This window comes from Panulirus ornatus, chromosome 67 (assembly GCF_036320965.1).
Source record: "Panulirus ornatus isolate Po-2019 chromosome 67, ASM3632096v1, whole genome shotgun sequence".
NCBI classification, from domain to species: Eukaryota; Metazoa; Arthropoda; class Malacostraca; order Decapoda; family Palinuridae; genus Panulirus; species Panulirus ornatus.
Genome location: NC_092290.1, coordinates 1,598,644 through 1,742,822, shown reverse-complemented (window position 1 = coordinate 1,742,822; position 144,179 = coordinate 1,598,644). Strand labels below are relative to the sequence as shown.

Sequence of the window (144,179 nt, the reverse complement as noted above, 5' to 3'; positions counted from 1 at the left end):
CTTTTTACATAATGAAGATAATTTCTATAACTTATTGATTCATCCAGCGAACGATTCTACAACTAACTTGTCCTGATTATAGAATAATTTGTACATTATATTTTATGATATGAAGATCTTCGTACCAAACAATGGAGGCAGCACCGTGAACCATATCATGATACAGCAGAGTCTTCAACATTCTACCGTCAGACTACAATTCGTAGTTACATAAGGAAAACGACATCTGGTATACCACCTCCACATGTTGCCTGGTGAGGAAGTTAATATTTCGTCTTGCCACGTTCCATATCGGTAGATACTCTGGTAATCTGAAACATATTCATAAAAATTTAAAAGAATGTATCACCAAGCTTTATATTTACAAATTAAGGTAAATAATGAATTTAACAAAACCCGACACTGTAGGACCGGAACACACAGGTGTACTTGAAGCTTGGCGAATAATTAAGGCACCACTGATGGCCTACAGGATCACACTCATTGTAATTTTGGGGGTGAGGTCAGCTCTCACTCTTACATATAATAGGAAGTGAAGTGTTTTAGATATCTGGGAGTGGATCTGTCAGCGGATGGAACCATGGAAGCGGAAGTGGATCATAGGGTGGGGGAGGGGGCGAAAATTTTGGGAGCCTTGAAAAATGTGTGGAAGTCGAGAACACTATCTCGGAAAGCAAAAATGGGTATGTTTGAGGGAATAGTGGTTCCAACAATGTTGTATGGTTGCGAGGCGTGGGCTATGGATAGAGATGTGCGCAGGAGGATGGATGTGCTGGAAATGAGATGTTTGAGGACAATGTGTGGTGTGAGGTGGTTTGATCGAGTAAGTAACGTAAGGGTGAGAGAGATGTGTGGAAATAAAAAGAGCGTGGTTGAGAGAGCAGAAGAGGGTGTTTTGAAATGGTTTGGGCACATGGAGAGAATGAGTGAGGAGAGATTGACCAAGAGGATATATGTGTCGGAGGTGGAGGGAACGAGGAGAAGAGGGAGACCAAATTGGAGGTGGAAAGATGGAGTGAAAAAGATTTTGTGTGATCGGGGCCTGAACATGCAGGAGGGTGAAAGGAGGGCAAGAAATAGAGTGAAGTGGAGTCATGTGGTATACAGGGGATGACGTGCTGTCAGTGGATTGAAGCAAGGCATGTGAAGCGTCTGGGGTAAACCATGGAAAGCTGTGTAGGTATGTATATTTGCGTGTGTGGACGTGTGTATGTACATGTGTATGGGGGGGGGGGGGGTTGGGCCATTTCTTTCGTCTGTTTCCTTGCGCTACCTCGCAAACGCGGGAGACAGCGACAAAGTATAAAAAAAAAAAAAAAAAAAAAAAAAAAAATATATATATATATATATCCATGGGTATTGTAGATAGGTAAAGGGGCCACTGAAATGGTAAACAAAGTGTGTGTGTGTGTGTGTGTGTGTGAAGCAAGAGGAAAGTATGTAACATTTCAAGATGTCGTAAAGTGAAATAACATAACTATACAATTAACATCAAAAGATCACCGTAACAGAATAAGTTATAGCGAATGTTTGCGGTTCGTTTCCTAAGACATTTTCTGCTTAACCTAATCGTAAACATGAGGTGATACTGTATGTGGAGAATCTTTAAGAATAGATCAACATCATGATTGTGTTAGAAGTAGATGCATATTGTGAAAGATATATATTGAGTAATTGTTTTGTAGTTATCAAGGAAGAAACCTTTACTGACATAGCAGATCTCTGTTATGCAAAATTTCATCCCCAGGTAACAGAAGCAGAGTTAGTTCCTCAGTATTTATTCACCATTACCAGTCGTACGTCATAATGACACTCCCAAGAATAACATATCGCAGAGCAAACCCTCTTGTGACGTGGGCGCATGGCGGCGCGCGTCACCACCTTCTGTGCCGTGTTCTTTATCTGTTACTCGTGTTTCCCCTGGTGGCTATGTGACGACCGTAGCAACAGTGGACGAATGTCAAAGGCAGTGTCAGAGGCAGCCAGTAACCAGGGGCGGATATCATGAACCGCGTGAATGTTGTTTGGCCTTATGTTGTCTCCTGACCAAGCTTGCTCAAGGTGAAGTTTCGTCCAGGGTTGTACGTCATGAATGACGTCACTGATATCCACAGGGTTTGATGTGTCCTCTTGTGTTTCTGATGAGCACTCAAAGTTATGGATCTTCTTATAATACAGCAGCGAGAAGTAGTAAATAAGGGTACCATTTGATATAATGTTAGTATTTAGAATTAGTTTTTTATTCGCTGGATTATTTCGTTCCACATAACATACATATCGTTATTCGTTCGCTGTTTTAAGGCTAGGAAACAATCACCAATGTTTCTCATTTAAAGCCTTGATCAAATATTCTCTTCTGTGATATTCTGAATAGTAACTGTACGTTACATATATACACTTGATTCATCGTATAAACCAAGCAGTATTAACGGAGTGAAAAGACGCCCTTGGTCACCAGGAAAATAAGAGATCAATCTTTTAAACGCACAGAGGTACTGATCTGTGGTTGGTCTTGAAGATATGATGTGTAAGATTACCTTCAGGTTATCTATACTAGAACGTGGTGGGGAGGATTTGTTTATAACCACCGCTGACGTCATCACCGGCTGATCCATTGACGGGCCGAGCCACCAACTGTAGCCGCCTTGGCCACTGCTGGCCCCTGGCGGTAGCAGGGCGTCAATTTAAGGGGTAGAGAGGTTAATGGGGAGAAAGTTAGTAAAGACACGACGGTTGGGTTAGGAGGAAACATACTAGAGTGTATGGGTAAGTAGAGAACATGAGGAAATCTTGGTGGCGGATTAGATGAAACAAAACAGGGAATGAGTCAGGTCTCGATAAGATCCACCTCTAAACCTCTCCAGGTATTGTGTCTGCATACAGTCAGCATACGAGAGGCCTGTAACGACGCTGTGTGTTGAATACCTCATGATGTCATGCCTCTGCCTGAGTCCTCACCATGACTATGCTTGTGGCTGAAGCTCGAGATTAAGTAAGATGAAGCCCCTCCTGGAGGACTCCTCTGGACTCCACACACCGCCAGTAGAGGATTTCGTCTTTGTGAATGACCAGAGTCTGACAAGAATGATTATATGTTGTTATGTACCAGGACAGTATTGCATATATGTAGATTTCACTCCTGGAATTCATTCTCACATTCAAGGCCTATTTTAGTAGAAAAATTAAGGCACGGGCGTATGGAAACAGGTGTGTTGTGCGACAAACTATGTTGGTCTGTAACCGGGCGCCCCAGCAGACAGGTCCTCTGTTTTGGGGACCTGAAGGTCATCAGGAGAGGCGTCGTCCTGGGAACATCATCAGTCTGCTGGGTAATTTCACTGAAGCTGATATACTTCAGGAAAGCTTATTAGCTTCGTTGTTCTTAGAGATGATGTATGCCATTAAAAGCCGATTAGAAAGCAGCCTAATGTGAGTTTAATGTGTTTCTTATACAGTTCTTGATTTGGCCCAGTATGTCGTGACGAATTGAAGTTAGTGTAGTAATTAATGGTGATTACAGTACGTTACTGAGAGACTAATCATATGATCTACCGTCAGAAGGTCTTCACTCATGGCTTTGTTCACGCGAAAATGGATCTTAAGTTGTCCAAGACAGCGTGATGTGACTCAGCGCATGAACTCCTTACTCTGTATGACACGAGTGTCGTCAGATGGCAAGTGGTAGCTGTTTGTGCTTTTGTTCTGGGAATTATTCTGACTTATATAAATACAAATGGTTTCTGGTTATCAACGACATTCATGAACACCACCATCATAGCAAACTTCTAAAGGAGTTTCAAATCCGATGCTTCGCTGTAATCACACAGGCCTACGATTGACCTTAATTATACAAGCATAATATTGACTGTGATCATTCAGGCCTAAGATGATACGGGCGTAAGATAATAATGATACGGGCCTAAAGTCAACTGTAATCACAAAGGTTTAAGACTGTAATCACGAAGGCTTAAGATTCAAAGATCCTGTTCTCAGTAGTGAAAACTACATATCAAGAATTCAGAGCCTCAGCCTTAGGATCAGACTCCACATACGTAGAACTAGACGTGACATACATGGACTTTGAACCCTTAAATGTCTCTCTTCATTGTAGTTCGACCCAGTTTGACTTAACTTATTCTTGGGTTTGTCATATTCTAATAATCACGTGTGCATGGAAATTTTTACCCGTAAGCATATAATTCGAATTCAGACGAGATCAGAGTTCTGGTTGAGGTTAGTCTGAAGTGCGAAATTTATTTTGAGTTATTCATACACAACTGCGTCACTTGACAGTGACCTACAGTCTCGAAAGCAACGAGGAGACGTTCGTGAGTCAGGCTCAACTTTTGCCCGAACATAGTTAGTGTTCGGCCATGTTTGATCAGGACGCCCTTCGAGGCAAGGAATTATACAAACTCCTGATCTCTGCTGCGAGAGAGAGGAGGGAGGGGCAGGTTGGGCGTGTTGAACCTGGGGAACAGCCGTGGTCTAATCAAGTTGTGCTCGGCCTCAGCACCGGGAAAGTTCCTCCCAGGCGATTACGAGTCCTGGAGTTGACATCGAACTCCAGGAGCCGACAATATCCCTCTCCTCGGACTGACGTATCGCTCGACGGAGGAGTGAGGATTGCACAAGCGAATCGATGGCCACGATTCTCTTTATTGTAGTAATTTACCAGTTACGTATGCCGTAAGTCGAGGCCTAACTCGGACAGGAAGCCAACAAAGCTGGTAATTATTTTATTTCGAGTACGGGAGGCGGGAGGAAGTTAGGCAGTTTCCCTGAAGTCCCCCTCAGTTGGCAGTGCAAATAGAGGGGAAGTTAGAACGAGACGGATTTCTGTGTGTTGCGGTGGCAGAGGGAGGAAGGACTCTAGCTCGCTCTGTAGAGCTCAGGATGGCCTCCCCAGGTACTTAGGCTCTGGCCACTGGGTTGCCGGATGAAGTAGATCAAGTCCAGCTAGGTCTTGCGCTCCTCCTGAGTCGCCTAATAAGATGATTTTTGTTTGGCCGACTCCTGGACTCATCCTGAGTCGCCAGATGAGTCAGGTAGGAGTGGCCGACCCTTGGGTTCCTGCCATGAGTGATGGCCGTAGGGAGGCAAGGACCCCTACCAGCATTCTCAGGTGACAAAAAGCTAGAAAAAACATTTATCAGTTTGTGTGTGTGGACCGCCTAGGTGCACGGGGCTGGCGGGTCTGGGGTGCACGTGAGGAGCAAAGACACACACACACACACACACACACACACACACACACACACACATAAGAAAAGCATATATCCATTACTAATACGTTTCTACAGACAAACCACATAGACAAACGAACGCTACACCATCGACCTGGAAAGCTAACAACAGACATGCTGACCTTTTAGAACTTAATCAACTCCATGACCTTGAACTTTGACCTTTTATTGTTGGGGAAATACCATTCCTGTAGTGGGTCAAGGGTAGTCTGTGTGGGTGTCAAGTGGCTAAACTTACATCGTTCACAAACAGACAGACAGATAATGTACGTGATGATTTCAAGGACCGGCCAGTGGATACTGCACGCGTTTATGGTACATTTACAGTACGAACCTTATCTCACAAGCGTCCATACCCGGCCCGAACACACTCAACAACAAGGCGCTCACAACACACTCATTGTCAAGGTGATGGCTCACAAGACACTCACAAGACACTCAGAAGCAAGGCAAGGGGCCCTCGAGAATTAGATGAAGAATTAGGAAGCATTCATAACGCTCTCAGCACCAACTGGGGGTCTATAAGGCATTCACAACACCCTCAGCAACAAGATACAGGACCATAAAGCTCTGTCAGTACACTCAGAAACAAAGTGAGGGAGCAGAAGACACTCACAACACACTCAGCAACAAGGTAGGGAACCCAGAGCACTCACAAGCAATCAGCAACAAGATGAGGGGAGAGAAAACATCCACATCACACTCAGCAACAAGTGGGGGTCTATAAGGCACTCACAATACACCCAGCAACAAGTTAGTGACTCTAACACACTCACAACGCACTCAGCAATAAGATAAGGAACTAGAAGACTTCAGCATCACACTCGAGCACCAAGTGGCGGACTCTAAGGCACTCATAACACACTCAGTAACCACACTAGTCCGATAAAGCCCTGCAGTATAATCGAGTATGAACCCGTGTATGTACTTCTAGCGCAGCCTGACTGGACCTTGGCTGCCTCCCAGCAGTGTTTGGTACCCTGCCAAATACCCTCAGGGTCAGTAGCCGCGGGAACTGGGCCAGTCGGGTGAGCATTCGTCACACCAACCCCCGAAGCGAGCCAGTCGGGTGAGCATTGTGCACACCAAACCTCTGATACAACGTTTGCTATACGAGTTTGTTATTACACGGGTATATACGGACAGCCAGGTCATTATCGTTTTGGGGCAAGTTATAAAGTAAGTCATACGAACTAAAGATACAGTAACGAGCTAGTGATGTGGGTGAACTGAACGAACGTACGCGAGGCAGTAAATTTGTTGGCGTCAGCGTTGAAGCGCTCAGTAAGTAGGTTAGCAGGAAAAGAGAGGAGAGATATCATCATCAAACGTAAACTGGATAACATGTCTGTTTTTCTAATACTATTGATCTTTTTTCTTGATGATTGTTTCTTATCGTATTGTCAGTCCTTAGTGATAGCATGTTAGAAATGCGTTAGTTTAGGTAGTGTGACTGATTTGTGGTCGCGTTTGTGTGTCTACAGCTGCCTTCGTGGAGCTGATTCCGGTTACTATGGATGTGTTGGTGCACTCTCTTGTTCTTCATTACGACTCTTAACACCTTCACGTACATAACATCCAGATGGGGAAGATGTACTATACCATGAACTGGCAATTCTTTGATCCACCTTCCACCAGTTAACCTTAAGAAAGGACAAGATGGCAAACTTCAGCTGAGGTACAAGCAGCTAGACTTTGGGGTGATGTATAGCAAAAGAAAATGATAGATTTGTCGTGTCAGTCATCAAAACACGTCAAAGTGACTCAGTACACCAGTACTCAGTACACCAGATTTTGCTGATTATGGAAGTGTGCTGAGGATGAATCTAATCTAATCAGTGCATAACTCCGAGTGTGAAGACATCCGGTCTGTAGAGGGAGTAAGCAGTGGAATTATATTTTCAGTTGGCAATGTCATTCTATAATAATAATAATAATAATAATAATAATAATAATAATAATAATAATTATTATTATTATTATTATTATTATTATTATTATTATTATTATTATTATTATTACTGTTGATATAATTGTTGGTGTTCTTTAAATGAGTTTTGTTTATTATACCAACAAAAAAATGTCGTACATTTAATAGCTTTTTTTAATGAACTCAGGAAGTGATCATTTTTATCACAGGAAAGTCGTAGTTATCTTGCGAGATGTATCGAGTAAAGTTACCCCGAGCAGAATACGTGAGAGGTAAAGAAATTCACGTTCATTTACAGTTAACATCTTACCACCCCTTGATGATAACACTGGCCTTTTTAATGGCACTTCACTTGGCTTGTGCATATATATATATATATATATATATATATATATATATATATATATATATATATATATATATATATATATATATATATACATATATATATATACATCAGCACGTCATTATTGCATTCTCAGCAATCTAGGTAATGATTTTGTCCGTTATGATAGCACACGGGTTGAGAGAGACTGCCTTGAGGTTATAATAGTGGTCGGCAAGGCAGCCAGGAGCCTCATGGACAGTATATTCATGAGTAGACAAAGAAACGACGGCTGAGGCATGTGTCCCACAAACATTTTCGTCTTGCATAATCACGTGGCTAAATACTTATATTGTCACCGATCTAAAGTATGTAATCCTCTTAGATTTCAAATTTTCTTGGTGTCTCCATTGTTACAACACATTATTATTATGCTCTTTAAGATCTACCATAATTTCCCCTTTGGTAACATGTTGTCGACTGATTGCAGCTACAACATTAGTTTTCACAATACAATCATTTCCTACTTAAATCCTCGCATTTTTTGTCATCGCAGCTGATCCCTCGCCTCCTCACAGCCGCCAGTTTATTGTATAGCGCATCGCAACGGTACACAGGTACCAGTTTATATATATCTTAGTTATTGTGAAAACTTGCTTGTTTTTGGGCAGTTTGCCTTTTCCGGTACCTCAAAGTTGTTTAGAGGATGTCAAATTATGAAATAAAGAAAATGGTGTTGGGAAGGAATGTATAAAGAGTATTAATAAGCGAGTTTCACTTAATCATCAACGTATCTGAAACTGACGTCAGTACAGCTGTCCACAAACCGGTCCCAGGCGGTTGGATCACCTGGCTCACATCACAGAAAACGACGGGGAAATTTTCTGTAAAGGGGTGACGTTAGTATTTGAAAATTCTTGCAAAACTTCCCTTGCCCTATCTCTTGTAGAAATCTTAGAACTGTGATGAAAATATGACAGACTGGTGGTGATGAAAATTATACTTTGCTAAGTATTGATGGGTTTGTTCTGGTATGAAGCTGATCAGACTTGCTACTAGAAATGCTAAAGGTGTTTCCTTCTTGTCATGGAAAATACGTAGCATCAACGTGTTCACCAATATTGCCCGTTTTAAGGACCAGTTCTTACCTACAGTAACTACATTCACTGGCAACAGTAGAAGCGTATGTAATAACCATGCATTTCAACAATTCTATTTACATGTTTTCCAAATATGTTTCAGTACAAATTTGTCACTGTTTGGGAATATTTACCTGCTGTCTCAGAACTAAAGCCATTATTAATGTCTGGATGTGCACCTCACAGAGAACCATAACGGTGTCAGAGTTCAGACCATCATCTTTCAGATTTTAATGGTTTTTCTGGTTTTATTTACTTTTTTTTTTACTTTCCCATAAGTTCATCACATATTCTTTTCCTTTACATTCCCATATGATGAACCTATTTGAGGTGAGCCTTGTTGTCCCTACCTTATCAGTATATAACATACGAACTTTTTCCTTTTCGGAATAATTCTTGTGATATTTCTTTCTTTCCCGTGGAAGTTTCACATGGAGGCAGATATGCTGGCTCATGACCACCTGTGCAGCTTATCTTGTCCACCACCAACAAACACACAATCAGTAGCTTGTAATAATTGCATTAGAAACCCAACTGATCTTAATGGTTACTTGTTTTCTTTGTTCTTCTATGGAGATTTTATGACAAACGCGTCTTTTCTATATCATTTCCTTATGCTTGTTTATCCATTGTATTACTGAACCGAATTTTCAATCTACCGTCGTATGTTAGTATATTTTTATTGTCGACAGCCACTTAGGGAGACCTCTTCACCAGTTATCCAGTCCTGCATTTTCCTCATCACGTTACTTAGCGCCAGTTTCACATGGAAACAGTACCCACGCTATTTCCAGGTGTTTCTGAGCTGGGATGTTGAGCTGTGTATATTCACGAGTTGTTAGTTGCACACCTACAGTCTGAGCTCCGTCAGTGCTTTGGTCCGCGCCAGAAATATACTACATTCTCCACTACTGTCAGCTTTTTGTTTTCCTTTTCCTTTCAACTGTAATTGAGCCTTTTTTGTTTTGTTCCAGTAAAAAAACAAATAATCCCTCTTGTTTATTACTATTATTGATATTATCATGAGGGTTAGTGGCATCATTATTGGTATTATTATTAGAAGTAGTAGCAGTATTAGTAGGAGCAGTGTTTGATTACATGTTCGCAGATAATCTATATTGTTTTCATGGTTTATTTGTTATTTCTGTGCTGTATGTTTACTGTTCCCACGTCCTGTTCACTGCTCCAAGTGTCGTTATGTTTCTAAAGTCTATTTACAGTTCCCATCATTTATTTACAGTTCTCATAATTCGTTGACTTTCTTCCCCACGAATGTTCTGTTCATTCAGTTTGTTTACTGTTACATCGGTCTGTTTGCACTTCTCATGGTTTGTTTAGTGTTCCCAGGGTTTGTTTGCAAGCTACCCTCTCGGTTTGTTTGTTTTGTGTATCCAGGGCTTGTTTACCCTTCCCATGGTTTGTTACTCATCCTATGGTTTGTTTAGTGTTTTCTTGGTTTTCTCAGGTGGTCCACTGATTGTTTATTCTCAGCAAGATTTGTTTATATTTCCCACGTGCATTAATCACTCCACTTTATCACTACAGTCTTCCTTCTTGGTTTATTATATGCTCGTCATATTTACACGTTCTTCGATCTTTTTGATATGTTGACTCTTCTATGTATCATTGTTTATCTTGACTATGTATTCTGTGTGTTTTTGATGCTGTCGACTCTATGTATTCAACGTATTTTTTTTATGCTGCTAACTATGTATTTTTCCCCCGAATTTGACATTATATTCTCACGGTTTCTAAATACATCCTAACTTTATGTAATCTCCTCGGTTTTTGTTCATCGCACCAAAAGTTTCAGTATTTCTGTATGTGTGTGTGTGTGTGTGTGTGTATGTGTGTGTGTGTGTGTGTGTGTGTGTCTGTGTCTGTGTGTGTGTGTGTGTGTGTGTCTGTGTGTGTGTGTGTGTCTGTGTGTGTGTGTGTCTGTGTGTGTGTGTGTCTGTGTGTGTGTGTGTGTGTGTGTGTGTCTGTGTGTCTGTGTGTGTGTGTGTGTGTGTGTCTGTGTGTCTGTGTGTGTGTGTGTGTGTGTGTGTGTGTATGTGTGTGCGTGTCGTTTTGCTTCGATATTCTTTAATGGTGTATTATCATATTTTCCCGTGGTGTCTGTGTGGTTCCCACGGTGTCTGTGTGGTTCCCATGGTGTCTGTGTGGTTCCCATGGTGTCTGTGTGGTTCCCATGGTGTCTGTGTGGTTCCCAGAGTTTCACTCCGAGTGTATTGCCGTGTCATTGTCTGCGCCAGCCCAAGTATCTCGCCTCACATGACACCTTCCTGACTGGGAGCCAACGCTAAATGTAGCTGTGATTCTAACTTTTTTATGTTAGCTAAGACGGCACGGCAGCCATCTCATTAACGCTATATATATATATATATATATATATATATATATATATATATATATATATATATATATATATCCTGAGGTAGGTACCCATTTTATCGACCAGCCCCTAAGGGTGTGTGAACAGCTGGATTGACTGTGGACCAACTTCTGTAACCAGAATGTGAACCTATACGCTCGACCCTGGGCGGTTTGTGAATGCGTAATGGTCAGCAACGCTAACCGCAACACCAAAGGAGTTCATGTTTGACGCAATAGTGAGTAGCTTTTTGTATGCGATGTAGGCGTCCCGGGGAGATGTCTTGCCTAACATGTATCACAAAAGTTTCTCGTAACTGCCTGTAACAGGGAAGTTACTGTTACTTGTGGTAGGTGTTTCATACCGCGGTATATCAAGTGTTACTGCTACCTGGGTATTTCCCAGGTGCGTTTGCATCCGAGACATTTCACAGGTGAGTCTGGCCGAGGTGACCCGACTTGCCCTGACCAGGGGAGTGTTTCTCTTGAGATGCAGCCAGTTGATCCAACACTCGGGTTCTGATCCCGTATCGACTCGGCGTAACACGTTTGTCAGCAACACCATAGTGTTGTAAGTTGCCATCACCACTTGTCCCTAGCCACTGCGATCCAGAATATTATCAGATATTCACAAATAATTAGCTTTTGATAACCTGCCGGGAGAGACGTGTTCACCAGAAGACGGCGACACTCAGTCAGGCTCATATTTTTCTGCAGTCTTATGTCTCGCTTGAGGTTTGTCAGCTTTGTGACCCTGCTTTTACAGGCGACTGGAAATATGATGTGTTGGGATAAGACTAAACCAATATATATGTTAACGAAGCAACGACATTGAGGTTAAAACAATATGAAGCAGTTTGAGAACGCGAGCTGTTCGTGCACATCAATACTTGGTGCGAGGCAGTATTTAAGAATGTTGTGCCTCGCTTGACAGCCTATGTGGCGGCTGCTGGGTGTCCCATGACGTAACTCGATGACGAGCGACGCTGTGCGTACGAGTAACGAAATGGCGTCATGCGCAGCTGACCGGTTTATTACGCTTGTCCACATTGGGCAAAGTTACTTTAGGCTAACTAGGTGTTAGTCTGCGCCAGCCTAGTATGGGCTAAGTAGGTTGGGTTACCTCAGGTTAGTTTTGTAGTCCGACGTTCGCTATAGTTGATCTTAAACTTTCACGTATCTTGAAATTCTATGAATAGTAGAATTGTTGGATAGGCGCGACTTATGTGTCAACAATTTGTCACTGGCAGTACAGATCAAGCGAACACCTTAATATTCCAACGTTGACGTGTCGACCAATTAATATTCTTATCGGCGTAATGCATCCTATCCTACCAGTGTCGTGTAACAGGAGAATAACTACAAGCTTAGCTGCAACTTGTATTTATGTTTGATACCAGCAATGTAAACGTATGCCATGGTTCTGAACGCGGCCTCACAGGTGAATCCGCCTCAGGTTGAACGAGCCCATACGCTCTGAGCGACGGGGTATCGAGCAGGAGGACGAGTTTACTGTGATGTATCACCGAGGTGGTGTGGGTGGCAGGCCACCACACTCAGTGGCACCCACTGATACGCTGACATCAGGGAACACTTGTGATGGGTCATGACGACACCACACCTGGGAGTAATGACCAAGTTATAAAATCCTGACCAGAAATAGTAGACTCACTCCATTTTCATTCGAGAACTTTGTAGTGATATGTTGACATATGAAAGGGGAAAAAAATTATTTTCGCTCACATAACATAAAGCCAAAAGGAACAGAATTTAACGTGACAGATTATACATAGTACATGGGTTTTTATACATACAGTACAAAGTCTGTCCGTGTTCGGTCTCCAAAATAGCTTGTTTCCTCTGTGCTCTCCGCAGTCTCACACTCGCTAGAAATAGAAACGTTTTGATATAAGTCTTGGATTTAACAGTTATCTTTTGTACTAGTGTGATGCACAAGATGATCTTGGCACAAGTCCCCAGCAACAGTGATCTTTATGTATCTACAACGTTGTGCTGGTGTAAATCTACAACCACTGGTACTGATGTAAATCTACAACCACTGGTACTGATGTAAATCTACAACCACTGGTACTGATGTAAATCTACAACCACTGGTACTGATGTAAATCTACAACCACTGGTACTGATGTAAATCTACAACCACTGGTACTGATGTAAATCTACAACCACTGGTACTGATGTAAATCTACAACCACTGGTACTGATGTAAATCTACAACCACTGGTACTGATGTAAATCTACAACCACTGGTACTGATGTAAATCTACAACCACTGGTACTGATGTAAATCTACAACCACTGGTACTGATGTAAATCTACAACCACTGGTACTGATGTAAATCTACAACCACTGGTACTGATGTAAATCTACAACCACTAGTACTGTCATAGATCTGCAGTAGATTCATACTTACATCAGCAGGTTGAGCTTCTATACTTTCTTAAGTGAAACATCTTTTGTAGCAGAATATCAGCATCAAATGTTGTATTGGAATGGACCTACACCAGTTATTCCTGATATCACTTTACAATAAACTTTACTGGTAGAAGTTACTATAGGTAACCTACAGCAACTGATACTTCGGTAACTCTACAGCAGCTGGTACTGGTATCAATCTGTATTGCCTGGTAGCATAAGAGAGTAATTACAGGTGTAAATCTTCCTCGTCTCGTGCTAACATAAAAGTACATTATATGATCATGGTATCTACAGCAGATGCTGTTGGCACGTACATATCTACTACAACAGGTGTTGTTGTACCTACATAGGCCAATGTTGACATCAGTAAGAACTAAGGTAATACGTGTTTCAAGTTTGTGATTTTTGAAGATCTGAAAGAACCAAGGAGGAGAAACCAACAAATCTAGTGTTCTAGATCTTTAAAGTGGAATTTTGGTTAAGGTTTGGTTCATGAGTAGGTCTAGACGGATGATCATCGTATCTGATACATCTGTTCAGCTGGAGCCATTCATCCCACTAACCAATAAATCACACTGTTTTATGGACCCTCTCGCTCCGATGCGGTGGGGATAAACTTGATATCCTTGACTGATCGTATCGATGGAAACCCTGTCCGGTTCTAGGGAGATATGACTCATATTGGTTGATGTTTTGGGAGCGAGATATATAAGTTATACGTGTGTGTGTGTGTGTGTAAGAAGGAACAGTTTTCATCGTTGATCAGTATAATAAGATAAGGTTGTGATGGATACCAGTAACTGTAGGGTCAGCCTTGCTGTGTCTTGCCTTACATAGTAATTTGTAAATGTTTTCCTATGTTACTAGATCACTTAGGCCTGACCGTCACCGGAGCTTCTTGACTTGATATTGAGACAAATGTTTATGTTAGATTCACACGTGCTGGCGATGGTGAGGTTATGTTGTGATACATCTATATCATCCGTGAAGAAACTGTAGAAGCGACAAATAGAGTGGTGTTCAGTTTTATACATCGGGTCACCTGTGTACCCAGCCCCCGCCCCTTTAACATTCTCTTAGGCCAGGTTGGGGTAGGTTAGGCTTGTATGCAGATGACACCTCACCTAACCTCACTCAGCCGAGCTCATGAAAACGTTGGAGGGAGGGGGGGGGGGGGGAAGCTTGAGACGATAATACTTTGATTGGCCTAAGTCATCTGCGTTTCTAGATTTCCTCACCTCATGTAATCCCCACCTGACCATACAGTGTCTGTTGCTGTGATTCAGAAACCCGCAAATGTTTGTCGTATTTAAAGATCTCATTTTTATTTTTTTTTTTTTTTTTTTGTCCACGTCTCCAGACCGCAGTAGATAAAGACAGCTGTTTTGTGTAGGACACGTTATTCAGGTATTTCATGTGAGAGAATTTTTGAGTTCTACAAAGTGGAACGCTGTATTTTGAAAAGTTTCTTCTCTTGTCATGTATCCCAGCCTAATCTGCCTAGCACTCGTTTCTTGTATCTATAGAAGATGGATTGTGACTTATGTATTCTCATGTTCATTTCTATTTATTGCATTTTGCTGATTAGTGGTCAGTCCTTTTCTAACGAGTCACAAGTGTTGTTTTTATTCGTCTCGCAGTCGTCTGGGCACAATTCAGTCTACTTGACCAACCCCTTGCATCCACGTTACAGAAAACGACGCCCCGACCTCCCCTACACCCAACACAAAGAGAATGAGGGTGATTCAGACAGTTTAGCTGTTACCCTGAGGGCAACACGTGTGGTGGGGGGTCTTCCTCATTATGAAATACTTTGTGCTTGTGTTGGGTTGTGTTGTGGTCACTTTCAAAATCAGAATTTGAGTTGTAGTGGAAAATATACCAATGAGAGTTTCTGAAGACTGTACAGAAAAAATGGAAGGTCACGTGGAAAACAGTTCGACAACATATGGCATATAGATCATTGGGGAGTATTATATTGGTCATTGCACACACACACACACACACACACACACACACACTATTACATTTCATTGCTAGGTAAATGAAGAAGTGATGGTTCTAGAGAATGTGGTTGGCCTACGCTAATGAAAACCAAACAGTGAAAAGCTGTCAGGATGAGCTCAAATGGACTTCCTACATTTGTGACTAATGAACTGCAACTAGGGGACGAGGGATATCCGACGGCAGGAGGTGAAGATGGTGGGAATGGCGCTGTAACTTCTTGCCAAACTTTCGCACGACATGGATTTCAGATGATGGTTGGAGAGAGTTGGAAGGACCAGGGTGCTGAGCGCCTCTTGGTAGGTGGTATAAATGGACCCGGGAATGACCTTGCCTGCCCATATATATATATATATATATATATATATATATATATATATATATATATATATATATATATATATATATATATATCTTTTCTAGTATCGCTTATTTTGTAACCTACTAAGCTTTTGCGTATTTGGTGGATTTCTGTTGCCTGTTGAACCTTTGTGCAATGTCCATCAAGATCGTGAAGGCAAAAGTTCTCATTATCAAGATGTCCACTCCACTGGAAGGCAATACAATACCTGTGATCCATGATGTTCTCGTGACTGATAAGGTAAGTAAACACACATCCACTGCGGATCAATCTAACTTATTTGGCTCTGTTTGGTGTAGCTGTTGATGTTTTCCCTGATCTTCCGGGGTGACTAACATCTTATTGTGTGGTCTTTTTCAACAACTATGTAGCAAAATTTTGCTGAATGGCGTTTCGGTTATGAAATAAGGAAGAGCATACTCTCAGAATTTACCATCTTTTGATCTTTCAAGTGACGAATTAATGGCAATTTTTAGCAATATTTCAAGAGCTCTCTGATAAGTAATAACTAACGTTATAATAATGTAAATTCATATTAGTGTTGGCAGGTAGATAACAGTACTTGAAGCGAAATCAAGTATAAACGTAGACTTTTCATTCCTAATCATGTTTAGTGTGATGAACACTGTGTTAAAGCCGTATCTAGAATGCGTGCATTACACATTATACACATGGTCTTTGGTACGCAGGCCATCACAGTCAACACCAGATTACGTTGGCGTAATTTTATTCGAAGCTCCACAAGGCGTGATAGAGATTTCCTTTCATAAGGAACGTTTCATTTTACGTTTGGGCCAGACTTCGGAAAACTGTCCTGATCGATCCCTATTTACCGACTGATACCGTGGAAAACGCAGGGGTACAATGTCCATAGATTGGCTGGCTCCCGGTTCATCTTGCGCCTCGTTGCTGTCCCTTACTGAGGGAATATGTCACGTCCTGTGAATCTGGTCAAAATTGCTATCAGATTTCGCGCGAACGTTTACTGTCACAAAATTCTTAGAGAATAAGTTGGCACTGACGGGCCACAAGCTATTGATACGTGTGTCACTCGTTCTTTATCATAAATGCACCAAGATGATTCCTTGAAGAGACTGTCTACAGATGAGAGTAGCGAGATGCTGGACAGGGTATATGTTAAGGTCACTGGCGATATCTGGCAGATCCAGTTACCCATTCACGTGTCTGCTTTCATTGGCACTCAGGCAATCAAGTAACCACATTCATCAATGTTCAGCCAGTCACTTGAACGCATTCATCTGGCAGTGCGTATTGTCAGCGTAAGTAGCGACATGTAGTCCGTTTGTAACATCCATTACCAGTAGAATTACCGCACCTAACCTGGGAGAATTGATTGTTTAAGATGAGTAACCTGAAGTTAGGATCATTTATGTTCTAATCGAGGAGAATATTGCTGAATGTATATCTTTAGTAACTGTGTTTTAGTAATATTGGTCATTTTTGCCTCTCACTGTGGTAGCCGTCATTACGCAGGGAGTACACGCTCATTCTGGAGTTATGTACAAGCTCAGGGACACTGAAAGCGAAGAGTCACTAGAAATACCATTCATGGAGGAGATATTCATGTATTAGATTATACCTGTACTGGCCACCTTCGTATCTGGTAAATCAAAGCTAGATTGTGGACCTACGTATTTTGTACGGTAACATCCCAGTGGATGTCTTTGAAATGTGATCATACTGGTTACCAAAAATGGAATCAAATACACTAACCTAGATTTCTGATTACTTCTTTCTCTTATGTTTAATGTATAAGTCACAAATGGTAACTAGTCATTAGTGGAAGCAGTTAATAAGCTCAACCATTTTTTGGACTGCACTTGAGTGCCATGACCCATAGTGAGTAGCTTCTCTGTCTCAGAGTAACTGATCTAAATACTGTTAGCATAGCAGTTCGTATAGAAGTCTCCCTTATAACAAAGGAGGTCTCCAGTTTAACATAAGGTGAGTCCAGCAAAATGAAGCCGGCCTCCAACTTAACGAAGCCGGTCACCAACATAGCAAAGGAAGCTTCTAACATGACAAAGGCGGCCTCCAACAACAAAGGAAGCCTCCAACATAACTGGATGCGTCCAACATAACAAAAGACGCCTCCAGCATGACAAAGGACGCCTCCAACATGACAAAGGACGCCTCCAACATAACAAAAGACGCCTCCAACATAACGAAGGACGCCTCCAACATAACTGGATGCGTCCAACATAACAAAAGACGCCTCCAATATGACAAAGGACGCCTCCAACATAACAAAGGACGCCTCCAACATAACAAAGGACGCCTCCAACATAACAAAGGACGCCTCCAACATGACAAAGGACGCCTCCAACATAACAAAGGACGCCTCCAACATGACAAAAGACGCCTCCAACAGAACAAAGGACACCTCCAACATGACAAAGGACGCCTCCAACATAACAAAGGACGCCTCCAACTTAACAAAGGACGCCTCCAACATAACAAAGGACGCCTCCAACTTAACAAAGGACGCCTCCAACATAACAAAGGACGCCTCCAACTTAACAAAGGACGCTTCCAACATTATAAAGAATAAAGGTCATCGATATGAAGATGCCATGCGTCACCCACAGCCTTTGACGCCACTTTCCGCTTGGCTGGCTTCCGGCCCAGTGAACTGTCTTTCTTGTGACTCTAAACAGCAGCCATCGGTTGGAAGAGCTGAAAGCTGCAGTCGCTGGACAACGGTGATCACCTTAGGGAATTCTTTCACCAGAGTGGCGAGTGGCTTCCCGTCCCCCGTGTTGTACCTCAGGATTCTGCAAGCTCCTCCTCTCAGCCCGCCTGAGGTGTTCAGAAATCAAAGGATTAAGCAGTGATGTGAGGGAGCAGAAGAGAACACATGTTGTTGCGATAGACAGTACCACGGTATCAACCATCGTTTTTGAAATATGGGAAGAGATAATGAGTGGAAATGGCCGAACACCAGCAAATGTATAACGAGTTTAGAGAGAAATGTGGTCTCAGAGGCGTGAAGTTATCTGTAATGAATGTAGTACCACAGAGTGATCGCTGGCCTGTTTCCATACGGCCAGAAGGCATTTGCTACTAACCCCTTTCCCCTCCTCCGCCGGGGAAATCTGGCAAAAAAACATGTTAATCAGACAATCATGAAAAAAGAACTTCTTTTGTGGATCGATATAATGACTTCACATGAAAGAAACAGAGGACTCATGTTGAGGTGCCTGCTGAAACTGAATAGAATTAAATAGACATCTAATTTTCTAATCACGGTGAAAATATATTACCGAATAATAAACAGGTACCTTTTTATATCTCATCTCTCTCTCTCTCTCTCTCTCTCTCTCTCTCTCTCTCTCTCTCTCTCTCTCTCTCTCTCTCTCTCTCTCTCTCTCTCTCTCTCTCTCTCTCATATATATATATATATATATATATATATATATATATATATATATATATATATATATATATATATATTGGAGCGATGTGGTATACCGGGGTTGACGTGCTGTCAGTGGATTGAATCAAGGCATGTGAAGCGTCTGGGGTAAACCATGGAAAGCTGTGTAGGTATGTATATTTGCGTGTGTGGACATATGTATATACATGTGTATGGGGGGGTTGGGCCATTTCTTTCGTCTGTTTCCTTGCGCTACCTCGCAAACGCGGGAGACAGCGACAAAGTATAAAAAAAAAAAAAAAAAAAATATATATATATATATATATTGTATATGAACGGCCACTTCCATTTAACATACAAACCTCCAATAACCAGGTATATCATTTGTGGTGTAGGGTTTTCTTGTGGTACTGTAAGTGTGTGGAAGTGGTTGGGAACAGTGGTAGGCTGAGTCATGTACCATTTTCAGAACAACACTGAGCTTTATTAACGTGGCGAATGGTGGATGTGTAGTCATAGCTCAGCTGGGGAATCAATGACGGGCCCTTCACAGCACTCACCACTGTCTCCTAGGTTACACGGACTGCTTATGACAGAGCCCTCGCTAGCTGGGGCACAGCAGACACTCACAGACACACACACACACAACGGTTCATTGGTAAGAATGACATGTCTGCGTATCAACACACTGAACTGAAGATTTCTCACACTTCCCAGCACTCCCGCCGTGGAAGGAACAGCAGAGGTGCTCCCTCCCACTGCTGAGCACCCTGACCGTGGATGCAACACCAGAGCTGGAGCGTCTCAGGTGTTCATCCTTTATATAACCCCCTCTCCCCTCCCTCTCCACAGCTCACAAAACACGATGATGGAGCACCGCAGGTAAAGCATTTATTTTCAGGCAGATTGATATGATTTTATACAGGCCGCTCTACTTTTATGCAGATGCTTAAAGTTTTGGATAGACGGACTGAAACGTTTGATCAAAGAAAAGTATATACCACGTTTGTGTGGACGACAGTACGATTTGAGATTTGAGACCCCGCCACACAACATACTGTTGAGAAGATAGAAAAGTTCCCGTATTAAGGACCCTATACTGTGATGGATGTCAAGTTTCTTGTCCAATACAATTCATCTAGTGACTGGAGAAGGTGAGATCCTACTAGAAAGATGTTATTTACATCAGGAATAACACAACGTTCAGCACTGCGATCCCTGTAAACTTAGTACTCTTGGAATTGTTTTCACATTATTGACGTTTGACTGAATCTCAATATTTGCAAAAACATGTGTTCCACCAGGTGCCAGATTAATCGGCAAAGTAAGTATTCCCAACAGTAGAAGAAAGCGCCAAAATCCAAACAGAGTGGCACAAAAATTATAGAAATAATAGTAATATACTGTGCACACGGTGTGAATATGTAGTAAAATGTAAACGTTTTGACATGTCCTGTACTTTTATCCACTTGGCAGACTCCCAACACAGACAAGTATATCTTTGTTGTTGTAACGTTGATATTGCTGGGAACGTGCTGGACATAGATAGAACCCTGGGACTGGCAATAATGTAACACCAATTGTTCATGTTAGACATGATATCTGTAGATAATCTTTGAGACAAAGAACAAAAAAGTGACCCACCACCTTACTGCGAAACATATTGAATACCGAGGACCTTATCAGTACAGAGCTAATAGTTTAACATGGAGGAGTTACATGGAGACTGGACAGGCGAACAGATGATATGAATGATGGCTGGTCCGAAAATACGTACTATACAAGCATTACGGATGATTGGGTAGACGTACTGCAGAGGCGTTAGGAATATTGTAATTACTAATTGTTGATCACGGGAGAGTTTTTCTTGAGCTGTCCCGTATCTTAACCTCATACATAAACCATGCCCATTATTTACACAGACACCTCGACTTACGCCTAGTATCGTATATCAGTTCAAAAGGAAGATTGAATTATTATGTTGACAATTATGAGCTGGATGACGTTGTCCGAGAGTCGAACCCCGTGTCATTTAGTATGGTGAATCGTTATGGTAACCACAGTAACCTGTAAGGCAGTGTGCTGGTAGCTTATTGTGTGTAAGGTTCCTCATGACTAACCTTGCTGTTCTTCACAGAGAGGGGCAGTATAGCTTAAAAGTAGTAAGGAAAACAGGTTTCGTAAACGAAAGTCGACAAACATTTGCATCTTCATTTGCGGAATTTCATCGATTTAGAATGGTTGACATATTTTTATGTTTGAGGCTCCAATCACTGGAAAAAAGAATATCCACTTTGAGGCCGTACCTTTTAAGAACGAGATATAAACAATAGGAGTACTTCCTTCGTGAAATAATCATTAGGTTGAATGTACAGCAGAATTTCTTGTCCCCAACACCAAAGCCTATTTGCATGGATAATTTCTACTGGTCAGGTAAATGAAACGGATAGCTGTCAATCTCATGGCTTTAACATTGGTACAAAGTCCTCGTAACAGCTAAATACGAGTTCACAACAGACACTGTCTCCTGTTTGTGTGTTTGTATAGCATGGTCTACCTGTCTCTTCTTTGCAGTCGTGTGTTCCAAGCTCTCTCGATACCGTCTCGAGCAAACCCATATCGAATTATTTTTCTTGTTGGACCTTGTTACCCTGGTAACGATTTAAATGTAACAAATTATCAATATTGTATTATGAGGGAATATTATACATCATTGTTTTCCTCATTACCTAATGCCCGACATACTTGTGTTATCTGAAAATATCCCAAACCCTATTTCATGCATGGAAGTAAACAGCCATGTGTGAACATTTCTGAGCCACAGTTCTCATTTGGCATGATGTTGCTACCCGACATGACAAAATAAAGGGATAAAGAGAGGCGTCAGAGTGTCTCGACCAATGTTCAAAACAAATTTTCCTTCTGATGAGTTAGTAGTTATAGTTAAAAGTACTCCCAGTGCGTGAAGCTTCACAAAACAGTTTACGTGGGTCCGTCAGCTGTCGTGTGTCCCTGTGCATGACTCTTCGCCTGATTCCGAGTAAGGGGACGCTCGCTGTGAAGTCTTGTAATCAAGTTTTCACACATCAGATACATGACGTGATTGTTTATGTGCCCTTATCATTTTTTTCTAATGTCAGGCTTGATTCAGTAATGTTTCTATAAGTAAATACTATCGTTATTCATGAGAAGTGTTGCTTTTTCAAGGAAATGGTCGTGCCCTTGGGGACACGTATGGCCATTTTATTTTATGCATTGCAGTGGCGAATGTTTAACGCAAATGTATATTTTCCTTTTGTTTTTGTTAAGATTTATTTACCACGTGTCGTTTACCTTTGTCATGAAGAGACTGATGTTATAAGTTGCGCATATATTGTGTTGATCGAGCAATATACGGCATTTATAGAGAGTTGCCAACGGTTGCCAGATTGGACAGGCTGCTCAAGGCCTGCTAGATGTGTCTCTTGCTTTAATTCATGGAACTACCATAGAACATCAACTTTTTTATGCCATGCACTGCTCCTATGTTGAATTCCACTCCACTTCTTTAATTCACAACGGCTGTCATGACCCATGAGTAATACAGATGAATGAATTAATTAGCTTCATGCTCTATGTGGTTGCAGAAATCTGTAAAAATGTCCAGTAAACATGACGTCTCGTTATACCTAGGACTCTGTTTATGTAAACATTTGTTTCTATTTCTTATTTTCATATTGTAATTTTAGGTAATGGTAGATAACGATCCTTTAATCAGATAATAGAGTTTGTTTCTGCTTAGTGCACTCCTGATGGACAAATAGTTATCGTGAGCTATGACCCCAATAGCAAATGTGATTAACATTGTAGATATTCAGAATTGCATAAACTCAACTAAAGTAATTAAGAAATAAGCTACTCTAATTGCCCTCTGCCGACAAGTTGAATTCAAGCCTGTTGACAACGATATAATGCCACTTGACAGTTCGCTGTTAAGATTTATCGAAACTTTATTCTTTACTTCAGCTAATATTATTTTGTACCATCGTATTGTAGAATTTTTATTTCGTTGAAAAATAAGGTTTAGTTTATCAGAGAAAATGGGCCAAATACCAATGCTGCGGGCTGATGGCCTTAACTCACTGTCCGACCACGAGAGCTTTTGAATACCGGAACCATGTGTGGAAGAAATTTCAAAATATATACCATGCTGTAACCAACCCTTCTTGTACATCATTTTACTACTACATAAATAAGTTGAGGAATTTTGTAGAAAATAAGATTATTTGCTACATGGAAGTATAGTAAAAATTTGGTTTTCTTCACGTGATGGGTTGGGAGATTCTATCAGGTTATTGGAACAGGCTCATCCGGGTCTTTCTCAGTCTGTAATGTAACATGGCGGGTGTTTGCCTGAAGTGATTATTACTCGGAACAAGTGATTTTTATCCATTCAGATGGTGATTTTAAGACTTTGGCATACTTGTTGATGCCAAGAGAATAATCTAGTTGTGAAAGATGCAGAATGTAGTACAGGGACCTGTCGCCGACAGCGAAAAAGAGAGCTCAATACTGGAGGGTGCGAAGTCCGACTCGACCGCCACCTTGAGACCAGGCACCCCGGATAAATGCCAAACGTATGCGGACCTCCAAGATAAATTTTTCACAGTATCTGGCGAATCAGATAGCGAAGAAGGCGACGAATCGGAGGTACGTAGTTTGAATTTTTGATTCGTGATAAAATTTGTGGAAAAATATTCCTCTGTTGTACAATATGATGCAAAATTGTACGCAACGGAGTAGGCCGAGCGCGTACGATTTTCAACCGTATTGACAAACAATACAGCAGGCCAGTCAGTTAACCCAGTTGTGCTCCCCCTCCTGCCAGCCTGCCTAGCCACGCATGCAAGGGCTTGTACACCAGTGTTAGGTGGGTGTAAGGCAGGGAAGTTAGAGGATGTGGTGAGTGGGGAGAGACATATGGGGAGTTGCATGGGTGTGGGTGAGGAGGGTCCGGTGGCTCCCTTGCTGACCCCAGCCCCTCTCATGTAACCCACTCTCTCCATTCCCCCTCTTTACACCATCATATTTCCCTCTCATATTTCACTGGATTTGTGGTTGGTACGCTCAGACGGTCTTGAGGGAAGATGCGATGTTACGCGGCTGAAGGCGAGATTTGAGGAAGAAGCAGCTGATGGCCACCATGTTTAGTCTCTGCAACAACCACAATCGTGACCTCCACATTGCTTCTACAGATGATCATATGCGGACCTTTTGAGTGTTGGAGGAAGCTCTTTTCATAATGTTTAGGAATGATTGGAAGCTATTGTTTGGATCCTCAGTAAATATGATTGGGGAATGAATAATTATAGTATCGGTGGAAACACTTAACACGGGTTAACATAAAAGTGAAAAGCTCATAACATGCTTAGGAATCATTATAGGGAAATTTGATGGTGAAGGTTTCATTAAGCAGTTGATTTAAATAACTCTGCATCTCAGTTTATTTGTGATTTATTATTCTTCTGTCATTTTTCATGATGCTTTGGTTGATTTATTAGGTAAAGCTTAACTTGTTTCTCAAGATTTAACCCTTTTTCCATATTTTTTCATCTTTGTTGCTTGAATGTCTGTATATACAGTGTTACATAACTTTGTTAATCTGTTTAGTTAGTGTAACCCTATATATAAATGAGATCATGCTCATTTTTTTTATTAGCAATATCTGATTAATTCTTGGAAATTACAATGAATAGCAGTTTACGTGAGTCGTCTTTTTTTTGTGGAATGCTTTTTTCTTGCTTCTCAGTTCTGAAGATTAGGCACAGTTCAGAATCACTGAATTCACACAGATGGTAAAAAAATGATTGAAACTAGAGTTACAGATAATGTAAGGGGATTATTTTTGGTTAAGATTTAACTGAGTGGAGATACAAAGTTTCCCAGCATCTCCACTCGGTTGAATTTTAACCAGAAACACTAACCTTGCATAACTTGAAATTCTAGTTTTAATAGTTTTCACTGTGTGAATTCAGTGATTCTGAACTGTGCCTAATCTAAAGGGCTTAGTTGCAAGAAAGGCATGCCACAAAAAAGACAAAATAAAACCCTCCTACACTAATCCCTAACCATTAGGGGAATGGTTAGGGATTAGTGTAGATGGGTTTTATTTTTATACCTTAGTCCCCTTCAATCCTTTTTTTTTTCTTCTTCTTTCTAGAGTATGAGCACTTAATAGTACCTAATCTTTATAAAGAATTTATACTTATGAGAATAGGAGCAAATGTTACCTACTATTGGCCATAGGTAATATGTAATACAACTATTTCTGTTCATTAATTTTTGTCATGTATTTGTTACATAGTGAGCTATAGGTTAGGATACACATGGGATTAAGATTCTGAAGTGTTGTTGCTATTATGGATTTATGTATGTCAGTATCCTGTTGAATAGCAGAAGTTTGACTTGCTGTGAGTTCAAAATCCAGGTAATTGCCTTTTTAAATTCTCCTTGATACCTTCCATCAGTCCATCTCTCACTTTATGTAGATTGTTACTGATTACTTCATATCCAGTTGCAGCTGTATTTAATCCATACTTATTGCCTCCTATAAATGATCCCTTTTTCTGTATTGAATCCTTTCCTGTGTCTTATTTACGTTGTTCCCAATATTTTTAATCTTTAACTTTGCCCTTTTTATAATGTATACCTTGCAAGTAGAATCCTTGACTATTCCCACTCACTTATCTTGGATGTATGTTGAATCCCTATTGTGTCTTCTAAATATCCTTCCATCATGTCTTTGATTTGTCTTGAATGTTTTGCATTTTTCCAGTAATCTTTTCCATTGTCCATGTGTACTTCCTCTCACATCAAGCAAGCACTAATTTTAGACACTAAAAAATTATGTTAAATCCAAATTTAGGTGAAATGTAACTTTTATTCACACTTTTTGTTAGAATTCATGAGCAGCTCATTGAGGATCTCTGCTGAATATTTTTAGTGCTTGCTTAGAAGTGCATAGTATTATCCTTGATTTTGATATATTATTATTTCTCAGTGTTTGATTTTAGTGGTATCAACAGTATCTTAATTTTTAAGTGATTGATTTTTGGTAGGTATTTTTACTCTTAATTTTTGGTCATAATGTAATTGTTTTGGTTGCTAGTAATGCAATATGTTTTGTGATTGGTAAATAGGTAGTTGATGATTAGGACATCTTAGGAATTTCTATGCAGGGTTTTGAGAAATAGCTTTACTTTATAGCTATGATGATTGGTTACTTTCCTTGAACCACCTTATTAACTTGTTTCAAATTAATCTCACAGGGCATTTGAGCTTGTGCTGTAATTGTGAAATTTTTTGCGAATAGTATGATTTTCACACCCAGTAATGCACTCATGTACAGCATAGGGAGGAATTTGTATTTGAAGGTAAGGGATTATGTGGGGCTAAGTACTGTGTAATGAACTTCAAATTGGGATGGTCAAATCATACGCAGTCTAATTTAACCAAGGATAGGCTTTTCCAACCCAGTTTAGGTAAGCTTTGTTTTAAGTTACAGTAAGTGATTTTCTCTTAACTAATTTAGGTGGATTAGAAGTGCAACAGTATGCAAGAACTTTTATTCACTGTATACGAGGAAAACGTTCTTGAAAACTGTTGAATGGTGATTTTGACAAACTTAAGAGTTGAGCCCATCAGGAATGTGGTATATTGTGGTTCACAGTGGCTTATGTTTAATAACTAAATTTGTATGTTTTATTTCACACAGACTTCTTTAACATAGAGGTCACATATTAAAACTGTCACATTGAATGTCCTGCATCAACTTAAAGAGGTGATGGCCAGTGATTCAAAAAATTTTTGGAATTCCTGATGCATTTCGTTGTTGAAAGGAACAAGGCAAAATCAGCTGCAACAAATGAAGCACAGCATTTTGGAAGCAGTGATGATAGCAGTTTGTCATATTTTACACATCATTATTTTAAAACTAAAAGCAGTATAGACCCCAAGCTGTTAGTCAACATAAACATTTGAAATCCTTAAAGTATTTGAAGATAATTCTCCTTTTAGATGTTGCTCTATAGGTAAATGTCATCAGTAAGGCAAAACAGAAATGAGAGGTGACACCAGCTGAGTTATGTAGTATCTCTTTTCCTCTTTTCACATACTTTTCATTTCATGATCATTGCAAGAACTTTTTGTAAGAAAAATTTGTCAGGTTTTAAGTAGGCATGAGAAGAGTAAGTTATCACCACGGCTTTATCCTTTATGTTTTATGAGTGGGTAAATTTTCTCCTTGAAAGGTGTGGAAAGTAATTTGATTTATATTTTGGAAGTAGAGTTGTTATATTAGTTTGGTTTGTTTATAAAAATGGTGTTTCCTGTGGGGCGGGATGTTGCTAGGATTGGATGAAGTCAAGCAAGTATGAGTATGTGCTTATGTATATATGTATATGTCTGTATTGATATATATGTATATGTGCATGTATGGATGTTTATGTATGTATATTTGTGGGTGGGCCATTCATTTGTTTCCTGGTGCTACCTCGCTAATATGGGAAACAGCGATTATGTGTAATGAATAGATAAATATAGATATATGTTTATATGAGTGGATTGGCCATTCTTTGTCTCTTGCCTGGCACTATCTTGCTGACGTGGGAAACAGCGATCAAGTATAATGATAATATGTATGTGTACATCGCCACACCCTCGTTGAAGCATGAGGTGGCGATGCTGTTTCTTGTGGGGTGAGGTGGCAACAGGAATGAATGAAGGTAAGCAAGCATGAATATCTACCTGTGTATATATGTATGTGTGTGTATGTATATATGTTTATATATGTGTGTATGTATATGCACATTTATGGGAGTATGTTGAAATAGTTTGTACATGTGGAGAGAATGAGTACTGAAAGATTGACAAAGAGGATATATGTGTCAGAGGCGTAAGGAACAAGGAGAAGCAGGATACCAGATTGGAGATAAAGGATGGAGTGAAAAGATTTTGAGCGATTGGGGCCTGAACATACAGGAGGGTGAGAGGCATGCAAGGAATAGAGTGAATTAGAATGATGTGGTATACTGGGGTTGACGTGCTGTCGTTGTGGACTGAACCATGGCATGTGAAGTGCCTGGTGTAAACCATGGAAAGGTCTGTGGAGCCTGGATGTGGGTAGTGAGATCTGGTTTCAGTGCATTACACATGGTAGCTAGAGGCTGAGTGTGAGTGAATGTACAACCCCCCCCCCCCCCCCCCCCCCCTTTTTTTTTTTAAGCTACATTGCTGATGCTGGGGATAGTGGTGCTATTTTCTGTGTGCCGGGGTAGCACCAAGAATGGATGAAGGCAAGCAAGTATATGTGCATGGGCATATATGTATGTGTGTATGGGTATTTATGTATATGTATGTGTATGTGAGTGGATGGGCCATTCTTCGTCTGTTTCCTGGCACTACCTCGCTGATGCAGGAAACAGCGAGTAAGTATAATGATGAGATATATATATATATATATATATATATATATATATATATATATATATATATATATATGTGTGTGTGTGTGTGTATGACGTGCTGTCAATGGATTGAACCAGGGCATGTGAAGCGTCTGGGGTAAACCATGGAAAGTTCTGTGGGGCCTGGATGTGGAAAGCGAGCTGTGGTTTCGGTGCATTATTACATGACAGCTAGAGACTGAGTGAACGAATGTGGCCTTTGTTGTCGTTTCCTAGCGCTACCTTGCACACATGAGGGGGGAGGGTGTTGTTATTCCATGTGTGGCGGGGTGGCGATGGGAATGAGTAAAGGCAGATAGTATGAATTATGTACATGGGTATATATGTATATGTCTGTGTGTGTATATATATGTATACATTGAGATATATAGGTATGTATATGTGCTGTGTGTGGACATGTATGTATATACATGTGTATGTGGGTGGGTTGGGCCATTCTTTCGTCTGTTTCCTTGCGCTACCTCGCTAACGCGGGAGACAGCAACAAAGCAAAATAAAGATAAAATATATATATATATATATATATATATATATATATATATATTTATATATATATATATATATATATATATATATATATATATATATATATATATATATATAATCCCTGGGGATGGGGAGAAAGAATACTCCCCACGCATTCCCTGCATGTCGTAGACGGCAACTAAAAGGGAAGGGAGCTGGGGGCTGGAAATCCTCCCCTCTCGTTTTTAATTTTCCAAAAGAAGGAACAGAGAAGGGGGCCAAGTGAGGATATTCCCTCAAAGGCTCAATCCTCTGTTCTTAATGCTACCTTGCTAATGCAAGAAATGGCAAATAGTATGAAGAAAATATGTATATACGTGTGTGTGTGAGTGGAGGGGCTGTTCTTTGCCTCTTTCCTGGCACTACCTTGCTTATGCAGGAAATGGTGATCAAGTCATAATGAAAGAAAATTATATACTTATACATACACGTATGTATACATATATAAACATGTACATGTTCATTCTTGTTTGCTGTCATTCATTCCTGATGCCACCCGACCACTCAGGAAACAGTACAAATTCATGAAAGATTAGAAAAACAGACATGCTTGTCTTCTTGACCGATTGCCACCTCCTGCATGAACAAGGTAGCGCCAGGAAACATATGAAGAGAGGCCACATCTGCTTGCATACATACACAAACTGTTGCATGTAATGCACAGAAACCACGCCTAAGTCCTTAAGCACATCCAGGCCCCACAGACCTTTCCATGGTTTACTGCAGATGCTTCACATGCCCAGGTTGTTGGCGCCAGTGTACCATATCACTCCAGTTCACTCTGTTCTATGCATGCCTTTCATCCTCCCGCATGTTCAGGCCCCAATTGCTCAAAATCTTTTCCACTTCATCCTTCCATCTCCAATTTAGGTCAGTAAGAATGTGAGCATAATTGGCCTTTCTTCTACTGTTCCTGGCACTACCTTGTTAAATCTAATGATCTTACTTTTTTCACTTGTATTCTGGTTGCAATAGTTGGTCTACAGTCAACCCAGATGTTCATCCTTCCCTAGGGGTTTGTTGATAAAATGAGTACCTCGCTCATATATATGTATATATTTTATTTTGCTTTGTTGCTGTCTCCCACGTTAGTGAGGTAGCGCAAGGAAACAGACGAAAGAATGGCCCAACCCACCCACATACACATGTATGTACATACACGTCCACACACGCAAATGTACATACCTTTACATCTCAACATATACATATATATATACACACAGACATATACATATATAGACATGTACATAATTCATACTGTCTGCCTTTGTTCATTCCCATCACCCCGCCACACATGAAATATCAACCCCCTCCCCCCTCGTGTGCAGTGAAATATCAACTCCCTCCCCCCTCATGTGCGTGAGGTAGCGCTAGGAAAAGACAACAAAGGCCACATTCGTTCACACTCAGTCTCTAGCTGTCATGTAATAATGCACCGAAACCACAGCTCCCTTTCCACATCTAGGCCCCACAGAACTTTCTATGGTTTACCCCAGACGCTTTACATGCCCTGGTTCAATCCACTGACAGCACGTCGACCCCGGTATACCACATCGTTCCAATTCACTCTATTCCTTGCACCTCTTTCACCCTCCTTCATGTTCAGGCCCTGATCACTCAAAATCTTTTTCACTCCATCTTGCCACCTCTAATTTGGTCTTCCACTTCTTGTTCCCTCCACCTCTGACATATATCCTCTTTGTCAATCTTTCCTCAGTCATTCTCTCCATGTGACCAAACCATTTCAAAACACCCTCTTCTGCTCTCTCAACCATGCTCTTTTTTATTACCACACATCTCTCTTACCCTATTATTACTCACTCAATCAAACCACCTCACACCACATATTGTCCTCGAACATTTCATTTCCAGCACATCCACCCTCCTCCACACAACTCTATCCATAGCCCACGCCTCGCGACCATATAACACTTGGAACCACTATTCCTTCAAACATACCCATTTTTGCTTTCAGAGAGAATGTTCTCGCTTTCCACACAATCTTCAATGCTCCCAGAACCTTCACCTCCTCCCCAACCCTGTGACTCACTTCCGCTTCCATGGTTCCATCCGCTGCCAAATCCACTCCCAGATATCTGAAACACTTCACTTCCTCCAGTTTTTCTCCATTCAAACTTACCTCCCCATTGACTTGTCCCTCAACCCTACTGTACCTAATAACCTTATTCACAATTATTCTCAGCTTTCTTCATTCACACACTTTACCAAACTCAGTCACCAGCTTCTGCAGTTTCTCACACGAATCAGCCACCAGCGCTGTATCTTCAGTGAACAACTGACTTATTTCCCAAGCTCTCTCATCCACAACAGACTGCATACTTGCCCCTCTTTCCAAAACTCTTGCATTTACCTCCCTAACAACCCCATCTATAAACAAGTTAAACAACCATGGAGACATCACACACCCCTACCGCAGACCTACATTCACTGAGAACCAATCATTTTCCTCTCTTCCTACATGTACACATGCCTTACATCCTCGATAAAAACTTTTCACTGCTTCTAACAACTTCCCTCCCACACCATATATTCTGAATACCTTCCACAGAGCATCTCTATAAACTCTATCATATGCCTTCTCCAAATCCATAAATGCTACATACAAATCCATTTGCTTTTCTAAGTATTTCTCGCATACATTCTTCAACGCAAACACCTGATCCACACATCCTCTACCACTTCTGAAACCACAGTGCTCTTCCCCAATCTGATGCTCTGTACATGCCTTCACCCTCTCAGTCAATACCCTCCCATATAATTTGCCAGGAATACTCAACAAACTTATATCTCTGTAATTTGAGCACTCACTTTTATCCCCTTTGCCTTTGTACAGTGGCACTATGCAAGCATTCCGCCAATCCTCAGGCACCTCACCATGAGTCATACATACATTAAATAACCTTACCAACTAGTCAGCAATACATACAGTCACCCCCTTTTTTAATAAATTCCACTGCAATACCATCCAAACCTGCTGCCTTGCCGTCTTTCATCTTCCGCAAAGCTTTTACTATATATATATATATATATATATATATATATATATAATGTGTGTGTGTGTGTGTTAATGAGATGGTCTAAATTAGGGCCTCGGTTGCCTGTGGCATCTCAGCTAAAATGGTAATAGATATATGTTTGCCTACATTTTTGCTATACTGTTCAATTGTTTTTTCTGAAGCAGACACTTGATATTACAACTGCGTAGAAGTACTTTATTGAATGTTTTGTGGGCTTCTCCAATGTATATGCTATAATTTATACACATTACACTGTGGCATGTTTATCATTTTCCAGTTTCCATTGATTTTTTTTTTTTTTTTTTTTTTTTTTTTTTTTTTTATACTTTGTCGCTGTCTCCCGCGTTTGCGAGGTAGCGCAAGGAAACAGACGAAAGAAATGGCCCAACCCCCCCCCCCCCATACACATGTACATACACACGTCCACACACGCAAATATACATACCTACACAGCTTTCCATGGTTTACCCCAGACGCTTCACATGTCTTGATTCAATCCACTGACAGCACGTCAACCCCTGTATACCACATCGCTCCAATTCACTCTATTCCTTGCCCTCCTTTCACCCTCCTGCATGTTCAGGCCCCGATCACACAAAATCTTTTTCACTCCATCTTTCCACCTCCAATTTGGTCTCCCTCTTCTCCTCGTTCCCTCCACCTCCGACACATATATCCTCTTGGTCAATCTTTCCTCACTCATTCTCTCCATGTGCCCAAACCATTTCAAAACACCCTCTTCTGCTCTCTCAACCACGCTCTTTTTATTTCCACACATCTCTCTTACCCTTACGTTACTTACTCGATCAAACCACCTCACACCACACATTGTCCTCAAACATCTCATTTCCAGCACATCCATCCTCCTGCGCACAACTCTATCCATAGCCCACGCCTCGCAACCATACAACATTGTTGGAACCACTATTCCTTCAAACATACCCATTTTTGCTTTCCGAGATAATGTTCTCGACTTCCACACATTTTTCAAGGCTCCCAAAATTTTCGCCCCCTCCCCCACCCTATGATCCACTTCCGCTTCCATGGTTCCATCCGCTGACAGATCCACTCCCAGGTATCTAAAACACTTCACTTCCTCCAGTTTTTCTCCATTCAAACTCACCTCCCAATTGACTTGACCCTCAACCCTACTGTACCTAATAACCTTGCTCTTATTCACATTTACTCTTAACTTTCTTCTTCCACACACTTTACCAAACTCAGTCACCAGCTTCTGCAGTTTCTCACATGAATCAGCCACCAGCGCTGTATCATCAGCGAACAACAACTGACTCACTTCCCAAGCTCTCTCATCCCCAACAGACTTCATACTTGCCCCTCTTTCCAGGACTCTTGCATTTACCTCCCTAACAACCCCATCCATAAACAAATTATGTTAATTTTCCTATGCTGTTGCCACGTGGCAGTTCATGCTTGATGTGCCACCCTTCTCTGCATTTTGATTGTTACTGACCAGACATATGGAAGTGATATGGGCAAAAGTTGCCAATACTTGTTTTCTGACACGCTTCTCTCCTACTTACTACACTTGGGATTTTTACACATTCACAGTCAACTGCTAGAGGCATACAGCATTGATATGGCACATCTACAGCCATTGGATTAACAGTGTGGTTTTCCTGTTGATATGCTTATTTTTTTACAGTGAGTAGATGAGAAAGTCTTTTCTTATATTGATATGCTTATTTTTTACAGTGAGTAGTTGAGAAAGTCTGGTCTATTTCAGATGGTGTTTTTATACTGTATAACACAATGAATTGTAAACCACGTTTACTTTCACGCTTTAAGGGTTTTAGTTGTAAATACTGTAAGAATAGCAATTTCAGGCAGGTGTCTGTGCTCCAGGTGCCTTTTGGTTAACTGCTAGTAAATGGATGGACCCTGAGATATACGCTTGCATAGGTCTTGGACATGCTTCATAGATAAATCTTGGCATATTTCATGCCACGTTGTGAAATATTTTTCAAAATTTAAACCTGAAATTAGTAGTAGCCTCAACAACACCTATCAGTTTTTGTTCATGAATAAAAAAGCCACAAGTAACTCAAGACTTTCTTGATTCAGTAAATTTAAGAGAGGCATAACGTACACTTAACCAGATTTAAAAGTTTCAGGAAAACAAGTTCCAGTAGTTTTAGTGTACAATGTTTTATTCACTTACATTGCTGGTGTGGATTAAACTTTTATCCTCTATCCTCAGGTGGAGCCGTTCGCCTTGGGTGAGGGGGAGGGGGAGGAGGAGGAGGTGGGTGGAGCAGCAGGGAGCGTACGCAACAAGTTCCTGTTGTCGGCCGCAGCCCATGCCACTGCCACCACACCGGACCTTGGTACTGCCTCACCACACCATACTCAGCCACATTTTGACCCCGATACTCATTCTCGGCTAGTTGCACTCTTAGAAGCTGCAGGTCAGTTATCATAGATATTTATTAAAGTATTTTTATACCTTTGTGGCTGTTATTTGAAAGTATCAAAAGAAGGAGGTGGGTTCAAATGGGAGAAGTGGAATTAGCTTGTTGGATAGTAGAGGTATCACTGCCTCGGTATTTCAGTATTCTTTGCAACTTAGATAAAGCACGTTAATGCATTTATGTGTATAGTGGCTGCAAAACTTGTAGAAAAGTGATAAAAAATATTCACATGATGCTCAGAAGCTTGAAATTGCTATTTATATGAATGACATTTGTTGCTGAAACATGAAAATTATGTACAGTTTGTTAGTTTAGTCTCATGTGAGCTGTGGATGAAGTCACTAAAAGAGTTCAGTTAGTTACGTGGTACCATTGAAATGTCATCATGAGGGACATGCAGGGCTATCAAGGATCAGAGAAATTTCTCAGTTTGATTAATGTATCCTGATTATTTTACATCTACTCACTTTAGCATATTTATCTTGGTTACCAAAGAGGCAGTAGCACTGTGTGTAGGGATGCCCTGTTCTTGCTATTATGCATAGTACTACTCGCCTGGGTGTCGAGAGGATCAGTGACAATCTGCTTAGTGAGCCAGCATTATAGTGGTTGTCAAGTTGCACTCATCTGACTTAAGTAGCTGTCTTTTCTCTATGCCTCACTAACATGTGGATTACTGGCATTTTGTCCAGATATATAATCTCTCCTTGTCACATGTAACACTTGACAACATTAGATTATGCTGCTCATTCTTCATAACTTGACTTTCCTGTGGTGAGCACTGTGCACTAGCCTTGCCTTTTGGCAAAATGATAAGAGCAGTAGATAGAAGTTTTAGTTAGGAATGTTTAAGTAGGTACATTAGGTAGAATCATTAGCTAGAAGTAGTAGGCAGGAGCATTTGGTAGTAGTAGTCATGAGGAACATTGAGTAGGAGCCTATGCAAACACTGCACTAGACTTGCCCTCTACCAGTGGCATGTTAAGGATGAGGCACTAGAGGATAAGAAGCGGAACTGGAATTTTTTAGTTTTGGAGAGACTATTGCCGTGGCCACCCCTTTGAGGAAGTTTCTGTTGGAATAGGCATCAGAGAATGTCCAAACCATTTCAACATACCCTCTTCTGCTCTCTCAACCACACTCTTTTTATTTCCACATATCTCTCTCTTATCCTTTCATTATTTAATTTTTTTTTTTTTTTTTTATTATAGGTTGATTTTGGATTGACATGAGCCATGAGTTTAGTTTCCTTTTATGAATGTTTCTGTAGTCATGCTTTGCATATTTCACACTTTTCCTGATGTTACTTTAAATATTTCAGTAATTTTTTCCATCTAATATCATTTTAGTATGTTCACCAGAATTATATGTATCTTCCTCACTAGGATGCTTCCAGAAATTAAACATAACTCTTTATTCCGTTTTTGTGTAGTGTTCATGTTCATTTCAGCATTTTGTGGTAGTTCATATGCTCAAGACCATTAGTTTTGCATATGAATTGTTTATGTTTTATCTTGTTTATTTCCATGTGTTTAAGTGACAAATCCCATTTGCTGCCTATGTATACATTGTAGGAATAGGAAGAATGTAGTAAAAGAGGCTTTCATTTATTGGAACCTGAACATCAGGAGAGTGAGAGGCTTGCTTGGTATAGTGAGAATTTGAGCAATGTGTTATACAGTCCAGTGGTTGATATATTATCATTAGGCTGAACCAGGATGTAGGGAATCGTTGAGGAAAAAGCAAACAGTCTGTGGGGCTTGGTTGTGGATGGGGTCTCTGGTTTCAGTGCATTATACTTGACAGTTATAGATTGGATTTGAACAAATGAGGCTTTTGTAATCTTTTCCTGGAACTACATTGCTAACATGGAAAATTATAAACAAATATGAGAAAAAAATTGTTGATCCTAAGAAATATTAAAGGATATGTATATTTAAGTTGCTTGTCCATTCAAGTGAGTGTGTGTTTTCAAGTCAGTTAGATGACATATTCAGTTGTTCAAAGATTTCCTGTGTAATTTTGCAGTTTTTCACTAATATATGTTTGTATTTTATCCCTGGGGTTAGGGGAGAATGAGTGCTTCCCACATATTCCCTGCATGTCGTAGAAGGCAACTAAAAGGTGTAGGAGTGGGGGGCTGGAAATCCTTATCTCCTGTTTTGTTTTTCCAAAAGATGGAACAAAGATGGGGTGGGGGAAGTGAGGATATTCACTCTTACGCTCAGTCGTCTGTTCTTAACGCTACCTCTTTAATGTGGGAAATGGCAAATATGCATGAAAAATATGTTTAGGAAAGAAACTACTTGTTGCAGTTTTTCATAATAGCAGCAATTGATTACTTGGCATTAATGATATTAGATTGCGAGGGGAAGATTTCTTCCCCCAACACATGGGGTAAAAGATATACCTATACATTATTATTGTTATTTCATATCTAAGACAACTTTCTTTTTTGTCAGACCTTGGTACAGAGATTTTATTTTTTTCCTTTATACCAAGCAGTTGATACTGAACATTATTCTCAGACCCGGAGGTGCTTCGTCGACTGACATCCAGTGTATCGTGTGCACTGGACGAAGCTGCAGCAGCATTGACGCGCATGCGCTCAGAGACTGTAGGTGGAGCAGCAGCAGCGGCGGCGGCAGCGGCAGCAGCAGCCGCAGCAGCCACAGTGGGGGGAAGTAGTAGCAGCAGCAGCAGCAGCAGTAGCAGCAGCAGTAGTAGTAGCAGCACGCCAGGGGACGGGCAGCGCACCTTAGTGGAAGCTTGCACAGACGGGGACGTACCTACTGTGCGCAGGCTACTGGACGAGGGGAGGTCTGTTCACGAGACCACTGAAGAAGGAGAGAGCCTACTCTCTCTTGCCTGCTCTGCTGGATACTACGAATTGGCCCAGGTGAGTTGAACAGATGTGCTTGAGAATAGTAGTGGTAATATGCTAATGTTATTTCCAATTTACAGTGAACATTTTCAAGATAGGAAAGCTTAACATTTCAATATGACACAAAATTATGCGAGGTGAGCATTTCCTTTAGATGTAAATATATGCATCAAGCTTCATACTTGCATTTTAAGGCTTCCCATTGGGCCTGGGTGTTTGCTGAATTAATTTTTATTTAATTTTATTTTTTAATTATACTTTGTCGCTGTCTCCTGTGTTAGCAAGGTAGCACAAGGAAACAGACGAAAGAATGGCCCAACCCACCCACATATGCATGCACACATAAACGCCCACACATGCTCATATACATACCTATACATTTCAACGTATACATACATATGTACACATGTACATATTCATACTTGCTGCCTTCATCCATTCCTTTCGCCACCTCGCCACACATGAAACAGCACCACCCTCCCACTGCGTGTGCAGGAGTTGGAGGACTAGGCAGATCATTATCATTAATTACTTCATTGATGATCTGTCTTCAGATTGTATGCAGAATGATTTTATAGACACCGAGTCTTCATGCATTGAAAGTTTACAAGGTTGAGGCAAAAGAGGGTGTTTCTAGCATGAGTGGAGGCAGTATTATAGGCACCTGCCTACCCTTGACTACTGGGTCTGAATGGTCTCTGGTAATTTTACAATTGTCTATGATTGTACTATTATAAAGAACATTATTAATGAATTTCATGTCTAATATTTATTAATTATTATACTTTGTCGCTGTCTCCCGCATTAGCGAGGTAGCGCAAGGAAAGAGACGAAAGAATGGCCCAACACATACACATGTATAAACATGCACGTCCACACACACGCACATATACATACTTATACATTTCAACGTATGCATATATATACATACACATACGTGTACATATATACACATGTACATAATTCATACTTGCTGCCTTTATTCATTCCTGTCGCCACCCCGCCACACATGATATGACACCCCCCCTCCCCCTGCACATGCACGAGGTAGTGCTAGGAAAAGACAACGAAGGCCACATTCGTTCACACTCAGTCTCTAGCTGCCCTGTATCATGCACCGAAACCACAGCTCCCTTTCCACATCCAGGCTCCATAAGTCTTTCCATGGTTAACCCTAGACACTTCAGATGCCCTGGTTCAATTCATTGACAGGACGTCGACCCCGGTATACCACATCATTCCAATTCACTCAATTCCTTGCACACCTTTCACCCTCGTGCATGTTCAGGCCCCAATCACTCAAATCTTCTTCACTCCATCCATCCACCTCCAATTTGGTCCCCCACTTCTCCTCCTTCCTTCCACCTCTGACACATGTATCCTCTTTGTCAATCTTTCCTCACTCATTGTCTCCATGTGACTAAACCATTTCAATACACCCTCATCTGCTTTCTCAACCACACTCTTTTTATTACAACACATCTCTCTTACCCTTTCATTACTTACTTGATCAAGCCACCTGACACCACATAATGTCTTCAAATATCTCATTTCCAGCACATCCACCCTCCTCTGCACACCCTATCTATAGCCCACTCCTCACAACCATAACATTGTTGGAACCCCCATTCCTTCAAACATACCCATTTTTGCTTTCAGAGATAATGTTCTCGCCTTCCACACATTCTTCAATGCTCCCAGAACCTTCGCCTCCTCCCCAACCCTTTGACTCACTTCCGCTTCCATGGTTCTATCCACTGCCAAATCCACTCTCAGATATCTAATCACTTCACTTCCTCCAGTTTTTCTCCATTCAAACTTATCTCCCAATTGATTTGTCCCTTAACCTTACTGTACCTAATAACCTTGCTCTTATTCACATTTACTCTCAGTTTTCTTCTTTCACACACTTTACCAAACTCAGTCACCAGCTTCTGCAGTTTCTCACCCAAATCAGCCACCAGCCCTGTATCATCAGCAAGCAACTGACTGACTTCCCAAGCCCTCTCATCCACAACAGACTGCATACTTGCCCCTCTCTCCATAACTATTGCATTCACCTCCTTAACAACCCCATCCATAAACAAATTAGACTACCATGGAGACAGCATGTACCCCTGCCGCAGACCTACATTCACTGAGAACCACTCTTTTTCCTCTCTTCCTTCTCGTACACATATCTTATAACACCATTTATTGTATAAGATAAAGTGTGATAATTATAATAAATTTTTTGGTGTATGTCAAATAAAAGGTAACACTGTTGGCACTTTGGCTGTGCTGACATAGCTACAAAACTTTTACACGCTATTAGAGCTCAGAACAGTTTTGTAGCAGAAAAATTTTAATTATATTTTGTTACTGTTAGATAGGTGTAAGTATTGTAAGTACTTCAGATTTTTCATTTATTGTCAATGCTTTATTCCTTGAAAAGAGGAGTCTTGGCAAGTATAACTGTTAAAACCTCAAAAATTTTACTTTCAGGTTCTCCTTGCAATGCGTGCCAATGTTGAAGACCGGGGCATCAAGGGGGATTGCACCCCACTGATGGAAGGGGCTTCTGCAGGCCATGTTGAAATTGTTAAGCTTTTGATAGCTCACAATGCTGATGTCAATGCCCAGTCATCATCTGGCAATACTCCTCTCATGTATGCTTGTGCAGGGGGCCATACTGATGTTGTTAAGGTGAAGAGCTTTCATATTCTATTCCCTTTTCTAATTTATTAAGTGGAGAGTTTCTACCTTTTACAGATGTTGGATGGGGTCTCGCTAGCCTGTTGAAATCAAGCTAGTACTTGCACACTGCATAGATGTGTCTGTCCAATCATTTTACCCCTACTCAGATTTCAGGATAAGAATGTATTTCTTTCCTGCAGCTTAAGCCTTCATTTCCGGTTCTTTATCATTCAAACTCCTTTTCTTTCATATTTGATCGCCATTCCCCATGTCAGCAAGTAGTGCCAGCAACAGACAGAAAGGCCACATTTGCTCACACCCAGTCTGTCTGTCATGTGTAGTGCACTGATACAACAGTATATTAGTATGTAAGACGCTTAACATGGAATCTTACTTTGCTATCATTGACTTTCATCTTTTACATCCTACATATCAAAATGGGCTACTTGTACAGGTTTTATGCCTTTCATGAATGAAACATTGTCTTTAAATGACAGCTAGGTTAACTTCCATTTTATTGCATTATGGTTCAAAATTATACCATCATTATTAACCTCGCTATCATTTCTCTCTTTATACATCTCATGTGACAACTATCACCACCCTCTGTCTCTTTGTGTCTGGGAAGGGGGGGAGGGGTTGATCTAGAAGTCTAAATTTTGGCATAGAGCCTTTTATGAAGTACATGTGACTACTATGAAACAATGACAAAACAAATAAGAACAATTTGTATAACCTGTTCGGTCATGAACTCCCTCTTGATGAGAGAGGGGATTGCAGTATTGCATAAACGTTTACATTCCATGTAAACATGTTGGCCTGTTATACATGTGTTTACAACCAGGAAAATAAAACATATAAGCAACTCTGAAACTGCAAAAGCATTGATTGACTTCATATGTGGCCAAAGCCACATGGTGAAGAAAGGAGCAGACAATTAGTTTTTGGATATCTCATGCTGTTTCAGGGTCACATTTATTGTTGTATGCAATTAGCTCATGTAGCTCCCCAAAACAATGTATATAATCTGTCAGTGTACTGCAGCTCTAACCACAAGATGTGGTTATGTAGCTAAGAAACTGACCTAGGTTGTTTTCTCTTATATGGGTAAGTGAATCATGGCACTTGTCTACTTTCAGTTACCATAGGAGCTTTTTTTGAAAACACCTTGTTCAAAACTATGAAAGCTATGTTCCACATGGATTGGGCAGACCTATGAAAGTTCAGAACAGCAAACTTTTTTAATTGCATGCCGTGCACAGAAAAGGCAAAGCTATAAAATCTTGTTCTTGCAGAGAATGGACTAACATGTTTGGACATGATCGTTGAGGCCCCAGTGATGTGCACAGGCCTCCAGTGCTGGTGGCGTGTGCAATCTGCTGTTACAACAGCTCTTCTCACTCTCTTTCATATCTCCTTGTTTTTGTTGATATATCAGTTCTTTTGGTTTTGTTAAGTAACATGTTTCTGAAGTGAGACTGTGAAAACATCAATGTAAAAAGAAGGCACTATATATTTTTTGACAAGTCCTTTTAGTCTCTTCCCTTCAAAGATATTAGAAATGATCATTTTCATAACTTCAAGAAAGAAGTGGACAAGATCATTTGCACTGTAATGGATTAACCAGACTAAAAGGTATGCCTGCATGTTGACAACAGTCAGTCTGTTTTAGTTAACAAACAAAGACATCTTGGATAGGGGATGGACTGGAGAGGCAGTAAACCATTTAAAACCAATTGTCAGATAGTGAAGAATTGTACAAGGTATGTTGAATAGATTAGATAACAAATTCTTTTATGTTTTAACTCTGGATGCCTTTATTGTACCATTATAACTAACGTTTTTTTTTTTACTCTAGGTATTACTTCATCATGGCGCAAATGTAGAAGACCATAACGAGAATGGTCATACCCCTCTCATGGAAGCTGCCTCTGCTGGTCATGTGGAGGTTGCCAAGGTGAGAGCAAATAGATAAGTAATTTTCCATTGGAAAGAAGTGAAGGTAGACTTGCATGAAATTTTAAGCTTAAGAATGCTTTTTAATTATACAAAAAGTTGAGTTATTTGGAAGTTGTAATATCAAAAGAATCACAAAGTTGTAAGGATTTAAAGCTGAAGCATATATATTTTTTTTCTGTTGGGTGCTTTGTATATATTTAAATTAAATGCCTTTAGATTTCTGTTGTACTTAAAAAAAGTATCCCTTATTTAAGTAATATCCAGAAATCTTGTTACTTTTATGGAAGTTGAATGAAGTCTTGATGAACAAACAATAATGCACTTAATGAGTATGATGTTTGGATGGAAGTGTCAAATATGTGAACAAGAGTTGTGATGATACCGTTAGAGAGAGATTGCTCCAACGTGATATTGGTACAAAGCTGGAGGTTTTCAGTTAAAACACATCAGGCAACCAATTTTTGTAGACAGACATAATTCATGAAGTGATGATCTCAGCAGCTGTGTCCTCCCAGTTTTTGTTTGCATACCATTTGATATGTCCATCCCCATATTGTTTTACTTTCATTAAATGGATTTTGCTAGTTGTTTTTGCTATTTTTATGCATGTATGTTTAACAAATAAACACAATGAAACAAAGTAAGAGGCACAGACTTCAGTCTTCCCAACCTGAACACAAGCACCCAGACTTCATGCAGATACTAGCTTTTCTGCCAGAGCATCATCCAGCCATGCCAGGCCACAGGTAAATTTTATCTCAAATTCCACCTGTAACTTGAGTCATGACAAAGCACAGGTATATTTGATCTCAAAATCCACCTATAACTGTCGAGTCATAACAAAGTGGTAGCAAATGGCACTCGATGAAATAAGCTGATACTTTTGGAACCAGCTTCATACAGTGAAATGTTGATATATCTCTAGAGCAAGTTGAAAGAAGCTGGATGTTTGGGTACTATTTTCATTGTAACCATTGGGGACAACATGCCCTAATCAAAATCCATTATATATAAAAGAAAAATATTAGGAAAAGAAGGTAGAAATGAATTATGTCTGTACAAGTGTTTATAGACCCAACTCATAAAAGTAGAAAGGTTGTCGGAATAGGAAGAGACAAACATGTTCAATGAAAAAAGGGGTATCATAAGTTGATCCTTATGTGGCTAGTCACATAGAAACTATGGTAAGCAGCTGCCAGATGAATGCCTTGGATCCAGGTTTTGATATCAAAGGTAGAGGATTTGGAGACAGCTCACAATGGCATTGGCCATATATGTACCAGAAGAAGAGGGAGAGAGGGCAGCAACATTATGGTGAACAGAACGGAAGGTTTAAGAGAGGCTATTCCAGGCAAATTAATGGAGATGGAAGGCTTTTGATTTTCCATACTAGGATGAATTGAATAAAAAGATCCTTTGAATATGGAAAAGCAGCCCACAAGAAAAATGATTCTGGCAACTGTTCAGCACCCTTATCTTATGGGAAGTATCTATCTATCTATCTATCTATCTGTCTATCAGTATCTCTGATGCTTTTTCCTCTCTGAAACTCAAGGGGATGGCCATGGCAATAGTTGCCATAACTAGTGAAGTCCGATGCTGCTGCTTAACCATAGTGCCTCACCCTGAATGGGCTACTGGCAGAGGGCTAGTCTTGTGCAGTGTTTTCAGAGGCTCCTACCTAATGTTCCTGCTGACTTCTACATAATATTTCTCCCTAATGTTCCTACCTACTACTATTACTACTATCAACTGCTCCTACCATTTTACTAAAAGGCAAGGCTAGCACATAGTTCTCACCACAGGAGAATCTAGTTACAATGAACGAGCTATGTGAGGTAAGTGTTGTCAAGTGTTATATGAGACAAGGAGAGATTCTATGTGTGTTGACAGAATGCCGGTAGCTCACGTGTGGGTGAGGCAGAAAGAAAAGACAGCTACCTGGGTCAGAGGAATGCAGCATGATAACTGCTGAAATTCTGGCTCACCACACAGCCATCACTAACCCTGCGAATACCCAGGCCAGTAGTACTGGTGGTATACCTTCCTGGTCATTGGCTGCCTTCCAACCACCTACCTACCTACACGATGCCTACTTAGGGAAGTAGACTTTGTGATAGTTTTTGTATGAGTTTCAGGTTTCTAGGTTTCACCAATAGCATAGACAGGAGAACCAGAGGTAAGTTGCATGTTATCAGAAGAAAAGTTACAAGCCTCTCTCTCTTAGAAACAACCATACATGAATGTTAGGTAATTGTTGTAGCTCAGTTTTTTGTCTAGACTGAGATTTTTACCTCATACCTGTGTTGCTCCTCTTGAGTGTCCTGGCCATTCCAAGTAAATAGTCTCTCCCAGTAGTTTGACAAAGGTTGAAGTTTTTTGTGTGTATGTTTATTTATGCCCCCTCATCATAGTAGAGGGGAGCATATTGATTAGTTTCTCCCCATTCAGTCATTAACATTCATTAACAGTACAAATAAAGAAATGTGAAATGTGTAAAAAAGAGAGGAATAGAAAAGCTCTGAAAAGAAAATTTTTACAAGTAGGAGGTATTTCAAAACTTTTCCATTAATTCATAAGGGATAATTTGTCAGTTAAAGGGTAGCTAATTAGATGAGGCATTCATAGGAAGAGTATTTAGATAGAGGTGTGAAGACATATACAAGGAGCTGAATGACAGGTTTAACTGTGTTTTCTGGGTGGAAGACACTATAGCCTCAACACCAGTCAAACGAAATTGAAAAGAGGTCACAGACAGCATTGAAGTTGGAAAAAAAAAGTTTTATTGATTTTTTATTTCCTTTACCCATATAAGCCTTATGGTACTCTGAAGTTTCTCCCTGTGCTGAAGGTGTGCAGACCCACTTGAGAGACTGCGTGATATGTTGTTCAGTATGTTGCAAGAGGGAGGTAAGGAGCAAAGGGAGCAGAAGAGGGTAAATGTTCCAATTTTTAAGTGTGACCTGTAAAGTACTGGAAAAGATAATCAGAAAACAAAAGGGCTAACTGCTTGTAGCAGAAATTATGTAAGCAAGAGAGAGCTTAGAGATTTTGAGAAAGGAGTTCATGTTTAACTATACTTTGATATATCTTTTGAGATAGTAAGCCCCTTTTTAGACAAACTAGCAGATTTGGGCCTTCAAAGCCCTCTTTTGCTTGCTCCTGCTGAGTGCTGGGGTACCACCGACCATCTGGCCTGAGCAAATTCCCTGAAAAGAACAAACCCTTGTGTTTCATCTGAAAACTGCACAGTGACATTAATCAATATTATCACTTCTCAGCCCCACCAATTTTCCTCATTGTACCCCCTGTGTTGCTCTCCTCAAGGAAGTGGATGAAGTATTTGCAACTCTTTGGAGTTATTCATCCTGCATTTAGTAACATCATCATGTCAACAAACAGATGACATATTTGACTGGATTTTTGTAGTGTGTGATATATTTTTCTGTAAATATATCATTTGGCAGCCAGGAGTTTTGGTAAAGAAGGGGATAAAGTAATAGCAGCTATGTATAGAGGTTCATTGTCATGCCTCTGGCAACTTCCTTGGCATGTCTACATGCAGAAGAGAAGGATGGGTGGACTTGATGTATTGGGACTGCCACAGGGCATTTGACACTGTGCCACATGTGGTTGATAATGAAGATTGATCTTTGGGCATTGTGAATAAAGGGCAGATTCATTTAATGTTTTTAGAAAAAAAGGTAGTCATGTCAGTATGATCCCTCTAGAAATCCATTAAGGTTACCAGTGTTGTGCCTGGTACTTGGCTCTGGAGCCGTTGCTTCTTGTGATCGGTATTGATGACTTGTTTGAGGAACTAGACTCCATCTTGTATATATTTGTAGATGATGCCAAGGTCAAGAGGAAGGTAGAGTGTCCTTTACACTTAGGACATCCATACTTTCCTGTCACACTTTCAAGTGCCCCCTGCCCCTCTTTTTGTCACCCTTTGCATCGAGATTTTCCCCTGGTCCTACATCCTCCACTCTCTTAAGGGTATATTTAACCTCTTGTGTATCATTACATGCTGCACATGCAACCATTACAGGTAAAATCCAATGTAAAAAGAATGTTGAAGGTGGTTGGGGAAGCCACTCTGCTCATGCCTGAGGTTGCATGCACTTAGTTTCTCTGTGATTATAAAGATGTAGCTACATGGTATTTCCATATTTCAGATACTGTTGGAGAAAGGTGCTGGAATTAACACCCATAGTAATGAGTTTAAAGAGTCTGCCCTGACTCTGGCATGTTACAAGGGCCACTTGGAAATGGTAAAGTTTCTGCTGGATGCTGGAGCTGATCAAGAGCATAAGACTGATGAGATGCACACTGCCCTCATGGAAGCTAGCATGGATGGTCATGTGGAAGTTGCACGCCTTTTGCTCGATTCTGGTGCTCAGGTAAGTTTTATTATAGTAATATTTTTTCCATACATACCTTTCCTGGTGTTGTGAGGTGGCATCAAGAACAGACAACCAAGCCTGTGTTTGTCCCTTTTAGAAAATTGATAAGGAAAGGGGAGGATATTAATCCTCTTATTCCCACCCCTTATATTCACCTATAACTTTCAGAAATACATATCTGTTACTATTCTCCCCCAATCCCTAAGGAGAGATATAAAATCTTAAACTGTTTCAGTCATCAACTGATGGGTGCACATATCAGAGGATGATGTGAACAATAGAGGCTATCATTTGTCTGTTCCCAGTGCTACCTCAGTTTGGTGGGAAATGGCAACAAGAATGAGAAGAAATTCAATTGAAATTCAATTCAGTCAATAGATCATCTTTTCCTTTTGTATATGTGATATTGGATATGGTGTGTAGTGTTATGATTTCTTGAATTATTGTTGAAATACATTGACTAAATTGTAGTGTCAAGACTTTTTTAAGGTGTAGAAAATGGGGTTATGATAACTGGGACTTCATTTTTAATAACAGCAATAGACTGAGTGTTTGCAGATGAAACTGTTGTTCATTTCTTCTTGACATTATCTCATTATTCTTGGCACTATTCATTAAAGTGGGAAAGGCTGTTAGGTTTTAAATAGATTATGAAAATAGGCATGGGCAAATATTTACAGGAAGATACAGTTTTCAAGATTTGTTGATTTACATTCCTGCCTGCACTTAGGTGGACATGCTTATTTACAGTCCTTCCCTACCCTTAGGTGAACATGCCTGCTGACAGCTTTGAGTCCCCCTTGACCCTGGCTGCATGTGGTGGCCACACTGACCTCGCACTCCTCCTTCTAGAACGTGGAGCGAACATCGAGGAGGTCAATGATGAGGGATATACACCCCTCATGGAGGCTGCCAGGGAAGGACATGAAGAAATGGTCACACTGCTGTTAGCTCATGGTATTTGTCTTACTGCACTTAGACTAACATTTTTTAGATTTACTGAGATGGTATATTTTGCGAGTTAGTACTAATTTGGCTTATTATTCACTTTTTTCTCCTGAAAGCTGTTTATAATCTTAAATGTATAAGGTTATCCCCAGTCATTATCTGTTAATTGGGTTGTTGGCAGGAGGAGACTTTTCCACAGCATCTGAGGTGAAATATCATCTGTTTATCATTTTCAACATATATATACTGGAGGAAGTGAAGTGTTTTAGATATCTGGGAGTGGATTTGGCAGCAGATGGAACCATGGAAGCGGAAGTGAATCATAGGGTGGGGAGGGGGCGAAAGTTCTATGAGCGTTGAAAAAGTGTGTGGAAGTAGAGAACATTATCTTGGAAAGCAAAAATGGGTATGTTTGAAGGATTAGTGGTTCCAACAATGTTATATGGTTGCGAAGTGTGGGCTATGGATAGAGTTGTGCAGAGGAGGGTGGATGTGCTGGAAATGATGTGTTTGAGGACAATATGTGGTGTGAGATGGTTTGATCAAGTAAGTAATAATAGGGTAAGAGAGATACGTGGTAATAAAAAGAGTGTGGTTGAGAGAGCAGAAGAGGGTGTTTTGAAATGGTTTAGTCACATGGAGAGAATGAGTGAGGAAAGATTGACCAAGAGGATGTATTTGTCAGAGATGGAGGGAACGAGGAGAAGTGGGAGACCAAATTGGAGGTGGAAAGATGGAGTGAAAAAGATTTTGAGTGATCGGGGCCTGAACATGCAGGAGGGTGAAAGGCGTGCAAGGAATAGAGTGAATTGGAACGATGTGGTATACCGGGGTCGACGTGCTGTCAATGGATTGAACCAGAGCATGTGAAGCGTCTGGGGTAAACCATGGAAAGTTGTGTGGGGCCTGGATGTGGAAAGGGAGCTGTGGTTTCGGTGCATTATACATGACAGCTAGAGACTGAGTGTGAATGAATGTGGCCCTTGTTGTCTTTTCCTAGCACTACCTCGCGCACATGAGGGGAAGGGGGTTGTTATTTCATGTGTGGCTGGGTGGTGATGGGAATGGATAAGGGCAGACTATGAATTATGTACATGTGTATGTATGTATATGTCTGTGTGTGTGTATATATATATATATATATATATATATATATATATATATATATATATATATATATATATATATATATTATCCCTGGGGATAGGGGATTAAGAATACTTCCCACGTATTCCCTGCGTGTCGTAGAAGGCGACTAAAAGGGGAGGGAGCGGGGGGCTGGAAATCCTCCCCTCTCGTTTTTTTTTTTTTTTTTTTTTTTGTTTTTACAAGGGAAGGAACAGAGGGGGCCAGGTGAGGATATTCCAAAAAAGGCCCAGTCCTCTGTTCTTGGCGCTACCTCGCTAACGCGGGAAATGGCGAATGGTTTGAAAGAAAGAAAGATATATATATATATATATATGTATGCGTTGGGATGTATAGGTATGTATATTTGCATGTGTGGACGTGTATGTATATACATGTGTATGTGGGTGGGTTGGGCCATTTCTTTTGTCTGTTTCCTTGCTCTACCTCGCTAACGAGGGAGACAGCAACAAAGCAAAATAAATAAATAGATAAATAATATACTTTTCCTATGATGTACATTCTGTGACAAATGATGTACTTTCCAGAAATTCATAGTCAGGAAGAGTTATCTGGGAAATAACACACTTGCTTTATTTGTGCTTCTGTTTTTTCAAGGTGGAATGCTGTATTGTGAAATTAATGAATAAATGTTAAAAGTATTTCATTCAAATTTTTAGACTTTGTATGGCTAGAATTTTATTATGCTTTAAAATGGTGACATCTCACACTAGATTATTGCTTGGGATATTCAAGAATGATTTGTGGCATTAAAATCGTAATACAAAATGAACAGATATACATCAATTAAGCTGAAACGAGTATCTAATAATTTTTTTCTTATACATGTTCACCATTTCCATTGTTAATGAGGTATTGACAAGAACAAAGAAATGGCCTCTTTTGCTCACATCCACTTTGTAGCCATCATGTGTAATGCACCGAAACCAAGGCTCACGTGTGGAATAACATTCATCCGTATTGCATTCGTTTTATTTCTTTGCTGAATATGTACAACAGATACTTTTCTATATTCATTGCCTTGTTAGATGGTAATTTAGGGCAAAAGTAGTGTTGTATGAGTAATTACTAACTTCTGTGAATACATTTTTATTACTAATAATTATAGTCACATGGAGAGAATGAGTGAGGAAAGATTGACAAAGAGGGTATATGTGTCAGAGGTGGAGGGAATGAGGAGAAGTGGGAGACCAAATTAGAGTTGGAAGGATGGAATGAAAAAGATTTTGAACGATTGGGGCCTGAACATGCTGGAGGGTGAAAGGCTTGCAAGGAATAGAGTGAATTGGAATGATGTGGTATACCGGAATGGACGAGCTGTCAGTGGATTGAACCAGGGCATGTAAAGCGTCTGGGGTAAACCATGGAAAGTTTTGTGGGGCATGGATGTGGAAAGGGAGCTGTGGTTTTGGTGCATTATACATGACAGCTAGAGAATGAGTGCGAACGAATATGGCCTTTGTTGTCTTTTCTTAGCGCTACCTCGCATGCGTGTTGGGGAGGGGGTTGTCATTTCATGTGTGGCGGGGTGGCGACGGATGAATAAGGGCAGCAAGTATGAATTATGTACATGTGTATATATGTATATGTCTGTGTATGTTTTTTTTTTTCTGTCTCCCGCGTTTGCGAGGTAGCACAAGGAAACAGATGAAAGAAATGGCCCAACCCACCCCCATACACATGTATATACATACGTCCACACACGCAAATATACATACCTACACAGCTTTCCATGGTTTACCCCAGACGCTTCACATGCCCTGATTCAATCCACTGACATCTCGTCCATTCTGGTATACCACATCATTCCAATTCACTCTATTCCTTGCCCTCCTTTCACCCTCCTGCATGTTCAGGCCCCGATCACACAAAATCTTTTTCACTCCATCTTTCCACCTCCAATTTGGTCTCCCACTTCTCCTCGTTCCCTCCACCTCCGACACATATATCCTCTTGGTCAATCTTTCCTCACTCATTCTCTCCATGTGCCCAAACCATTTCAAAACACCCTCTTCTGCTCTCTCAACCACGCTCTTTTTATTTCCACACATCTCTCTTACCCTTACGTTACTTACTCGATCAAACCACCTCACACCACACATTGTCCTCAAACATCTCATTCCCAGCACATCCATCCTCCTGTGCACAACTCTATCCATAGCCCACGCCTCGCAACCATACAACATTGTTGGAACCCCTTTTCCTTCAAACATACCCATTTTTGCTTTCCGAGATAATGTTCTCGACTTCCACACATTCTTCAAGGCTCCCAGAATATTCGCCCCCTCCCCCACCCTATGATCCACTTCCGCTTCCATGGTTCCACCCGCTGCCAGATCCACTCCCAGATATCTAAAACACTTTACTTCCTCCAGTTTTTCTCCATTCAAACTTACCTCCCAATTGACTTGACCCTCAACCCTACTGTACCTAATAACCTTGCTCTTATTCACATTTACTCTTAACTTTCTTCTTTCACACACTTTACCAAACTCAGTCACCAGCTTCTGCAGTTTCTCACATGAATCAGCTACCAGCGCTGTATCATCATCGAACAACAACTGACTCACTTCCCAAACTCTCTCATCCCCAACAGACTTCATACTTGCCCCTCTTTCCAAAACTCTTGCATTCACCTCCCTAACAACCCCATCCATAAACAAATTAAACAACCATGGACACATCACACACCCCTGCTGCAAACCTACATTCACTGAGAACCAGTCACTTTCCTCTCTTCCTACATGTACACATGCCTTACATCCTCGATAAAAACTTTTCACTGCTTCTAACAACTTCCCTCCCACACCATATATTCTTAATACCTTCCACAGAGCATCTCTATCAACTCTATCATATGCCTCCTCCAGATCCATAAATGCTACATACAAATCCATTTGCTTTTCTAAGTATTTCTCACTTACATTCTTCAAAGCAAACACCTGATCCACACATCCTCTACCACTTCTGAAACCACACTGCTCTTCCCCAATCTGATGCTCTGTACATGCCTTCACCCTCTCAATCAATACCCTCCCATATAATTTACCAGGAATACTCAACAAACTTATACCTCTGTAATTTGAGCACTCACTCTTATCCCCTTTGCCTTTGTACAATGGCACTATGCACGCATTCCGCCAATCCTCAGGCACCTCACCATGAGTCATACATACATTAAATAACCTTACCAACCAGTCAATAATACAGTCACCCCCTTTTTTAATAAATTCCACTGCAATACCATCCAAACCTGCTGCCTTGCTGGCTTTCATCTTCTGCAAAGCTTTCACTACCTCTTCTCTGTTTACCAAATCATTTTCCCTAACCCTCTCACTTTGCACACCACCTAGACCAAAACACCCTATATCTGCCGCTCTATCATCAAACACATTCAACAAACCTTCAAAATACTCACTCCATCTCCTTCTCACATCACCACTACTTGTTATCACCTCCCCATTTGCGCCCTTCACTGAAGTTCCCATTTGCTCCCTTGTCTTACGCACTTTATTTACCTCCTTCCAGAACATCTTTTTATTCCCTGAAATTTAATGATACTCTCTCACCCCAACTCTCATTTGTCTGTGTATGTATATATATGAATACGTTGAAATGTATATAGGTATGTATATGTGCTTGTGTGGACATGTATGTATATACATTTGTATGTGGGTAGGTTGGGCCATTCTTTCATCTGTTTCCTTGTACTACCTCGCTAATGTGTGAGACAGCGACAGAGTATAATAGATAAATAGATATAAAAATAACTATCTAATGATAGTATGAACTGAAGCACTTTTTGTGTGATGTATTCTAAAACCATGTTATATATACTGATGAGTCACATATGCATTTCTTCAGTGTATAGTTTAAGAGTTTTAGTGAATGGAGTATTTATTGAGAAAATGTAAAGTCACTGAATCAATAGAAGAATGTTTGATTTATGCTGCTTTTAGATGCTGAAATCAATGCACAAACGGAAGAGACACAAGAGACTGCATTGACGTTGGCATGTTGCGGTGGCTTCAGAGATGTTGCTGACCTCCTCATCAAGGCTGGAGCTGGCCTAGAGCTTGGGGCCTCAACACCACTCATGGAGGCAGCACAAGAAGGCCATAGAGACTTGGTTGAGTAAGTAATGAGTTACATTGCCATATTTTCTCTGGAATGGAAAAGATAGAAACAGACAGAGTCGTTCACAAGATCATGAGTAGTGGTGAAACTGTTTTGAAGTGGATCTAGGAAGTGTGTTTGGAAGGATGAGAGTGATGAGGTGCCTGATGATTGCCCACTGGCAATAATAAGTCTTGTTGTATAAAAGAAATGGAGTAAAAGTTAGTATAAGAATTACAGGCATAAGTCTCCAAAGATTCTTCATCAGCATGCTTTATGATTGGATAGTAATTGATATTGTAAAAGGAGTAATGAAACCTCCATAAGTGAGGAACAAGGTGTGTTTAGGAAGGGAAAAGCTTTGATAAAAGTTTAAGAAAAAAATAGATGTCTATCCGTATCTCTGACACCAGTTCCCTCTATGAACTTCCTTAGGGGTTGGCCACAGCAAAGGAGTGAACTCCATTGCTGCTTCTTAGCATTTAGTGCCCCACCCTTAACAAGCCACTGGCAGAGGGCAACTCTAGCCCAGTGCTTCCAGAGGCTCCTACCTAATGTTCCTAGTGACTACTTCAACCAAATGTGTCTACTTCTATTGCCTACAGCTCTTACCTACTGCTTTTACTTATGTTACTGCCTACTATTCCTATCTACTACTTTTACTTATGTTACTACCTAGTGTTCCTACCTACATCTATCTATCGCTCCAAACATTTTGCTAAAAGGCAGGGTTAATATCACTTGCCATAGGAAATCTAGAGATACGGAGAATGAGTTGTGTGGGTTAAGTGTTATCAAGTGTTATGTGTGACAAGGAGAGATTGTATGTTTGTGAACAGAATGTGTGCAGCCCATGTGTGGGTGAGACATGGTGTCAGAGGAGTGCAACTTGACAGCCACTTAAGTGCTGGCTCTGTACACAGCCGTTACTGACCCTCCTGGTACCCAGATGGATAGTACTAGTAGTATACCCTCCTTTTCAATGGCTGCGTACTTACTACTACCATCCAGATGTATACAGCTATTATGGATTAAGGAAAGGCATTTTACAAAACAAACAGGAAGGCATTTTTAGTCTTTCTGACTTTTATGTGGTGTGCGTGAAAAACAAGAATGCTCTTATAATGTTTTCGTAATGTAAGTGCATGTGAGAAAGGAGGGGTATGAGTGATGGTATGGAGAATTGTATGACATGCGAAATATGAGTGAGTTGGGGTAATTTTTGGTGGCTTTTGAATATGGAGAATCTAAATTAAAGTGGTTTGAAGAATTCATTGAAGGGCACATGGATGAAAGTCTTTTAGAATGATGTTTTCTTGTAGGTCTGTATGCCAAATGATAAAGCTGGTGAAGAAGATGTTGTCCAGTAGAATGTACAATAAGAGGTAGACCATGGAAGGGTTGGATAGAGGAGAGAATTGATCAGCCTTAGGGGTTTTTAAGATGATATTAGAAGAATGAATGGGGATCAGATGCAATGGAAGTATATTGTATATGGAAGTGTTATGATTAGGATCTCTGGTCTTGATTGATGAATCTGCCTCTTGTTTTAAGTGAAAAATTAAGAAGCATTTTCCTAAATGTGGAAATCTATGTTTTGCTTTAACATACTGGGCACTGGTTGAGGTTGTATGTAATGTTTTGATGCTCTATATTCCTGGTTCACCCTGTTGAAGCGGCATGGGAATCGATACTTAGATGGAATTATACTTGTAATATTTTTATACTAAAAGATTACTGATTGATTTTCAGTTGAAGTTGTGATCTTAATATCATGTTTCAACTGTTAATGACATATTTTGTAGTTGAAAGTTAGCAATATGTAGTTGAATGGTTGACCAAAAAGACATATTTTAGTTAATTGTGCATGGAAAAGAGACTGCAAATGGGATTATTTGATTAGGGTTATCAAATTTTAAGATATAGATGCCAAAGGAATTTTAACTTTTGTGTGTTGTGTGAATGGAAATTTCATTCCCAAATCAAATTGGTGTACAAAGTGGAAAAGTTGAGGGTGCTTATATTAACTTGTTTTTCACCTCACCCTGGACATGAATTGAGGATGTATGAGTGAACTATGTGGCTGGATCCTCCTGGTTTTTCCTATAAAGATAGGGACACAGTTATAGATAAGTTAATAACATATTATTAATTGTTAAGGATAAGCAATGTGTGAGATTTCCACAATTAAAAGAGTTAGTCATTTATAATGTGCCTCCAGCAGGATGTGAAAGTTCATCTTTGTCTAGGGCAGTGCTCTCAACTTTTTTTCTTGTGGCAAATTGTTTCCAAAGGTTATAGTGATCGCACCAAAGAGTGAAATACCATGATTGTGATTATTTATCAGTCATAAAAGCTAGGGTAACTTAGGGCACTAGAGTTACTGAATATAGTAAACAGAGCAAAACAACTTAGACCTAATAGCACCTGCACAATATACATTGATGTCTGAGAGTTGCTTTCTTTATTATTAGAATTGATATTTTAGCGTCCATGAAATCTTGATGGCTTCAGCTTCAAGACCCTAAGAAAAATACTTAGCAATCCCACTTAGGGTTGTGATCCCAGAGATGAGAATTCCTGGTCATGGGCATTTGACATGACAGTGACCAGCTGTGTTCCCTTAGTAGCTAGTGCTTTGTTGACCCTTCCTGGCCAGAGGATTGCACCAGTATGATTAGTGTGCAGAGTACTGATGTGTTCCGATACTTGACAGGTTTAATGAGAATAATCATCTATGACTTTTTGGTTAGATTTTGTTAATCAGAGGGTTTTTCTTTAGCCTGTTTAACATGAGAAATTAATCAGGCATCATTGCTTGGAATGTTATGATATTGAATTTAAACTGCTCTTTCAGGTACCTAATTGAAGCTCGTGCTGATGTCAATGCTCAGACATCAACAGGGGACACTGCGCTTACTTATGCTTGTGAGAATGGACATACTGATGTAGCAGACCTCTTGTTACAAGCTGGGGCCAATTTGGTGAGTTGTAACAAAAAAATACATATATAAGTTTATTAAAGGCATTGTGCATAGAATATATTATTATAGTTAGATTGTTTAGTGTTTCCCAGAAAAACTGCTTATATCATTAGGTTTGTCTATGGCAGAGTTGTTCATTCATCTCTGATACAAATGTTAGAACATTTTTATGGATCTTGCTGATAGCCGTGTAAAGTCCTTTATTTAATTTTCTGATTCTGTTGTGTCCTTTTTGTGTAGTTTCCTATTTGTACTGTTTAGGGAAGGAGTTTTAAACTCTTGGAAGATACTCTGCTTTTGTATGACCTTATTGACTAATATATGCTCTATGCATTTACCACATCCTAGGTCAGTTTATTCCATATATCCATCACTTCTATAAAACTATTCCTTTATATCTTTTTTACAAGTTTTCTGTTTAGTCTCATTTTATGTTCTTCGATTGTTCTAGACTTATATCTTTTGAAGACCTCCACTGTGTGTGCACCACCATATCTGGTTTAAAAACTTAAATGTTGCTATCAGATCACCTCTAACTCTCCTAACTTCCATACTGGGTGAATGTAAAGCTTCAAAGCTTTCCCTGTAACTTTGCTTTCTTAGTTCTGGTACTGTCTTTGTTGCCTTCTTTTGAACCCTCTCTGTTAGTTCCTTGAGTTTCTTTAGGTGTGAAGACCAAACTTGGGAAGGGTACTCTTGTTGCTAGGATGTGAATAGTTTGCTGAAAATTTCCTTATCCTTGTACATGAAAGCTACTTTGATTTTTGCTTGCAACTAAATTTAATTTTTATTTTCCTTTTGCAAATTTCAGGAACATGAGAGTGAAGGTGGCCGCACTCCTTTGATGAAGGCTTGCCGAGCAGGCCACCTGTGCACGGTACAGTTCCTCATTGTGAAGGGTGGGGACGTGAACAAAACCACCACAAATAATGACCACACGCCATTGTCATTAGCCTGTGCTGGTGGTCATGTTCCTGTGGTGGAATTACTATTGGTTCATGGGGCAGACCCTCACCACAAGCTCAAGGTTAGAAATTTAATACCAATAAGCTTTCTTATCTCACATTTTTGTTGAATACTAAGGAACACAGTGTTTTATATTTGTACTTGGTGCCAACTAGTCATTTGAAAAAAATAAAGCACTAACAAATGATTGTCTTGCAGGACAATTCCACTATGTTGATGGAGGCTAGTCGTGGTGGCCACACCAAGGTGGTGCAGCTACTCATTGACTTCCCAAGCTCCATCTCTCACCTTCTTCCTGTAGTTGCTCCACCTCATCCCAGTATGACTGGTGGCAGCACAGGAGCGACGGGAGAGTTGACCAGTGGGCCATTGCTCGAGGGGGACCCTCATCATCTCTCCATGGGTCTCACTGTCGTTCCAGGGTCAGATCCTCAGGCCCCTTTAGTGCTCAATGCAAATCAACCCATATTTAATGATATTGGTATGTGTGTTTTGAATTTACTTTTCAAGTTTTCCCCTCAGTCATGTATTTTTTATTTTCATATCCAAAGTTATTAACTTTTCAGTTATGTTGGTATTTTTAGAGTTCTCTCTTCACCATCTTCAAGTGGTAATTGATTGAGAACTCAGATTTGATTTGAACATAGGAAAGGTATGCACATATAGGTATGCAGGTTTGACAGACATGAGGATGATTGATATGGACATGAATTTTTGTTGTTAGTGACATCGTGTTGAAAGCTTAGTCAGCCCATTACGTTGTATGATGTACAGTTTGCCAGTCATGGATTCATACCTTTGCATTGTCGTATAGATTCCCAGCTAAAGTATTATTCCACATAATGAACCTAATTACATTGATGGAAAAATATCTTGCATCTTAGGCCCCAAAACCGTCAGAGAAAATGTAACTGCATCATCACATTCCAAAAGTATAGCATACACTATTATAGATTTTAAAGTAAAAGAAAATTTTCCTTCTAAAATCGTTTATACTTAACATGAACCTTAGGTAATTTTTTCATTTGTATATAAAGTGGCCTGTCTGTGTAAATGATACTTATGTGAATAATGAGTATAAAATATAGTACATTTTCACCGTGGTTCATGTCAGTGATGTCGTGCCGGGAGCTAACAGCACAGCAGCATCTGCTTACAACATCTGCAACCACCTAATCTATATATACTGCAGACATTATAGCCCATTTCTTTCAAATAAATCTCAAGAATTTTCATGTCCATAATTCTTGCATTCACACAATAGTTTTCAAATTATAACCACAAAAAGTCTATAAATTCATACGTCTTAAATCTGTGAATGCAATAATATTTCCAGTACTGTCCTTTGGTTATGTAAGCATCACCTTTGTGAATACTGTTATAACAGCTCGATTAGGAGATGGAGGTCTACCAGGAGGATCCACTGCAGTTACTGGTGGTACTCAGGCAGCAGTGACTAAAGTGAACCGCAACAAGACAAACCGTAAACCTGCTGCCACCTCTGTGTTACCCACTTCTGTCACTCCTGGCCTTACTCCCACCACTGCCACCACTGTGGACAAGACCAGCACCAATGATGCACATACTGTAATTAAACTTGTTTTTGTATTTTTTATTAGTAATACAATAAAACAAATCTTAATTTAAATCTTTTACTACAATAGTCTGACTCATTACCATTGATTAATTTAGATTGGAAATGAGAACTAAGAGCTTATACATATATTTGGTTCACATTTTTTTAAATGAGTTTTTATGCATGTTAAGTAGATTTTTATTGTGACCATTTGCTTTTTCAGGCAAAAAGCACCTCTCCTAGTAATGTGAACAACAGTGACTATGTCTTATTAACACCAACCTCTCCAACATCTCCACCACCTGGCAACCAGGATGAGGCCAGTGCCAAGTTGAGACCATGTGATCGTCTTGACCAGTATGTAGACAATCTAGTTAGGAAGGCTGAGCAGCCTCACCAAAACCGTGAAGAGCAGATTCTTCAGAAACAGCAAATTCTTGAAGAGTTGCAAAGGGTGGAGAGAGAATTGCAAGGAAAAGTTATCCCCTACAGCAGCAACTATGATACCCCCAGAAGCAGCAGCAGTAGCAGCAGCAGCAGCAGCAGCAGCAGCATCAATAGCAGTAGTAGCAGCAACACAAGTACTAGTGTTACATGTAGTAGCAGTTCTGTTGTGGGTACTGTTTGTAGTAACAGTGGGTCATCCATCACAACCTTGGCAAGCAGCAGTACTGGTAGTAACACTAACAGTGGCATCAGTGCTGGAAGCACCTCCCTGGCAGCTCCTCTTGTCTACCCTCCGGCATCCTTGCATACCCATGTACCCATTGCTACTCACACTGTAGAAACTCAAACAGGCTTCCTTCCAGGTACTGGATGGGCAAGTTTACCTCCAGGTGTAGTCATGTCAGAATTACCCCCAGTGGTGTCTCTGTATGGTGGAGCAGCCCCTGCAACACAGTTGCCAATTTCGCTTCCTGCTGAAGGAGCCCAAGTACCTTCCTCAATGTTTCCTGGGGGAACTTGCCCTCAAGAGACAGCTGGTTACTCTGCTTCATCTGTTTATCACACTCCAGCCTCACCTCCATCCCTTCCAACACACAATATTTCCTCATCTGGACCAGCAACTGGAAATGTTCCAGTGTCTGAAAGACCTAAAATGATACCATCAAAGAAAGCAGATAAAAAGAAGCTTCAACTGCAGCAACAACAGCAAAAGCAGCAGCCAGTTTCTCAGCAGCAGCACACTACACAGCAGCAAATGATGGTTCAGCGCAGCCAGGCAGTACAACAGCTACAGTTGCAACCAGTGCAGTTAAACCATGGAGTTGATGGTTCATATAGTTGTCCAGCTAGTGGCTTAAGTACCCAGTCATTGCTTGTTCCAGGTGGTACTGTAACTTCCTTACCTCCTCCACCTCCCCCAGGTGTATTGCATCCTGCAAGTGGAGCAACACAATGCCTTCCACCACCTCCACCTCCTCTTCCCCCACCTCTTCTAGTTGAAACACCTCATGATCAGAGCTGTCAGAATAAGAGCAAGACGGACACCACTGTACCAAGAGGAAAAATGGATAAGAAACGGAGTGTCCCCTCAGAATGTGATTGCCCTGGGCTTTTACCGAATGAAGAAGTGACTAGTAGTGGGACTGGTATAAGTAAGTTGGAGAGTGATACTGCTGGCCGAGAGGCTGACAGCGGCGCAGAAGTTGTTCCTCTAACATCATTAGGCGCTCCACTGCAACTGTCAACGGGGTTGGGGGCAGCTCCAGGTACAGGTTTGCAGTTTGTACCCACCACTCTTGTATCCTCTCCTCACCTACAATTTGCACCCTTCCAAGTAGGCACAGGCTCTGTGCCTCTGCAGTATGGCCATTTGTCTGCCTTGGGGATGGGACAGGCAGTGGCCAGCCAACCAGTCACCAGCCAAGGTGCTGCTGCAGCAGCAGTAGCAGCACAGCAGCTACAAGTAATAGGTTCCTCAGGAGTTACAGCTAGCAGCAGTAGTATTACTAACAATACTAGTGCAGGTGGCCCTGTAGGGACAGGGGCTCCACAGTCTAGTAAGTCTCAAGTGAAGAAATTTTTGCTGCATTCACCACAACTTGGAGTAAATGGAGGGGAGACTGGAAGTCAGCAGCGGGGGTCACCTCTAGGACCACTTCTTCATACCAGTCCAGGAACACTTCCTGCTGGGCAACAGGTTGCCCACCCTTCCTCACTCAGTCAACCATCCAACAAGAAGAGTAAGAAACAGGTTCGGGGCACTGCAAACAAACAGGAGCGAGATGGTCATTTCAGCCTTCCTGTTAGTGCAGATGGAACTACTGTACAGGATGTTACTTCACACCACCAGTCTGTTGCTGCAGGCTTACCTCTGGATCCAGCAACCCAGGGTGTGGTATACGCCAATGCCCACACGATGGCTCACTTTCCTGCAACCATGGCAGCACCATCTGGTACTCTTCCTCTCACTAACGGACCTGTAACAACTTTTGGCCAGGGTCTGCATGTTAATGAGTCAGGGTTAATGGTTGCTACTCCAGCAGCTCCAGCCAAGATATTGAATGACCAGTTACCTGACATGATCACTGCCCCTGCAGCACAAGTAAGATTTTTGTTTTTATGTATATCTGTGTGTGGAGGAAGTGAAGTGTTTTAGATAGCTGGGAATGGATTTAGCAGCGGATGGAACTATGGAAGCATAAGTGAGTCACAGCATGGGGGAGGGGGCAAAGGTTCTGAGAGCATTGAAGAATGTGTGGAAGGCGAGAACGTTATCTCGGAGAGCAAAAATGGGTATGTTTGAAGGAATAGTGGTTCCAACAATGTTATATGGTTGCAAAGCATAGGCTGTAGATAGGGTTGTGTGGAGGAGGGTGGATGTGTTGGAAATGAAATGTTTGAGGACAATATGTGGTGTGAGGTGGTTTGATTGAGTAAATAATGAAAGTACAAGAGAGATGTGTGGTAATAAAAAGAGTGTGGTTGAGAGAGCAGAAGAGGGTGTGTTGAAACGGTTTGGTCACATGGAAAGAGTGAATGAGAAAAATGGTTTTGTCACATGGAAAGAATGAGTGACGAAAGATTGACAATGAGGATATATGTGTTAGAGGTAGAGGGAATGAGAAGTGGGAGACCAAATTGGAGGTGGAATGATGGAGTGAAAAAGATTTTGAACGATCAGGGCCTGAACATACAGGAATGGGTAAGGTGTGCAGGGAATAGAGTGAATTGGAACGATGTGGTATACCAGGGTCGACGTGCTGTCACTGGATTGAACCAGGGCATGTGAAGCATCTAGGGTAAACCATGGAAAGTTTTGTGGGGCCTGTATGTGGAAAGGGAGCTTTGGTTTCAGTGCATTACACATGACAGCTAGAAACTGAGTGTGAACGAACGTGGCCTTTGTTGTCTTTTCCTAGTGCTACCTCGCGTGCGTGGAGGGAGGGGGATAGTTTCGTGTGTGGCAGGATAGTGATAGGAATGGATGAAGGCAGTAAGTTTGAATATGTACATGTGTATATATGTATATGCCTGTGTGTGTGTATATATATATATATATATATATATATATATATATATATATATATATATTTTTTTTTTTTTTTTTTTTTTCGCTGTCTCCTGCGTTTGCGAGGTAGCGCAAGGAAACAGATGAAAGAAATGGTCCAACCCACCCCCGTACACATGTATATACATACGTCCACACATGCAAATATACATACCTACACAGCTTTCCATGGTTTACCCCAGACGCTTCACATGCCCTGATTCAATCCACTGACAGCACATCAACCCCGGTATACCACATCGATCCAGTTCACTCTATTCCTTGCCCTCCTTTCACCCTCCTGCATGTTCAGGCCCCGATCACACAAAATCTTTTTCACTCCATCTTTCCACCTCCAATTTGGTCTCCCACTTCTCCTCGTTCCCTCCACCTCCGACACATATATCCTCTTGGTCAATCTTTCCTCACTCATTCTCTCCATGTGCCCAAACCATTTCAAAACACCCTCTTCTGCTCTCTCAACCACACTCTTTTTATTTCCACACATCTCTCTTACCCTTACATTACTTACTCGATCAAACCACCTCACACCACACATTGTCCTCAAACATCTCATTTCCAGCACATCCATCCTCCTGTGCACAACTCTATCCATAGCCCACGCCTTGCAACCATACAACATTGTTGGAACCACTATTCCTTCAAACATACCCATTTTTGCTTTCCGAGATAATGTTCTCGACTTCCACACATTCTTCAAGGCTCCCAGGATTTTCGCCCCCTCCCCCACCCTATGATCCACTTCCGCTTCCTTGGTTCCATCCGCTGCCAGATCCACTCCCAGATATCTAAAATACTTTACTTCCTCCAGTTTTTCTCCATTCAAACTTACCTCCCAATTGACTTGACCCTCAACCCTACTGTACCTAATTACCTTGCTCTTACTCACATTTACTCTTAACTTTCTTCTTTCACACACTTTACCAAACTCAGTCACCAGCTTCTGCAGTTTCTCACATGAATCAGCCACCAGCACTGTATCATCAGCGAACAACAACTGACTCACTTCCCAAACTCTCATCCCCAACAGACTTCATACTTGCCCCTCTTTCCAAAACTCTTGCATTCACCTCCCTGACAACCCCATCCATAAACAAATTAAACAACCATCGAGACATCACACAACCCTGCCGCAAACCTACATTCACTGAGAACCAATCACTTTCCTCTCTTCCTACACGTACACATGCCTTACATCCTCAATAAAAACTTTTCACTGCTTCTAACAACTTGCCTCCCACACCATATATTCTTAATACCTTCCACAGAGCATCTCTATCAACTCTATCATATGCCTTCTCCAGATCCATAAATGCTACATACAAATCCGTTTGCTTTTCTAAGTATTTCTCACATACATTCTTCAAAGCAAACACCTGATCCACACATCCTCTACCACTTCTGAAACCACACTGCTCTTCCCCAATCTGATGCTCTGTACATGCCTTCACCCTCTCAATCAATACCCTCCCATATAATTTACCAGGAATACTCAACAAACTTACACCTCTGTAATTTGAGCACTCACTCTTATCCCCTTTGCCTTTGTACAATGGCACTATGCACGCATTCCGCCAATCCTCAGGCACCTCACCATGAGTCATACATACATTAAATAACCTTACCAACCAGTCAGTAATACAGTCACCCCCTTTTTTTAATAAATTCCACTGCAATACCATCCAAACCTGCTGCCTTGCCGGCTTTCATTTTCCGCAAAGCTTTTACTACCTCTTCTCTGTTTACCAAATCATTTTCCCTAACCCTCTCACTTTGCACACCACCTCGACCAAAACACCGTATATCTGCCACTCTATCATCAAACACATTCAACAAACCTTCAAAGTACTCACTCCATCTCCTTCTCACATCACCACTACTTATCACCTCCCCATTAGCCCCCTTCACTGAAGTTCCCATTTGTTCCCTTGTCTTATGCACTTTATTTACCTCCTTCCAAAACATCTTTTTATTCTCCCTAAAATTTAATGATACTCTCTCACCCCAACTCTCATTTGCCCTCTTTTTCACCTCTTGCACCTTTCTCTTGATCTCCTGCCTCTTTCTTTTATACATCTCCCAGTCATTTGCATTATTTCCCTGCAAAAATCGTCCAAATGCCTCTCTCTTCTCTTTCACTAATAATCTTACTTCTTCATCCCATCACTCACTACCCTTTCTAATCTGCCCACCTCCCATGCTTCTCATGCCACAAGCATCTTTTGCGCAAGCCATCACTGCTTCCCTAAATACATCCCATTCCTGCCCCACTCCCCTTACGTCCTTTATTCTCACTTTTTTCCATTCTGTATTCAGTCTCTCCTGGAACTTCCTCACACAAGTCTCCTTCCCAAGCTCACTTACTCTTACCACTCTTTTCACCCCAACATTCTCTCTTCTTTTCTGAAAACCTCTACATATCTTCACCTTCGCCTCCACAAGATAATGATCAGACATCCCTTCAGTTGCACCTCTCAGCACATTAACATCCAAATGTCTCTCTTTCACGTGCCTATCAATTAACACTTAATCCAATAACGCTCTCTGGTCATCTCTCCTACTTACATATGTATACTTATGTATATCTCTCTTTTTAAACCAGGTATTCCCAATCACCAGTCCTTTTTCAGCACATAAATCTACAAGCTCTTCACCATTTCCATTTACAACACTGAACACCCCATGTACACCAATTATTCCCTCAACTGCCATGTTACTCACCTTTGCATTCAAATCACCCATCACTTTAACCCGGTCTCGTGCATCAAAACTACTAACACACTCACTCAGCTGCTCCCAAAACACTTGCCTCTCATGATCTTTCTTCTCATGCCCAGGTGCATATGCACCAATAATCACCCATTTCTCTCCATCAACTTTCAGTTTTACCCATATCAATCTAGAGTTTATTTTCTTACACTCTATCACATCCACCACTCCTGTTTCAGGAGTACTGCTACTCCTACCCTTGCTCTTGTCCTCTCACTAACCCCTGACTTTACTCCCAAGACATTCCCAAACCACTCTTCCCCTTTACCCTTGAGCTTAGTTTCACTCTGAGCCAAAACATCCGGGTTCCTTTCCTCAAACATACTACCTATCTCTCCTTTTTTCTCATCTTGGTTACATCCACACACATTTAGACACCCCAATCTGAGCCTTCGAGGAGGATGAGCACTCCCCGCATGACTCCTTCTTCTGTTTCCCCTTTTAGAAAGTTAAAATAGGTATAGGTATGTATATGTGCATGCGTGGGTGTTTATGTATATGCATGTGTATGTGGGTGGGTTGGGCCATTCTTTCGTCTGTTTCCTTGCACTACCTCGCTAACGCGGGAGACAGCTAACTTGGGAAATGGCGAATAGTTTGAAAGAAAAGAAAAAGAAATATATATATGTATATATCATTTTATCTATGCCACAGAATCATCTCTGTTCATGCATTTTAAGTTTTTGTTAATTTACATATTTTGTGAATTATTAAATAATTGATAAGTTGGCAGACCCAGTACCACCATCCCTGCTAAGTGAAAAAGAGCTGTATGAAAGATTCCAGATATGTTTGTGAAAACAGAACTTAAGTGAACATATGGACTGATTTTTCTCATGTTTTTAAGGTGAGTGGTGGTCAGCTAGGAGTAGGAGGTGTACCGGTGTCAGTGGGAGTTCCATATATGAGTGGTGATGGGAGTGTCCCATACAATGGGTCTGCGGGCATTGCACCTGGAGGAGTATGCCATTATCCAGCAGCAATACCATCCCATCTAGTTGATGTAGACATCGAGACAGATTCCAATCATGATACAGCCTTAACATTGGCATGTGCGGGTGGCCATGAAGAGTTGGTGCAGCTTTTACTTAATCGAGGCGCCAACATTGGTAAGACTTGATTGGAATGAAGACTTTAGTCAGTCATCCACTCTGTTTTTAGTAGTTTGATATAAATCTAAACAAAAAGACAGTAATGGCTGTCACTGTAATTACATGGTATTTTTGTTGTAAAGAGCATAGAAGATTTGGTAAAAAGCTTTTAATTTGTTGTAAACACCTAAATAATGAGACTAATCTTTACAGAGCACAGAGACAAGAAGGGCTTCACCCCCCTGATTCTAGCAGCTACAGCAGGACATGCCAAGGTAGTGGAGACCCTGCTCAATGCAGGTGCCCACATTGAGGCTCAATCTGAGCGAACTAAGGATACACCACTCTCCCTTGCTTGCTCTGGAGGCAGATATGAGGTTTGTAGTTACCATTTAAAATTGATCATTTGCTGTTTCTTTAGAAAATAATTCCCTTTTGTTACATATGATTTGGACAAAAAAAAAATACCCCCTTTTTCCCCTCAGAAGTGGAAAGTCCAAGACTTGAAGTAGTGTGGGTAAGAAGAGGATGACCAATTTGAGAAGGAAGGAAGGAGTGAAACAGATTTTGAGTGCTTGGGGTCCTGAACAAGCAGGAGTGAAAGGCTTGCTGGGGAAAGAGTGCCTTGGAGCGATGTGATATACAGGGGTCAACATGCTGTCATTGGACTGAACCAAGGCATATGAAGCAGTTGAGGGGAAACTCGGAAAGGTCTGTGTGGCCAGATTGTTTATAGGGGGCAAATATGGAAAAAAAAAATAGAAAGATCAGGGTGCAGTAAAGGAGCAGGTTAGTTGGGGTGTGAGTTTGAGTGGAGAAAATTTTGAGGAAGTGAACTGTTCTAGATACCTGGGAGTGGACATGGCAACAAATGGAACCATGATTTGCTGAAATCATTTGGACTGGAGAGAATGAGGTGCTGAAATTATTTGGACAGATGGAGAGAATGAGTGAGGAGGGGTTGACAAAAAGGATGTGTGTTCCTGAAGTGGAATTAAAGTCTCATTGAAGACTTATCCCTCCAAAGAAGTCCCTGCTGCTGGAAGTACAGTCTTAGGCTGCTGGAGCCTTTAGAAAGAGGTCATGGATAACACCAGGACTTCTTCATAGAAATTGGTCTTGGGGTAATAATTGATACTTAAGTACTTAACTCCCATGTTCACCCCTGCCAGGTAAATTATTCCATTTTTTCCCTCTACAGGTTGTTGAAATTTTACTGCAGCGAGGTGCAAATAAGGAACACAGAAATGTATCAGATTATACTCCGCTTTCTCTTGCCGCATCAGGAGGCTTTGTAAACATCATCAAGTTACTCCTTGATAATGGTGCGGAAATTAATTCCCGCACAGGCTCCAAGCTTGGCATCTCCCCGCTCATGCTTGCTGCCATGAATGGACATGGGGCAGCTGTAAAGCTACTGCTTGACATGGGTTCGGATATCAATGCTCAAATTGAGACTAATCGCAACACTGCACTTACCTTGGCATGCTTCCAGGGTCGGCATGAAGTTGTATCACTCCTACTGGACCGCAAAGCCAATGTTGAACATCGTGCCAAGGTATAGTAAAATCCACCAACATTACCTTAATGCTTGATTGTACTGTAGAGTTTAGTTATAAATTTGATCTACTGAGAAATGGATCAACCCTGCTGAAAGGTGGTATAGGTACCTATGAGCTTATATCCAGCGTAAAGTTATTGATTTGCATAATGTTGGGATAAGAGTTTTATTTGCTGTACCATTTGCAGTAAAACTTGGAAAACTCATCTTCAAAATGGTGACCCATAGTAAAATCAAGTTTGATAGGATTAACACGCCTCTGTTGTGGAAGAGTACTGGTGTGAGAGAAATAGGGCAAGAAAGCGAAGATTGGTGTATTTGAGGGAGGCATGTAAGGACAGGGATATAAGTGGAGAGGGTATTGCCTTTGGTAGAAGTTCCCAAGGAACAGGCATCATAGATATAGATTGATGGATAGTATTTTCAAGGAGGATCCCATTTTATGAAAATGCCTTTGAATTGAGCATTCAAGGAGCACCAAAACCGAGTGCATCATGAATACCCTCCAAACGTCTTCTTGTTTTTGTGTTGTGCATTGTGATGCCATAGAAACAGTGATTTATATGGATAATTGAAAGATAGTTTCTAAGTCCCTGACTTTCTTTTCGTTTGTTCCTCAAGATTTTTCTATCTAATTATTGTCTTAAATCACAAGCTTGAGCTGTTTGTATTCAGAACAATCATAAATGATGACTGATCATATGCCAAAAACTTGGTAGAACTCCAAATTTAGGTGCATAGAACTGTCCCCACAATTCAGGCATTATTGTTTTCTGAGGCTTGGTGATAAGTAGATAACTCTCTGTTAAAAAGTCTCTTGGCCCTATTCAGCATGAGGATAACTGGTTCAAAAACATCCCAAAAAGATAATGCTTATAGTCTTTGATGTAGTTCTGTTATAATACATAGCTTGGATTGTTAAGAGGGAAACCTGCCTTTAGTATATACTTTCAAAATGGTAGTCTGGTCTCTTGCATCAGAAAATTTTGTACTTGTTACCAACTTTGACCTTAACTTTGTCTCAAGATCATGTGGTTAAAAGTAAAATGAAAAACTTTTACTATGAGACCATCCAAATTTATGTATGAAGACTTTGCTGTGTAAATACATAATCTCTCTACTTCTGTTTTAATCTTAAATTTTGCTGGACTAAATAATTGTTTATAGGATTTCAAAATAAGTTCAAACTTGCTGCTTGGGCTACTGCTGGAAGTGCTTCATGTCAGTTGCATGGTCAGTCAGCTAGTACATTATGAAGAGTTTGCAACTGAAAGACCTAGGTTTTATCCACTTTATATTTCATATAGTTGATAAGCTCTTGAATTTGCTGGTTGTAGGGATACCCACAGATTCACTCCAGGAAATTTATAAATAATGCATTGATTGTCCATGGGTGATTCATTTAAAGGGAAGCACAAAATATCAGTATTAATGTGATACATAAAGCTTGTTATGTACAAGCCAAAGCCAGTTAAAGTGAATTACCTAACTTGGAAACATTACATAAGCATTTCTGTTGTGAATTATAAGCAGCATAATAGATAGATTCTTGTTTTTCCTCCAACCCTCTACAAGAAAATTTCCTATTATTTCTTAAGATATAAGTAATGCAGTAATGATCATTTAAGAAGTCAGGAAGTATGCATCATTCAGTTACTTTTTGCCATATTTGGACTGCTGAGAGTAATTTGGTTTATGTATGTTACAAAAAATTTTTCCCCCCACTCATATTGTTTTGACTTGAGATTTCCCCATATAATCCCAGTAATTTTTTCCCCCCATATATATTCACCATTTCCCTTGTTAGCATGTAGCATCAAGAACAGATGATGCATATAAGAGGGATGTTCCGTCTGTTTTTTGGCGCTAACACAGGGAAACGGTGATCTGACGATGAACAACCCATCCACTCACATACACATATATATACATAAACACCCATACACGTACATATACATACACATACACATGTATATATTCATACTTGGTTGCCTTCAGTCCATTCCCGGCACCACCCTGCCCCACAGGAAACAGCATTGCTGTCCACCACTTCAGCAAGGTAGTGCCAGGAAAACAGACCAAAAAGGCCACATTCATTCACACTTGGTCTCATCTGTCATGTTTAATGAATTGAAACCACAGCTCCCTATTCACATCCAGGCCCCACAGACCTTCCCATGGTTTACCCCAGATGTTTCACATGCCTTGGTTCAGTCCATTGATAGCACGTTGACCCCGATATACCATGTTGTCCCATTTCATTTTATTCCTTGCATGCTTCTCACCCTCTTGTATTTTCAGGCCCCAATCACTCAAAATCTTTTTCACTCCATCCTTCCACCTCCAATTTGGTCTCCCACTTCTTGTTCTCTCCGTCTCTGACACACATACCCTCTTTGTCATTCTTTCCTCACTCATTCTCTTAATATGTCTGAGCCATTTCAACACACCCTCTTTTGCTCTTTCAACCACACTCTTTTTATTAACACATCTCTCTTACCCTTTCATTACTTTCTTGATCAAACCACTTCACACCACATAATCCTCAAACATTTTTTTTCTGACACATCCACCTTTCTCCATACAATCCTATCTATAGCCCATGCCTCACAACCATGTAATAATGTTGGTACTACTATTCAATCGTACCCATTTTTGCTCTCTGAGATAACGTTCTTTCCTTCCACACATTCTTCATCGCTCCCAGAACCTTCGCCCCCTCCCCCACCCTGTGACTCAGTTCTGCTTCCATGGTTCCATTCGCTGCCAAGTCCACTCCCAGATATTTAAAACACTTCCTACAATTTTTCTCCATTCAAACTTACTACCCAGTTAACTTGTCCCACAACCTTACTGAACCTAATATATATATATATATTTTTTTTTATATATATAATATATATATATTTCTTTTTTTCTTTCAAACTATTCGCCATTTCCCGCATTAGCAAGGTAGCATTAAGAACAGAGGACTGGGCCTTTGAGGGAATATCCTCACCTGGCCTCGTTCTCTGTTCCTTCTTTTGGAAAATAAAAAAAAAAAAAAAAAAAAAAATGAGGGGTGGATTTCCAGCCCCCCGCTCCCTCCCCTTTTAGTCACCTTCTACGACACACAGGGACTACGTGGGAAGTATTCTTTCTCCCCTATCCCCAGGGATAATACATATATATACCCTTTTAAAACCCCCCTTTGTTTATACTTACCCTTTTTTATTAACAAAAACAAAAAACCCCCTTTACCTTTTGTTATTAAAAACACCAAAAACCCACCCCAACCCCCAAATGGTTTTCCCCCAAACATTTTTTCCCTTTCCTTACCCCAAAACCCCCTTTTTTTTCCCTTTCGCCCCAACCCCCCTTTTTTTCCCGGCCCCCCCTCAAAAACCCCCTTTTAACCCCTTTGGAAACCCTTTTTCCTTCAAAACATACCCCCATTTTTCCTTTCTCCATGTGCCCAAACCCTTTCAAAAAATATTGAATTTATACTTGATCCCTTTTTGCCATGTTAGTGAGGTAGCTCAGGAAAAGACAAAGAAAAAACCCCCATTTGCATCGTTCTTTAGTTTGTGAAATGCCCAAAAAACACCGCTCTCTATCCTAGTCAGGGCCCCCGTTCCCCGGCCCCGGTTTTCCCCGGTTTATCCTTGGGTGCCTTCCCAAAAATTTTTCCCTTTTTTACCCTTTTCCCCCCCTTTTATTTTTAGGCCCCAAAACCCTTTTTTCCCCCTCCCTTTTTAACTAATTTGGGCTCCCCCTTCTTTTTTTCCCTCCCACTTCTTTTATTCTTTTAAAAAATTTTCCTTTTTAAAACAACTTGGGTTAACCCCTTTATTTTTGGGGGGCAAGTCCTCACTCATTCTCTTAATATGTCTGAGCCATTTCAACACACCCTCTTTTGCTCTTTCAACCACACTCTTTTTATTAACACATCTCTCTTACCCTTTCATTACTTTCTTGATCAAACCACTTCACACCACATAATCCTCAAACATTTTTTTTCTGACACATCCACCTTTCTCCATACAATCCTATCTATAGCCCATGCCTCACAACCATGTAATAATGTTGGTACTACTATTCAATCGTACCCATTTTTGCTCTCTGAGATAACGTTCTTTCCTTCCACACATTCTTCATCGCTCCCAGAACCTTCGCCCCCTCCCCCACCCTGTATTCTTTCTCCCCTATCCCCAGGGATAATACATATATATATTTTTTTTTTTTTTTTTTTTTTTTTGCTTTACTTTGTTGCTGTCTCCCGCGTTTGCGAGGTAGCGCAAGGAAACAGACGAAAGAAATGGCCCAACCCACCCCCATACACATGTATGTACATACGTCCAAACACGCAAATATACATACCTACACAGCTTTCCATGGTTTACCCCAGACGCTTCACATGCCCTGATTCAATCCACTGACAGCACGTCAACCCCAATATACCACATCGATCCAATTCACTCTATTCCTTGCCCTCCTTTCACCCTCCTGCATGTTCAGGCCCCGATCACACAAAATCTTTTTCACTCCATCTTTCCAACTCCAATTTGGTCTCCCACTTCTCGTTCCCTCCACCTCCGACACATATATCCTCTTGGTCAATCTTTCCTCACTCATTCTCTCCATGTGCCCAAACCATTTCAAAACACCCTCTTCTGCTCTCTCAACCACGCTCTTTTTATTTCCACACATCTCTCTTACCCTTACGTTACTTACTCGATCAAACCACCTCACACCACACAATGTCCTCAAACATCTCATTTCCAGCACATCCACCCTCCTGCGCACAACTCTATCCATAGCCCACGCCTCGCAACCATACAACATTGTTGGAACCACTATTCCTTCAAACATACCCATTCTTTCCATGTGCCCAAACCATTTCAAAACATACTTGATTCATACTTGATCCCTGTTGCCATGTTAGTGAGGTAGCATCAGGAACAGACAAAGAAAGCCCACATCTTGCATCTGTTCTTTAGTTATGTGAAATGCACCAAAATCACAGCTCTCTATCCTCAGTCAGGCCCCACAGACCTTTCCATGGTTTATCCTGGATGCTTCACATGCCCTGTGTACACCTTTCACCCTCCTGCATGTTTAGGCCCCAATCACTCATTTTCACTGCATCCTTCCAACTAGTTTAGTCTCCCTGTTCTTCTTCCTCCCACTTCTGTCATATATTAGGGCACTGTTTTAATCATTTTCATTTTAATACACAGACTGGATTAACACCTCTTATGGAAGCTGCAAGTGGTGGATATGTAGAGGTGGGACGTGTACTCCTAGACAAGGGAGCAGATGTTAACGCACCCCCAGTACCATCTTCTAGAGACACTGCACTTACAATTGCAGCAGACAAGGGCCACTACAAATTTGTGGAACTTCTCATCCAAAGGTATATTAAATGTTTTCAAACTGAGGAGATATTCTAGTGCTTACCACTGGCAAAATATTTTTGGTGAATAAATGGTGGTATTACGTAGAAGAAAAACTTCTATTTCATGACTTTCTTTCATTTTTCAGTGTTTAACTTTCTATTGCTATGTCATGATGAATTCATATTTAATACTCAGTCATGCTCTCAGATTAGATTTCAAATTAAAATTCCAGGAGAATCAGGTGGTAGATAGCTGATCTTGCCATTTGACTGGGTAATATTTCATTGCATAATTATGTTTGTACCGAGGCAAACAGGAAATGATATTTTGGTTTTTCGCAATATATTGACTGTTTTACGGAATGTTTTTATGATCTTGAGACTTTTTCTTGGATGGAAGGTCATAGTTTCAGTAAATTGTACTGGAGATCAAAGGAAACTGTGTCCAAGTGAGGTTACTGTTCGTTTGTTCTTGATACTACCTCACCAAGATGAGAGAGTAATTAAGTACAAATGAAATGTGTACAGGACAAAGGTAGTTGGTAGCTTATCCTTCTAGTAGAAAGGTTAATGGGTATGAAATCAGGCTTGTTAGAGAGAACAGAACACTATACAAAAAAAGTGGGAATTCTTACAAAAAATGATGTTTCCAAAGATGTTTAAAGCAAGTATTAAAGTTCTGTGTTTTGATTGCAAAATTCCACTGATAAATTTATGTAAATTGGTAATACTAGTATTTGACTTTCTGGTTACTTATAGACAAATTCTCTTTAAGCGTATCTATCTGTATGTCTAATGCCCGTTCCCATTGAGAACTCCCTGTAGGGGATGGCATCAGCAGGACTCTCCATAACTGTTGAACTCCAGTCCCACTTCTTGGCTTTTAGTGCCTCACCCTTAACAGGCCACTGGCAGAGGGCAACTCAAGCACAGTGTTTTCAGAGGCTCTTAATGTTGTGCCAACTACTTTTACCTAATGTGTTAGCCATATTACTTAACTGTTAACTAGACTATGTGGTTGTCCTGAAGAACTACTATGAGTGTTGCAGTTGGTTTGACACTTGATAGGCCAGAGGCATTTAGTTACTAAAAGGTGTGATGGAGTTCTGCTCGCACTTCCTGAAATATGTACTGGAAATGATTCACTGAACTTGTACTCTCATAATAAGACTAAAGTAGAAAGACATGAGATTGGTTATTAAGTTTTTTAAGTTCTTATTCTTTTTGAAAAGGTGAAAGAATTTATTATAAAATTGCTATATCACCTAAAAAGAAAAATTAAATAAACTAGAAATAATTGTGTCCACCAGTCAGAGAAACTCGAGTAAGTTCTGCTGTGAGTATTGATTTATGTACTTCTATCATTACAGAGGTGCTCAGGTGGAGGTGAAGAACAAAAAAGGAAACTCCCCTTTATGGCTGGCTGCTAATGGTGGTCATCTGGAAGTTGTGCAGTTACTTTATAGTGCCACAGCTGATATTGACTCTGAGGACAATAGGAGAGTATCCTGCCTCATGGCTGCATTTAAGCGTGGACATTACAAAGTAGTTAAGTACATGGTGCGCAATGTATCTCAGTTTCCTTCTGACCAAGAGCTGCAACGGTATATTGCCACCTTAGGAGACAAAGAACTTATCACCAAGTGTACTAATTGTCTGGAAGTCATACGGGCAGCCAAGGACAAGCAGGCTTTGGAAGCCAACAAAAATGCGTCTATTCTGTTAGAGGAACTTGAGCAGGAACGCTCTCGAGAAGAATCAAAGAAGGCAGCAGCTTCCAGACGTAGATTAAAGAAGAAAGCAAAAAAGCAAGAAAAGAAAGAGGAGAAACGGCGCATGGAGGAAGTGAAGAAAACTGATGACGTTAGTGATAATTACGAAGATGATGATGATGAAAACGGAAGCAATGAAGATCAGGAATGTCATGAGGAACAAACTAAAAGGGAGAAAAATGAAGCCAATGCTCTCCAGAGAGTTGTAGAGCAAATTGTTCCAGAAGAAAAAGATGGAGATAGTGGCATAGATTCAAATAGCCAGACTAGTGCAACATCTGAAACCAAAGTAACAGATGAAAAAGATAAACAAGGAAAGAGAACGAAGAAAAAAAGAAAGGAATCCTCAGCAAAAGACTCTACCATTACTAACCAGAAACAAAATAGTACCCCATCTCCAATTCCTAATAATGAAAGCAATGAGCTTAAAAAGTCAGCATCTAATACCTTTAATACCCATCCACAGTCCAGTGCCTCAAATGCCTCCAACTCAAAGAGTAAGAGGAAGAAGGAGGAGGAGAATAAAGCAAGTGGGATTATGAATGAGCTTGACATTTTCCATGTAGATAACATCAAACCTGCTAACAGCAAGAAATCTTCCCACGATTCCTGTCGTGTAAATGCCTTGGATACATTTGGTGAGGTGGATCATTATGTTACTCCCATACCTGGCCTTGTTGGTAGTGCGTCAACCACTCTTAGTGCACCGTCCCTTAGTCCTAATGCCAAGTCCTCTTTAGGTCTTGGAACCAGTCCTAAGAAGGGGACTCGAAGAGAAGAAGGGTGGAAGGAAGTCAGCCGAAAAGCAAAAAAGGTCTCTGTTCCCAATAGTGCAATAAGCAGAGTCATTGGTCGAGGTGGTTGCAATATTAATGCCATTCGTGAAGTTTCAGGTGCTCACATTGAAGTAGAGAAACAAGGAAAGAGTCAAGGGGATAGAATGATTAGTATCAAAGGCTCTACAGAAGCCACCCGTCAGGCTCAAAACCTCATTTCTGCCTTGGTTAGAGATCCTGATAAGGATCTCACAGAATTACTTCCTAAATCTGTAGCCAAGGTCCCTCCAAAGCCTTCAAAAAACATTGATGTTTCAGGTTCACAGTCAGGTAGTAAAGCTTTACGCCCAGCAAGCACTATTGGCATTAGTGTGGCTACGGTCACATCATCCACCATTAGTGTAACTATTGCAAAATCTGGTACCACCACAACTACGGCATGGTCCAGTGCTGTTTCATCACCAAAACGTACTTCAGCACAACCCAGACCGGTGTCTGCTGTTGGTCCTCCGAACTCCGCAACCTCCAAGAGCCCGGCTGTTCGCCAGTTATTCCCTGGAGAAAAGAAATCTGTGCCTGTCACTTCTGCAACTAATAGAGTTGTGAATAATCCCCATTCAGTAACTTCCTCTTTGTCCAGTGAAGGTCCTCAAACTTTTGCTGCAAAATTGGCTGATCAGAAAAGTTCAACCAAAAGTTCTACACCTCCACTGGTTGCATCTCCTAAGCCCTCGGCACTTTCAGGATTAGCAAATAATGTCACTGGGTCATCAGAAGTCATGGTTGAAGATAAATGTATGCCAGAAACCAATAACAACGGGATGGTCAGTGAGCAGTATTCAATCTTCAACAACCGCCTCAGTCAGGTGACACATGAGGCTATGTGGGGTGCCAAAGAGAAACAAGTAAACTTTGCTTCAGTGGCTGCATCAGGGCTTGTGCCAAATGGCAATAGTAAACTGCCTCCACAAATTCAACAACACCAACCTTTGGCACATGGTCCTGTTAACAGTTACATGGATCCTATTGACCAGCCCCCTATGGTTGATGCTACTCGTGCTCCTGGTTATAGAGGAACATCTTCCACTGTTACAGTCAGTAGTCATATTGCATCTGTTACGTCTGGAAGTCCGCCAGGAAGTGTTCCAGTGCCCATGCCTTTACCTGGACCGCATCAGCAAGGAACTTCAAGCATGGCTCGCAGTGCACCTGGAACACCTGTAGCCTCTCCTTCAATGAGACCTATTGCACCTCCACCAACCCGTCAAACTGCAACACCACCCCCTATTCCACGATCCTCTTTGGAGATGGGTGCAGCTCCTTTCACTCTTCTGTCAGGTCCATCTCGTACTCCTCCACCAATTTTGTCGCCATTAGTACGATTGCCTTTACAATCTGCCTCACTTGGACCTGGGGCCCCATTACCAGCTCGTGGTCATTTATCACAGTCTGGAATGAACATGGGCCAGCAGCCTTACTCTGGTGTTTCCATGGCCAGTCTGGCACCAGGGGGTCCGGTGTCATCCATTCCTCGTGGTCCTCTTCCTCCTCCAGACCCTTCAGACTTAGTCAACTTAGCACCTGGTCAGCCATATCGTAAACCTCCCCCACCACTTGAAATTACCATGGGTTCTTTCCATCAGCAGAAACAGCAGCAACAGCAACAACTGTCATCCCTGGCTCAGTTAGCGGGAATGATGAATGGCCCAAGATTTACTACACCACAAACCAACACCCATCCAGTATTCACAAATAATATTCTTGCACCTATATCTGCTGCTCCACAGATACAGAGTAATCTTAACCCAAATGCACCAGACTTCACAAGTCGATCTGGGGGTTTTGTGCCACCAACTTTTCCACCTCGCTCACAGTTAGCTGCCTTTCAGAATGGGGCACCAATGGTCACACCTTCACTAGGATCAGGATTTGGTGGAATTGGTCAGTTCCCAACTGGACTAGATGCAACTTTATCTTTGCCTGGTGCACTTAATGAGGTAATAAGTGGGCTTATGCCACGCAATCCACCACCCCTTGCTGCCATACCAGCTTCAGTTGGAGGCAGTGCTGCATTTAGGAACAGTGGACCTTCACAAGACAGTTCATCCCCTCTTGCATCACCTCATTCATCCAACCCAGCCTCTCCCACACAAACTGCATCAGCTGCAAATGCTGGTTTGGCTCAGTTACCAGAAGAGCGCCATGCAAAACTTCAACCTATTGGCACAGAACGTGCTCAGAAGAGGTCTGAACGTGGCAGTGTTGTTGGCGGTGTGAGTGGAAGTCTTGGTGGTGTCGGAGGTGTTGTGAACTCAGACATACTTTGGTCTATGCCATTACCAGAGATGTTGGCTGCACCGCCTCTTGATCATAATCTACCAGCCAACCCATATTACAGTGATTTGGATATGGCACAGTATGGACAGGTAAGTGAAGTCTCATAATTATATTCAGTAAAGTTGGAAAGTTATAACAGCAAAAAAGCGAGCATGCATTTTTTTAATCAGATAGGGATGATATATATGTAGAAAAAAAAGTCATGCACCCTCGAAGTGTTTAATGTGTTGGTTATTAAGTGTAATTGCAGTGTGCATTAGCAGCTTCAGTATTATAAGATTACCTCTGATTTGTCCATCAGTTTCAGATTATGCATATAATGTGTACACAGTTTGTCATGTGCACTGCAGACACAGTTTTACATAGTTATATTTATGAAAGTCAGTCGGATTTAACTAACCTTTGCCTCCAGTATGACTTGAATGCTTTAGTTTTAAGTTTTATACTTTTTTTTTTATACAAGTGCAAAATTTTGCAGTCGTATTATGGTATAGCAGTTCTGTTGCCATCTGTAAAGTTGGGTTTCCTTGCTCTGTAGATCCCACTTATTGTTTTGAAAGTTGGGGACAGTACTTATTTTATCAAAATATTGCCCAGATCTTATATGAAAAGAGGTAAAAAATAAAAGCCAACTTTTAAGGTTAAGTTTTTATTACATTATATGACTCACACTGGAAAGTAAAAGGTATTAGTGTTAATTTTGAGGATCCTAGCCATAATTTTAAGAATTATGGAACCAAGAAATGAGTGAATTTTAAAACGTACAAAAATGTTGTAATATGTCATTATTTATATTTGATATAAGTGATTGGTGATATTACTTCAAAACCATTTTGGATTTATTTACATAATGAAAGATTTTCGAATATCTGCTAGTTTTGTCCATGTTAAGTGGAGCTTTGGCTGTCATCTATTTTTGTATGGTTTCATTGTTTATTCAGCATTTTTAAAGTTTTAGGTAGAATTTTCATTTTTAAAGTTTTTTGTGCCTTTACGTTTATGGAGGTGGGTTTGAACCAGTTTAGGAAGCTGTCTGTGTAAATCATAGACTTGTGTGTTTGGGGCTTGGTTGTGAAGGGTAGGCTCAGGTTTCAGTCTGTTTCCTGGTGCTACCTCGCTGACGCGGGAAACGGCGATCAAGTATAATGATAATGAAATAAAGTAATTGAGGGTATAATTTATTCTGTTTAAGCTTTAATGAACAAAAATTGTCATACGTCTTTGAGCCATAGTTTTAAGAGCAGGAGAGCATTTGTAAATTTTGTGTTCAAAGTGATTGTCATGACAGATTTCAAGGTTTAATGAATAAAAGAAGTACAGCTTTAAGGATTTTTTTATTTTGTGTGTGAATAAATTTGGTAGGCTTCAGTAGTTGTCATATGTTTTTGAGCCATAGTTTTAAGAGCAGGAGAGCATTTGTAAATTTTGTGTTCAGTGATTGCCCTGACAGATTTCAAGGTTTAGTTAATAAAAGAAGTACAGCTTTAAGGATTTTCTTTATTTTTTGTATGAATAAATTTGGTAGGTTTCAGTAGTAAACTCTGGCATTTCTTAACAGCTGTGGAACTGGGACATGAACCAGCAGATGTAAGACTTTCCCAATAAAGAGGAGCAGCAGCAGCAGTGGCATGGTGAACAGGAAGTTGCTAGCAGAGGCCAGATGCACCAGCAACTGGAAGAATCTGAAATGGCAGCAGTGGTGGCAGCAGCAGCGGGCTGCCTCTCGTATTGCTCAGCACCGCTTATTTCATCTTCGACAGATCTGCTTGCCTCGAAAATTTTTTTTATCAAATTAAATGCTTTTAATTGTAGTCCTTGTGGTTTGGGTGACATTAAACTCAGTGAAATTGCTTCATTCAAGATATAATGAATTATATGGATGGTACCTATATGTACCCATATTTTAGGTCATTAAAATGTTTTAAAGTGCCACTTTAAAATTGAGTGATGTATGATAACTGTTAATGTTTTCAAAGGTTTAAAGGCAACCTCATATGCAATTGCTGTGGTGTCACTCGTGTTGACATGGTTATGATATTTTGTTGCTTGCCCATGTAAGGAATATTGGTAGTCGTAAATGATGCAACGTAATGGTGGCCTCATAAACTTTTGGTAGGATAATTGGTGGTGACTTGAGTCCATCACCTCCATGACTGAGGAGGACATTGTCCCAGTGTGGCTGCGCTTGCCGCCCCCACCGGCTGGCCCCACCCCCTCCTAGGCTGCCCGGGGGCGGCGGTGTGTGCAGGCCGCTATGTAGTGCACATGGGCATCTACTGCGCCTGCCCACTGAACATGCTGCTGACGTGGATGGGATCTCCGCCCCCTTTATGACCCAACCACGCCTGCAGCCTCTGATGACTGCTTGTAGTCAGCTTGTCACTGGTTCACCCTGCACCCGGGCTTCATACACTCACGTTTGCAGTCTTGTGTTTCCTTCATTGTATGCAAGTCGAGTCACTAGAAGGCAACTTACTGTCTTGTGTTGAGAGACCCTTGGCCTTCCTTTCCTTCCACACCCTCCCCTGCCCCGCTGCCCGCCCTCCCCTTCGCCAACACGCCTACTCGGTGACGAGCGGCTGCCACACCGCCGCCCGCTCGAAGGTCGTACTTGTATATGCAGCAGTAATTATAATAAAGCTTACTATCCACTCCTACTATGTGGAAACATTAAAGATTTATCAGGCAACATTGTATTTTAATTTCCTTGCCATGAAAAATCCTGAAATATTTTATTCAGTAACAGTTTAGCAAACAGTATAATGTATGTGATTTATAAAGGTAGATGAATGTTAAGTGATAGTAGTTACAATATAAACAAAAATTTTTAAGAACATTAAGCTATCAAACGTGGAAAAGACGAGGACAACAATTTAGACGTTGGTTGGAAAGGCAACCATTACATTTGTTGATGCCAAAAAATGTCTAAAAGTTAGGGAAGTTATGGCCTAGTCATCAACTAGCACTAAAGAGCAATTTCTTAGGTATATTTGTGGAAATCCTAGATTTCTTTTTGGTATAGCTGCATGTAAAATACCACTTTTCTGGCATGAGTTTTCAGACACTAGACACATTTTTCACAAAATTTGACCACAATAAGCCTCTATAATATAGTAAGGAGAAATATGCAAGAGAACAGATAATACAGAAAACTATGAAAAGTCTAGTTATTTGGTTTCCGAAGGGAAATCAAATTGCTTTACTATACAAGGTAAAGTATGTTTTTCATATAAAGAAATGGGTAAAAAAAAACTTTCTTTTTATGATACACTCCGCTAATGACTAGTTGACGATGCAGAGTCACGTATGGTTCAGGACACAAAGATATAAATGGTCCAGGAATCAATACAAATATGAATGAGGAAAAAACAAGGTGGTCATTAGAACAAGAAACTGAAAAAAATGAGACAAGCATCGAGTGTAGGTACAGAGTGAAACACAGTGCACATCTTCCTCTGACCCATTACCATCATCATCACTGGATACACTTCCCTTCTTATCCTATCAACAGTGTTCCCAATCGGGGTTCTGTCCTAGTACCACTTCTCTTTCTTCTCTCCATACATTATCTCTTCAACTTCTAACCCTATTTTCTCTACCACTGATGATTCCAATATACATTAACACTTCAATTCCTGACTCCAAGACATTATTTTGTTGACATCTCAAATTCTGACCCTTGCAGAATGTGAGAGCAGTAACCTTAATTTCCAATACCGCATACGCAATTTTGTTAAATTTGTTGCTAAATGTAATAAGTTTCTCTTCATTTTCAAAACATCCATCCCGGCACTAACGATCATGTGTAATAATATCCTCCACTGTCTACTTCCACAAAAGCTGTTTTGTAAACATACAATAATTATTGGTCTTGTTAACTGCTACATTATATCTAAGACTTTACTCAGGATGAAGTACTACTCGCATATCTGGGTTGGCTCGTCGCCGTCGAGTTTGTTGCCGAACTCGCTTCGAAATTAACTTTAAATGCTACACAATTATTGTGAAAATTATTTTCATAAAAAACCAAAGACAGCTATAATTCATTATGTAAAAAAAAATGTCCAAAATTTTTCGTCTAATTTCACTGAGATCAATGTTAGTTCAGACTTCCTTCATTAAGCCGGGACACCCGGCTCAAATTCATTAAGCAACAATTTTAAATAGGTTCACTGTTGTACGAATGTTTCCAATTCTAATCCCACCATTTATCTTTTATTCTTTTTAAGCCCCCGTCCACATATCCCTCTCTGTGTAAATTATATTCACTCACCTTCCTCTCCCATCTCATATGCATTTTCCATGTGCGACGCCTTTATAAAAATCCTTTCCACTCATTTACACCGTGCTAAAATTTTCGAGCAATTTAGCTTTTTCTACACAAGCAACTTCATTCTTCCCTCGCAACATTGTCATTCCAAAATACTCAAGATCTTCATACTTTTCTATGGGTAAATAATAGTTCTAGACATGGCTGTGTGGGGACAATAAGTGCCAAAATACCTCAGTCTGAGTAATGATGCTGTATGTCCATGTGGCCCGGAGGCGTGAGCGTAACGCAGGGAGGTACAGCGAACGAGTTCAGTGTAGGCTGGCTGGTGGTCGAGGAAGGGTGTGTACTACTACACAGCGCAACACTCCCACACCTTACAGGACGCGCGCCACAAGCGTTTCTTTGACGTCCAGTGTCCGCGTCTTGCTTGGTCCTTGCCCCAGGGTAAGTAGTGCCTTGCTGGACGCTCGTATCTTGTGCCTTCTTCAGTCGTCAGGCCTCCTGGCAGCCCATGTAACCCAATTTAAGGATGACACAGAAGAGAAGCATCACTTGCAGGACCTTCCTTCTCTCCTTGCTTGGGAACGCCTCACTTGCACATCTGCATACACTAACGTAATTCTCTCTCTCTCTCTCTCTCTCTCTCTCTCTCTCTCTCTCTCTCTCTCTCTCTCTCTCTCTCTCTCTCTCTCTCTCTCTCTCTCTCTCTCAATCAATCAATCAATCAATATCTATATAAACAAATGTAAGGGTGAATCTAGTAATATTAACGGTTTTATAAGTTCCAAAACAGAAAACAACACAGGGTCTTTCATTTTTCGTTATTAAGTCACACTACCTATTTTTAATTCGAAGCTGGATTTTCCACTGTACTTTTGTCGACTAGTTTGACGCAGACATAACAAGGAAAGTTATGAAAATGTAAGATCACGCGAATCTTTCAGTTTCCTCTCATTGTTACAGTTGGCAACCACAAATAGAGTCCACCGAAGGAAACGTAAATAGACCGTCAGCGCAAACTACCACCAGCTAATCTCTTGAGCCGGACGGTCTAGCACACGAGCACGACGGTCCAACCCATGAGCACGACCCATAAGCATGAGCACATGAAATCCTCATGTGGTAAGGAATCCAGCGCCGCTAACCCCCACGTGTTGGGGAGACCAGCGAATCCTTGGATAACAAATGCTTTTATGAGGACTGAACCTGACTCACTATCCAGGGGGAAGGAACAGCGAGTAATTTCAGGTGATTTTATCCCCTTGAAAAGCTGGGAATATATGCACTTTTTTATGAAACATTATCTCAAAAAACACAAATTAAAAAAAAAAATTAAGCGGTACAAAGAACATCCTTTTCCGGCTGCCAATTTAACAAAAGCTAGCGAAGCATAGGTCTTTCCTGGCTCTGCAGAACACACACCACCTCCCACCTGGCTCTTCCCCTTACAGCCACACATGCACACAAGAGGCCGAAAGGAAAACAGATTTACAAAATAATTTCTCTAACTAATCTTGACAATATTAGCCAAAGGCAGTAAGTGCACAGACCTGCCGCTTCGAGACGATAAGAATAAGACCAAAGGGATCCACTTGTATACTGGAAGGAGGGCGACCGTAGTAATCTCAATGCCGGAGGAAGTACCGAGCAGAGAGACCAAGGAAGAACAGAAAAACAATTCTGTGTTCTTTTGATAAGTGTTCAAGTTTGTGTGTGTGTGTTGTGTATCGTTACCTATTTGCACTATATGGGAAGGAAGTTCTACAATCATGGGGTTCCATCCAATGAACTTCCTCAACAATCATACCACTTTTACACTTCTATATACTTTTAGAATTCATGGTTTTAGCACTTGGCATATTCTACCTGTCCACAATGCTGATGCTACCAAAGTATTTCTACATACGGTTTCCCAGACGTTCCTCGCTATTTTCTTAGTTCACACATACTCGTATCCTGTGTACTGAATCACATATATATATATATTCTAATAACGCGTCCTAAATCACTCACTCTACAACATGAGTCTTCTGGTAAAACTAACATCTCAATACACAAAGGTCAGGGCAACTGGCTCACAGCTAACCTAGCTGATCCTCCTCCCCTTCTTAGCTGGTAGAAGAATGGGTTCTTGTCGTAAGCTTGGATGTGCACTATATGTCTGTGTATTCAAGTTAAGAGACGGAGCAAAACGAGGGTGGAACTCATTGTCCATAACACAAATATCAATTTCTCATAAACACGTAACGTTCTTACTGTATACGATGTTTCCACCATCAGCTGATAAACCTTTTACCTTCAACAGAAATCATTCTATTTGGTCCTCTCTTTTAAGTTTTACCTCTTCTTCCCATGCCTCCAACCATACTGCTATACACTGATCAACAACCAACACAATGCCATACGTCCTTCCTTCGCCACTGCGTGCGTTATGATACGCTCTCGACGATGCGATTTTATGAAGAATTCTCACTATCCGTCTCTAACATATACATTATTTTTGTTTATATGTCAAGTCCTATCAGTGGTAAAAAGGCTAACTATCTCTGCTTTCAATTCAAATTACCTAAATCAAGTGAAACTAAGGCGTCTCAACAATACATAAGAGCTGGTGTCAGTAATCCATCTTGCGGCCGCCTTTATCTCTACATCGCAGACAGACTGCGAACAAGTCAATCACACATCTGCTGTTCTGCCCGAGTCTGCGGCCTAAATGATTTACGACGTCAGTGAACAAGAAGATTAACAAAGAAGACGTTGCTCCTTTAACGTCTGGTTGAACTCAAACCCGTCCGTCACGGACACTGGGCGAGCTAGGCTCACGAGCTAATGTTTGGATACTGATCATGACGCCCAGGAACACCGTTCCCACTCGAAGATCAACAACACAGAAAACGTTTAACTTTCCTTTGTCATATACAAAGTAACTGTATTACGCAAAATAAGAAAAATATTGTGTAACTCTTCTCATGATTATGATTTAACAAAAAGTTGAAGGTTTTCATTGGTCGAAATCAAACAGCCTCTTGTCTGAATTTGCGTCAAGTAAATTCACTTTTCTTTGAAATTAAGTGATTAACTATAGCATGATTTCTAATCTTTCCATACACTATGTCACACATTTAAGTTACAACGATCAGAACAGAATCCTAGTGTAACAATACGGGTCCACACACACGGCACCCTTCCTCACTCCTCTTAACGAGTTTTTGCTGAAGAATCTTCACACGTGATGGCTTGGCTGATACATAATTTCATCAGTTACACATACGTGGAAAAGACGGAGAGTTGCAAGTTGTGATAAAATCAGGTAAGAGACGCTGTTCGAAAGGGAAAACTAAATATAACAGGTTTGTTATGGGACTACATGGAGTGGGAAATTGGCGGTGTGGCGGTCAGGTCGGGGTCTAGCAAACTTAATCATAATGGCGTTGGGGTATGGTACACAGTAGGGCATAAGGAAGTGCGATGCAAACCGTCTCTTTCACCATTCCCTCTTCCTCGTCTCTCCCTTACAACTGATACCTATGCTCTCACGTTCACTCCTTCCTTATGTGACCCCTCTCACCATCAACTCTCACATTTATCCCTCAGTCTAGGTCACTTCTTCGTTGTACCTCACTTCCTCACCCTGAACTCCCCTATTCACATGACCTACTCCTTCCCTAGCGCCCTACGACTTTGCTCCGCCCCGTTGTATCAACTCGAGTGTACCTGACTGAAATTTTCCCAGTTTCCGGTTTACTTACGAGCCATCAACAAAAAATTGGGTCCGGGTGGTGTGGCCAGATTACCATCTCTCGCTGTCTATACCACCAACAAAAACTATTACCACATTCATTGTTCTGAATTTAGAGCGACAGACTTTTTTCACCCCAATTAATTAAATAATGTAATTAAGACTGCATTACTCAAGCACATAAGTATAGGACGGTAACATTCCGGTAGCATTTAAAAATGTTTTTGTTACTATGCAACACTGACGTGCTTCCTGCTGAAAGTCTATGTTCTTTCAACTCATAAATCCAGAATGCAATACACTATTCTTGATAACCACTTTCCCCCATTTTATGTTTAATACACAATCTAGTCATACCGGACTCGGCCAGCATGTGGGTATACCGCGAGTGAAAAGGCTCCTTCGTGTGGCTGTATCATTGACAGTCTACGAAAATTAGTATAATTCTTGTCGAGGAACTTCTCGCTCTGCAGGTGTCCATCATTATCCTGCTCATGACCGCAGCATGTCCTCGAAGCTGCAGATAATCATAAATGGGTCTTTTTGTATAATGTTATACTACACTGAATTCGTCAGAAAAAATATACAAAAATAAAAATCTTGGTTAACACAGGTATACACACAAAAAGAGTTTAAATAGATCCAATAAGAAAATAACCCACACCTGAAAAAGTGGACACTGAAAAATTAAATACGAAAACTGATGAAAGTCCACAAAATGCTTCATTTATATAAGAACGTAAATTAAAAGAAAGTATTCCTAGATATTCCTGATGTATGGGAATAGATGTTCCTGAAGATGAGAGACGAATAGTAATGAGACACACATGACGGACGGATAGATGATATAACTCATGGCAAACCCAAGGCTTTCTCTTGTTGAACGGATCAACAACACCAACATTTTACACACACAAACAATGAGGCTTTTTCATGACACACACACACACACACACACACACACACACACAGCCAGCAGGAGGCTTCCTTATGACGGACGGATGTAAAACAAATATATACAAGGACCCGCACCGCACAAAAGGTGATAAATACAGTAAGGCAAATAAAGACGGGTGAAAACATTAATATGCAAATAGTAAGGCCACATGAAGTAACAATGGATTATAAATCTATAACAATAGTGGTCACAGTGCAGGAGACAGACGCGCAACGCAGGTTATTGCATACGTTATCACATCAATCACATATAAATCTGTTTCCTCGAGAAGTATACTATCATGGTAAATATACCTGCAATATAAGGGATTTATGGGTCCCTGTCCCAGGACACCAGCATCCCGAGGTAACCATCCATCAACTGTCCTTTGCAGAGATTTGTAATCACAAAAAATATTAATGAGCGTCTATTACCAGGAGAGACTTCCGCACTAACGGTCCCGTCATAAACGGTGTTGGCAGGTTGGCGCTAGTCGTCAGATCCGCCGGGGAAGCTTCGGGACGCTGGAAAATGAGTGATTAGTGTCATGTGATCTATGCTCGGACGTGCGTAATGCATTACAGTGGTTTATGACGGTCTCGTAGAATCTTCACGTTCTATATTGAATAAACTGTGGGTTCTGTATTTCTAAGAACAACTTAAGTTCAAAATACATATTTTCATCAGGAATTCCGGTGTGGCTTATCGTGAGCAGGACGCCTCCAGATGACAGTCATACACACGGTTCCTAGGGATGATTTAAAACTCTCAACTTCCCCTGACCAGATTCAATCTTCCCATCCCATCAAATTCGAATCAAACTGTCTGTCTAGTTCAGGTGCTGCACATATAAGACAAGAAGTACGGGTTAAGATGAATAAATCAACGGTGTCAACCATATGATCAAATGATTTGTAAACAGTTTAAGTCAGTTACAGTGTCGCCACCAGAGCAGGGCAGACACTGAGATGTGTGTGTCCACCTCAACCTTGGGCACAACATAAAACCCATAAATCAAGTAGATACTCATGAAATTTTGCAAAGTAGTTTCCCAGCATCTAAAGAACAGAATGGAATACGACCTCATAACCTGAAAATTTCTTTGATCATGAAACTCTATAGTTAGTTCCCAGAAGCATATGACTGGCATAAGACCCACGATTCTAAGACAGAGAATATATGTCAAAGGTTATTACTATCCCATCAAGAACAGAGAATAAAGGCTATGGGTTATTACAGCCGTATCAAGGACAGAGAATAAACATCAGAGGTCATTACTTCACTATCCAACAGCACAGTAACTGTTGATGAAGCACAACGTGCGGAGGCAGTACAATATTCTTGCGTAACAGAAGACTGAAGACTGCTTAGATAACCGAGCCATCTAGAATCGATATAAGAACGATATGGGTGCTACCTCTCACGACGACGGCTCCATCAGTCCTGTACTAGTCCTCCGAGCGATCTCGTGTGTTTGTGTAACGGTCAGTTGCTGGTGTTGCAAGAGTGCTGACAGGTGTTGTTAGACTGGTGACGAGTGTTGCTGGTGGTGCTGACTGAGGTACTAATGGGGCCACCCTGCTTTATGACGGCCCCCACCCACCCTCATTGTTCCCATATCCACAGTATTTCCATACTACCTGACGGGACGGCTCCTCTGCCCGCGGGTGAATGCTGTGGGGGTAAGAGGACAGCCGGTCATGAGGACAACGACGCTCTGGTTAATATCCTTATTCAACTAAAGCGACGGACGAGTAGCTATGGATGTAATATATAAATGTGACTGAGTTATAAGTGGTGTAAAAAATAACTAAGGAATTATGCACTTAATGCAATCAAAGGGTAGCTAGCTACCGATGGTTACATCTATGTAGTAGAAATACTCTCTCAGATGCACGCGAGTCGCTAACCAATTCCACCCACATGGCCACACTCCACACACCTATTCTACCCCGTCTCACCCATGGTGCCATGAACCCAAAACTCCACCTTCCCTAACCGGTTATCAAGAACCATCATCCCGTCCCAACCATTCCCTGTAACCACACTAGAAATTCTAATTAATTCACCATTAAATAATGAATGAAAGTACATCCACAACATAGCCCAACTGAGCCTCACAAACAAAAGAACAACGGATATTCTTTGTTTATTACGATGATGCAATTACCAACTAGTCTTCTCTCACGAATTAACCACTAGAGAACAAAGAAATACATTTTACTGTGTGGGTATCCTACCTCACTGTACACAACCAAACATCTAACGGTGTGGGTTATATAGCCTAAGCTGTATAAACAAGCATATACGACTCCGCCTGAAGAATATTCCATGATAATAATATCCATTTGTAGTTCGAAGTTAAAAGCTTAAGTTAATTATCCTTCTGTCCGCTGAGAACTCAAGCAGCCGGTGAAGACTCGAAAACCTTTAATAGGCGCTAACCTTGTCCGTCTACTGCGTTCCTTAACCATTATTAAGAGAATATTACCTACTGTATCGAATAACTAAAGTTAATAAAGACACTTATAAACGGAGGAGGCCCAACTCTAGAGAAAATGATGGGAAAAACATGCTACTCGTCCACTGCATTAAGAATAAATGCTCATGTGAGGTAGTTCGTAGATAACCTACTGGAAATAATTCACATTTTAACTTTTCTGTACCGTGTCCGAATTCTCAAGAGATACAAAAGTCCTCAAAGATTTTGTAACAGTTTATTCTCACAAGCTTCGCACTTTAAGGTCAAATTTGAATAACGATATATTCTGATCATTGTAGCTACCATGACTGTTTGTGAGGCAGCGAAATTTCCTGAGTTCTGAAGATCTATGGCGTTAAACTTATCCACCATGTATTGAAAGACGAACTTTTTCCTTTGGACGTTCAGTTCACCTTGCAGTTGCTCAAGACTTTGGACTTACGACTACGTGATGGATCTCCAGTTTGTCGACAATGACCGAGATTGAAAGCCGCCATTATACACGTTCATCCAACAATGGACCCCCCGCGGTCTACTAGCTTCAGCGGAAATAAATGTTGTCACTGGTAGCTGCACCTCGTGTATATGTGTACCCAGTAACTAGACGAAAAAAGTGATCATTCAAAGCTCCACTAATGACACGAAGGGCTTGAGATCACAAAATCTACAAACAGACTGTTCTAAATATTCTAAGGACTGAAACGAGAATAGTTCTCTATACTACGTAACATCATACACGCTACTTAATTCATGTTCAAGTTATCTCAATATATCCAACAGACTTACAATCGAGCTGACACAAAAAGTGAAGGAAAGAGGTTAGTGGCACGCCACTCAAAGGGGCTGGCAACTACTGACCTAGAGCGCTGGTCCAGTGAGCGTTCAAACGGTGCGGCAGCATCTCCGGTGTTATGTTAGTAATTGTTCAGCCGTAAGGCTGTGTTCACACCTCTCAGTGATGCAGCTGTAAATAATACATCTGGCGGTTTCAACGTACACTAGTGCATCAACATAGCCCTGCAACGAGGTACTGTTGCCATCAATATTGTTACAAGAACTCATCTTTTCCTTCCTATATACGAGGGGTGGGGGGAGAAGGCGCTAAAGGCAGATGATTGACAAGCGCTGTGACTTTTTTAAGTTATCTATTCAGTATATTACAGGGACGAAAAAAGGAACCTCATTCACCATTGTCTCACGCAACTTTTCACATGCAGATGTCTGAATTCTTTTGTATAACTCTTACATCTACTTATATCCTCTCTATCAGCTCCAGCACCTATCCAGTTCTATAACAATGCCGAGCCCTCCCATTTCTTCATTCTCTAATCATTAAGCTACCGACGTTAGTCATCCACCGAAGCTAATGATGACCAACTAATGAACACCCCATGAATCCATTCATATAAACCCAGATACAAGCTCATTCTGTCTGCTGAGCCTAAGCACTCTACAGCTTCTAATCTGTCGTCAGAATAGCCAAATCTACGGTGGCATGGGCCCTTGTCTTCTTGACGGTTCGTCCCCTACTGTGACCGCTGTAGAGTGTTCCTTCAAATGGACAAAACAATGTTTTTAACGTAAGGTCCACCTAGCCCACCACTTCCACAACTTCTCTTGAAACATGAATCTAGCGTTAAGCAGACTGTGTTAATATATGCCTTTATAACAATTAAACACGAACGTAGACTTCAAGTAAATTACAATATAAACAAACATACCAACACGTTCATGACTTATAAAAGTAAAAAATAAACATCACAAACGTCTGTATAAAGGTTTTACCAGTGCGTGCGGTGTAGAGAGAAGCTCCACCACACAGTTATAACACCCCGCCCATAAAAAGTCCCCGGGGATCGTGGAGGCTGGTGACATCCGCACCACTGACGCTGTAACTGTTACACCGACATCATTCCAACAGCCTCCCAGCTAATTCAGATGCCCGCTCTCTTTATCTCGAAAAGACTATTACTAAAATTCTAATACACTGTGTACCTTCTTTATCCAAATCAAATGTAGATATAAAAAAATATATAAAAATCAGAGAGTATGTACACAAGCGGTATGTATATTTCAGCCGTAGCAGAGCGGGACGTCCAGTCAGCTGACGGGAAACAGGAGGAAAGGGGGAAGGTCGCATTGTACTTGTTTCCAAATAATTGTTGCGAAAATTAACTGTGTCGCGGCGAGGACAATGACATCGAAAACTTACATGAACAATTTTTCTCTATGGCACAAGATTAGCAAATCAATATTAAAAAGTTTGTTTACATACAACGGTGAGGTCCATTTTATAGATATGTGTGACATTCACAAATCCCGGAATTTATCGCAGGTATAATGAAAATGAGGAATATCTTGTAAGTATTCATTTTGTGCGTTTGTTCAACCCCACCCAAAATCATGTATCCATTAATAGGTGTAAAGACATGTATATCTTTCCCTTTGTGTGTGTTAGTAAATATCTATTCGTTCGGGATGGGAAGTAGAGCCTTATATCTTAGATATGGAATTACCCTATCAATCAAATTCTGTCCTCGCTAACTTGTCCAGGTGTGTGTGTGTGTGTGTGTGTGTGTGTGTGTGTGTGTGTGTGAATCGTCTGCATAAGGCTTTGACGATCTAATCATTTTCCATGTGTAACACGTACAGAACTTCACTGCAAAATTATTTGCATTTTCTAGACATGACCCACCGTTGGACTGGGCTGAAGACATGCTCTTAAGAGTGGAGGGTTAACGTAAACATGGAAAATTTGGAGGGCATCAGATACATACATCATTCAAAACGTACTCATAGGATGAATAGGTTAGGTTTGTATCCAACACCCAACTCTAACCTAACTATGCTAGGTTAGGTTTGTACCCAACAACCACCTTCAACCTGTCAATGCTAGGTTAGCTTTGTACCCAATAAGCAAATCTAACCTAACTATGCTAGGTTAACTTTGTACCCAACAACTGAATCTAACCGAACTAGGCTAGATTAGGTTGTACCACACAAACATAACTGAAAAAATAAAGAAATAAACGGGGAGGGGAGGGGGCGAATCTTCAGGTGATCCAGTTAGGGTCTAACAGAACTCTTTTCCATTGAAATTACTAAATATCTTTTATTCGAATATTTTGGAAGATTTTCTTCGTTTCAACCAACCACGACGAACCGTATGACGCTGCAAAATTTTAGTAGAACTCTGGAGCTGCATATATTAATCATCAGGTCTTGGAAACGCAATTAACGTGATACCTGTGTCAATCCGCGGGCTAATACCAAGTTTTCATGTGAGGATCATGACGAAACGCTTTGTTCGATGCAGGTCTTGTAAGTAGAAAAAGTCTAAACATTTACATCTTCACAGATAAATCTCTGAAGATAAGGAATCGATATATTTTCTAAATTTCTACCCATTAGATAAAGCTATAAATTGCGGATTTATATAAAATGGGTTCCAAATTATTTACTGTTCGGTTACATCTGACATTGTTCCTGTGGTTTCCGTGTGACATTTTAATACTTTTTTATTTTACCTTTCTCTACAATATCCTTCATGCCTAAATGATCAGGGTTTCATTAAAAGTATACTGGCTAGCTTTGGCGCACCCCTAACCCAACCAATGGTAAAATGAAAATGAAAACGTCGAAGTACTTACTTGCCGGTGTGGACCAGGGCTGCATGAAGCCTATGGTAATGTCAAGTTTACATCGCACAAGTACCCATACCTCTTTTCTTCACGTACTGAACATCAATATTCTTAGTTTCTGGACGCATTTCGGTTGAAGTATTCTGCTGATACGAATGAATGTACGTTTTTTGTAAATATCCACGAACACAATTGCAACATTTAGGAGTTGCGCTCCACACACGCATGGAGAAATGTCAACTAAACACATGGTAGTCACTCGCGATTCTAAAGTTTTGTTACAAGATAAATCAAATTGTGGATATAGATTCTATTTTTGTGATCAGGGACTTACAAGAATACCAACGATGAATATTATCAACCAATTATTATACATAATGTTATTTGTTGCTGTCTATTTCACTGGTGTCATATTCAGATACTGATTTGGGGTCCACTTACGTCCCGTCATGAAATGTTTTTCGGTGAACTACGTCCGTACATTTAATTGTAAATGTCTTAAAGTTAATTACACTTAACAAAACCTTATCATTATTACCTATAATCAAAATAAGAAACTTTCAATCTTTTATCTTCGATGTAACGTTGGAAAATGCAGTTCGAAGTAAATTCTAGCCTCGGATTCGGGGTATTTAAATCTAGATTCACGAATCCGGACAAAGGTCTACTAGTACACACAACATAAACAATGTAGAACGGAAAGCAAATTGTCTTCTTCATTTATCGCAATTTGGTGTGTGATTCTCAGCTAGACTCGTCCGAGTGCACCATTGATAAGTAGATGTAGTCCCATACAGAAAAGAGACGTGATGTATCGATTATTCAGAGCAGACAAGAGTGACGACAGGAAAAATAGCATTGACAGTCGGTAAGTGACTTCAGAAACAAACATTTTACTAGCATCATTATTACCCATGCCGCTTTACACTTAGTACGTGTTTGGGAAATAAGTATGGTATCATTATTCTGTGACCACAAACCAGAAGAACAAGTGCTGGATTATGTAAATAATGACAAACAACTGGGAAGTTCTTTTTACTAAGGCCGGGAAGGATGACAACATTAAAACGTAACTCTTGTGAATTATATATATAAATTCATTTCATTCAGCAAAAACAGCTGGGTTAAGGTAAGACCAATTTGGTTGTAGTATATTGTGAGAGGTTTGGATTAGGGTTAGTTGAGGTTTAAGTTACGTTACGTGTTCTGTTAGATTAGGTCAGGCAGGTTTGATTTAGGATTCCTACTGATTACTTCACCCTTTTTCCCTTCCCCCTGTTATGATCCAGTGCAAATGCTGTGTCATCTTAACCCTGAACTGAAGAATGACAGTCATGATACCGCACAAATAGTTCATGTCATCACGTCATGGGATACCTTGCAGCAGCCATAGCTTACCTTGTTGATAATTGAATGATTTATATATTCCGTTGAGCCTGATGACGTTGTTTGTTACTGTCTATGGAAAACCACAACAAAAATTTACCATGCTAGGAAACGGATTTCATTTCAGTGTAATTTCATGAATTGGGTTCTTTAAATGAATGTCTGTACATTAAAGAAAATGCACATAGGCATAAAAAGAGGAGGGTGATGAATGTAAAAATGTTAAGGACGATTTATAACGCCACGGCCGTGCATCTCATGTCTGTTGTATGAGACAAGATGGGAAGGGAGGGATCTCATAATTTCTTTCGACAGTGTTTGACTGACTGATTGGAACAAGGTTACATACATTTCAAAGCTGGTGTGGGAAGTAGTAGGAAACGTAGTTTGAAATTTGGGTAAGAGACGATCAGAAATAATTTAAGGAAGTATAATCCAAGCGAAAAGTCAGTTGGAATTTAGTGAGAATGTAATGTATGCAGGAAATTCGAGCCTTCAAAAATGTTCGTACCAGTATCGAACAATTTGGGTATTCCGTACTTCACGTAGCCATAGATAGGTAATACAGCAATCAGTTTCTTTGCTATTATAAGTGCTCGAAATCATCGCTAATATCAAAATTCAAGAATATACATGTATACGAAGTAGTTATGGTATTGTGAAGCGGGATCACCATTTGCTTCCATACAAAAAAAGTGAAGAATATCCCTATCTCGCTATTCGTACTTTATACGAATTGTTGCCGTGCAAGACGTGCGCAAGAAAACTGACATTATGTCTCCATTTTGAGGTTGCAAACGCTGAATATGTTCCATGTCACTGAGATAGTTTAACTAGATAACAGTCGTCACAACACAGACTACACCGCTTCCAGTAACCAAGCATCTACATAGTCCAAAATTAAACGAATCTGCTATTCGGAACATTTACTAATTTTTCAAAACCGAATTACGACAGTTGCGTGGATTGTTATTTTGAAACACTTAAAACCCGCAACTTCAGCTGATTACCGACAAATAGGTTTTGTATGTACAGTTGTCAGGTGAAAGGGAAAATAACGTTAGTTATGTCAACAAGCTCTCACTTTTAATGCTGGCCGGTGAATGAACCATTGTAACCCGGTTCACACAAAGAGCAGGCGAGGATATTAGCATAAACTGAAACTATGTTGAATGTCTCAGTGATGATTATATTCCCCAGTTACTTGCAAACACCCACGAGAGTAGCGCTGGTATAATGTTAAACATTAATATTAAATTTATGTAGATGTTACGGATGAAGAGTATTTTGAGAAAAGTATTGTATCATCACAATGGAGACCTTCAGAAGACCCCATTCATCACCTGAATCGTGGGACCCCGCCCCCGGATATCGGTGGTTGGGAGTAAGTTGTTCCTTGGGCGTGAGGAAGATTCAAGCATCACCTCACTGAAGAACCACCAGAGAACACCTCAGATCGTGTTCTTTGTTTACAAACTGACATGCACAGTCCAGCATGCGAGCCAATTAGGTTTCAGTGTCTAATAAGTAGCGGAGCGTGAAGGGCAACGTGTGATGGTTCCCGTTACGTACACCGTGGGTGCAAAGTTCGGTGCCTTTTGAGTGGGCGGATGGGCGGCCTGATGGGCGGATGGGTGTGGGCGTCAGTCTTGCCAGTTCTTATTGTGTTGCTGTGCGATGATGCAGGCCATCTAGATGCTGGAGTCTTGGTGATCATGGTGACTTGCTTTTCAGGTAAGCGGTCTATCTTGGATCACTCCTTTGCTGCCACCTTCTTACTGGTCGTGGCCCCGCTGGATTCCCTTGCTGTCCGGTGTACATTTACATGGTCCCCTCTTAACTCCAGTCTCTGATGGAGAGGGATAGGCAAGAGAGAAGGGAGAGAGAAAGAAGTTAGGATAAAGGAGGAGGAGAAAAGGAGGGGAGATAGGCATGAAGGGATAATGGTGTGCGGAACACTAATGTTGAACCTACATTAATAGGGTTGCCGTGATTATACATATTGACCCTTAGTGCACTTTTGATTTGATAAACAATCCCTTTGGTACGTCGAAGCTGTAAAACTAGATACAAGAGCTCGAAAACTAAGGCAAGACTTTCATTTGCATCGAATTTCGTGTTAGGTAAGCGTCTCGATTTCCTTTTTCCCTTTTGAGCCAAAAATGATGTTACAGTATCCTCTTTGTTTTTATTGTAATTCTTTTTCCTATTCTTGTTACTATCATTATTATTCCAACTTAGTTCTTAATTCAACTGTAGTGCAAAATACACATACAAAAATTTATTTCCTACAACTATACGAACTACAGAATTCCTGTTCACTAAAGCCATACAATAAGACAAGTGTTGGTGTCTTCTTTGAAACTTGCAGTTTTTTCAGCATATCATGTTGCATTTTGTTGCATATTAACTTAGAATATTTCAGATTACTTTTGTTTTAAGACGCAGGGTTGGCAGGGAATAACGACTTGTAAATATGATATTCTTAAATTCTTATTCGTGAGTTGGACTTCGGAGGGCAACTGATTCTTTCCGCAGGACACGTTATGCAAGCCTATGAAATTATTTTAACTTTAACCATTAATCTTTAACTCCTTGTGAAAATTAGGGCCCTACTGCCTCTAAATTTGTGTAACGTTAACACCAGTAGATCTGGAATATTGACGATGTTAATGTAGAACATACACGAGACAGATCAAGACCACAGGTGATTAGGTTTTTGCAAGTGGTGGAAAAGTAAACCAATCGGAACCAGTGGCTTAGGAGGACAATCATGGCTTGTTCCATCACTGCAAAATTGATGATGACTTGTATATATGAATCTAACACTTTTATTGAATTACATAATCAAATTGGGATAAATAGTTCCCAGAACGTCCATCTAACCTGTGCATCAATTGTCCTCAGACTGGAAATGGTGACCCACTAGGCCGGGACGGGAACACAGCTGACTCGGACGCCCCCGACCCAACGTTCGGCCGCAATATGGCTCGCTATGCGGCAGGTTCCATCCTCTGCCTCTTCTTGCCACTTATAAGTTGCTGGCTAAGGTTCGTCCAGGTAAGAAATGTCTTATATAGGGTGTTGATTTCATGTGTTGCTGGGAGGTGCTTGTCAGTAAGGCGTGTTCTTGACCGAAGAAAGAGTTAAAGTTTTCGTATGATTATAGTTTGTAATTGTGCAGCTTAAGATGATATACAACGTAACAGTTTAAAAGCTTGGTTAGTTTTTAGTAGACTATGGCAGTAGAATGCTCGCAATCCTTATTGGATGTATATGGAAGGTGTTAACGTTCTTGCTAATCGTATCCCTGTGAAACTTACTTTGAAATGTTTAATTATTGTGAGATGCTTAGCGAATACAATAAGGTTATGGGAGAGATTATGCGAACTAAAAACTCGCAATTAGTGTTTTGTAGCTTAGTTATCTTCCATGTAGCGTTATTCCGTGGATATTCAATTATCAAGAACATTTAATGAAGTTCCATCATGATCACGTAAATATTGTCTGCTTTTTGCGTCTGATTGTCGAACGTATTTATATAAATCCACAGATATGATCTTGGAGTCAATATATTTGATATACATAGTAAAAGAGGGATGGTTTCAATTTAATCTGTATATAAAAAAAAAAAAAGCAGTAAATGATAGCTGCATAGACTACAAGGTCACACGCCTAGCGTGTGAAACTGATGGAAACGAAATTAAACCATAAGGGAGTTGAAATGAACAGGTTGTGGATTTCATGAATGCAGGGAAGTAAAGAACAACAGGTAAAGATGTCTTATGTGACCTAAGAAGCCTGTACCATTTTCCTGGCGTGTGTGGCTCTGATATACATCCTGAGCATGCCACCCACGTCCAGCTGTTTTAGTTTTGAGAGAGAGAAAAAAATGAATATCTCTAGTACGTCAGAAGAGTTCTGATCTTTTCCATAAGTGCGGGGCACGGTAGGTGTTGTCTGTGAGAGTTTGGACTGATAACAGGTCCTCAGAAATCAGTAGCGTGATGCCGGGTGCACACTCGAGGGCAGCACAGTGTCCTTGCCTTTCACAGCCACCTTCTCTTCCCAGTCTTCACCTGTCACCTTCCATTACCGAAATCCCGCCTTCCCTAATCCGGCCATCAGCGGCAAGAATTAGCTTCTCCACTTCAGCCACAACAACTAGGAGAAAAACACCAACGGCCATCAACCCTTCAAGCTGAGGTTTCTCTGTCCATTGTCTTGAAGAACCCTCTGATCTCAACCTTTTTTTCTCTCTCTCTGGATCGAGTCCTCGGCACCATTCTTTGCTTCGCCAAAGATTTTGTTGACCCCGGTATCTTCCATTGTCCTCAAGTTGTTTTTTGTATGTGCATTTCTTTCGTGGTCGCTGGAAAAAAAAAAAAGGACTGAAAAGCTTCACAATGAACTCCCGGACATTTGTGTCGTGTGATAACTTTTGTTTTCCATTGTGGGAATCATTTGAGACGCTTGGTTCTTCACCCTCTTGACCCGGGCCGCTTCCCGCCTCGTCTTTCGTCACAATCTTTCGACAAACTATTATAGCGATCGGTAGTCATGCTGTCCTTTGATCAACGCTGTCAGTATAGAATATTTTATTCCACAGTTTACGATGACCAATTACCATAACATTTTGAAAGGCCTTCGTCTTTTCCAAACTTAATTTTTGTTAGGCGCTGTGTCAGTAGCTGCCGTGCATCATGTGAAGTCACAGCAGTACCTACCCCCTCCAGGAACTGACTCCACGTGACTGTATTGTTACAGACAACCTCAGAGCACGTCAGTCTCAGTGGGGAACCAGCGTAGAGTCGGGTGGATGGATGGTCACTTCCTCGTCTTCCGGTTATTTAACTATCTGATGTCATTTTTAGATTTCAGTTTTCCTTGCGTAACACACTCTACCTCCGCGCTGCCGCATGCAATGTCTGCGTCTGTAGAGCCGATTATTATTCCGGCATTACTTATATGCTTTCCTGTCATGTTATACGGTCGGAAATTAGATACATGTATGTAGAGAAATGCTCTCACTCACATGTTGACTTGCGTGTTACCCTGACTGTTGCCGCTTGATGTAATACGTGTTATATCGGATGACCAAATCATTTTTCGTGGCGCTCCTTTCTCTCTCTCTCTCTCTCTCTCTCTCTCTCTCTCTCTCTCTCTCTCTCTCTCTCTCTCTCTCTCTCTCTCTCTCTCTCTCTCTCTCTCTCTCTCATTCGAATATTTGGCATTTCTCTCTGAAGTGTGTCTGTTGACACTTGTACAGCAGACTTAATCAGCTGATGACTGAAATCCGTTCGTCTTGTTGCTGTTGTGCGTTGGATATTGAGTTACGCCCTTCGATCGGTCAGTCGGTCGGTGCTGGCCGGGCCGGGCGTCGCCTCGGAGGTAAAGGGTTATAGCCAGTTACTGTCCTACTTTTTTAGGGGAGGGAACTGTTGGATCAGCTATGACGGACATATTTTTTTCTAGGGAATTTAAGTATTCCAGTGTTGTCACCGGACGCATAAAATGTCCTCATCTATAGCAACAACTGGCGTGTCACCTGAGCATGGACTTTACCATCATTCACCTCTTGTGTGGCAAAATGGACTGTCGCAAATACTTTCTTTCTTTGTGTATGTGTGTGTGTGTGTGTGTGTGTGTGTGTGTGTGTGTGTTGATATTCGCTGATACGGAAGCTAGGAAGGGATCACGTTAATGACACCGTGTGTGTCAGTACGAGGTGTATGTTTTTGTTGTGTACATCGTCCAAATATACTTGACAAAATTATGGCCCCCTGGCCAGGTAGTACTGGTATCTGTAAAACTCCGTCATGGTCTAAGTTAAAATTACAACCTTTTCTTGGATTTTGTAGCCATTTTTGCACTCTTTTCCCGTCATTTTTTCCCCGTGCGCACGGTTGCTTCTCCCTAATTAGCGAGGTTGTATGAGGAACGAACGAACAACGACCTCATTTACAGAGGTATCCACTCTGTGAGTGTCACACACGGCAGCCACCAAGGCCTTACACAACTATTGCATGGTTTACCTTGACCGCTTCATGTGCCCTTGTTAAGGACGGTGACAGCACGTTAACCGAACGTATATTTACATCGATCAGATTCATTCTCTCTCGTACAGGACTCCACCCTTATGAACATTCAGGCCCCGGTATCCCGAAGCCTCTCTCTCTCTCTTTCCTTTCGTCACCCTCTTGGTTTCCCCCTTCCTCCCTCCACCCTTGACACGGGTTTATTCTCGCACGTTTCACAAACATTTGTGTTTACTACTGACGATTGTGTGTGTGTGTGTGTATGTGTGTATGTGTGTGTGTGTGTGTGTGTGTGTGTGTGTGTGTGTGTGTGTGTGTGTGTGTGTGTGATGACCTTGAGCGTTTAAGAATTTACTCAGAGGGTCACGGCATCATACCCGTCGTGCCCGATGCTATAACAATACGCTCCTGAACCCCCAGCCCTCCTCCAGGGCCTCCTTGGTGTCATGGGCGTCCCGTTAGCATGAGGGGCGTCATGGTGTGTAGGCGTGGGCTGGGGCTACACCCACAAGGTGCCACACCCCATCAGTAATGACACACGGAGCTACACTTGGCTTCTCTCCACCAGTTGCACGTGCACCTCCGCCACCCTAGCCTCACTTCCTTAGCCTCCTGCCGGACATACAGCCAGAACCACAAGGCTTCATTCTCTCTCTCTCTGAAAAGAATCCTTTCTAATGCATCGTTACATTTTTTGTCATCACAATTAAAGATAATCCAGACGAGGAAACATGAGTAACTTCCTCACAGGACCGTTACGGTACGTATTTCCTGCTCCGTCTGAAGGTCTTTACTCCAGCCCTACCTGCTAGACGTGTACTTCGGAAGGAAACGAATCCAGAACAGCCATGACGCGGAGACGTTAGTAGTTAGTAAAGGTGTATTTCTCCTAGTTCACTCTAGTGTTGTTATGTATGTTAGGTTCGTATATGTGTGGTGTATGTATGACAGGCAACGTAACTATGAATATCGTAGCAGGAAAGTAACAGTTACAGACTTACGGACGTCGTAACACGACCGTTAAACCATTACGGACTTCGTAAAAAGATACATAACTATTACGTACGTCGTAAAAAGAAACTTAACCATTACAGACGCAGTAACAAGAAATATGATTATCATAAATCCATTACGCGTAGCGCCCAGGAAAGATGAGGAGTCTTGCGGTGTTGTAATTAACTTGATGTAATGACAGGGTTGTAGGGAGGGCGGTAGTGTTCTGTCGAAGGGAGAAAGGCTGGAGGAAGTTCCCCTTCCATGTGTCCGCTGCTAGGGAGAGATTGAGGAGGATATCTTGGGAGTTGGGGAAGACTGTGGACTCTGGAGATGGTAGAGAGAAGATTGAGGAGTCTGAGAAGATTCTAAACATGACCTTTGTTTCCGTAGTCCTCATCTGAAAGTTCTCGAAATCAATCTTTTAACCTGTTTCCTGATGGTCATTTTAACCTGTTTCCTGATGGTCATTTTAACCTGTTTCCTGATGGTCATTTTAACCTGTTTCTTGATGGTTATCTTAACCTGTTTCTTGATGGTCATTTTAATGTTTCTTGATGGTTATCTTAACCTGTTTCTTGATGGTCATTTTAATGTTTCTTGATGGTTATCTTAAGACTTGAAAACGTATAGTTCAGTGTTGAAGTTTTGGTTGGTCTTGAGTATGTTGCTGAAGGTATTGAGAGCCTACGTATCCCTCGTACAACGTCACACTACGTTTCTTGTTCTTCACGTAGTCGCATGGATGCCTCGGATGTGAAAACTTCATAGATTTTTACTTCAGTAGTTTCTCCCCTTTCAGTGACGGTGGCATCTCTTCTGTTATCGCTACAGGTGCCCAGCAAGGTAGCGGTAGCAACATAAACAGGGAGACGTAAATCCAACTCAGGTTCAGGTTCATTACAATCACGTGCAGCAGTATGCCTGCCTGTCTGCGGTGTAGGCCAGGTTGTCAACCTCCACCATGTAACCTCCGAATGCTGGCTGCCCTTCACGCTTGCTTCAGTTAGTCTGATACATCCTTCCTTCCTTCCTTCCTTCCCGCTATGATTTATTGTCATACCTCTGTCAGTGATATCTTTTTGTTTGTGCTTGATAACGAACTCTTGGTATTTGGTTTCTTTGCGGTTCCTAGGATGACTTTCAAACGTATTCGGGGAAAAATCTTAAAGGCCCTTATGTTTCTCTGTGACCCTCACGCCCTTAAGCCAGTTCATGACTCACCCAGGAGCAGATTCTTCTAAACTAAACATATGATCTCGAGTATTCGCCTCTGAGATCGGTGGTATTGACCCAAGGTACCAGACGGATCGCTTGATCGATTCGCAGTTGTTTAGCGGGAGTCGAGGGCGACGCGACTTCTGACTGGTTTGTTTCCATCGCGGTTGGCATTATGATAACTGAGGGTGGATTCCTTCTCCGCTGGTAGTACGTGGGCGTGTGAGTGGGCGGGTTGTGTGTATGATGTGGATGGTGGGGCCAGGGAGGGCATCGGTGGGGCAGTTGGACCAGGGAGCGGCAGCTGGATGGGCAGGTGGCTGACGCCCGAGACGACACTCGCCTCGACCTGAGGGTTGTTAGCCTGGCTGCAGCGGCGACATCGACCGCGAAGGAAAGAAGTCTCGGTGAAGGGCGTCGAGGAAGGTCGTGCGGACGACCTGCTCCGCGTAGCGCAGCGAGGGTGGTGACTCCTATTGATACGGTGACGATGGTCTTGCAGACGACCTGCACCACCAGAAGGACGGCACAGCTTGATGATACAGTGAGGACCATCTCTCGTGCCCGCGGGTGACGACTGACGATTGTGGCAGCATGGAGGATGGGATGGTCCCATGTGAACCACGAAAAGATAGACCCACAAATGTACTGTTTCCCGTACTGGGAGGAAGATATGTACAGATGCTTCACATGCAGACATGAGGGGGCTCTTCAGGTTTTAGCTGTTGAAGATACCCGAGTCACGCAGACATAGGAGAGGCCGTGTTGTTGTGACCTGCTGAACTACTTGCCAGCCTCTATCACTTGGTTCCGGCCGTATCGCCATCACCATGACGACCGACTTAGGGGAAAGTCTTTGACAAGTGGAGAGAGTTGTCGCCCCGTAACGACCCCCGGACGTAGAGTGGAAATGGTACTCGACAGAGAAAGTCCCACTGGCAGTCAGCCGAAGGGTCGAACCCCACGTACAGCGGCTTGGAGAACCAGAGGCTGGCATTAAAAACCCAGTTACTGTGGTGGAAATTGTTAATACTAACTGGTGTATGAAGAGCGATAAATCTTTTTTAACGAGGTATGAAGATTACCTTTGGGGGAATCGTATTACCTTTGCTTCAAAGAGTAATTATATACATTAACCAAATTGCAGTTGTTATAAAGTTACGTAAAGAAAAGATAATTATCAATCATATGTAATTTCGAGGGTGTTAGCGAGTCATTATGGTGGAGACGAGATGAGGCTAGGTAGGCTGCCAGAGTATGACACGGCCAGGAAGGCTGGGCTAAACGTGAAGACGAGGGGAACTTGTTGCTATATGGCCTGGAAAGCTATTTAACCCTCTCCTTCCCACAACACGCACACACACACACACGCGCGCCCCGCCCTAATTCATATACCTGGAGCAGCATAGACGATGAATCTAATAGATGTGTCATTAACAGTGTATGTGTGTGTGTGTGTATGTGTGTGTGTGTGTGTGTGTGTGTGTGTGTGTGTGTGTGTGTATTTGACTGTGTGGAGGTGCATGTATATGTGTTTCTTGCAAAAAAAAGTGATCAGAGAGAGAAATTATTTCTCTAACAAAAAGTAAAAAACAGTGTGAATTAGATTTACTTCTGTGGGAGTTCTGGAATCTGACCTTTACGACCGAAGGACAAAAGCAGGAGACGAACATGATGATGAGCCGAGAAACAAAAAGTTGGATAGTGGCGAGAGTAAAGGATCAAGTATAGAATTCTAACGTCTGTTGAGACACAAAGTACAGCAAAGGTGTATTGAACTCTCAAGTTCTGTATCCTTCTGACATTTTGATTCAACCACCGACTTGTAATGGCCAGAGAAGACCTGCCTCTTGAGAGGCTTGAGACTCCAGTCCCGTGATGGCCAAGGCTGTAGAGACTTGCTGGAGTAATCCCGCACACCTGCCAGGATCTCTGTGCCATCCTGAGGATGCATGAACCTACTCTGGTGGATAAGAAAGTTACCTCACAGAGCTACGTCTTCTGTAACGTCCCCGGCAAGAGAGAGCAGTCCCTCTCCGAGGTGAGCCAGACAGCTTCCTAGAGAACACAAAGACCCAGCTGGCTTATAGTGATGGCAACACATTTGGCCAAGGTTGAGAACGATGCAGGGAGTCACGCTAAGCGTCCGGTTCTGTCGGTACTCAGTGAGGTGTTACTCTGTGCAAAAACAGGGAAGGAAATTTTAGATTTCGCTCATTGCTGTCATCTACAATTGGGTGTCTCCGCATACGACGCGCCCTGCTCGCCACAATGTATTTTGGGCCGTGAAAGGGTTCACGGTCACCTAGAGTGTTTAATTATCTTTGGGCTCAGTCTTCCGTGTCGGTGTTCTTTTTTTTCTTTTCCGCAAGACACCATTTAAAAGTTTTCTCGTTAGCAATTATGGGAACCATCAGAGCGGGCGACCGCGTGTACGCTCTTCACTAATTTCACTTCAGTACGCACACGTAGGTGATGCGTAGCGGCAGACGGTGTGCACACGACCAGCTGAGAGTAGGTAGGGCCCGTCACACCTGCCCCAGCACACCTGCAGCTTCACATCGTCGGATTTTTCTAAGGCCGAAGCGGATGTTCCCGACCAGAAATCATGCTCTGGTTTCACCTTGAGCTGGTACTTAAGATGCAGCCGGTATGATATATATAATCCCGCCTCTTGTCTCCTTTAGGAGACCAGAGGAAGCAGCCTCCGTCACTGGGTGATGGCGCCCTGGCGGCTGTTATGACGTGTGAGTGTCGCCTGGTAGCCGGGCGTCAAGCCTAGCCAAAACGCGAATGATTATCTTCCGCGCTCGTGTGGGAGCGCTTGCCCGGATGAGAACCAGAGGTGAAGAGGGTGAAAGATTGGTGGAGACCAGCTGAAGGTATAGAGCACGCTAGAGAAATCAACGGTAACGATATCTTACCATTAATGTGAAGAAGGTGTCGGTGAAATTGTACAGAATCCCAGTGAAGATGCGCTGGCCCAGTGAAAACGTCTTGTTGTCAGTGAAAGTGTGCAGTGCGGTAGTGCTTAACCTGAAACAGGTAAGGAACAACAGAAAGTAGACTCTGGTAGTTGGAAGTGACTCTTAAGAGAAAGCTCAGACTGAGGTGTTATTCCAGTCATATGGAAAAACTCAGAGTCGGCTGAACGTGTGAGAAAAGGTCGCCGCGGGTGCTCACTTTAATTCTATCAATATATGTCTGATTCTTCCACGCAGAAACAAGGATATATATATATATATATATATATATATATATATATATATATATATATATATATATATATATATATATATATATATATGATTTTTTGACATGCTTTGTTTCATCACCAAAACCCCAGAGGACATGACATCACCGCATTTGCATAAGGGGGTGTTGGGTGGGAAGGAACGTTTTGCTTTGCTTTACAGTTCTTTTTCCTTTCATATCCATATTTACACAAGTCTGATGAAAACCTGGGCATTTACTGGAGAAGAACATGAGTCTACACAGATGATTCTGTCACAGCCACGTTTGGTTGTTGAACTACCCTGCTGTGGTTAGGGTAAATAATCCCTTTTCCTACAGTCCAGCTAAAAACAAATGTGTATCTCTTCATCAGAATCTTCCTTGCTTTACTAAAACTCAGGATTGATCAGTTGGTTGTTTGGGTTCTGAGCCTATCAGCTGCCAAGGCCACTAGTGTCAAGTTATAACCATCTGTCGAATGATTTTTCAGCACCTTCCTCTGGTGTTCAGTATAATTCTAAGATCAGACACACTGCATGTATGGCCCTTGTCCTCAGGAACAGAGTTATCTACGACACTTCCAAGAAACAACCATTGCTTAATGCTCGTATTTACATTTTACTTTTCCTTGATATTCGCCACAGTTGATGAAGTTGACCGTGTTTTCCTCAGGGTTCGGGCGTGTTATCGACGGAGGAGCTGCGGTTCATCTTTGGGGACAGGAATCCAGGTGAGGGAACAAAGAGGTACGGTAGGTAGTGGAGCCGCGCTGCCAGCCGCCACTTTGTTTACAGCCGTCACTTGTTGTTCAGCGAGACATCCTCATTGTTGTGGTAATTGACTCATTACTTGTGCTATAGAATAACTGTATCTCATGGATTATTATCCTAGCTTAAGCCATTGATTTGTCTCTCTCCTCGCTTTGTATAGATCATGACAGCTATCTAATAATGCCATTAACACAATGGCAGTTCTGTCAGTGGATATCATGTATCATCAACACACGACAACGTTCATTACAGTGCCACATTACAGTGTGTTGGAGCCGCGTGTGGTGGGTGAGGGTAAGGCCTTGGTTGGGCAGGGGGGAGGCCGCTACACCCGCTCCGCCCCCCGGGGTCCCGTCCTTCAGTTCAACGCTCTAGGTCGCTCCTTCAGCTTCAGGTAAGCTTAAGTCTTTGGTGTGATTGATTAGAGCGAATCATGTGTAAATTTACAGCTTTCATGATAAAGGACAGTGTTGTTCCAGGCCATTAGAGATTTTGATGGCAGTGGTTACATCTTGTGTCTTCATCAGCAGAAGGAGCACACTGCCAGTCGGTATGTAGAATGTATGCAGCAAGGAAAAACATGGTCGTAGCGAGGTGAAGGTTGCAAAACATGTAGACAGTATCTCATATGATGGTTGCCGTCCTTTCACTTCCGCGAATAATCTTCTATTGTGTGAGGTTTCATGGTGAAAGGAAGCATTTCTCTGCTGAAGTCCTCTGTATTGTCATATGCAATCTCCATCTTCATTCATTAACACTTGGAGTTCGTGACATTTTATTCAGATTACTTATTTCATTTCCAAAACGTTCTCCTCGTCAGTGGCGTATCTTCAGCAGTATATGATTACACTGTATATATTTTTATATACATCCACTGTATGTACACTTTTAATCAAGCCAGGGGGCGCAATTTCAGTGCTTGCCATAGGCGACATTTCCCCAAGATACGCCCCTGACAGAAGGTTCATTTACGTCACAAACACTTCGCAGATTACGGCCCAACCATGACCTTTTATCACCCAACTTCGTCATGATTGGTCGGTACAGCGACAAGGCGGACATACGCGACTTCGAAGCTAGCAGACTAGACTGCTATTACCAGGGTGTAGATGAAACTCCGGGCAACAGCAGCACAAGCATCGCGGTTGAGCTCTGCGGCCATGTTGTAAGCAAACTTGTTCCTTCATACGCGAGGCTGCTGATGCACGTTGTGGGTGAAACATTTTACGAGTTCGTGGATGGCGATGGTTTAACTTTCATGATTTTCGGACATAATTTTCACCCCATTATGCCTATCCTTAACCACATAACTAGAAATAACCTAGCCAGTTAACTTAGCTTTAGGCTAGGTTAACTTGAATTCTTTTCACGATACTTTAAAAAAAAAAAGTAGCCCACAATATGTGCTCGGCTGGGAAGTCTCTGATTATTTGGTTCTTTAGGCAACTGATGCAAGTTGGTTGTAGACCTAGGCTGCCTGTGTAGGATTCTTTAGATGAATGAGGTTCATGGAAGGATATAGATGTGATAGGGTTATTTGTTTGTTCATTTGAGGCCTCTGGTGAGGGGTGACTGAGGTTTCTTCGCCAAATAATGATACATAAGAATATAAACTTAGAGAACTTGGACCCTTTTCGCCATGTCTAGACGTAATCAAATACCAGATAGTCAATTTCATTGTTAACCACATGATGTACATGGAGTATTTATACATGTGAACGAATGTCCTAATGAATAGCACGATATGATGCGGGAAGAAGAGCTAATATCAAGTGATTCTCGTGTTTACGTCTTGCTGGTCGGTTTCAGCGCGGCGTCATCACGAGCCCGACCGCCGAGTATGTCATCGAGCCGCTGCCTGAAGGTGTCACAAGCAGGAGGCGCCGCAGTACCAACCAGCAGGAGGGCGAGAGCCACACTCTATACTCGCACATAATCTACGCCAGGCAGGACAACACTGGCCATACTGTAGACAACTGTGAGTCTGGAAATACCGGAGAATTTCAAAACATTTCCTATAGAAACATTGGTGTACTAGTTACAGTTGACTCCCTCCTTGATTTAGATAGTATTTTGAGTGACATTTTGAGATAGAATAATATTCCTGGACTAGAATAATTTCACTTATTTTCATAAATAGTATAAGGTCATAACATTGCTTTACCAGTGTAGGTAACCCTCGGTAAGAATTTAACATTTAGAGTAACAGTCAAAAGTTAACGTATCTTGACCATTATCATCCATTTCTGTTGCTTCTTCCGTCGTTGGTAAGGTCTTCATCGTTTCAGCATTTCATTCAGTTTAATCAGATACCTTAAGATGTATAACAGGAATCCCATCCTACGTATTTTACCTTAATTATTTAGTGACTGCCATATAGTATGACGATGTGTCTTGTGTTGATGAATATCAGCAATCGTCAAGGTCCCTCCCTTATTCTCTTGTAGCGTATCACTTACATCACACTCAAACTGCCATTATTGTCAAGGTCATTGTTGTGGTGTCTTCATGTAAATTTTTATAATTACGTCTGTTGTCGGTGAAGCGGTAGAACCTTAACAAATTATAGCCTGTTATAAACATGTTATGTAATGGTTGCTATCTCGTACAATTTTAGGCCAATAAACCTCCTTATATAATTGTGGTGATATTCGTTCTTCAGTACGTAGATAGCCTATTCAAGTTGGAGTGGTAGAACTGATGCTCGAGAGATATGCTCCTAGATCCCACTATAGCTCGTCATACTGCACTATGGTTAGTGTTGGAGCCGCCGCCTGGTTCAGTTATAGCTAAGACTGATGTTATATACTAACGTTGTGTATCACGGTACTAAAGATCAGTAGGCTGCATGGTGTTAGCTAGTTTGTATTTTATTGATGAAAGGAATTGATTTGCAAGGTTTCAGGTGACTCTCTCGTTTACAAAACTAAACTCATACAACAGTGCATTACCAAGTAATCACATGGTAATCAGTAATCACATGGTAATCACACTCACTCTCCTCACCTCTTGTGGCTCTGCCGTGAAGTGTCTCGTACGCGGCGATCCTTCCTGGCGACGCGGGAGGAGGAGCGGGCGGAGATGTGGTCACGTCCTGCACGTCGGTCGTACTACGACAGCTACGAGCACGTCGTCGACTCTCGTATACGATCCGAGTGGGGCGATCACCAGTACGACCGTTATGATCGACCCTATGACGGGTAAGACGACTGTGATTTGAAAGTACGTTTATATTCTTATTTGTTAGAAAGACGACACAAGTATGTGCAGTGATAGATACCGTTCTGTACAGTAGGGTTACCCAGGATGCTGTAGTATATGTAGATCTATGTGTTTGGGACTGACACATTTCCAGTATGAGCAGCAGTGAAAAAAACTGCCCAAATTATACAGAATATGAAAATCAACTTGCTTAACGAAAATAGATATATGGCACTTTCCAAAATTCTTCTTTGCATGAACTTTCACACCATGTATTAATTTTTCTGGCGTTATAAAGAGGGAATCTTGCCAGTACTGACCCGTGTGTGTTGACGCAGGCAGACGAAGGGGGAAGACCTGTACATCGAGACGGCGGTTTTCGTGGACGTCGACCTTTATCGCCACATGCGCGAAAACTTCCCCACAGACACTGAGGAGCAGGTACTCAAGGTCGTCCTCGCCATGGTGAACGCGGTGAGTCGAAGTGAAGAACTGGTGCGATCTTGGAAGGCCCCTGGATCCTTGAAGTGTTGTCACTGTGTTAGCTAATATATGGACGGAGCGGAGATGATGATGACGAATCCTAGGCCGTGTCATAATGTGCAACTGTTAAGATGAGCCAGTATAGTATGTTGTCAGTGTTGCCACTCACAGGGAAACATGATAGTGTGGAAGTTAGGAGCTACGCCGCATTCCGGAGAACCCGTTTGTTAATCATTTCTACACACAATATAATTACCTTCTTTTCTTTTTACAATTAGGAACTGTTGTTTGGTTTACGTACATTATGTAATTTCCTTATTATTCCTTCCTGTTGTTCATATCTTACTGTTCCGTCCATCATTACGTGTAGTGTTTGCTTTCAGGTTCAGCTGCTGTACAATGACGAGTCACTGGGTCACAGGGTCAAGTTCGTGCTCAAGCGTCTAGAGATCCTGTATAGCGACCCGCGAGGCCTCCACCGACCTTACGACATCGACGACTTCCTCACTAACTTCTGCACGTGGCAGCGGCAGGAGAACCCGCAGGAGGACACGGACCCCCTCCACTGGGACCACGCCCTCATCCTGACGGGCCTCGACGTGTACACCATCACCACCTCCGGCAGGGTCAACTCCCAGGTCGTTGGTGAGAAACTCACTTGAATCTCGCGCCCATCTCGTACTTTTTACTCTCACATTTTATCTGATATTTTCTACGCACTTTTTCTTCTCCCTTTGTCTCTCTCACTTGTTGTTTCTGTATCTATTCCGTCACTTTCCCTTCCAACCGTCGTTTTGGCCTCAACATTCTGTCTCGTAGAGGAGTGTATGACCTGCCTTGCTGAGAACTCCTACATAGGTTTGATGAAAAAGAATAAATTCTTGAATATTTAGCACCTCAAAGAAACTGTCATATTTACGAATTCCGGGAAACTTCGTCGTTTTAAATGTGAGTATATATTTGTAGTTCATGATTATTATTTAATGTCTGAATTACGAATCACTTTCATATTGCTGACTCCATGTTATGCTAATATTACTGACCTTTTATGTAGTGTTTTGGTTTTACTTATAACTGTCTTACTGTGGAGCTGTTTGTAATTCCAAAAAATCAGATAGACTAATCTGCTAATCTTTTGTTGTAAGACGAGTTCTTTAGTTTTTTGATAACGTTTGAGAATATCTGTCGTGAGCGTGTGTGTGGATACCATGCGTTGTAAGGGAGCCACTGATAATAAACATTAAGAAGGCTTTTACAACCACGTCCTTGGTGTCTACCTATGTTGCGACCTTCAAGTCAGCTTTCCTCGTGTGGTCTAAGATTCTTACCATCATTGTCGAGGCGACGAGTTGGTGTTGTATGCTACTCCCGGACGGTAATTACCCTCCCATGTATCTGCAGAATCATTATATTGCCGCTGTTGGCTTGGACAGTGAGTGTAGCCTCCTGTTGCTACCATGCTAGTCATTCTCTCACTCATTCCTAGGCAAAATGGGTCTTGTGACTGTAGAAACGATAACATTTTATTCCCCTCCGTCGGGGATCATGACTCGGCAGATCCACCCTTGTTAATGTAGGAGCGGAGTGTAGCACCGTCTTGCCCCCGCAGGTCTAGCGCCTGTGGCCGGTATGTGCACGCGTTCCAGCTCGTGCACCGTCAACGAGGGACGTCACTTCGAATCCGTTTACGTCATGGCCCACGAGATCGGCCACAAGTAAGTCGCAGTCGCTAACACCCTGGGCTCCCTAGAGGTCATGCCTGAGGGAGAACAGGGGTCATGTTACATCTAGCAGGGGCGTATGTCAGTGTTGCATCTAGCAGGAGCGGATGTCAGTGTTGCATCTAGCAGGGGCGGATGTCAGTGTTGCATCTAGCAGGGGCGGATGTCAGTGTTGCATCTAGCAGGGGCGTATGTCAGTGTTGCATCTAGCAGGCGCGGATGTCAGTGTTGCATCTAGCAGGAGCGGATGTCAGTGTTGTACCTAGCAGGGGCGGATGTCAGTGTTACATCTAACAGGGGCAGATGTCAGTATTGCATCTAACAGGGGCGGATGTCAGTGTTACACGTTTAAGAGAAGGGGGTCAGACTGCCCACAGGAGAGAGGTATGTCCCTGTCACTCCTAAAGCCACACACCTACACCACTTTGTGGATGAGTTGTGTCATGACCGTTCTGAGTTGAGTTTGTGAGGTATGAGAGTTTTTGTGACACCTGGAGAAACCTGTGTGTGTGTGTGTGTGTGTAACAAGTGGAGTCGCGTGGGTGTACGTCACAAGTGTAGCAGGATGAATGTACATTGTCAGTTTAGTGTAGGTGGGAGGGACAGCATTATCTAAGCGGTGTGCGGTCCTTCCCCAGCCTGGGCATGCGTCACGATGGTCTGCAGGCGGGCAACAACTGTGACCCCGGCCGCTACCTCATGTCCCCGACGCTGGGTTCTGGCAAGATCACGTGGTCTCCCTGCTCCAGGAGGTACCTGGACGTGTTCCTCAGGTGAGCCCCGACAGACGGAGTGAGCCAGCACCACTGGCAGGAGTACCAGGATAGCAGCAACATCCAACATACGTTCAGGATGTTGGGTTACGATCACATATTCCATATTTGTTCTCATATGTTTAGACCGTTTTTAAAAGTTTATATATATTAGATAATTTCCAAGGTATATTGAGGTAATTTCATATCAAATAAGTGGATTGTTTATTTACTTAGTCACGAATCTCGGTGTTTGGTTAAAAAAATCATTTTATGGTTAGAATCGTCTTTTATAGAGTGTATTGCAATTATGTTTTTAATCATTGTTACTATTGTCGAAAAAGATGACGATGGTGAAACTGTGTACCAGGAATGTAGGAGAATGGTCTCTTCCAAACACTGGGGTAATTGTGAGCTGCTAGTAATTCTGATGATTATACAAATGTCATTAGGAATTGTGGTAACACTTGGTTACGTCACAGGTCGCGTCAAGCGTCTTGCCTGAAGGACGTGGCGTCTCCTGACCGTCAGCAGCTGAATCACGAGGCCCACTCACTCCCAGGGCAACGCTTCTCCACCCACCAGCAGTGTGAGTACCTACACACCTCCCGCGGTGTACCAGATGGTAGCTGGTAGTATCAAACTGACAGGATCAGCGATGTGAGAGATTCACTGTTATTCATGGCCCGTTATTGCATTGTCGGTTTGATGGTATCCATCTGCTAAACTCAGTCTGGTTTTAATCACTCGATGAATATATAACAGTGTTCAGCTGGTGACATCGCTTACAGAGCTCTCAGAAGTTGGCATGGGACTCGACCCTCGTAACAACTAGTAAAGTCTGATTACATCAGGTAACATAGAGTTGAAACCTACAGGGCATAATGAGTGAGTGTGTGGCGTCGTCGCACATGGAAACAGGCAGCGAAGCAGAACAAAAAAGGAAGACATTTGACAACTGATAAGATGATAAATATACATGCGATGTTTTGATGTATCCAACAGTTTTCATTCATTCCCTGTGGAGGAAAGAGAGTAATGAAGTGAATGCTTAACCATAGCTTCTGACACGAGTGCCTTAACAGGTAACACCTTTGTCTTGCTTGGCGAAAAACAAAGAGGCGAATCTTCCATCAACGAAGCATTCAGTAGTGAAGTTCATTTACCCCAAATAATCATTAAGGTAATTGTTTCCGCCGGGCGCCCTTATGGGATAGGAGGAGGGGTGTGAGGGGTGGAGGTCATGACGAGCGGAAGCTGAAGGTGAATAGTGGACACCCACCACGGTCTGTGTGTGTGTGTGTGTGTGTTTACATGTGTGCATCGGAGGATGTTTTTTGCTTAATATAAAAATGTCACTGACTTTCTTCTCATGCTTTCATCCTGGTGCTTACATGTGTAAACACTTGCAGCAACGCTCGAGCCACTCAGGCTGTTACAGGCGACCTCTCTCAGCGTCAGGTGACACTGAGAAAGTGTTTTACTCGTAGTTGGAACCCGCCCATCGTTACACCTCGCTCACGGATCCACTCACTATATACGACAGAAGTGATTCTCACTTTAATGCCATCTTTCAAGAAAAGGAAAAACACATTTGTTTATATATATATATATATATATATATATATATATATATATATATATATATATATATATATATATATATATATATATATATAATATTTGAACGCCTTTACTCGTGTTAGTGAGGTAGCGCTAGGAACAGACAAAGGCCGCATTAGTTCACATCCATTCTCTAGCTGTCATGTGTAATGCACCGAAATCACAACTACAATCATCTCCCAGATAATGATCTCTTTTTCCGCACATCCTCAGTGCTCCCAGAACCTTCGCCCTCTTGCTGACCGTATGAATCATTACCGTCTCTATGGTTTCATTCACAGCCATGTCCACTCCCAGGTTTCTAAAACTTCACTTCCTCCCATTTTTCTCCAAACTCACACCCCACCTAACCTGTCCATCAGACTAGCTAAACCTGAAAACCTTGCGTCGCTCTCTCTTTCTCTCTCTCTGGATTTCACTGACTGCCTCCTCCTCCTCCGCCAGGCATGCTGAAGCACGGGGCCGGGAGTCACCACGCGGCCTCCCAGCGGCTGGACGAGATCTGCCAAGACCTACACTGTCGCCGGGACCACTACACTTGGACTTCCCACCCGGCGCTGGAGGGAACCACCTGTGGCCACCGCAAGGTACTGTGGGTACTACACCCTACTCCATCGTACTGGCACTCCAACTTGCCTCACCCTACCAGTACACCCTACCTAACCTTATATTTCCTCCCCATTTCACCCTTACGCTCCTCCCCGTCTTGCCCCAAGGTATACCTTGCTCTACGCGTCCTCCTTGCCTAATCTTACTCTTCCTACAATCTCAAGTTACGTCTTTACTCCCCCCCCCCTCCCCTCTAACTCATCTATCCAGAAGCTGCTCATGAAAGTAACGAAAGCACATGGATCGTAGATCCAAGAGGCAGTTTATCATGATTGAAATCAGGCCTTTGTGATTGGCTGGAAGTGAAATGAAGCACATGTGATTGGCTGGAGGTGAGATTAAATGATTATGACTGGATTGGAGTGAGATTGAACGTTTGTGATTGTCTGCAAGTGATATCAAACTCATGATTTGTTGGATGTTTCACCTGGGAATTTGATTTTACATAATGTATATACATGTAGTTCCTATGTATTGTGTGTGTGAACTGGATGAAAGAAGTATTGCTTGTTGTCTTGTTAACCACATATATCTTTTTCCATTTTTTTATAATTATGAACGAAATTTCAAAAATCAATTGAAATTCGCAGTACAGATTTTAGTAATACACTGTCTAGAATTCAAGGAAAGAATGATTAACAAAGTTGATGTACAGTAAACATAAAGTTACACAAATCATGTTATTCTTTTTGTAACTACTGCTCCTGCAGCTGTGGCTCAGACTACCACCAGGTACATCTAATGCAAGTCATCACTGTAAATTTGTCGTGTGTATCTCATAGTTCTGGATTCGTCAAGCAGACACACAAGCGTAATATGGATTTGTAGTTCGAACGCAAGTTCATTGCCCTTGAGTAAAAGTCGGTTGTATATTTTTTATCAATGTTTTATGTTTGTTGAATGAATGATATCTACTTGTGTATCCAACTGTACCATTAGATTGTTTATGTATGTACTGAAGATGTACATGTTATCCTGTCCCTGGCAGTGGTGTCGGAGGGGTCGGTGTGTTGAGGACTCGGATGCCCCCGGCCTCCCGCCACCTTCCTCCGAGCTGACTTCCTCGCCCTCCACGTCCATGGGTTCCTCTGGCCCTGGCGGTTTCGGCACAGGCGTGGGAGGAGAGTGGGGGCTGTGGTCTGAGTGCCAATCCTCCTGTCTCTACGGTGTGGATGGAATTCTGTCATCCGGGAGCTCAGGCTTGGCACTGTCTGAGCGACGCTGCAGGTGAGGATGATCCATCACTTTTCTGTTTATCATACGTGTGAGGTAAGTCCTGGTCTCCAGTCAGGTGCTTCCAGCTGTAGAGGATGTTTACGGCTGACTTGTTACGTAAGACTTGCAGGGCGTCTTGTCACCGTGGATTTAGGCAGAAAAAAAAGATTCAGTAGAGTTTCTCGCATCTGCCTTTAATGCTGGTTTGAGGTTTTGTAAAAATGAAATGAAAGCGAGTTCATATTTCAGTTAAGACTCTGTTGTCGTTCCAGACCCAGAAATTAAGATTTCCTTTGGAATTAATAACTTACAAATTAATGGAATCAGAATTTTAAAGGTTGCAAGCCCCCCCCCCCCCTTTTTTTTTCTATTCATATCCCTCCAAGTTCTTAGAGGAAGAAGAACAAGGTCAAGTAGGAGCTGGAGCAACAGGTGGCCATGGATCTTATGTCACACTTCTGGTTTTGTGATGTCTTTATCATCAACTGATATGTTTAGATAATTCTTCACTTTCACATCTGTGATAAATCTGTTTCCTTTTGTTCGATGTTCTACATGTTGGGGTGAATGAGGAGTGTATTAACTGCAGTATCATGACGAGACTAACTGGTCCATTACCTCAGCGTCAGTCAGTCTTCCGTCCTCCCTTGCATACACCAGTTATACACACACACACTTGATTTATTAGCTATTGTTCCACCTCCCTGATGTGTCGGCCTTATATGTTATGACCTTCCTAATACGTTGGCTGGTATTTATATCTTCCCAGTATATCAACCACTGTGCCGCTGTTTCCTGAACAACGTGCCCTCCTTCCGCAGGACCTGCCATGGTGAATATCGTTACCGAGTGTGCTCGGCGGTGCAGGAGTGTGGTACCGGCAAGAGGAAGACCCTGCAGGACTTCGCTGAGGAGACGTGCAAAAATCAAGCCAGAAACTCTGCACACCTAACGGGACTGGCTGCCAGATTGCCTGATGAAGGTAGTCTTGACCAAACCATCACCAACACTGATTGAGGAAGACATATTGTGGATAATCTAGCATTTCGCGCCAAACAGATATTCTGTTCGAGTTAAAACAAAAAAGAAGAAGAAAGCGTGACGGGCTTACGTGTAGGCTCACCTTACATGCTGACCAAACTTCATTTCATATATCTTCCCCAACTTGGTGTGTTGTTTGACATAAAAATAGTCCTTGCTTTTTGGCTAATGTTTTTCAAACTGAGGTTAAAAAGATCTCATCGTGGGTGCTATTCTTTATTTAGAATAAAGATTTGTGGTTAGTTGTGTTACTGAGTATTGGATCAATTACATGTGAAAGTAAAACTTTGATTGGTGTCTTCCTTGTTATCAGGACTGTTACACTGTGAAGTGGAGTGTGAGACACTCGGCCAGGGGGTCCAATCATCGGAAAAGAGCTACCCAGATGGCACTGTCTGCCAGTCAGCCACCTCCCTCCCAGCCTTCTGTGTCGCTGGCGTCTGCACTGTAAGCCTATCCACCTACCTGCCTTTTTCTTTGTACTCTTAACCTCTAGAAGTGTACAAGATTTTTCTCTCGGTGGGCATTATTATTAACTCTTGGTGATGAAATTATTTCTTATTTTGTTTTGCTTTTTGCTTTTTAACACCAGCAGTTTTACTCTTATCTGAAATGGCAGCGACGTAGATAACAGTACTTTTGGAAACATTCTGATGTACTTTACGAGTGAGAGTAAATAGATGTATGTCTCCAAGAACCTGGATACTAATACAACCCCTTCACGCTAAGGACTGTAGTTATGATGCTTACAGGAGTTCCGGTGTGATGCCAACACTCTGTATGGCGCTGATCCACTCACTTGTCGGCCAGACATGGGAGCCCCCGACCCTCACCGTCCCCTGGGACCTCAAGCCCCATCACACACCACAACTCGACCCCTGACACCTACCACTTCAGGTTACGATGATTCACAGTGGGGGCCCTGGCGACCTGCTTCCACCTGCCGCTTCAGGTAAAGTACAGTGTTATTCATAGCGGGTTTTGTGGTCTCGGATGGCTTGACATTTGTAATATTCAAGGTTAAGCTTAATGTGGACACCTGAGGAACAGAGTTGTCATGAAGCCAAGGAGGAATCATTGGTTTAATGATGATTGTATGGGCTTTCCTACACAGTCACCTGGATATACATTGGCATACATGCATACACGTAATCACAGTCACCCTCTCTTCATCATGCAACTCCCACTCATTTTTCCTTTCACAGTAACATCTTTGACCACCAGTTTAACATTTTCTTGCCCCACAGCTGCCTGAAGCCGGCAAAGGGCATCCAGTTGGTGAGCCGGAAGTGCCTGGAGAGAGGATGTATTGGAGTCAACAGGAACATCCAGGTCTGCACACCACTCAAGCCGGTACGTAACCCTCATCATAGTTAAAGCCCAGCCACGGTGTGAACCTGAGTCTGTGACTGGAATCTAAAAAATAGCGAAAAATTGCTAGTTATCTGAAGTTATAATTTTGTCATCTTTTATGTTGCTGACCAGTGTTTCTGTGGTTGACCTGACGCATTCCATGGTTGGAAACCTGGTTGTATGGTTTGCTTCGATAATTAATGCCAGAGTTGCTGTGGATAATTACGATAATTTGGGAGAACTGGACGTTGGGATAATATACTGGTGTTAATACCACCGTAGTACCTTGTGACCTTATGTTTTTGGAAAATATATATCAGTTTTTTTGACAGTGTCCATCTTTACGACAACAAAGAGTTGACTCTCTCCAGACATAATGGCTTGCTCAGGTCTACTCTTCCTCAACCATACAAGCATCTGACACAAGTGTCTTCCACAGCAGGAGTGTGACCGCATCCGCACGCCCTTCGAGTTCGCCAGCGAGGTTTGCGCCCGCTTCAAAATTAGCGTCGACCAACTTTCTGGCGTAGGAATGCAGCTATCCAGCACCAAAGGTCAGTAATTCACTTCGATGCCAGTTTCTTATCGAAAGAACAAATGCTGTCATTATTTCACCTTGATGCTACCCAATCTTTGGTATCCCTTGCAAGTTCTAACCTGGAGTTGAGGAGTTAGATGCGAGTGTCATTTGTTAATCAGGTGTTACTGGGCTCCTCCTGCTTATAGTTATAACATGAGTAGGAAGTCACCTTCAGGAAGGTTGTATCCTTGTCTAAGGATGAAAGATAGTACAGAACCTTGAGGAACGCCGTACTCCAGAAGAGTTCATATTTCCCTCCTGATTGAGGTACAGTAAAATAGGTCCCAGGGTTACATAGTAGTAATGATATCAATAATAACTGTACATTGCTTAATTGTAAACACAAAACTAAAGAGTTGGTGTGTCAGTATATGACCACAATATTTACTCCAATTTTAGGGTAGAAGTTGGAGAATAATGTATATATGGAAGATTACACAATAGATATTTGCATAACATTACTGTATTTTGATTGCCGCTTTATAAATGGTTTTACGTGTGTGAACAAAGTATAAACCTCAATGACTTTAAGAAGTTACCGTTACCTGGCCCTTGCTATCAAGTCATTATCATTACCTACACTCCTGGCATCCAGCCCTGGCTTGTATCCTACCTGTCTAGTGACTATGAGTTGTTTTTATCACCTGACACACAGTCCCTGCCTCTCATGTGCTGGTTAGCGTGTAAGTTCACCCCTTGACCTACCCTCAGATGACCCTGACCGGTCGTGCACAGTGGCCTGCCAGGACTCTACCCTTAACTACCGCTTCTACCGAGTGAACGGCCGGGAGGGGTGGTTCCCCTTCGGCACCGAGTGCTCCAGGGGCACGAAGAGGCACACACGCTCCTATTGCCTCAATGGCAAGTGTCTGGTGAGTAGTGCATTTAATGGCTCTACACAAACACAAGTATAGAGCTCCCTTCCCTTATGTACCTATAATAACTCAGTCTCAGTCCAGAACTTCCCCACTCCTCATCTCAGGACTCCCACACTCCTCATTCATACCATTTTATGTCCTCCTAGGACTTCTCACGGGAGGGAACACCGCTCCGCAACACTATCTACACAGAGTACGAGCGAGCTCGTTCCTTGGACCTGGAACCCATCGAGAGGGCCTTCCCGCTCACTATGGTGTCTCCTCCACTCCGCCGCTGGATCTCCTGGCGCAGACGGAGGGATGTGACCTCCTCTTCACATCCTATCTCCAGCACCATCAGTGACCGTCTCCTGCTCACTCTCGTTGACCAGGTCAACCACACATGTAAGCATACAGTCTTGGTATTCCCCCATAAGCGTTGCTCAAGAACTTGAGAGAATACTTCACCTCACACAGGAAGTTGCAAAGATCTAAAAGATTTCTTGGTTTCGAGACAAGATACGTTCTGGGGTATATAACATAAATTCATCCCAAAATGGGATCCAACATTATATGTCTTCTACGATGGAATACACTTTTTCTCTTCCTTTAATATCTAACTTATGAACTGAGGACGTTTTCAGTATTTACTATTTTCATAATCATTTACTTTACAGTATTTACTGTTTTCGTAATTTTTTATTTCAATATTAGGGGAGTCATGCTTATGCTATCTCGTAATTTCAACAGGTAAAGTGATCATAGTGATCATAAAAGAAAGAAATTATAATATTTGATCTTAAATGTCTATCTATTCAAATCTAGAGTCGCCATCTATTACCCTGTAGACTACAGTGTGCTCAAGTATGATATATACCACCACTTGGTTTATTTCAACAGTGACCACGAGAGGCGGGATGCAGGATGAGCCTCGGTCATCGATAGATTTTAAGAATCCCCTGTTCGTGAACCAGGTACCTCCGCGAAGCAACAATTATACATTCACGCTCAAGCCCAACACGTTCACGCTGACGCCCCTCCACCCTCGACCCACGAACACCAGCACCGTTGCTGCTGATGTTGCATTTGACGAGGAGGTGTTAGGCCCACAGGAGTACCAGTGGCGGGTTACGGTGTCGTCTTGCTCCGTCACGTGTGGCACTGGTTAGTTGGTGACGAGGCGGACGATTGGTTTTCGATCTCCTGAAATTATGTGTTGATTTAGTGATTAGAGGTGTATATGGTGTGACAATGCTTATGATGGAGAAGAATTTCCAACAATCCTTCCAAAAGTCCTTTTTATGTTTACATATTTCACTCTAGTCATCACCCTTGCATTGCAGTGTTATGGATGCTTACTTATACACTCGTAGAATTTTTGCAGTATTGTAAGTATTGCTAACCCACTCACGGTTGTGTTGCAGGTCTGGAGGAGGTGATGGCAGTGTGCACAAGTGTTGGGGCGCAGGAAGAGGCTGTAGATGGATCACTGTGTGCTCCTGATCCTCCTCCTGTAACACCACACTTCAGAACATGTGTGGTTAAGGCAGCTTGCTTGACCCACCAACCTGACGCCATTTCCTCTGCCATTGGTCGGTGGTTAGTGGGCTTGTTACGTGATGTCAGCAGTAGTCAGGTTTAATTGCCTTTCTCACAGTAGCTGTCTTTTTTAAAGTAATTTCTGTAGTTCAGTATGTGATAGCTTACATCCTAGATTCTCTTTGTTGATAAACGAGTCTGTAGACCACCTAGAAATTTCGCTTTTCCCTTCTGTTGAAAATGTATACACGAGACTTGCCTGCTGGTATCCATCCGTGATGGTACGTTGTTGTGTTCCTCTTCATCTACAGCAGAAACATCCCCTCCGTTTATTTCAAACTGTACATTTATGAAGGACATATGTGTGTAAGGAATTTGGTCTTGGATGGGTAGCCATGGGTAGCCACACACACATACACAGCAGGGAAAGTTAATCAAGAGGTGTGCTTTGTGTGCAGTGAAGTCTGTAACAGTAAGGTCAAGTGGTTACAGAATTACAACAGTTTAATATTCCTACTTTGTATTTATAAAAAAGACAAATAAAATTGTTCCTGTATCGCGACTGTTCCGTTGCCCTCACCAGACAATGATATATGATGTCACAAAGGTATTTTATATGGCGGAAGGAAAATACAGCAATGTATTGTAAGTTTAATTCTCCTGGTGAACAAAGTTCATGATATTAAAGAAAAGTGTATATTGAATATGGCTATAATTGCTCTACTTGTATGGCTAATAAACTTGACCAGTTCCTGTTGTTAAAAGTTTGTGTATAACAGAATCTGTGGAGTAGACTGTCATCGGATGTGGTGGCAGAGCGAGGTTTTATCTTGGACTAGAAAACCAGTGTATGAAGATTGATCTCTGTATTCAGTGAGTCAATCGACCAGAGCTCAGATTATCAATGGTTTTTGTGAAATTGGAATACACTGACGAGAGTGTTGAGGTGGGACAGGGATGCTAACACTACCTTAGTATATTCAGTAGGACGACTTCCCCTCCTCCATTTACTGTATAATCAGATCACAGTACCAGTCTGAATAATTACATTTTACCTGGAATTCGTAATGAAGACTTTATATAAGTGATTTTAAGTAAACATTTTCACTACAGAATATCCACGATTTTGAATGTTTCGTCCTATATGGTAGATGTTTCTTATGTTTTGCTGATGAGGAATTATGAAACAACTTATGAATAAGAGTTTTTCCCAGATGGTACAAAGATATGACTTTGCCATGTAAATGATGTACCTGCTCTGGTAACTGTGAAATGACAATAAACAAAAACCTCTTTTTCTGTATAATGTTTCTCCAGGTGGGCTACAGTTGTACCAGAGTGGAGTAGCGGAACTGGGAATTTATTGCTCATGGTGGTAGGATTCATTCAGACAACACGCCATCTTAACAACGAATCCATCCGTAAGTCACCCTAGTGATCGCCACTCTCATGGTGTGCGCAGATCCCGCGTTCCTCTAGGGAGATGCGGCAACCTTTTCAGAGACCTAATTAATGATGGCAGCACCAGCAGGAGGTGGACATTCACAACACCGTCTTCAGGTGCATCTCGCAGCTGCTGTAGAAAACCTCGGCTTATCAATCAAGCAGTTGTGCTGTCCACACATTATAGTATATGATTATCATTGAAGCTATGAACAAGGATATTTGATACATTATTCTACTATTCATCAATACTTTGCCACGTTGTATTTCTGTACGACCAACTGGTGATTCTTCAGACTGTAGTCATGGTCGGTTGTAACACAACTGTTCCTCTCTTCCTGCAGACAAAACGACGGATACCACAGACAATATAAGTTTGGGGATGTACTAAACGAAGATATTAATATTGTGGAACGTTTACTTATTTCTAAAGATCATATAAAAATATATCTATTATCCCTACAGCACATGAAAAGCTTAACACCTAGTGAGACTCCCACTGGAAGTATGACCACACTCAACATGGTTGTCAGAGAAGTTGAGACAGAACTACTTTCAATGACTAATGTTGATTCTGTTCTGATTGTTTCCATCACTATCATCACCAACATTACGTCCAAATGGCACTTTTATATTTGGTTTTGACCAAGGTCATATTCTGGCAGGGACGGATCGGATGAAGCAATAAGATTTTCACATATGAAAGTTATGGAGTGATGTAAAATATGATTTGACTTCTGTCTTGTTGATAAGTATGAATGGTTCTTGCAAGTACATTACAGCACACATCTGTGTCCTAAGTGATAAGTGACTTTTTCTCATCTCCCGTTTCCCTCACTCTCCTCCCATGTTCTAGGTGTCTCCATATATTGGACTAGGCAGTAATGAGAACACTAATTCTCAGAGTTCCCTATAAGGATACAGAGCACCTGAGGTTAGAATAATAAATATCTAAACGCATATCATAAGCAAAGGAGCCGGTGTTTTGGTTAGTGTCAGATAAAGTAGATGCACCAGAGCAGGACACACCAACATCTTTCAGGAATTACCACCGTGTGGCGTAGGTCTGCTGGATTACATGATCCCTCTGGAGTAGATATGATAGCTAATTATGTACAGCGAAAGACAATAACAATATCTAGGTGACACACCTATGGTCTTCGGGTGTTTGACACCCCTAGAGGGACCGACAGTTGGAATGGATACTATTGGCCTTCTTGTTCAGTTAGTCTTCAAAAAGAGACCTGTGGGTCTTGAAGCCATCATCATACCTGACCAGGTATGGACACCACTGTTTACAGGTACTCTGGTTTGTTGCTAGCTACGCGGTCTTGTGGAAGATTTGGTTCACCTGGTGAGGTCATGAAACGTGCAGCAGTGGGTACCTTTCGAGGGACGCGACTCAAGAGTGGAGGCTTTTGGACTGCAGTGTTTTCCTCTATAATCAGCGATGCATCCAGGGACTTGTCTTGCCTCGGGATGTGTTTCCGGTAAGACTCGTCCTCTACATCCCCACGACTCAGAGGAGGACCATTATCGATCACCCTCTGAGTGCGACTCTGAAGGTGCTGGTTATGATCCAACCCACGAACAAGACCGTGCTGGTCGTCATAGTTAGGCACAGAACTGAAGTAGCCGAAGCCGGGGAAGTTGTCGAAGTACGGGTCGAGGTCATATCCGTCACTGGGGAAATGTGGTGTGGTGCTGCCGCCGTGTAGGCCATCAAGCTCCTCCACCACATTGTACCTGTGGTAGATCACAAACAAAGAATTATGACTATTCTCAAAACAACAGTTACCAATAGAGCTTATTCAACATCTCTTAACATGGTAAGAATTAGTTCAACGAGAGAAGAATCACTTGAAATCCTTTATATGATCTAGCGAAATATCATTATGAATGGCACATTACATCTTCACTGCTCCTCCACCATATTCAGGACCTGTCTGTAGCCTGGTTGCTTTGTACAGTAACTTAAGAGATCTGACTTGGTATTACAGATAGCAAGAAATTAGTAATAGAATAATTTTACATTAAGGCAGCAAGCAAAGACGTATATAAAGGCAAAGACAAGTGGTCATGACATGCCCAGCTGACAGATCAAGTTAGCCGCTCGTCTTACATCATGTGATGACGGATTGCATGACTCTATTGCATGGTGGGAAAACTGTAGGATAATCATGTAAGGTAAACCATGGAAAGGGAGGCATTGCACAGATAGGAAGTGCGATTTATGCATCATGGAACACGGTAGGTTCATTAAATTTCATGTATCATTTATGATTTGACCAGGACCACCTTCTTATGACAGTGCTGATTGGACTCCAGGATCCCTTTTCCAGGAACTCCTGCAGCTTCATGGCTGCGCTACTTCCTTTAGCAGGGAAATATGGACTCCTTTCAAGTGAGAAGTTCTTCAACAACAGTGTGATCCCTTTCGTCAACAAGCAGTGATACAGCCTCGACGAAAGTGATTTTTCACTCGCGATGTAACACAAGGCAGGCGAACTGTGGTGTCTGGTGGGTGTTACCGGACTCCGCCCACTTGATGGTACACCGGGAGTGAATAGTCAGCTTTGACGAGGCTTACATGAAAAAATTCCATCTTGTCTCTGCTGCCGAGTGTAGCGCAGCTGGAACTGCAGAAGCTCCTGTGGTCATGTGATAATGATAAAATAATAATGATAATAATAATAATAATAATAATCATAAAGATCATAGTGTATATAAGGTTTCAACTTTGACCACTAGATGGCTCCACCTTTTCTGATGACAGTGGTGTTGTGGCGGTAAATTTGAAATCCAGTCAATCCTATTTATGTTCACTCTTGCAACACTTTATCCTCACTAGAACAATATGTAATCTAATTTCAGATGTTCCTTTGTCATTGGAGCTGTGAAACAAATTAGTATAATCTAGAATGAAACTACTTCGACCAGTCCGGACCCAGTTTTCACCCAAGCTGGTTCACATCACTTGAGGTTCGATGCTTCATTATAAGGAGTCGAACTGTCATTCTGAACCTACGGAACTGAGTCGGGTGTGTGACGTGCTATCGATAGCTGCTGCTTTGTTGACGGAGGAGTGACAGTGATTTGTGATCGTTTCTGTATTTCCTGTGGACGTTGGCTGGATATACTGAGCTTGGGAGCGTAACATTACTGCCGTGAACGAGGTATGGAACTCTAGTTAGCTATAGATACGTAGGTTGTGTGTGTAGCAATGATCGTTGGCGGAGGAGCCATGTTTACCACTCGTTTCTGAGTGGTAAAGATGTCCGTTGCTCTCTCTTATTAGTTGCAAATAACCCAAACTTTGAGATATGACAGCCATTCTGTGATGTGTTAATTCATAGTTTAACCTGACAATAGTGTTATGGTGCTGTGAAAGGTTTTGATTCATTTTTCTAACTGAATTTAGAATTAAATGATCATGATCATCACATCGAAATTCCACATCACCGCAGGAGAGACTCTGATATTACCAGAAACAAGTAGATATGTAGGTACACATGTTAAATCATTTGATACTTGGTAGGTTGTTAAGTCATCACAGAAGCGACACCTGACGTGTGTGTAGTGTTAAGGCAACCAGCATAACATCGATTATTATTTAGAAATTCATTGCTGTGGGAAGCTGGGAAAGAAAATATATTAACATTATAGAACATTATTGTTGTTAGTATAGATTAAGTAGGTAAATACCATAGATTAATTAACTAACGTATTTCTGAAAATGTGACCACTTACTGTTGTTACTCATAAAATATGACCACTTACTGTTGTTGAAAATATGAGCAATTACAATTGTTACTGCTGAAAATCTGAGCAGATACCGTTGTTACGGCATCAACCAACAGTGAAATTAGAGCTGTTTCCAGAGGAGTGGGAGTAAATGTTGTTAACGAGGAACCTACCCGTCTTTGGGAAAGTGGCCGCCTGACTCCGGGTACGGATGTTTGTAGACGAAAGGATTGTATCCCAGCTGGTGCAGGCTGGAGAGCGGCAGGTCCGGTTGCGGAGGGCCGGTAGGGTGAGGGAAGGACTGAGGGGCGGAGTGAGCGGCAGGGTCGGGAGCGGGATGGCCGGCAGGGTGAATGAAGGGCTGAGGGGCTGGTTGGCCAGCAGGGTGAATGAAGGGCTGGGGTGAGGGATGAGCGGCAGGGTGGTCTGCGGGACTAGGGGCTTGATGGACTGCAGGAGGATCGATGACGTTGATAGCAGAGTGGTCCACGTGCTGGGGGGGTGCAGGGGGGTCGATAATGGTGATGCCAGGGTGACTTACGTGCTGGGGTGCGGGACTGACGACATGGCTTGCCTGCTCGGGAGGGAGATGAATATCTGGGGGGTCGATGATGTTGATGGCAGGCTGGTTCACATCGTGGGGGACATGTTGCCCTGCGTGCTGTAGGGCGGCGTGGATGCCAGGATGGCCTGCGTGGTCAGGGGCGGCATGGACGACATTATGACCTGGTTGCTGGGGGGCAGCATGGACGACATTAGGGCCTTGCTGCTGGGGGGCAGCATGGACGCCAGGCTGCCCTGCGTGCTGGGGGGCGGCATGGACGACATTATGGCCTTGTTGCTGGGAGGCGGCATGGACGCCAGGTTGCCCTGCGTGCTGGGGGGCGGCGTGGACGCCAGGGGGGTCGATGATGTTGATGGCAGGAAGGTTTATGTGATGGGGGGCAAGCTGCTCAACGATCTGGGTGACGTGACCGTCCTTGCCATGAGTGGACGGGAGGTCGACAGGGGAGTGGACGAGCAGCTGTCCGTCAGGCTTGATGGAATGTGAGCTCTTGGAGACGAGGCGGGCGGGAACGACGTTGTCTTTGAAAATACTGTCGCCGTCGACCGGTGAGGCGTCAGACTTGACTAGGCTACGTAACGGGTCGTGTGTGATCAGGTCCCTGGGTAAGGTCACGTCTGGCGACACATCCGCCGTCACGACAACTATCACTGCAGAGACCTGTGGTACGGAGACGAGGGTTAATAGTGACATAGAAAACATGGTGAAGTAATATGGTAATGGAGTCGCCTCTGAGGAAACTTTGAAGACTAAACATAGGAAATGTGTTATGATGAACTTAGAATAAGTCGTTCAACTTGTTCACACGACGTTATGAATACACGTCAGAGAAGGGGAAATTCCCGGGTTGACTGTGTACAAACTGCTTGCTCGCAGTTTGAACAGTGACTAACTTCATAGTTTTCCGAGGTTCACATAATTATAGATGAGGCCGGTCAAGATGGATGACATCGTTAAATGAAATTTTATTGATAAAGATTGTGGCAGGCAAAATGTAACACTAACCGCTTTTTAAGATGCTAGTTAGAGAGGAAGGAAAGGTGGGACAGGGGAAGGAATAATTTGAAAGGGAAATAAGTGTGACCGAGTACACAGGTGTATGAGACGGGTGTCAGGTGTAGTTTCAGACATGTTTTGTTTTACTGACAACGTATTTTGTGTGACTTTTTTATACTCCCGCTTCAAAGGTGTGTGTGTGTGTAGTGATGCTGTTCCTATTTAATCCGGTAAAAGGAATGAGCAGCGCTGAGCCATGGTTCATTATGTAGTACATCGATGGATGGTTGGAACTTCTCAAAGTGGTCTTAGTCTCCATGGGAACCAAGGGTGTTCCATATCTGCACTCTTCTCCAGGTTTCAGTGTCTAGTTTTTCTCATCGTTGTCTTACATGTCTGTTTTTCCTCTTGCCGACAGATACGATATATGAATCATTTTTAATCCTGTAATCATTACAGGACCTACATGGTCAATAACGCTAACCGTTACTTGATAATGCTCCTGTTATAGTCCTCAAACGTATGATGTAACGTTTCCCATAGCGACCATTTAACCCGGGGAAGCGTCATGTTCTCGTCGGCATAGTTGTGTGGAAGCTGCTAGGTTAGCGTGGAGGCTGCTAGGTTAGCGTGGAGACTGTTAGGCTAGTGTGGAGGCTGCTAGGTTAGCTTGGAGGCTGTTAGGTTAGTGTGCAGGCTGCTAGGTTAGTGTGGAGGCTGCTAGGTTAGTGTGGAGGCTGCTAGGTTAGTGTGGAGGCTGCTAGGTTAGTGCCGCTTACGCTCAACAGATAGCGGTTGTCACGCGAGTCGCTACCGTCACACCGTGGGAAGACAGACGACACAGTAATCCTTTTCCTGCACTAGTGCACACACAAGACCGCTACGGCTGTTTGATAAGTTGAATGTTGTAATAAAGAAATTGTCTTCCCACATGTGGGAATTGTATTACATCCAAACACTCGCAGTGATGAACGTGGACGCACACCAGCGACACGTACGAGCCAAGGTTCGAGTCTCGTGCATAAGGGTGAGGTTGCAACCAACCCAGTTGTTTTTCGTTGTCTTTGGGGTTGTCAGTAATGAGGTAGCAAGCACTGGCTGGGGTTGGTATCATGTTGAATATGACCCCAGAACGGCATGTGAGGAGAGCCGTCAGGAAAGCGAACCAGTTATACGTAATAGGAGAGAATACTGGATGACGCTACCAGATCGCACCTGGTAGGAAGAGAGAACACTGGACGACGCTACCAGACCGCACCTGGTAGGGAGAGAGAACACTGGACGACGCGACGACACTGCAAGAAAGCAGGGATGATAATGTTTAAGTACTATAATGTTTTACATTAAGAGACAATGGCGCTCCTGTATTGACCTGTAGGAGGTTGTGGGGTTACGTTGCAACACGTGTGACGATCAGGTTCGGGAGGTTGAACCTGACGATCCTCAGGTACCTGGAGAATCTTGTCTCCCACACGACGACCAAGTCACATCTGGCGAGAACTGGAAGGTCCAGAGTAAGTGATAGAAAGCACTGAAGGAACTGGTGAGAGTTAGAAAGTTAAGGTGCAGGAAGCATGGCGGTGTCCGCACTTATTCTAGTTTTAGAAACCAAACCAGATTATATGATGGTTTCCAAAATCACCAGACTCGTCCCCCAACGACTCTCTCCACAGCGCAAACACTCACCATGAGCGACGATTATCCAACTGATGTTTTGGGAAGATGAAGCAAGAAAAAATGTGTCAATAGCCAGTGGAGAACCTCACACAACACTCCAGTACATAATACAGCAGGCCTCTCACATGACGATGGATATATGATATATCAACGAGGTCTTTATAGCAATTATTTATGTGTGACGTCATTTGTGTGTCCGTAGTTAAAAGTTTTACAGACTTTCCTCCTTAGATTGTCTATTTCCTTTTCTACTTTCGCCCAAAACTATTTCATCATCATCTTTGCAACTAACGCGTTCGAAAAGACCCAGCGGTGTGCTTGATCTGACGGGTGAGGTGTCATCGCCCACAACAAACCCTCCTACAAGCATTAGAACTAGTGAGCACTGGGGAACCCAGCAGTAAACTGATACGTTAGCCTCTTGTAATAAGTCAATAGACAGATAGATAGATATTGTACATGTGAAATTCGAGTGTATGTGGACAAAAGTGCAAAGACTATTTTTTTAAGTGTCAACAGAGAAGGATACAAAAAAGCGTTTCAATTCAAGTGAATTTAAAGGTGTTAGAAAAAGCAAACTGTACACCCACAAAAGTCATGTCAGAAGTTTGGTATCCGATTATTTCATTAACAAGAAGTTTATTGAAGCTCGTCATAGAATGTCGCATAGCAATTGTTAGATACATACAGTTGAGTCGAGGCTTGCAATACAAGATATATTTTGATATAAACATACCGGATGAATTGTTCCATCATTGGTGGCTGGCTTTCAGAGTTAGTTTCTATAAACTTCAGAATCATTCACAAGAAAGTTGTAAACGAGAGCCACCTTCTGGAAGCAAGAAATGGGAGGAGGTCAGTCAAGTGTACTCCACAGTACTATACAAAGTCCTTACCACAGTGAAAGAGGTCGATTAGTGAGAGGTAGCCACAGCCGCCACCACAGTGAGAAAAGCAACGACGTCCACAACCACCCCTTGTAGACAGGTACACTTGTGAGAACTGTGACTGCAGGAGACAATCGTTGCTGACGAAGTTGAGGGATTTGGTTTGATGAAGAGAGAGAGAACCTGTAGACTCATCTCGCCACCACACTGTTAACTCAAATGATAAACATTGGTAATCAGGATAAAACCCACAACCCTCGTCTCCATTTTTCTCCTCCGAGACGGGCGGTACTGTACCTTGTGGTACCAACCCGCCTGGTAACGCGTACCTCGGCCCTTCCCTTCCTCATGGTACAGTCGTAATCATCACCCAGCAGATGACCATGACCTATGTGGTGATTAGTGCGACGCGCACCCAGAACATCTCGTTACCCTCGTACCTCACCAGGAGGTTTCGTGCATCACCATTTCTATTCATGATGTTCTGTGGGACGCTTTAGGGAAATGAGCAAAACGTATATCAAGGACGCTGTTGTTACGACGTAGGACACGCACTACACACGTCACAAGGACTTGCAGAGCCGTGGCGGAGTGCAGGTCAGTGAGCAAGGAATGCCCCGTGGCTACCTCAGAGTAGCGGCTGTCGTGGTTGAGTGGAGCTGCTGACCTGCGGACGCACTTTCTGAGAAGCGCCCACTTCCAGCCCTATGTTCCATCCCTCCACTTTCCCTTTTCTTTCTCAGAATTAACCACCCCATCTTCCCTCGTGTATGGATGTGACAAGTGTTGTGACCGTCATACAGCCTCATCAAGCAGCCCACGGCAGACTCGGGAACTATATGGCTTTATAAACTGCAAGTCACTGTACAGCTTCACCACCAGTGGCGAAGGCCACTATATATCTTAACCAAGGATGGCACAGCCGAGTCACTCCAGCACCACTTCAGGAGAGGCAGGTCACCGTAGCACCATCAGTGGAGGAAGTCGGGTCACCAGGAACAACTGGGTGGAGGAGGAGGTGGGTTTGGATGAGGCAGAGCTGAAGGAGCAGTACAGGTGGTGTAGTGAGGAGGCTGTTGGTCATGATGGAAGACGAACGACCAAGTTTTATAAGTACTGTGCATTTTTACCAGCTCCCATCCCTCCTTCCCTCTTCCACCAGTGAGAGTACAGAATCCTTGTTACATAACAGGACGGACGGCTCACATGACAGCCAAATTCTCTAAACACACACACACACACACACATATATATATATATATATATATATATATATATATATATATATATATATATATATATATATTGTTACAACGCCAGCCTTCTACAGCAGTCCACCAGGGTTGCAAACAGGTTTACAAGAGTAAGAATTCGATTATTGACTGACTCACCGATGATGATCTGTGCGCCTGATGTGAAAGTCATCTTCATCAATTTCTTACGAATTCAGGAACTTGAGAACATTGGATGATTAGCAATATCGTGAAAAAGTTTACTTTTACCCAGGAAGCTTTGTTGAGAAGGGAGTGTAAATAGAGGTTTACAGAAAGCTGTTTCTTAACCCAATAAGCACTACGGTATGACCCCTAACGCATGATGGTATGACGTGTGACCTGACTTGAGAATCGGGTCAAAGGCCAAGTTATTATACCCAGTGTTCGTAACGTCGTCTTTAAGATGTTAATGCGTAATATCATTTTAGATTTGATAATGTTTATTGTGTTGTAGGGTACAATCTTTACGTGAAGGATCATCATGATGGGCATTGGTTAAGAAAGCAGTAGATGTACGAGTAGAAACTAGCATAGTGATATTGACCCACTACTCTCACGCAGTGAAATCCTAGATGCTCTAGAGTCGTGACGTAAATAATAGTAATGGCGACACACGCACATCTCGTCGCAGTATCAATCCTCTGATCGTGTATCATTACACTTCAGGCGGTGCTGAAACTCGGGCAAGACTAAAACACGTCCTGCAGAACAGCTCATAACTAGCCAGCTGCAGGCCCGCAGGCAAGCGCTGAAAAACGCGTGAGGCAACCAGGGTGGAAATGATTGGGTCTTAGCTGAGGAAAGTTTGACAATGATGGTGTAAGGTTAGGCCAAGAACCAGGGAAATCTGAGGTCGTAGAGGATAGATACAAGGTTGACCATGGCGACCAAGAATGCGGAGTCAGTTATTGCCAGTTGTGAGCGCGGTTAATGATAGTAGTGATAATGATGATAGTGGGAGAACCAATTGAAAATGAAGGAATGGGGCGAATATGATTTTGATAGCTCGGTGCGTTAATTGGAAGATGAAGTATAAAGGCGGAGACGTGCTTTCAGTGGACTGAACCAAGGTATACATAGCAGCCAGTGGACACGGCGGAAGGGTATTCTGGATAATAGATTTGAGCAAATATGGCCTTTTATTGGTCTGTTTATATAAACAGCGCTACTTCGCTGACACGAGAAATGGTGAACAATTGTGAAAAAAAACATAGTACTGATAATGAAAAAGAAAAATAATGGCTTAGATGATAATGATAACTCGTAAAATGGCGAAAGTGTATGATAATGACAATAATAATAATAATAATGATGATAATAATAATAATAATAATAATAATCATTATCATAGCTATAACAACATTAAGAGTTAGGTATGGGAGCAGCTGAATGTGAGAGGTGGGCATGGCAGGAACCCCACCTACCTACCTTGCGAGGGTGTCAACTTGAGCGCTTCTGATAAGCATGTGAAAGTTATTCCCTTTCACTTTTATGTCCTGAGGTTTGGCGGCAAAGTGTTAAGGTGTAGTTAGTGCGAGGTGATCATGATCTATGGCGGTCCACACAACAGTTGTTGATAGTTCCTTAAATGAAGAAAAATTATCTTCCTTATCCTTCTGACGATCGTATCGGATCCTATGTAGTTATCATTATCGGATTCCCTATCATGATCTTATGATGCATTTCGAAATTATTTTTAGCTTTGATTGTGTGGGTTTTCTGCGCGTGGTCCGAGAATTTTCCTTTACTTTTTCTTCAAAAGGAAGCGATATTCAGAAAAGTTCGTTGGGTATGACAACACGAGAGAAAATCATAAAAACTATATCACAAAGCAAAACTTCCTGTTGTGTTTGTGATAGTAGGCGCTTCACTCGTGCGACAATATAGTTAAGACGAAGAAAAAGAATGTAAGTTAGTACATCATACAGTACGCACAGCTAGGCCTCACTCCGCTCCTGCCTTTCCATACCCTTGGGAGGAGCGACTTTCATTCTCCTCTCAGACGCTGGACAGCCTGGTCCAGGTTCAGAAAATGTTATACGTCGCCCACATAACTGGACTGCCAAGTGATACTTAAAGTTTTCTCTTCATTTTTTATTTTTTAATTCAGACGAAATGGCGCTTTCTCCTGTTTATAGAATGTTTTTCTAAATTATACATCGAGTCATCTACTCGAAAGCATATATCTTTCACAGGATCAAGGTAATTAATTCATTATTCGAAAGTTCTGAGGAAGGTGAACGTTCTGGCCTGTATGTTGCAATATCGAATTAATGCTTATAATAGCTGGATGTGATTAAAGAGTTTATTCCGCGTAGATTATATCGTTTATATGTTTATTGGTTGCGTTCCAGGGATCCTCTCCCACTACCGCATGTAGATATCTTTCCAATTGTTCTCTGTTCTCTCCTACGTCATTACTGATACATGTAGTCCATACTGTATTAAGTAATACACTCTGTATGCAACGTTTGTTTTGATTATATACATACATGTCGTCGTCATACTCTTTATCATGATTGTTTACAGTAGATGTTAATAGTTATACGTTAGGATAATTTCTGATTCGATAAAGCACTGTCCTGCTCCTCCACTGCAGACTAGACACTTGAATGTATCAAATGACAGCCTCGTCATGCAGCCTTACTTACGTTCATGGTATACAGAACTCGTCGTCATGAAGTAAACACACCAGTACTGCACGTTTAGATAAACCTTGACTCAGGAATATATATATATATATATATATATATATATATATATATATATATATATATATATATATATATATATATATATATATATCATTCCTGGGGATAGGGGAGAAAGAATACTTCCCACGTATTCCATGCTTGTCGTAGAAGGCGACTAAAAGGGAAGGGAGCGGGCTGGAAATCCTCCCCTCTCGTTTTTAATTTTCCAAAGGAAGGAACAGAGAAGGGGGCCAAGTGGGGATTTCCCTCAAAGGCTCAGTCCTCTGTTCCTAAAGCTACCTCGCTAACGCGGGAAATGGCGAATAGTATGAAACATATATATATATATATATATATATATTCGAGATGGCATGGGCAATGGTATGTTCTATTATATCCGTCTCATTTTCGCTGTAGAGGCATCCTATAATAATCATATACCATAGCCTGCGCCAGGTACCCATTTGTCGACCACTCCCTCGGGGAGGATGGACCCCTGAGTTTGGTTGAGAGCTGACTGCCCAGGCCGACACTGGTGGTGCACACACGCAAGTTAAGGAGGCTTTAATAATACCGCTGAGTTTACGGTAATTTGAGCGAGCTCTGGTGTTAAGATCTCTTTCAAGGATGACCCTAATTCAGTTTCACCTTTTTTTTTTATTTTGAAGATCTTGCAAAGCTTTTTGCGAGTAAATCTGCGCTGCGCTAGTCTAGCAGGCCGATCATCGAACAACTGCGGCTCACCAAACTGAATGACATTGGTGGAACACAAGGAAGCAGAGTCTTCATATTCCTCCACCAGACTCTGAGAAAGGAAAGCTAATCACAGAACTGGAATCCAGGCTGTTTGAACTTTCTACGTCTATAAAGCTTGAGTAACAGGAATGATGCGAGTTTTTGCACGGACGCGTGAGCCTAGTCGCACTGAGGCCCTCGATGTTGGCCGCATGATGATGCTTCGGCATCAAGGTGACCACGACGATGATCCACTTGATCTCTATCACATTTCCAGTATCATCCATTATGGCCTGAAATATAAACGCATGTAGGGAATAGTAAATTGAAAAATTGATTTGCTGAAGACAAGTTGTCCTTGTAGTGTTTTGGTGCAGTTGATTATCATCCTCTCTTTTTTTTTTTATTTAGAGTCAGTATTGTCAGCAGTGCCGTTTTTCTGACTCATTTAAACCAACATAACCCGAGTAGGTTGTGGCAGTAAGGGAGTAGGTTATGTTCAAAAGTTCGATAGCCATTGTGAGGAAGCTTCTCTGAATGACGCTGGCTGCCCAGGGACCGTATACTATTGCGCCGCCAAGGGAGATCGTAGATTCGGTAGGAAATGTTTACTATTTAAAACCTATTCAATTTAATTTGAGAGTTCTATCACCTGTGTATAAGATATCAGGAAAATCGGGCCAGTAATTTTACCAACTATCATTTATTTCATTTCGTTTCGATTAGACAACCCACACCCGTCTATCGCTAAAGGCATGACGTTCCTGTCATGGTATACCATGTATTTCAATGATCCCCGGAAGGCGTTTTGGATTAAACCAGTTATGACCCCTTCATTTGCTTCCGACCACAATACTGAACGTGTCATACTGTCATCTGGTTGTCAGTGACCGTCCAAGATAACTCCAATTGCATGTGATATTTTTTGTCGTAAAGGCCAGTTGTGTGGTCAGTTCTTGGGAAAGGACTACGCCTCGTTGATATTTAAAGATCTGACCGGCGACAATGGATTTTCATAACGAGTATCTGGACAGCTTCAACGGTTGATATATACCGTTCACACGATTACAAAAATTCTTAATAACGAGCCAAATGATTACTGGTTTTCAACAGATCTCCTGTCGACTACTGAGGTTAACAACAATCACGCAGACGACTACAGGTTCTTGTCAATACAGTTTATCACCCAGGCAGCTATAGAGGTTTATAACAACCATCGATTTGATTACATAGTTCAGGGACTAATGGCGAACACGAACCTAGCTACAGGGGTTTATAACAACCACCCAGACGACTAGAGGAGACTTAGGAAAGGGAAGATTGTGACTTGAGGGTAGTGGGAGGCAGTGAAAGTGTGACGCTGGTATGTCTGTGTGCAACTTAAGGTGCGAGTGTTGGTCTGTAGGTTTTTGAGAGTGTGAGGGTGTGTGTGGTGTTGACGGTGCGTGTACTGCTATGAGAGATTGTTGGGTGTGTTGATATAGGTGCACGATGTGTAATTACCTTATTTGTGCTGTACGGAGAGGGAGTTATACACTCGTGTTAACCCATATCTTGGAAGTTTTCAACTGTCATACTTATTTTATGTTCTGTATGCTACCCGTATTAGCAGTATCATCCCTTAGTGTAGGGGTTTGGGTGTTGGGCGCGCTCTGTCGCTGTGTTTGTGTGAAGGAGTGTGGTTGTGTATCATGTGTGGGGGAATGTGGTGTGAGGAGAAAATTGCGTCTTGCTCCTGTAAAAGTCAACTGTTGTGCAATTTCCGTACGTACACATAGCTGCAGGTCGTATACACTATATCTAGACAGCCTGACAAGTTGATAGTTTACTATATATATATATATATATATATATATATATATATATATATATATGTATATATATATTTTTTTATACTAATCGCCATTTCCCGCATTAGCGAGGTAGCGTTAAGAATAGAGGATGAGGACTGGGCCTTTGAGGGAATATCCTCATCTGGCCCCCTTCTCTGTTTCTTTCGGGAAAAAAAAAAAAGGAGAGGGGAGGATTTCCAGCCTCCCGCTCCCTTCCCTTTTAGTCGCCTTCTACGACACGCAGGGAATACGTGGGAAGTATTCTTTCTCCCCTATCCCCAGGGATATATATATATATATATATATATATATATATATATATATATATATATATATATATATATATATATGTCTGTTCCTGTGAATAGTCAGTAAACTTCCAAGGTTTGCCGTGCGTTCGAGATTTGGGCAACGTTGTTTTGGAAGTCTATGTTGGCTCTCGCGACCATAGCAGCTCAGTTCCTCTTATTATCTATTCCCATTTTACTGAAAAGTTTGAACTATTACCATCTGTTTGATCATGACGTTTACATAGGGTGGATTAAGTACATACGACCTCTTAGCTCGCATCTGTGTAGGAAAGACTTTTACGAAATAAGCGCAGAAATGATTACGGAATTGCTCAGATGTACACCAAGTGACACAACTCTTTGTTAGCCGAGACGGAGCGGGGAACTGAATCCTTAATCAAGGCCATCTTATCAATGATATATATATATATATATATATATATATATATATATATATATATATATATATATATATATATATATATATACCAGTTCACGCGCACTACTGTGACCGCTTGCAATATATGTGCTAGCCTAAGCCAGATCCCATTTTATGGACCTACCCCGAGGGGAGGATGAAAAGGATGTTAAAAGGATTCCAAGTTTTAAGAAAATTTTTGTTATTGGTTTCCCTAATATGCCCAGCATTTTTGTCTTACATATCCGCGACGCCTCGAAAGAAAGCCTGTCACTATTCTGAACAGATTACATTGCGTCAGGGAGGAAGCAGTGTTACCTGGTCGTCACACGCTGGTGGGCAACACAGCCGACGCGTCGGTGCCGTCTGGAGATCTCTCCTTGGCTACATGTATGTACATAGACCTACACTAGACATGGGTAGTACAGGCAATATCAGCAGATCTTCATACGTAAATGTTCCAGAGTGAGTCGTAACTTTGTGTGGTTATCACACCAAAGCAAATTATGGACGTACCGTAAAGATTCCGAATTTCTCTACCCTGATATAAAGAAATAATAATCATAGCAATTGCGATTCTCATATTACCACTGAAGCCATAAGTAGGCCTGAGAAAGCGACATAATGGAGAAACTGTCAGTTGTGTTAGAGCGCTAATTTCATAGAAAAAAAATCTATTTCCCATCGCCGTATGGTGGATTTTTAATATCGACCCAGTCACTCGGGGTGACTAATATATATATATATATTTATATATATATATATATATATATATATATATATATATATATATATATATATATGCTAAACTTCCTGTGGATGAAACGATTGCATTCGTTATTTCACCATATTTATCTCACAGTAATTATCTATAATGACTGACTGTTCTGGGAACTGGGACTTTCAACAGTAACTGGCAGGCTGGCAGGATGACATGGTGCCGTAGGGATTTCGCGGCGGTGTTACGTATTACGCGTGTCGCTCATTGTAAAATTCATGCCCTTTCGCTTGACATTTATATATATATATATATATATATATATATATATATATATATATATATATATATATATATATTCTCACGCTCTCGTTCTCTCTGCCATCATCCCCGTTCCCACTGTTGTCCATTCCTCTCCCCTGTGGCTACAAACATCAGCAAATTTACGATCAGAAGATAATTGTTCTCATTTTCTCAGCGTCTCGCTAATCATGCCAGGTAGGCTGGCAGCCCTGCTACCGGGAGGCTTGGATTAGACAATGTATTTCGTGCTCGCTGGTACACTACTGCATTTATATCTCTATTATCTTAATAGACAGAAAGTACCTTTTATATGTAGATCTTCATGGAAAAAACAAACAGTATTTCGAATTCTATTGAATGTTTTCAGAAAAACTTATCTTACAGTGTGGTAATAAAATCATATATTTCAAAATAAAGTCCAACCGTGGCACAATGGCAATATTCATGCAGACTGAGTGTGCATGGTCTTAGCATTATCTTGAACACCTTGATGTTCAAGATTGTTTTTACTATTACAACTTGGCACTGACTGCTTAAAATCAATGACCCTGGCAGTCGATAGGTTTCAAGCCTTACTGTGGAACGCAGACTGTTTTCTTTGGGTTGTTTTGGACAAGAAATGATAATTAGAGCTGTTGAGGAAGGTACGCATCCGCAGTTGATGCCGGCCATGTACGAACTACGTTGCGCGGAGGTACGAATTACCCTGTATTTATGTTACATTAGTGAAGGAGGGAATATCAGTATTTTCCCTGATATATAACAGTGAGATGAAATTAATACCGCGTTTGTTCTGTTAAAGATGGAGATCAAACTGAAATAGTACTATAGATTATTCTGTCTGCTTTGCCATGACAGAAGGAGGATCCATATAGTGCAGTAGCCTCGACCACAATTTTTTTTTTTAGACATGTTATATGACTAGTTTTAAAGTGGTTTGTTAATCCTCGTCATTGGATGTCTCAAGAACACTGGGTGTCGACGATATCAGTAGAGATAAGTTCTGTCTCCTTTAGTTTTGTTTCATGATTATTCCATTCTCTTTTCTCTCGTTATGATACATCCATCGTAAAAGGTGAGTGATAACTTGAGCACCCTCAGTTCTTCCAGTGCACGTAGGGCATACGAGAAAATACTAGATAGATCTGTTTATCAATATAACAATTTGCTTCATATTTGTCAACTTATGGTCAGGCTGCTGTTGAGCGCAATCATCCAGATTATCATTTTCGCCATTATTTCTTCAGAAACAGTTGAGCAATGTAACATATTGCTTCGTCTACCATCTGTCACGCAGCACCACCCACCATACTGTCCTCCTCAGATGGCTATTATGAACATTACAGTTCTCATGTTTACAGTCGCTATCATAACATAGAAATGGAAACAGTCGTCGGCACGAAATGTTCGATGGTCAGCTGTGCATTGTTTAAGAATCATTGCGTAGAGAGACGCCATAAATTGTACGAAAGTATTTTGTGTTTTTTACCAATGATTATCCAGTTACTATTCCTGATATTGTTATGAGAAAAGTGATGGTCAGAGCTGGTCGTTGCAGGTTGAATATTCCAGGAGCAACCTTAAATACTTTATATGTATTCAACCGAGATCTTTCATGGTTTCCTAAGCAATGCAGTTTCCAAAGTGAAGAACTGATTAGTGCTGGTGATGCTGCAGTGTTACCAGAATTGTCACCGGTGTGATCTGTGATAACGCTGAAGCGTTAACAGAGTTGTAACACAAGTATATCATTGATCTATAGTTACCAGAACTGTCACTAATGTGACCAGTTATTGTGCTGTATTAACCGGTGATGTTTCACTGTTACCAGCGTGTTCAGAGATGATACTACAGGGTCCAAGACCAACGTAAGCGACTTTAAATTTAAGGGCAGCACAGTCTCGTCTGTTATTTCGTGATATCCGCCTTATCTTGGCAGTCAACGACAAACATAAAATAATCTCACAGCTTAATCTAATTTTAATATTCTTCGTATACGTTCATATACTCTCAATCATAATGCGCTACGAGAAAGCACGCGGAACGGTGTGGTGATGTCAGCCGCTCAGGATAGACAGCCACAGCCATGCAATCTCTCGACTTCACGAGATGTTTATAAAGTAAAGCTTTCCTTGTAATGTATTTGTTGTATCAGGATTATTAATGACCCATTTCGGCACCATATGTATCGGATCGACTGTAATTGTGACGAACTGGCACCATTAATGCTAAGATTATAAAAACCGTAGAATTCTTGTTTTCGAATGTCTGACGTCCTATATATTTCATCATTCGTATTAAAACTAATAATTATGTTTTCCGAGCAGAGAAATGACACAAAGAATATAAAAATCGGGTAACTGATTCCGACAAACAAGCAAAAAGAAATAGAAGTAACTGAAATTAAATATTTTTCGCCGATATGTGCGTCTAAGATGCGTTTGACGATAATGACGGTAGTGAATTACTCCTACTAAACAAGGTTGATAGTTAGGTGTTTGAATAACAATTTAACACTGGTCATATAATCGTAACAGGATAGGTAAAAAGTATAATGTCTGTTAAATTTGGAAACCAAAGGTGATATTTCACACAACGGTTTCCCTTCAAGGTGACGCTTATGTTTCTAAGACTCGTGACAAATTAACCTGAACACAAACCTACATTATTCTTTTAAACATAGACATTATAATCCTCCTCTGCACTAACCGCAGTTAACCAAGCAGTATGGGAGAGTATATATCTCTAAAACATGTCACTACATATCTACAATAATTCAGATGTGTAAAACATGGAGGGTGAAAAGTACACAAGAACAGGCCACTGACCGTGTGGAGGAGAGATGCCCACCTTGCCATGTTGGCTAGCTCCGCGCACAACACTGTGCTCCTCCCCGACCAACGCCTCGCTTTATACTACACTTTCACTACCGCCGCGGGAGGACCAGGTCCCTGTACCCTGCACCGTGAGACGGGTATGTGGGGAGGCGCGACACATGGTGAGGGAAAATACGTAGAGGAGTAGGGACCGTGGTGAGGCAAATCATGTCGTATTACAACGTGTAATGAGGAAAGGGACATGGTGAGGTACGGCACGTGGTGCGGCAGGGTAACGTTTGAGGTAAGGCATGTGTGTTATATGGTATATGGTGAGGCAGGGAATTTGGTAAGGCAGGGCGCATGGTGAAGTAGGATATGTGGAGTTGTTACTAAGGTCCGTGTTGAGACAAGGCCCGTGATAAGGTAGGGTCCGTGGTGAGGCAGAGTACATGGTGAGGTAGGGTTTGTGGTGAGGCAGAGCACGTGGTGAGGTAGGGTTCATGTTGAGTCAGAGCACGTGGTTAAGCAGGGCACATGGTGGGTCAGGGTATTCGATAAGGCATGGTCCACAGTGAGATACGGTCCGTGGTGAGGCAGAACACGTGGTGGGGTAGGGCACATGGTAAGTCAGGGCACATTACAAGGTATGGTCCATGCTGAGGTAGGATACATAATGAGGCAGGGCACGTGGTGAGGTAGTACGTGCTGATGCAGGGCACGTGGTGAGGTAGTACGTGCTGATGCAGGGCACGTGGTGAGTGAGAGTGGTTGGAGGAGGTGTAAGGGAAAGTAAGCGGTGAGAGGGAGGAGGGGAATGAGCGTAAGGGTGGGAACTTGGTGTGAGTGTGTGTGTGAAAGAGGGAAGGGATAGGTGAGTGTGGTCACGGCCCTAGATCCCTCGGAAATGGTGACCCAGGGAGCCAGGTTTCTAACAGTGCCTTGACCCGTCACTTCGGCACATGCGATCTCAAAATCGCGTCCAGGTGAAGATGTCTTCAACCGGGTCAATGACATGACTAGAGAGCGTGTGTCTGAGGTTAGGTTTCTACATTTTCCTGGACTAAGGTAAAAACCTGGAATGCTAGATCAAGTTAGGTTTTATGTTGGGAGTTCTCCGTCATGAGGGAGTTTGTTGCACAGTTGAATATCGATGAAATAAACTACAAAACTACCAACATGACTTCTGTGTTAAGAACAACATAATACTACATCATCAACAGCAGTCGGCGACATGTCAGTCCATATATATGACGGAGTAGAAAAGCCAGATAAAGAGATTTGCGAAATTAGATTTGATTCTATGTTTACCGCAAGTATAAGATTTTCTGATCGGCATACCTTCTCAACAGTTCGTTTCAACAAATTATGAGTAAAAGCCATTTTTCTTTCATATCCCTTATGGACCAGTAACAGTTTTATACAGCATCAGAACTAATAGCTTCACACACAACAAGGCATTATCATACAGTAGGTGTAACGACAGCGGTGGGTCAAGGCTTGTATTTTATTTTCATATGTTACATTTTTAAAGTGCTCTGAATATTTTCGTGTAACGCTATACTCTATGGCATTCTATCATTATCATCATTACTGATATGATTATATTTGAACATAATATTCTCCAGCCTCCAGTGAAACAGTAGCCGGAGAAGGAATGGTAGTATGACACACACACACACACACACACACACACACACACACTTTCCTTTCTTGATATACCAGAACCTAGACCTGCTTGTACTGCATCAACTTCCGACATCCAAAATGGATTCCAGAAGTCAGAGGCTACACACACATACGCAACACCAGCTATTTACGAATGTTGCTACAGTGTGAGCGTTTGCTGAGATATTTCGTGCAGTTGACTCGCACTGTAATTAAATTACAGATCATAAGGAGCGACACTGCGAGTATAGAACTGGCTTTTCGTACTGCAAAAATAGGGAATCACACACAATCCTGCAAATACATTCATACCTGATTATGCTTACCTTTGATGCTAAATTCACGAAAGCATTCAGAAGTTTGTCATCCCACCAGAGTGTAAATAGCAATCAAAATTCTGTGAAAAGACCTGGGTATTTCTTCTGTTTCTGTATCCCATTTATTTCTAATTGATGAATGGCCAACTACATGCATATCATGACTTACCTTAATGTCTACTAACATTCTAAACTATAGGCTATATTTGGCATTACTCATGAAGGTTAAGTTAATCAGGATATGCTAGTATGGAAGTTTGAACTTAATACTAACGCACTTCTATGGTCCTAGACTGCAGCTTGTATCTCTTTTTCATATTTTCTTAAAAATCACAACAATTGTGGTGTATTAAATTTTTTCTTTCACTTACTCCAATACATGCAGTCCTTCAAATATTTCTTCTACCTCTACCTTCATGTCATTATGATCCTTGTTGAAGAAATATCTACCTATCTAAACTCACAACTCTACGGTCTTCTCCCTACCCTAGTTCTTGAAGACTAATCAACTTACTTTTATCTCCATTAGGTTGTCTTATCGTACATG

General features: G+C 41.7%; 3 protein-coding genes across 7 annotated transcripts; 2 read left to right on the top strand and 1 right to left on the bottom strand.

The window, feature by feature from the left end:
- The first annotated feature begins 23,569 nt into the window (after window positions 1–23,569).
- On the top strand, window positions 23,570–80,260 carry mask (multiple ankyrin repeats single KH domain). Of its 2 annotated transcripts, XM_071658844.1 has the most exons (19): window positions 23,570–23,904; window positions 34,503–34,710; window positions 37,242–37,612; window positions 40,082–40,282; window positions 42,132–42,230; window positions 46,411–46,635; window positions 47,406–47,595; window positions 52,692–52,866; window positions 55,706–55,832; window positions 56,644–56,859; window positions 56,997–57,279; window positions 58,186–58,385; window positions 58,598–60,922; window positions 65,505–65,766; window positions 65,962–66,125; window positions 66,950–67,306; window positions 72,529–72,704; window positions 74,057–77,660; window positions 79,130–80,260. In XM_071658844.1, exons 1-19 carry the CDS (start codon window positions 23,713–23,715, stop codon window positions 79,160–79,162), a joined length of 9,408 nt encoding a protein of 3,135 aa, XP_071514945.1. In that variant the 5' UTR covers window positions 23,570–23,712; the 3' UTR covers window positions 79,163–80,260. The 2 variants fall into 2 exon arrangements, with proteins under 2 accessions (XP_071514945.1, XP_071514946.1); XM_071658845.1 differs by lacking the exon at window positions 34,503–34,710 and having other exon boundaries at window positions 23,767–23,904.
- Window positions 80,261–82,160: 1,900 nt separating this feature from the next.
- LOC139746999 (A disintegrin and metalloproteinase with thrombospondin motifs adt-1-like) lies at window positions 82,161–121,812 on the top strand. 4 transcript variants are annotated; one of them, XM_071658715.1, is made up of 24 exons: window positions 93,330–93,511; window positions 95,764–96,152; window positions 96,937–97,089; window positions 106,185–106,242; window positions 106,535–106,676; window positions 107,273–107,447; window positions 108,092–108,260; window positions 109,311–109,482; window positions 109,822–109,957; window positions 110,350–110,611; window positions 111,576–111,681; window positions 112,326–112,460; window positions 112,922–113,028; window positions 114,507–114,649; window positions 115,660–115,898; window positions 116,708–116,868; window positions 117,241–117,374; window positions 117,680–117,879; window positions 118,175–118,280; window positions 118,720–118,834; window positions 119,572–119,732; window positions 119,885–120,122; window positions 120,618–120,881; window positions 121,142–121,812. In XM_071658715.1, exons 3-24 carry the CDS (start codon window positions 97,015–97,017, stop codon window positions 121,357–121,359), a joined length of 3,516 nt encoding a protein of 1,171 aa, XP_071514816.1. In that variant the 5' UTR covers window positions 93,330–93,511; window positions 95,764–96,152; window positions 96,937–97,014; the 3' UTR covers window positions 121,360–121,812. The 4 variants fall into 4 exon arrangements, with proteins under 4 accessions (XP_071514817.1, XP_071514814.1, XP_071514816.1 ...); XM_071658716.1 differs by lacking the exons at window positions 93,330–93,511; window positions 95,764–96,152 and adding an exon at window positions 82,161–82,288 and having other exon boundaries at window positions 118,723–118,834; XM_071658713.1 differs by lacking the exons at window positions 93,330–93,511; window positions 95,764–96,152 and adding an exon at window positions 82,161–82,288.
- Window positions 121,813–123,099: 1,287 nt separating this feature from the next.
- LOC139747000 (uncharacterized) lies at window positions 123,100–141,767 on the bottom strand. Its single transcript, XM_071658717.1, has 3 exons — window positions 141,660–141,767; window positions 126,617–127,668; window positions 123,100–124,445 (listed from the first exon to the last, which is right to left on the bottom strand). Exons 1-3 carry the CDS (start codon window positions 141,687–141,689, stop codon window positions 123,995–123,997), a joined length of 1,533 nt encoding a protein of 510 aa, XP_071514818.1. The 5' UTR covers window positions 141,690–141,767; the 3' UTR covers window positions 123,100–123,994.
- Between the last annotated feature and the right edge of the window lie 2,412 nt (window positions 141,768–144,179).

Bases quoted from the DNA above. Each gene is read 5' to 3' on its own strand.
- LOC139746999 (XM_071658713.1), top strand. From the start codon at position 97,015: ATGGCTCGCTATGCGGCAGGTTCCATCCTCTGCCTCTTCTTGCCACTT. The intron at 110,612-111,575 runs GTGAGAAACTCA...TTGCCCCCGCAG, and splicing joins GGTCAACTCCCAGGTCGTTG to GTCTAGCGCCTGTGGCCGGT. The intron at 118,281-118,719 runs GTACGTAACCCT...TGTCTTCCACAG, and splicing joins TCTGCACACCACTCAAGCCG to CAGGAGTGTGACCGCATCCG.
- LOC139747000 (XM_071658717.1), bottom strand. From the start codon at position 141,689: ATGGCAAGGTGGGCATCTCTCCTCCACACG. The intron at 127,669-141,659 runs GTCAGTGGCCTG...TCCGTACCACAG, and splicing joins GGGCATCTCTCCTCCACACG to GTCTCTGCAGTGATAGTTGT. The intron at 124,446-126,616 runs GTAGGTTCCTCG...GATCTACCACAG, and splicing joins GGCCACTTTCCCAAAGACGG to GTACAATGTGGTGGAGGAGC.
- mask (XM_071658844.1), top strand. From the start codon at position 23,713: ATGCAGAATGTAGTACAGGGACCTGTCGCCGACAGCGAAAAAGAGAGC. The intron at 46,636-47,405 runs GTAAGTTTTATT...CCCTACCCTTAG, and splicing joins TGCTCGATTCTGGTGCTCAG to GTGAACATGCCTGCTGACAG. The intron at 52,867-55,705 runs GTAAGTAATGAG...CTGCTCTTTCAG, and splicing joins GGCCATAGAGACTTGGTTGA to GTACCTAATTGAAGCTCGTG.